At 33.7% G+C, this 104633-nt stretch overlaps 10 protein-coding genes and 1 pseudogene across 19 annotated transcripts; 4 read left to right on the top strand and 7 right to left on the bottom strand.

Moving 5' to 3' along the window:
• The first annotated feature begins 11120 nt into the window (after positions 1-11120).
• Positions 11121-13993, top strand: LOC109808329 (guanosine deaminase). 3 transcript variants are annotated; one of them, XM_020371281.3, is made up of 5 exons: positions 11121-11279; positions 11718-11777; positions 12166-12356; positions 13402-13506; positions 13604-13993. In XM_020371281.3, exons 1-5 carry the CDS (start codon positions 11264-11266, stop codon positions 13790-13792), a joined length of 561 nt encoding a protein of 186 aa, XP_020226870.1. In that variant the 5' UTR covers positions 11121-11263; the 3' UTR covers positions 13793-13993. The 3 variants fall into 3 exon arrangements, with proteins under 3 accessions (XP_020226870.1, XP_082931936.1, XP_082931935.1); XM_083075810.1 differs by lacking the exon at positions 11121-11279 and adding an exon at positions 11328-11406; XM_083075809.1 differs by lacking the exon at positions 11121-11279 and adding an exon at positions 11426-11646.
• Positions 13994-17073: 3080 nt separating this feature from the next.
• Positions 17074-29976, top strand: LOC109807063 (WRKY transcription factor 6). The gene is given in 7 exon segments (XM_083075812.1): positions 17074-17197; positions 17478-17555; positions 17666-17724; positions 22615-22720; positions 22987-23262; positions 25036-25149; positions 26196-29976. Coding segments are annotated over 7 exon segments (1230 nt in total). The 5' UTR covers positions 17074-17086; the 3' UTR covers positions 26682-29976.
• LOC109808249 (polyubiquitin-like) lies at positions 28973-38489 on the bottom strand (annotated as a pseudogene). Its single transcript, XR_014434233.1, has 3 exons — positions 38331-38489; positions 36736-37881; positions 28973-30320 (listed from the first exon to the last, which is right to left on the bottom strand). The product of XR_014434233.1 is annotated as a polyubiquitin-like (transcript).
• LOC109808248 (putative glutathione S-transferase) lies at positions 33596-34625 on the top strand. The gene is made up of 2 exons (XM_020371152.3): positions 33596-33944; positions 34062-34625. The coding sequence occupies exons 1-2, from the start codon at positions 33627-33629 to the stop codon at positions 34398-34400; spliced, it is 657 nt and encodes a 218-aa protein (XP_020226741.1). The 5' UTR covers positions 33596-33626; the 3' UTR covers positions 34401-34625.
• Positions 38490-49993: 11504 nt separating the features above from the next.
• Positions 49994-51035, bottom strand: LOC109807364 (uncharacterized). The gene has a single exon (XM_083075811.1). It carries the CDS (start codon positions 50901-50903, stop codon positions 50310-50312), a length of 594 nt encoding a protein of 197 aa, XP_082931937.1. The 5' UTR covers positions 50904-51035; the 3' UTR covers positions 49994-50309.
• Positions 51036-54720: 3685 nt separating this feature from the next.
• Positions 54721-64817, top strand: CHR18 (chromatin remodeling factor18). Of its 3 annotated transcripts, none has more exons than XM_020372502.3 (25): positions 54721-54942; positions 55184-55238; positions 55428-55531; positions 55679-55734; positions 55806-55881; positions 56665-56731; positions 56866-56932; positions 57080-57146; positions 58695-58778; positions 58873-58914; positions 59076-59231; positions 59988-60065; positions 60434-60502; positions 60664-60729; positions 60836-60964; positions 61114-61170; positions 61627-61716; positions 61893-61958; positions 62830-62898; positions 62972-63076; positions 63238-63363; positions 63591-63649; positions 63751-63787; positions 64021-64196; positions 64329-64817. In XM_020372502.3, exons 1-24 carry the CDS (start codon positions 54823-54825, stop codon positions 64183-64185), a joined length of 2010 nt encoding a protein of 669 aa, XP_020228091.1. In that variant the 5' UTR covers positions 54721-54822; the 3' UTR covers positions 64186-64196; positions 64329-64817. The 3 variants fall into 3 exon arrangements, with proteins under 3 accessions (XP_020228091.1, XP_020228092.1, XP_082931939.1); XM_020372503.3 differs by having other exon boundaries at positions 64332-64817; XM_083075813.1 differs by lacking the exons at positions 54721-54942; positions 55184-55238 and having other exon boundaries at positions 55844-55881.
• Positions 64818-65026: 209 nt separating this feature from the next.
• Positions 65027-66613, bottom strand: DGAT3 (diacylglycerol acyltransferase). Its single transcript, XM_020371147.3, has 2 exons — positions 66235-66613; positions 65027-65949 (listed from the first exon to the last, which is right to left on the bottom strand). Exons 1-2 carry the CDS (start codon positions 66511-66513, stop codon positions 65248-65250), a joined length of 981 nt encoding a protein of 326 aa, XP_020226736.1. The 5' UTR covers positions 66514-66613; the 3' UTR covers positions 65027-65247.
• A 1297-nt stretch (positions 66614-67910) lies between these two features.
• Positions 67911-75958, bottom strand: LOC109809336 (hydroxyproline-rich glycoprotein family protein). 3 transcript variants are annotated; one of them, XM_083075814.1, is made up of 8 exons: positions 75901-75958; positions 72104-72600; positions 71140-71640; positions 70927-71058; positions 69867-70048; positions 69506-69617; positions 68906-69049; positions 67911-68495 (listed from the first exon to the last, which is right to left on the bottom strand). In XM_083075814.1, exons 2-8 carry the CDS (start codon positions 72584-72586, stop codon positions 68388-68390), a joined length of 1662 nt encoding a protein of 553 aa, XP_082931940.1. In that variant the 5' UTR covers positions 72587-72600; positions 75901-75958; the 3' UTR covers positions 67911-68387. The 3 variants fall into 3 exon arrangements, with proteins under 3 accessions (XP_082931940.1, XP_020228197.1, XP_020228200.1); XM_020372608.3 differs by lacking the exon at positions 75901-75958 and adding an exon at positions 72715-72928; XM_020372611.3 differs by lacking the exon at positions 75901-75958 and having other exon boundaries at positions 71140-71637; positions 72104-72930.
• A 1858-nt stretch (positions 75959-77816) lies between these two features.
• LOC109809347 (ABC transporter B family member 4) lies at positions 77817-84561 on the bottom strand. Of its 2 annotated transcripts, XM_020372624.3 has the most exons (13): positions 84162-84501; positions 83528-84011; positions 83223-83277; positions 82942-83117; positions 82597-82818; positions 82142-82380; positions 81503-82028; positions 81094-81367; positions 80060-80940; positions 79388-79654; positions 78925-79188; positions 78506-78799; positions 77817-78354 (listed from the first exon to the last, which is right to left on the bottom strand). In XM_020372624.3, the coding sequence occupies exons 2-13, from the start codon at positions 83759-83761 to the stop codon at positions 78013-78015; spliced, it is 3774 nt and encodes a 1257-aa protein (XP_020228213.1). In that variant the 5' UTR covers positions 83762-84011; positions 84162-84501; the 3' UTR covers positions 77817-78012. The 2 variants fall into 2 exon arrangements, with proteins under 2 accessions (XP_020228213.1, XP_020228214.1); XM_020372625.3 differs by lacking the exon at positions 77817-78354 and having other exon boundaries at positions 78643-78849; positions 84162-84561.
• An 8935-nt stretch (positions 84562-93496) lies between these two features.
• LOC145958157 (uncharacterized) lies at positions 93497-96259 on the bottom strand. The gene is made up of 4 exons (XM_083074642.1): positions 95912-96259; positions 94510-95307; positions 93745-94452; positions 93497-93673 (listed from the first exon to the last, which is right to left on the bottom strand). Exons 1-4 carry the CDS (start codon positions 96257-96259, stop codon positions 93497-93499), a joined length of 2031 nt encoding a protein of 676 aa, XP_082930768.1.
• A 424-nt stretch (positions 96260-96683) lies between these two features.
• LOC109809415 (ABC transporter B family member 4) lies at positions 96684-103969 on the bottom strand. 2 transcript variants are annotated; one of them, XM_029273208.2, is made up of 12 exons: positions 102749-103956; positions 102147-102201; positions 101867-102042; positions 101534-101755; positions 101203-101441; positions 100558-101083; positions 100170-100443; positions 99146-100035; positions 98186-98452; positions 97742-98005; positions 97328-97621; positions 96684-97246 (listed from the first exon to the last, which is right to left on the bottom strand). In XM_029273208.2, exons 1-12 carry the CDS (start codon positions 103049-103051, stop codon positions 96893-96895), a joined length of 3864 nt encoding a protein of 1287 aa, XP_029129041.1. In that variant the 5' UTR covers positions 103052-103956; the 3' UTR covers positions 96684-96892. The 2 variants fall into 2 exon arrangements, with proteins under 2 accessions (XP_029129041.1, XP_029129042.1); XM_029273209.2 differs by lacking the exon at positions 96684-97246 and having other exon boundaries at positions 97476-97617; positions 102749-103969.
• Positions 103970-104633: the final 664 nt, after the last annotated feature.

A 104633-nucleotide genomic window follows, 5' to 3' on the forward strand; every position in this document is an offset into this window, starting at 1 on the left:
AATATTAATTAGTACTAAACTTCCATTAATATTGTTCACTTAGCCTTGTGTGCTGTGTGCTGTACAGTGTATATATATTGAAAGGCAAAAACAATTTAAGTACTGCAATCCGAGCTGATCAACATCAACTGCAGTAAGTTTGCGCTAATAATAGTAGTAAATAATATCCATGATCCATTGCTTAGAGAAATTTAAATCAAACATTTGGCTGTTTAATATTTATTTTTTAATGTTAATAAGGACCTTTTGTGATAATAGTTATATGCGTTTATTCATAAGATTTTTGTATTTTTGGCCCAATTTATCATTACAAATCAAACATCTTTGATTTTGTACCATTGTCTGAAGGCTTTTTGCCTTATATTAATTTTATTCAATTAAAAAATAAGTAAAATCTAATTAAAGATCAAATTTAGACATTGTCCAAATAATTCGATCTTAAATTTAATATATTAATTATATTTCTTGATTTATAAATTTTGAGTTTAATTCATCCTCATTTACAAGATCAACTAATAAACTAAGGATTATTTTTCATTTATATATTCTATTTTAGTTATATCTATAGTGATATCACCAACTGTTATCGATAGCCAAAACAGGAATGATGCAATGACAGAAGCCCTTGATGTATTTTCTCACTAGAGTAACATGCCAATCAGAATTAATCTTTGCTATCATGAGAAAGAAAGTTATATGAAGGGACATTAGTTTTTCATTATTTTTAATAACAACGAATTAAAAGAAGGCAAAAGAAATAATGAGTTTTTACATTATTAATGACCATGAGCACACACGTTATTAGCAGCTAGCTAGCAAGTTTGGATCCACTCCTCGAGTACTGTATATAAATCACTAGAAGCATGTAAAGGGAAGCATTACATTACATTTGGAGGAAGAGAGAGAGAGAGAAGAGGGGTAGGAACCAATTAAGTGTAACTGGTCTGAGTTATTAAAAAACTACTAGTTGCATGAATAAAGAAAGGATTTCATGTTTCAAGTGTAGAATCTCAAGATGCAATTTGGTGCTCAGAGTCAGTGACTCTGGAGGCATAGAATCTAGCAATGAAAGCAGATGCTTTCCTATCAATACCAGGCTCAGCAACCCAACGCCCTCTGTCCTCATCACTTGCAAAATGCCTTCTGCTGTTATCATCATAATTATAGTAGTAATCATCTCTGCTGCTTGTGAAACATGCCTTCAGCATACCACAAAAGGAGAAGGATTGTGACTTCTTAGTCCCCATTATGTCACTTTCTCTCTTCTGATGATGCTGATTTGTAACAAACAAGACTCGCTCTAATCTAACACACCTTAGTTCACAAGATATGTATACTTAAACTCACTATAAGCCAATAATAAGTGTCTCTTGAGAGCACTCTCTCTCTCTTTCTTTGTGTGAGATAGTTTGTGTTAGCATGGAATAGCAGTGGCTTTATTTATAGTGTACGAGAAAGTGGTGCTCGTACCAGTTTTACGGCAACAAAAGGGACGGTGAGGATTCCCTGAAATGACTAATAAGAATGGATATGATGGTTGTGAAAATTGAAAGAAAGCATAAGCGTTCTTGTCCTCTCCCTTGGCTGATATACACACTGACAACTTTGCTTTTCTAGCTATCTTATAACTTTGTTTCCCCACACAAAAGATGCCTTTCTTCTTCTTTTTTTCTTATATAAATATAAATAATGCCTACGGAATTTGATTAATAATATAACATATAATGCGTCTACTCCTAACTCAGTTGAATGCATAGGTGACTTTACCCCTCTCATTTTTTTTTTTTTGTTTACTGAACCCGGGAATAACGTACTTCGACTACAAGGTAGTAGAAGTTTCTTTGGTAGTAACAAGTTTCAACAATTGCATGGTATTTTCCACCAATTATATAACTTAACGTACTTTGAATTGAACATGCATTACTAATTTATTAATTAATACAATTATATATACTCCACTTGACTGTATGTAAGCTCATCTGATTCTTAATTTACTTTTTTTATTTTGTTGTGAAAAAGAACATTTCTAGAGAAACACCTTTTTCTTTCTATGTTCTTTTGTTTGCCTCGTACGAACTTATTTTATGCTAAAATCAAGGAAAATGATGGGTAGACAGACATATATTATTTAATTTAACATAATGAGAGATAAGGGAGAGAGTCCTGATTTTTAGACATACATATAAATACCCTATCAATCACACCAGTCATTTTTACCTTTCTTACATCTCTAATCATGTATTCTTGTATCAAGAAATAACGAGATATTACAAGAATGAGTAAGAGAAATAGAGATATAAGAGACAAAAAGAGGAGGGAGAGGGAGAGAGACAGAGACCAAGACCAAGAGAGAGGGGGAGGGAGAGAGAAGAAGAGGGAGTGAGAGAGAAAGAAAAGGAGAAGAGAAATAGGATGAAAAAGATATTTTAGAATGATGAAATTCAATTATATATTTTATATTTTAAAAAGAGATATTATAATCTTTTAAATAATTAAAAATAAAAATCTTTTAATCGAAAAAGTTAGATTTCTAATCCCATCATAAAATAAGTAAGATAAAAATATTTACAAAATATCTTCGGGAAACTTTTATTTAAAAATAAATATTAAACATGAAAAATTAATATTTCGTATGTTAGAGCACCTCCAGCGGAGGGTGCTTGTGCTGTTTCTTAAAATTAAGCAACAGAGCTTATAAGCATTTGCCATTGGAGTGATCCTACGTGGCAAGAAAAAGTTGAAAATTTTTAGAACCGTTCCTTCCTGAAGCTCCGGTGCTTAGGATTGTGAAATGCCAAATGGAGGGTTCTTATTGGTTCATCTGTCCAAGCTGGCCGCTTCAACATCTCCATGCCCAAAGCCACGAACCGTCGCACATAAGACCTCCCCGTGAGCTAGCAACACCGCCGGAGATTCACTCGCACCAGCACCAGCCACTGCGGAGCTCCTCTGGTCGTCGTCCCCGTGGCCACCGTCGCCGGACCAGCACCGTCACACTAGCACCTGGCCACTACAAAGTCGCACCAAAGTTGTCGTCCCCGCACCAGTTCCGTCGCACCAGCACCAGCCACTGCGGAGCTCCTCTGGTCGTCGTCCCCGTGGCCACCGTCGCCGGACCAGCACCGTCACACTAGCACCTGGCCACCGTCGTCGCACCAAAGTTGTCGTCCCCGCACCAGTTCTGTCGCACCAGCACCAGCCACTGCAGAGCTCCTCTGGTCGTCGTCCCCGTGGCCACCGTCGCCGGACCAGCACCGTCACACTAGCACCTGGCCACCGTCGTCGCACCAAAGTTGTCGTCTCCGCACCAGTTCCGTCGCACCAGGACCAGCCCTCCTCTCGCCGTTGTCCCCGCACCAGTGTCGTCGTCCCTGTGGCTTATAATAATTTCTCTTTATTATGTAATTTTTTTTATTATTGTAATTTTTTGTATTTCTTTTTATCAATAAATTTATTTTTATTATTATAATTTTTAATTTGTTAATTATTCATATTTATATATTATTCATAATAATTAATTTTATAAAAGTTTATCATAGTGTAGTGTGAAGTGTCAAAAAAGTGTAGTATGAGTTGTAAAAAGTAAGAGTGCTTATAAGCAATTCCCATTGGAGCAAAAATTGTAAAAATGTAGTATGAGTTGCTTATGAGTGACGTGGCACAATGGGACCCATTTAAAATGGTTGGGAGTTGCTTATAAGCAACTCCCATTGTAGATGCTCTTAGAAGCTCACCAAACTAAAAACTTGTCTTCTAACACGCTCCCTTTGTTAAAAAAATTAAGTCAATACAATTAATAGACCTTACTAGCATTTTCATGCATGTTACTTTCATTCGGTGGCAAAACAATCTTGGATTATTTTATTATAACAAAAATGTCTGGATAAAATTCATATTGTACGTTGATTAATGCATCTAATTACGGATCTCATATACTGAGATGATTGGTTGTGATTGCAGTCAAAGATAGGTGTGTATCAACTCTACGATTATTCTGTTCACATTGCAGATAATTAAACCTTGTTACATATATAATTTTATCCTAATGGTTAGCTAGGCATGCAACTATGGCAAAGAAGCATTAAAAAAATTGGTTATAAAGCAGTTGTTATGTATGGAAGCATGTAAAGTTGGAGCGCGTAGATATATGATATATGAAATATGATATATGAAATATGATATATGATATATGGTATCTGATATATGATATATGAGAAAGGAGAATGGAAAGCATGTTTGTGGGGTTCCTTTTCAGCCTTACGGCAGCTAGCCATAACCGTCAGTGCTTGTTCTCCCAAGAGAGTGCCATCAAGCTGTCTTAACTTTATCAGATCTTAATTCTTAAGGGATCCTCAAAGGAACCCATTGTTTCTTCCTACATTAATTCAACTTTATCAAATACAAGCCATGCTATCTTTTGTTGCAACTTCTTTCTTCAGTTATATTATCAAATTTTATAATGCTTTTTTATTACATTCATTCTTTTATATGTAAAGATCAAATTCCATAAGAAAGAATCATAATTGGTCCTAATATATATGAGTACTTATAAACACGTACTAATTCAATGTAACTCAAATACTTTGCTTCAATATTTTTTTTAAATTGTTGGAATAAAACTCAATTAAACTTGTTATTCGTGTTGAATATCGAGTTTTAGTTAAAATCCAATTAAATTCACCTCATTGACATGAGATACAATACAACACTATTCAAAAATATATCAAAATGGTAAGAAAAAAAACATAATTTTAAAATTTTAAGAAAGGGTATTTATAGACTTAACACAAACCAACTAATTATTGATTTCATGCATGAAAAAAATTGCACAATATAACTCAGCCAACCCAAATTATTTTGATCTATTTAATCTTAATGTGAATATACTTAAAAAAAATTGTTAAAATTAGTCTTAATGTCTATACATTAAAAATGATTTAGTCTTCATATTTTTTTTTATAATTTATAATTGATGTATTTTGTCTTTTCTTTTGTGAACTTAAGATAATAGGATGAAAGGTAAAATTCGCCGATAACAATCTAAAATAATGGACTAAAATCATTAATTGTTCTTTTTTAATAAAAATAGTGATAGGACAAAGAAACACCCTCAATATACTTGATGAAGCATCAATGACATAATTGAAATTGTCTATCGCAACTCACCTAACAATTAGGTGTATAGACTTAAATATTATACAAAATCATTGATTTTAAATTAAAGACATATTTTAACCAAGTGAAGTATCTTAAATACATTTTACCTAATTATAATTTCTTTGTTTTTTTTATATTTTTTTTAATCTCCGCGTGTGAAAAGGGAAAAAGTGGGATACTCTTAGCCGTACAACTATATAATATATAATCCTTGAAAAAAGCCACTTGCGATTTGGTAATCTTCCATTAATAATTTAACGAAGTCGATTATGATCTCTTTTCAAGATCCAGTGAACCACGCTTCTCATTAGCTACGAGATTAGCATATTTAAATTAGTTTATTTTTAAAAATTATTTATTCAAAAAATTATAATTATGTTTTTTCTTATTATTAACATGATTTACACTACACTTAAAACTGGTAATTAAAGATTAATAGTTAATTTGGATTATATTTAATCACTAATTGCAAACTTGCTGATTATAGCAAGAGTTGAAAAAGCTCTTTTCCAATTTTCGGATTTTTGTGGGCTATTTTATTTTTATAAGAAAAAAAAAACAATTAATTTATGAAAGCATAGAAAAACATAATAAATTCCCATGTCTACCATGCATAACGTGAATGTGACACGTAAGTGTACTCTCTTTTGTAGTTAACTTTTTTCATTTGTTCAAGAATACTTTATAATTAAGGAAAAATAAGCATGTTAGAGTGAATATTATTATTATTTTTATGAGTGGGGATACCTAGAAGCCTAGAAACCACGGGAAGCATGGCCCCAACAAATGAAAAGAAAGAAAATGAAGAGCAAAATTAAAAAGTGTGATGTCTATGAAGATGAAAAGTGAAGTTTGGTAATTAGTGAACAGCTTATGATATCCTTCTCTTGAACATGCTTGAATTTACTTTACTTGTATATATTAAATTTGTTTGGATACAAATTTATATATATATATTTTAAATTATTAAAATATTTTTATTAATAGAAAAATTCTTTAAGATACTTTTAACTTATATCTAAATAAATTCTTATCTACGGACGACTACAAAACAATCGGATTCAACAACCAAATTATTGAAGCAACTGCTAAGATTAAAAAATTGGGCTCATGATAAACACACCTCCACTCTCCTATAAGCACACCCCCTTTTAAAAAAAATATATATAAAATGTCTAAATTACCCTTAAAAAAAAAATTCCTAAATTTACACCCCTCCTTCCTCGCACCCCCTTCCCCGCAAGCAGAACGGGCCGTACTGCAAGCAGAACGGCCCGTACTGCTTGCAATACGGCCCGTTCTGTTTTTAGTGCTGGCCGTTCTGCAGCAAAACGGGACGTACTGTTTTCAGTACGCCCCGTTCTGCAAGCAGTACGTCACGTTCTTCAATCAGTACGGCCCGTTCTGCAAGCAGTACAGGCCGTTCTTCTTGCAGCAAGGGCCGTTCTGCTTGCAGCAAGGGCCGTTCTGGGGCCGTTCTGTTGCAGTACAGGCCACCGCGTCACTTTTAAAATGGCTACCTTATGACTGATTTTAAAACCCCGATTTTAAAAGTTATTTTTGTACTAATCTTTCTTTTCATAGAACAAGTAAGAGTCTTTCTCATACAAAATCACTTGCCGACATTGCGCACCCCTCTTCTTTCTCTTTCTGGCACTCCTCTTCTTCTTCTTCTTACTGTTACGAAAAGTTCTTTCCGGAATTATATAAAAATGTTCCGGAAAATACTTTCCATAATATTAAATTCTTATTCCGGAAAGTATTTTCCGGAAATATTTTGTTATATAATTCCGGAAAGTATTTTCCATAATATTAAAGTTACTATTACGGAAAGTTCTTTCCGGAATTATATGAACAATAATTTCTATTCCGAAAAGTACTTTCCGGAATGCTAATGACTGTAAAAGTACTTTTCGAAATGCTATGACTGTAAAAGAACCTTTCTTATGCTGATTATGGTGGGACTAGTCCTTTTTTTCTATTCAGAATGACTGTAAAAGTATATTGCTTAATAACATTGAGCGGAAAGAGGCTTTGGGAAGAAGAGGGGTGTGAAATGTGGGGTGCGGGGAAGGAGGGTGGGCGAAGGGAGGTGTAAATTTAAGAATTTCATTTTTTTTAAAGGGTAATTTAGACATTTTATATTTTTTTTTAAAAAGGGGGTGTGTTTATATGAGAGTGGAGGTGTGTTTATCACCAGCCAAAAAATTGCCCCTTGTGCACATTGCAACTCATAAGAAACCCATTAACAAGTTGGGCCTCCATCCATTTTTTTTTCTCTCATGATATACACGCTTCCTTCTTATAAGTATATCTCCTTTATTTAAAAAAAAAATTCTTAAAATATCTTTTGTTTTTTATTTTTATTTTTAATTTTTAATTTTTTATCTCTAATTTTTAATTTATTATTTTTTTCCATACATCTCTTTCCTTCTATTGTTCAGTTTTCACATGTATCATTTTATTTTATTTTTCTAATTTCTTACTTATTTCAATAAGTGGTTTTATTTCTCTTAATTTTTACATTACTTTCACTTTTTCACATGTCCCGGATCGTAGAACTGGTGCACAATAACATTGTAGGTACGTACAACTTTCTCGATAGTTTCTATGAGATAGATGCACATTTTTTCTTCTAACACTTCTTTCTTTTTATACCTCAAAAAACTTTTAACATTAAATTTAGTATTATATAAAAAGACATTTTTGGAACACTAATTTCACTATTTTGAAGTACTTTTCAGGATAGTGGAGTTAGTGCTCTATAATGTAGTTTTCAAAATTATGTTTTTAACATACTTCTGGAAAGTACTTTTCGAATCAATAAATTTAATGTTCTGGAAAATATTTTTTAAAAGTGTGTAAAATAACACATTCTAGAAGTTCTTTCCAAAATAGTAAACTAAGCATTTCGGAAAGTTTTTCTGAAATATATAAAATAACACTTTCAGAAAAGTACTTTTTGGAATAGTAAACTTAATGTTCTCGAAGTATGTTTAAAACACAATTCTGAAAAATATTTTCAGAAACACTAATTTTACTATTTCAAAAAGTATTTTCTAAAACATTAAAATTATTTGATGTTGGATTTTCTAGATATGTAAATGGGGGAAGTGCTCAAAGAAAAAACACACATTTTGTTCGATACTTTTGACATTGTTGAGAAAATCACATGCACCTATAATACTATGATCGAAAACAAGTTCTACATCCCAAGTACATGAGAAAACTAAAAGATAGAAGAAAGAAGATAATAGTGTAAAAACTTAAAGAGGAGGAGGAAGAAAGTAATATAAAATCAAAATAATTATATTAAACTACCTACTTAAATGGATGGGGAGTAGAAGAAAGATAAGAGAATGTATGTGAAAACTAAAAAAAAGAAGGAAAAGAGATATGTGGAAGAAAAAAAAGTGTTAAATTAAATATTGGAGATGTAATATTAAAAAGTAAAAATATTTTAATTTTTTTTAAAAAGAGATGTACTTATATATATATATATATATATATATATATATATATATATATATATATATAGAGAGAGAGAGAGAGAGAGAGAGAGAAGGGGGGTTATAATTACACCGGTGTAACTTTTACTAAGTATTACACCGCTCAATAACTTTATATTAAATGTGAATTTTGTAAATCCAACCGTTAGATTGAAAAATTTTTACTCTATACAAAATCTCATATTAATCCAATATGATTTGATACTTCATTCTTATAAAACAAAATTGACGTAATATATTCATTTAAAAATATACTACAATATGAATATTTTGATTATCTTTAAGTTGTTCAATTTTAACAAAATTTGATATACACATATAAAGTGATATAAAATTTCAATCTAACGGTTGAGTTTATTAAATTTATAATCAATATAAAGTTATTAAGCGGTGTAATACTTAGTAAAAGTTACAATTGTGTAATTATAACCCTCCTCATATATATATATATATATATATATATAGAGAGAGAGAGAGAGAGAGAGGAAGGATCATTTTACTCTAAGAGTAAGTTTACCTATACTTACTTCATTCAATAACTCATGTTTTACATCAAATTTTAATGATCCAACCGTTCAATTTAAAGTTTTTAATGCAAAAATCAAATATGCAAATATTTAGAAATTTTAAAAATCATTTTATACTTAATTTCATTAATTCGAATCAATATATAAAATGAAATGAAATTAAGGAGTGAAATGAAATTACCATTTTATTTGAATTTAAAAGACATGTTAGCATGACACATAGAAGTTACCATGATTACTTAACATACAAATAAACAAAAATGTTACCATTACTTATCATGGGTTAATTTATGAATTGAAAAATGATTAACCAGATACAATTTAAGGATAAGTATTATATGATTTAAAATCATGTGATTAGAGTTGTTCTAGTATGGAATACCTTCTTTAAAATAATTTAGTGATAATTCTCATTTAGAACATTCAAAGAATGTAACTTATAGTGTCTTAATCTTAAGGCTTGGTTATATATACATGTATTAGAATCTCAAGATTTTATAAAAATTTTCAAAAGTCTCAAAGTAAACTATTATGTATTTTAAAAGTCAATCTATACATTTTATGATTAATTGTAATTCATCTATCAGATGCTAGCATGTCCAAATCACTATGCACTAAACTTTCAACATGGGACACAATATCGATCTAAGCAATAAGAACCTTATTAGTCTGTGGGAGATTGAGTAGTTGGTTCAGAGAGATTAGCAATCAACTTATAAGAGAATAGTAATCTGCATAAAGGAGACTAAGTAGTTAACATGGAAGAGATTGGTTTCTGGTTGAAATTTTTTCAAAAGGGTACACATGCCCTCGAGCCTTAAGCACAAGGTATGAGAAGATTATTAAATTCACCACCTTAAATTGAAAAGTTTCTGAAAGGCATGTCCCCAACCATAAGCACAAGATGTAAGATGACCGTTAAGTTTATAATTTATAGTTGAATTTTTTTCAAGAGAGTATACAAATCTCCCAACCTTGAGCACAATTTTGAAATCTTTATCTTCACCTCCTTTGATCAAATATTTTCTAAAAAAGAATAATAATCAATCATTATGTCATGCATAACTATACTTTTTATTTACAAAAGATATTGTTTTTGAAAGTATTATATAATGATTGATTTGATTGTGCAATGTCTCCCAATTTCATCACATGTGCAAACTTTTTTTCTTATAAAAAGATATAACTCATTTTTATTAAATCAAGTTTTATAAAGATAAAGTGATATCTCTTAGTTACGACCTTATGTCAAAGGTGATGATTAAGTTTGATATATAGTAAACACAAGTGTGGAACCATTTTAAAAGGACTTGTAATAAGTTCTTTAAACTAATTTGTTGATAAAATATAATGATAATTTATCATAAGCCGAAAGTAAATGAAAAGCATCCCATGTGAGCATGTGATTGGTTAAAGTTGTTAGAAGCTTGAACAAAAAAAATAACAAAAGCATGGCGTACACGCGTAGGATTGGATCGTTGGGCAACAACGTGTGTGATAGGTAATTCATATTGACACCACTTTTTTTCTTATTTCGCTACCAACATGCACCTATTTCTTATGTTATGTCTACAAAATATATTTTAAAAATCGGAATACCCCATACTTTCGGAAGCTTCCTTTTTGTTTTCACATTCACGCATATCCCTTTTTCTTCGATATTTAAATTCACACATCTCACTTTTCTTTTCTTTTTATTTTTATAAATACTAGTAGTAAGTTAGTAAATTAATTCACGCGTCTCCTTTTTCTTTCATTTTTGTTAAATATTAAATTATTGCAAACATGATGATATCCTTTCCTTTCATATTTTAATAAGATTTGCATAGAAACTCACATGATCTTTAGTATTAGTATAGATTATCTCTTTCTCTAATTATAAGAAGTTATAAGTAAATTATAAAAAAAGAAAAAAGAAAAAGTGAAAAGATGGAGGGAAGGTATATTATTATATTTACGTAGCGAGCAACTATATTCCGTTTTTTCGTGGACCGCATTCTTCCTCTTCTTTCTAACCGAACCAGTTTCCCCACTCCGACAACTTCTTCCTTAATCACATCCAACCTTCTCATGGACCAAGTTAACGGTACATGTCTTCTTCCTCATATCATTGTCCTTTTTTTCCCTCTGATTTTGTTCCAACTACGTGATTCACTTTTTTCCCAGATTCCAAGTTTTTATTTTTTGTTGGGGTGGAATTTCAACGATTATGGGTTTTTCTCGGTTACCCTTTTCATTGTTTATTCTCTTTTTTTTTTCTTCTGATTTTTTGTGTAATACATTCTAGCTACATGTTAGGTTGTATATTGGTATTTGCAAACTGTAGAAATCTTCTGGGACTTGTATTGGAAGTAATGAAGTATATAAAGCCACCAGATGAATATGAATTTTAAAAGGGTTGATTATGTGCATCCTTCCAATTCCCTACCCAACTGAACGACAGAACAAGTGTGGTATATATATGTACAACATAATGTTTCATTTACTTCATTGTGTTTATTTTATGTTTTCCTGATTATTTCAGTTGTTGAAACCAAGGATGGAACTGTCTCAGTAGCTACCGCGTTTGCTGGTCACCAGGAAGGTAATGATTCTGCATAGTTCAGATTTCTTGTTGCAATGTTTTTTTATTAGTTATCCTATCATGTCTGGCTTTTATTGATAAATTTAGATTTGAGGCCATTATATTTCTTAATGTTACGTTTGGTCAGGTTTATTTTTACTTCGAATTTCAGAGTCTTATACATGTCTTATCCTTACATTTATTATAGAATTTAGGATTCATATAGGTAAGCATTAGGCTTGATAAGCAAAGGAAATAAGCATAAATCTAATCTTCCAAAGCCCGAGAATGTAAATTAGTGTATGATTTTTTCTTAAATGAGAACAACAATTTGGAGATTTTGTTTTGCCTGTTTGATATTGTTCTGGCCTCTTATTGCTTTCTTTTGGTGTGGTGTTTGCTTAATTAGCCGTGCAGGATAGAGACCACAAATTTTTGAGAAAAGCAGTTGAAGAAGCATATAAAGGGGTAGATTGTAAACATGGAGGCCCTTTTGGTGCTGTTATAGTTCACAATGATGAAGTAGTTGTTAGTTGTCACAACATGGTTCTGAGTAACACAGACCCAACTGCTCATGCTGAGGTGACAGCTATAAGAGAGGTTAGATTTTGAATAACCACATCATGTCTTCATACAGCATGAAAACATATTTTCTTTTGGCAAATAATGGTATTGCTGTGTTTTTCTGACTCAAAAAATTTCATTATTTTTGTACATGATGGATATGCCCTGCCCCATTGGATAGTTGATTCTAGAGCGATGTTTTCTTTTTGCTTTGGTATAGATTTTAAGCAATGTTACTCTTTTAGCGCACTCTATTATTGGTTTAGTTTCTAAAATGACAATTTCTGCCTCTCTTACTTAGGTCACTTTTTAAAACAAGTATTGAGTTTTTCTGTCCGGGTTTTCCAAAGAATTCTAAACAGAGAAATCCAGTTTGTTGGTGAATATTCAAGATTTTGACTAAAGGGATCTACTGATTAAGAAATTACAAGCTTTGATTGGAACATGTAAGGATAATCATCAAAGTAACAGACAACGTTTCTATAGATGCCACTCAAACTTTGGACACCTCTGTTAGTTTTAGCTCATTGGGGGTAAACTATTAAGCCACTCATCAAGATTATTTTTATGGGCAACATGTCTGTGTGTAAAACGATCAGATTGGATTTGATAGTGGTCAAATAAGGGTTTTGGCTTTATGTTCAGTTCCATCTATACAAGAAAAATTAAAAAAGGGGTTGAGATAATGAGCTCTGAACTGACAGTTTTGAGATCTGATACATGTAAAACATGATCATTGCTGTCACCATTTATCCTATGATGCTGCTGAAAGATTTTGAGGCTATGCATGCTTCAGGCTACTGTCGTCTGTTTAAAGTTTAATATGTAGATTATGTCTCAGGTGAAAATGCTGCAGCATTGTAAAGAATTTTAAAATGTAAATAGTTTGCAACCAGATTTGTTGCCTCACTTTTTGAACAACACGCTAATGATGAGACAATTTAATACCTAGTATGAGTAGTATCACTCTATCTGAATCTGATTGTATTTCTCTGTTTTTCCTATCTTTTATGCTTTAGCTGTAATGTTTATTATGCAATGTTAAACAAAAAATGACTAATGCAGTGTTTTGATTTCACAGGCTTGTAAGAAGCTTAAGAAGATAGAACTTTCAGATTGTGAAATATATACTTCTTGTGAACCTTGCCCCATGTGCTTTGGTGCAATCCACCTTTCTAGAATTAAGGTTAGCATGACCTGCTTAAATGCTTTTCCTATATGTCTCTTCTATACCATGTTTATCCTGTTTTGAGCTAACTTATTAAAATATTATTTTCTAACAGAGGCTGGTTTATGGAGCAAAGGCTGAGGCAGCAATTGCTATTGGGTTTGATGATTTCATTGCAGATGCATTGAGAGGTACTGGATTCTATCAGAAAGCAACGTTGGAAATCAAAAGAGCTGATGGTAACGAGGCCATCATTGCTGAAGAGGTTTTTGAGAAAACAAAGGAAAAATTCAAAATGTATTAATCTGTCATTCTTTTCACACCTGATAGCAGCTGGCTATTCAGGATTGCCTTCATTTAAATTATTGAAACTGTTGATAGTGAATTGAACTCATTTGAGTACATCAAGTCATATGCTACAATTTGGATATTGAATCAGATAATCACTATTTGATTGTCAAACGGTTCACACAGGAGGAAATACAATACTTTCCTTTACTTATTATTTATCATGTCATTGCTGCTGATGTTGACATCAAGCTTTTAGCTTTGCTGAAGCTACGTTTTCATGGTGATGTGCAAACATGCTTTAACACCATAGTTTAGGGGTTTCTAAATGCTAAGAAAAAGTGAAACAAGTGTTCTCTTTTGGGTAAGTTTTCTGTAGTAAAAGGGGGTGGTTTGTGTAGAGATTCTTACATTAAATCCAAAAGAATTTCTGTTATAAATGTCATTATGTGAAACACCTGAAGGTGGAAATTTTCTCTCTTAAAACAATTATTTCTTGCACCACCTTTTTTACTTATCCTATTTCCTAAAATGTGGTTGTTTATATTTTGGTTTAATTAATCATCTAGTTCTTATGTTCATGATAATTTTTTTATTTTATTCCAAATATCCAAACAAAAAAAAAACCTTTACTAAAAAGTATAATAAATTTTTTTGTGCATTTGTAAGAAGAAAATGATGAATTAAATCTTATATTTTTCATGAAAAGTTGTTCGTATAAATAGTAGTGTTGTTTGAATAAACAACTATTGAGACTTTGGATGAATTTTCAAGCGTAAGAAGAAAAATTACAAACACATTAATTGCATGGATCTAGACATATGAGGGCCTCTTGCGACTTTTTCTTTTTAATTGGTGAGCCCAGTTTTCAACTTGATTGTGTTACAAAGGCCACTCTCTTGCCATTCGCTTCACTATTTTTTTACTGTTCATCTTAAAGTGATGTTTAATTAAAAAGGAAAAAATTTAATTAAGAGAGCTAATAAATCAAATTAGTGTAAAATTAGAAACAAATTATTTGCATGATATGTCTGTCGCATAGGAGACAATCATTTGCCACAGAGGCACCATATTATAGCAGATACAAAATTAATACGACTATTTTACATTAATACCATATTTCGGTTTTTTGATTCTGTGCATTTTTCTTTAATTGTTCAGTTGATAAAATAAAACTATTATAAATTACAGCTTGAATTCTACATCTTATACTTTTATTATTTTCTAAACCTTTTCACATGTATTATTTAGAATTAGATCGTGATATTAGTTACTTACATAATTTAATTAAGCTCATAAGTAGAGTAGTATGCAAATAACGATAAGTCATGTTTGAGTTAACACTTTCACATTAGAGTAAACATTTAAATTAATTAATGGATGGCTAACGAAAACAAGATTAAAATGATGTAGTTTAGAGGTGATTATAGTAGTTAGTTAAACATAGGCTAAGGAAGTGGTTGGGAAGATATTTTGGGGGTGGCATTTGAATTGGTCTGCTGTGGCTGTGAAGGTGGCAACCGCAGCTTTCGTTTACCATCTTATGACTTTCAACCAACTCTCCTCTTTTCTCCTTTGAACTAGTCAACTGTCAACCAATTGCCCCACACTACTACTACTAAATTCAAACCCCTGTAACCAAATTATTTATTTATTGTTCATCGAAAAAGAAAACATAAAAAGTTTTATTTACCTCAAGTTAGCTAGAATTCATTTATGTGCGTACTTGACATTCCAGCAGTCGAGTTAATTTCACGATGACTATATGCTGCTGACACACCAATAATAATTAAGAAACAGTAGTTGGGGTCCATGTCTTTGGTTTAATATATAATCAAAATTCAAATATATATCACTTCTTTAGATTAGAGACACCATGCACATAGTAAGGTAAGTTATCAGTAAGAGGGTATGTATTATTGTTGAATGAATAGTAGTAATATTAGTAAAAGAGTGTTAGAAAAGTGAAGTGTTGAGTCTGAATTAGCACAGGATCACAATTCAGGCAGCATTTAGAATTGTCTTATACTCTTATATTTGTCCTTTGCCTTTCCCTTTCCCTTTGATTGTAGGTCACGCCATGATCCTATGCTTGACTTGCTTTATTAAACCATGCATTGATTTCTAGATATAAAGTAAAAGTGTTTTTGAGAATTTTTTTATTAAAAATAAAAAATATTTTTTAATACAAATTTTTTAAAAATATTTTAAAATTTGTATCCATATATATTCCTAATATTTCTAACATATATATAGTTCAACCGACTTCAAGTAAGTGATCTCATAATGAATGAAACGTGTTTCTATTAATCATGAACTTGAACAGTTTCAGCACTCCCTCTTTTTAATTAATAGTCTTGTAGTATATAGTAACAGCACTAATTTTAATTTCAGAAAACACCGTATTATTCTTTCTTAAGCCCATTTTGTACAGCCAAAACCAAATCTTGCTAAATTATTATAACATTTTGTTAGTTTTAAGCAAAAAAAAAAATATCATATAAGAAAATTTGGAGTTTATTTTTCACATATATACCCCGAGTGTTTAAGTTTTTCAAATTAAAATTATACATTGGATATAATTTTCAAAATAATTATTATCAAAATATTAACATTTACACTATCGGTTCATTTTAATTAAATTAAAAAAAATAATGTATTTCTTTGCTAATATTCCATCCCTAAAGTCTGTCTCTTCTCTCTTTATGCTGCTATTATATTTTAGATTTAAATATATTTTTAATATCTCAAATTTAAGATAAATTTATTTTTAATATCTTAAATTTTTTTTTAATTTTATAATTTCAAAAAATCTTGTTTTAGTACTCATATTTAAATTTTGTTAAAAAATTAGATAAATATTATAGTACAAAATTTATATATTAATATTCATGTTAGTGCATTATGTTAATCTTAATTAATATTGTATAACTGTCTTAATCTATCACTTTCATATATATTATAAGTGATTTTAAGAATTAGAACAATATTTTTAAAAATTACAATACTAAAAATAACAGTTTTAACTTTTAAAAAAATAAAAGTAAATTTATCTTAATTTAAATAACTAAAAATATATTTACTTGGAAAATTTCTCTTATAACAAAACTACTTTTGACACTTAACAAAGATTAGCAAGAGAAGGAGGCTTTATATATTTAGGCAGGTTGTCCACTATATATAATATATTTATGGTTTTGCTTCACAAGTTTGATTGCAAGTGATCTCAAGTCTAGCTGGAAGTGAAACCATAACAAACAGCATATCTGATATCACCATATCTCAGTAACTGTGATTGGCATATACATAAATGGAAGGCAAAGTTGCATTGAAAAAAATGCTGCAAGTTCAGAAAAGGGCATATGTTAATACCACAGATGCACTGAACCAAACCGAGGAACCGTCCATTAAAAATACTACTGTAAGTTAGTCTCCATCCATCTTTATATGTCTGCTTCCTATATAGCCATGCCTAACACTGCACCTTTTCGTCGATCTCTCCATATTTTCACTTCATTTTTTTTTTCTGTTTTGTTTATACACAAGATTTACAAAAACCTTTTGTTTCGAAAGCTTATCAGCACTTCTTGTCAGAGATCTCAAATCAATCACTGATATAACTAAAATAGTATATTTATAACAACTCTTTATAAATTGTTTTTATAGAGTTAAGTTAAGTCATTACAATTACGTTTGTGCAGCTAGGATCTACTCTTCTGAGTTTGAGTCTGAATAACTTGGAGCCTCCCCAAAATCATGAGCAGCAGCCATTGAATAAAGTGGGTAATATTTGACAATTTAAACTCAAACCTATTTTTAATCTTCATGAATTTTGATTGATGGCCCTTGTGTTGGTTTTTTTTTTTTTTTTTTTGTTATTGGATTTTAGTTGAGCTCGCTGCAAATCGAGATAGAGGAGGTGAAGAAGGAGAATCAGAATTTGAGGTCTATGCTGTTATGAAATGGATCAAGTCAAGATGGCCAACAACAACACAATAACGAATGTGAAAGCGATAAAAGACACGAATTTGTTAACCCAGTTCGGATAAAAATCCTATGTCTGGGGGCGATACCAAGCCAGGAGAAATCACTCAAAAGAGGAGGATAAACCGAGGAGTACAACTCACACACACTTGTATGAAACACTCACTCTCTCAACTCAACTCCTTTCTTATTTCTCACTTGGAATTTCTGCACACAAAATGAGGTTTGCCTACAATGGTATATATAGCCAAGCCAATGTCCCTAACTTGTTCAACCCCATTGGGATTGCTTTGAGTCTACACTAGGTTTTGGCATCTCCAAACTTGCAAGACTCCCTTGCATGGAGTACACTCCTCAATTTGTTATTGCTTTCTTCCTAAGTCTTCTATTATGCAATCTTCATACCTTAACAATCTCCCACTTGAAGATTGATCAGCTTTTCTCCTCTTCCTTCTTGGTACTACCGGGTCTGTCTGCTTAGTTGTCAAGGCCGGTCGAAGCTGCACACAGCTTCAACTTCTCCAAAGTCACCGCCTTGGTCAGCATGTCTGCAGGGTTCTTGTCCCCCTGGATCTTCTCGAGCTGCAGTGCCTTCTTCTCCAGAAGATGCCTGATGAAATGATACTTGACCTCGATGTGCTTCGTTCGTGAGTGAAACGCGGGGTTCTTTGCCAGATGGATCGCACTCTGGCTATCACTATATAGAGCCACATACTCCCGAGGTCTCCCAAGTTCATTCAGGAAATTCTGCAGCCAAACGAGCTCCTTGGCTGCCTCCGTCACTGCCACGTACTCAGCTTCCGTCGTTGACAGTGCAACAATCTTTTGCAACTTTGATATCCAGGATATGGCTGTTCCGCCGTAAGTAAACACGTACCCAGTAGTGCTCCTCCTCTTATCGAGGTCACTTCCTGCAAAATCAGCATCGACAAACCCAGACAGGGTAAGGTTACCCCTGCCAAACATCAATACCCGGTCCTTAGTACCCCTCAGGTACCTAAGGATCCACTTTACTGCCTCCCAGTGCATTACTCCGGGATTGCTCATGAATCGGCTGACAACTCCCACTGCATGTGCTATGTCTGGCCGGGTGCAGACCATAGCGTACATCAAGCTCCCAATGGCCGAAGCATACGGCGTACCCCTCATCCTTTCTCGTTCAGAGTCATCCTTGGGCGAATCTTTGTTGGACAATTTAAACTGGCTTCCCAGTGGCACTCCAACCGGCTTTGCAGCTTCCATCTTGAATCTGCACAACACCTTCTCAATATACTCAGATTGAGAAAGCCATAATTTACCAGTATTCCTGTCCCTCGTGATTTTCATGCCCAATATCTGCCTTGCTTCGCCTAGATCCTTCATGTCAAATCTCCTTGACAACTGATCCTTGAGCCTGTTGATCTCCATGACATTTGATCCTGCTATCAACATGTCATCCACATACAGGAGTAGAATAATGAAAGAGTCACCGAACCTCTTCACATAACAGCAATGATCAGCACTACACCTGGAGTACCCTATCTCCAGCATGAAGTTATCGAACTTCCGGTACCACTGTCGCGGAGCCTGTTTCAATCCATACAAGCTCTTCTTCAGGCGACAGACCTGCTGATCATCTCCCTTGTACCCCTCCGGCTGTACCATGTAGATTTCCTCTTCGAGATCCCCGTGCAGAAAGGCCGTCTTCACATCCATCTGCTGTAACTCCAAGTTCTCCGCCGCTACCATGCTTAACACTAGGCGAATAGTGGTTATCTTAACAACAGGTGTAAAAACATCGGTAAAATCAATACCGTATCTCTGCTGGAATCCCTTCACTACAAGTCTGGCCTTGTATCGCTTTTTTCCGTCTGATTCTTCTTTGACTCGATAGACCCATCTGTTCTGAAGAGCCTTCTTTCCTTGTGGGAGTTGACACAATTCCCATGTGTCATTCTTCTTCAACGAGCACATTTCGTCGTCCATCGCAAGCTCCCACTTGCTCTTGTGGTCATCATTGACCGCCTCTGCATAGCATTCGGGTTCCCCACAATCAGTCAAAAGCAAATAGTAGAGAGAGGGTGAATACCGCTCCGGGGCCCTTCTCTTCCTTGTAACTCGGCCCAGTGCCAGGGGTGTCCTGCTTTCTGTTTCCCTTGTCGCCCGGAATTCAAAGGGCGGCGGTGGTTCGGGCTCTGACTCCTCCTCTGTTTGGTCGGTTTCCTCCATCTGAACTCCCACTGAATCATTGTCTGCTGGTCTCGGGATCCTGGTGTTTGATATGTCGAGACCAACCACTTCCTTTTCCATCTTGCCATCGTTCAGGCTCTCCTTCTTGTCCTTGTACATCATGCCTTCATCGAACACCACATTACGACTACGAATTATCTTCCGGTTAAGATCATCCCAGAACTTATACCCAAATTCGTCAGTCCCATATCCAATGAATGTACACTTAATCGACTTAGCATCCAGCTTAGTCCGATCATCGTTCAAAACATAGGCTAAACAACCAAAGGTGCGTAAGAAAGAGAGATCAACTTCCTTACCACTCCAGACTTCCTCTGGAATCCTGTTGTTCAGCGGGACAGAAGGCCCACGATTGATCAAGAAAGCAGCCGTGCTGACTGCTTCTGCCCAGAACATCTTGGGCAGTCCGCTCTTCAATCGCATGCATCTCGCACGCTCGTTCAGTGTTCTGTTCATCCTCTCAGCAACGCCATTCTGCTGAGGTGTGCCCGGGATTGTCTTCTGCATCCGGATCCCACGGTCGGCACAATATTCCTTGATGGCTTCACTGTTGTACTCACCACCGTTGTCTGATCTCAGACACTTCACTTGTAGACCAGTTTCATTCTCCACAAGTGCTCTCCATCTCCTGAAGGTATCAAAGGCATCGGATTTTCTTTTCAGGAAGTACACCCATACCTTTCTTGTGCAGTCATCGACGAACGTCATGTAGTATGTCGATCCTCCAAGAGATATCACCGGTGCTGGCCCCCATAAGTCAGTGTGTACGAGCTCCAGTTTTTTCATCTTTGGAGTTCTCCCCGTGGTCATAAAGCTCACCCGCTTCTGCTTTCCAAGCACACAATGCTCACATAGACCTACGTCTACCGACTTTAATTCGGGCAACCGTCCGATTGACTTCAGCACGCTCATGCCTTTCTCGCTCATGTGGCCCAAGCGATTGTGCCACAAATCAGCCTGCGAGACTGCTCCTGCAAAGGGGATGTTTGGGTTGGATCCTCCTGCCATGTAGAGCGTTCCTGACTTCAGCCCTCGTGCCAATGTCATAGCTCCTTTGCTGACCTTCCACTTACCGTCTCCGAACATTATGTGGAAGCCGTCACTATCCAGTTGTCCGACTGAAATCAAATTCCTCTTCAGTCCTGGTATGTGCCTTACATCTCGTAAGGTCCAGCATGACCCATTTGCATACTTGATCCGTACATCACCCTTCCCTACAATCTTCAGGGGTTTGTTGTCTGCAAGATATACCATGCCAAAATCACCTGTAGTGTATGGCTCCATGATGTCTCTTCTACTGCATGAGTGGAATGAGGCCCCTGAGTCCATGACCCAGTCATCGGACGAGCTGCTCACACTCAACAAGAGTGCATCCACCGTTTCCTCTATTGCGGCATTTGCTGTCCGGCCCTCCTTCTCCTTCTTTGGCGCCCGGCATTCACTTTTCATGTGCCCGGGCTTCTCACAGTTCCAGCACACCATCTCCTTCTTGCCTTTGTTTCTCCCCTTGGATTTTGACCTTCCACGGAATTTACCCCGTGTGTCGGGTCTCCCTCTAGACTCTGTATGTAGTGCAGATCCAGAAGACCCTCCCGCCTGATTTCTGCGGGTCTCTTCGTTCAACATCATGTCCCTGATGTTGTCGAACTTCATCTTCTCCTTGCCAGACGAAGTGCTCACCGAAGTAACAACCACATCCCAGCTGTCGGGCAACGATGAGAGCAGGATTAAGGCCTTTACCTCATCATCAAACTCAATGTTCACAGACGCCAGCTGCGTCGTGAGTTGGTTGAAGTCGTTGAGATGATCGGCCACCGACTTCCTCTCCTCCATCTGCAACTTGAACAGCTTCTTCATCAGCATAACCTTGTTCATTGCTGAGGGTTTCTCGTACATATCGGCAAGTGTCTGCAGGACTTCCTTCGTGCTTTTCGCTCCCTTCACATGGTAGGCGACATTCCGAGAGAGCGATAGAATTATAGCGCTCATCGCCTTCCGATCGAGCACCTTCCATTCTTCATCACTCATCCTCTCGGGCTTCTCTGCAAGTGGTGCGTGCAGGTCCTTCCCATACAGGTAGGCCTCCATCTGCATGCGCCAGAATCCAAAGTCGGAACCATTGAATCGTTCGACTGGAATTTTGCCCTCCATCTTGATACTATAACCTGGCTCTGATACCAGTTGTTATGAAATGGATCAAGTCAAGATGGCCAACAACAACACAATAACGAATGTGAAAGCGATAAAAGACACGAATTTGTTAACCCAGTTCGGATAAAAATCCTATGTCTGGGGGCGATACCAAGCCAGGAGAAATCACTCAAAAGAGGAGGATAAACCGAGGAGTACAACTCACACACACTTGTATGAAACACTCACTCTCTCAACTCAACTCCTTTCTTATTTCTCACTTGGAATTTCTGCACACAAAATGAGGTTTGCCTACAATGGTATATATAGCCAAGCCAATGTCCCTAACTTGTTCAACCCCATTGGGATTGCTTTGAGTCTACACTAGGTTTTGGCATCTCCAAACTTGCAAGACTCCCTTGCATGGAGTACACTCCTCAATTTGTTATTGCTTTCTTCCTAAGTCTTCTATTATGCAATCTTCATACCTTAACATATGCTAAATGAGATCACTGAACACTACGCTGCTCTTCAGAATCAGTTTTTGTTGGTGATGCAGCAGAAGAAACTATCTTCACCAGGAAATAATGAGGACGCAAAGGCAAGCTTGACTTACAACTTTTTGTTTTTTTGTATGCTTATTAATTTGACTAATAGATAATTCATTTTTGTTCTATTGCACTTGCTATGAAAATTATAGCAGTATTTAATTGCTCAAAATTTTTAATACAACTAATGTTAACTTTTAGTGCAAACTCTTATTATACATATTTTTACCGAGATAAAAATAATAATTTATATGTTTTTCTTACGTTTTGTTAGAAAAAATCAAGTAAATGAATAAAAAATGTCTTCATGTGTGTCTAGAAGGAAAGCAGGCAAGATGACATGGAGAAACCAGTAGTGTTACCCTTCTTGCAGTTCTTAAATACTGGTAACAATAATTCAGAAGAATAAGTATATATTGAGAAGAACATAGCTAGGAAGAAACCTGACATATGTATATTTTCTTACTATGTTGAAGGTGAAATCAATAACCTGCAAGGAACATCACAAGAAGCAAAAATCATAGAAGATCAAGCATTTGAGGCTTCTTGCAGGAAAGCAAGAGTGTCCGTGAAGGCACGAGCAGAATCATCTTTGGTATGGATATTTAATTAATCTATCATTTTATGCATTTATTTACTTGGTTTGACTCTAAAGTGATTTGTTAGAAAGTAAGGGTGTATTCATTCATATTTTAATGAAACTATATATGGTAAATTTAATCCCCTTTGGTTTTTGGAAGAAGGGAGAGGGGAAGGGCAAATTGAATGGATCCATTTAAAAAAATAAATTAATTAATAAACTTCCCCACGAAAGGGGAGAAAGGACGTATTTTTTTTACTTTATATATTTTAAAATTTTATATAATATAAAAGTACAAAGCGTTAAAATCTATTTTATCAAACAAGTAATATTGTAAAAAATTGATTTTTTTTAATGTAATTTATTCTTTTACTTTTTCATTCATTTAAATAAGTAGAGCTAAAAAATTGCCTATAAGAATTGACATATAATTTTATCTATTAGAATTGACATTTTTTTTAACTCATGAGAATTATAATGACAAAACATGAATCGAATCAAGAATCATATATATATATATATACTATTTCAGTCCTCACCAATCCATTGATTTTAGTGGTTCAAATTAACTCTTTATTATTATTATTATTATTATTATGAAGTTCTTGCTATACCCCATCCAATGTGAACATCAAAGGTAGTTACACCCCTTTTTCCTCTAGAGAGCAAATAAAAATCGATAAATATAATTTAAAGAATTAATGAATAATAATAAGATATGACATATTTGATAGATAATTTTAATAAATAATTTTGATTCTTAAACATGTGATCAAAAGTTTGATCTTTAACCAATTTATACAAAAACATTTATTAAGAGAGGTTAATCCCTTAAATAAATTTTAATATTTCACGGTATGAAACTTTAACTCTAAGGGATACTTTAGTTTAATAATAATAATAATAGTAATTAAAAAAATTGATGTATGTAATGTTGACATTTTGTTGATCAATCAACATTACTCATTACTTATAACATGTAAGCATATTTTATCACTAGTTTCCAGTTTTGTTAATCCTTCATTTCCTCTTCAAGAGTCCAAATTAACATGTCTTACTTGGCTAATCATTCTTTTTCTTCTTAAACGTATTGTCCATTACTTTTTCTCTATTATAGTATTTAAGTTACTCAATTAACGAACGTTGGAAACTTAATTTTTCATTAGTGACTCAAATTGATGAGATCAAAAGCCCAACAATCATTTACAATTTTCCTTCTGCCGCATTTTTGGAAGTGAAAATCCAATGACATTAATTGCAAATATAAAGCTAAATACAACAGCATCGTTTTATCTATTACTTTAATATCATTTATTTTTAAAGGCATGGAAGTGTGTAATAATAAAATTAATATTTGAATTCTCACTATCCCAAATCCATATTACTTATTAATAGAACTAAAAATTATTTTTTACACAGGCGCTCTTGCAATGTACGAGTATATAAACATCTACTTCAGTTAAAAAAATAGTAGGTGAGAATTGAAATAAACAGTAGAAGTCTTAAGTTAATTAGCATATCTGATTAATCAAGCATCTTCACCTAATGGTTGTAAATTCTATCCTAGAATATTGAGATTGACATAATACTCTTAAGTTTGATTCTCATTTATATTAAAATAATATTTAATCAACAAAAATCATATTTTATAAATATAGATTTGTCTTTAATGTATATAAAATAAATAAATAAAACTTAAATTCAAACTATGTTATTATTATTATAATTCTTATAATAAAAAAGAAATATGACACTAAAGAAAACGATATGATTATGTATTATTCTCAGATGGGTGATGAGTGTCAATGGAGAAAATATGGACAAAAGATAGCAAAGGGCAATCCTTGTCCCAGGGCCTACTATCGTTGTAACATGGGAACAGCATGTCCAGTTCGCAAACAGGTCGGTGGAGATTTTTTTATTTCTTAGGTCAACATGTTTATATTTCTATTCATTTATTGGCATCATTTAACTGTACTCTCTATTAGATTTATGAATATCTAACTTGTGTTTGCCTCGAATCCCAAGTTTAATCAATTTCCTCATTCTTCATCTAAGATTTATTTTGCATAGTGGATTTGAAATATATTTAATAAAGAAGTTTCGTTTAACATATTTCCTTTAACCAGAAGGAACTAAGTTGATAGAAAGAAATTTAAATATATTTTAGGAAAAAAAATTCTAAAACGAAACTTTTAGAATAATCAATAATTTTTTATTTAATTTAGAAGAGATAGAACAGTTGAGATTTAGGTAACATGAAACAAAATTTAATGTAAAAAGAGAGATTTGATAGGCATTAATTTAAAATATTTTAAGAGAAAAAGAAAATTCAAACATAAAAATTTTAAAATAATCAATAATTTTATAATCATAAAAAAAAAAAACTTACAAAGCATACATCTTTATACGCTTTAGACACACGAATATTTCATGATATATCTTAAACATGGATTAAAAGAGTAAGATGACTCTTATATATTATGAGTCTCTTAGCATTTTCTTGTGAGGTACATTATCAAAATTTTAATAATTCATCTTCTTATTTTAAGAACTTGTTTTTTAAATGTTTTTATAAAGATCGTCTCTTAGCATTTTCTTGTGAGACACATTATCATAAAATTTTATTTGTTTTTCCAACTTTTAAAAGTTATAATTCATCTTATTTTAAGAATTTTTTTTTATAAAGGTTGTATCCTGAGATATCTCTCTGTAAGTTGGAAACCTAGTGTTAGAACATAACGAAAATTTAATAACAGATCACCATTCATCATACCCTTACGTTCTACTCTTCATGCATAGGGATCCATAAGTGGTCGTTGATCAATTTGACATTCGAACCTTCTTCCTATTTCATTGTATAGTAGATTCTTGATACATGGCTATTGGCTAGAAATTTGAAAGTGTGCTGAATTTAAGAGATATATATGTTATTTACTTTGTAACAGGTTCAAAGGTGTGCTGAGGATGAGAATATTATGATCACAACCTATGAGGGGAATCATAATCATTCACTCCCACCACCAGCCAGGTCCATGGCATGCACAACATCAGCAGCACTCAGCATGTTCCTTTCTGGCTCAACCACCACCACCTTTTCAAATTCATTATCTACTTCTACCTACTATCCATCTGCATCATCATGCCCCACTATAACACTGGACTTAACACACCCCTCAAGTGCTAGTGCTATTTCTTCAAATCATTTCCAACCTTTTCCTCTTTCTTTGCATGGCTATCCTCAACAATCTAAGGGACTACCCTCAAAGAAGAACCTTGACTTGGTGGATGTTGTTTGTGCTGCCATAACCACGGATCCTTCTCTGAAAGCAGTATTAGATTCAGCCATTTCCTCACTCATTCCAGACTCTCACAACATCCATAACCACTGCAGCCAACTTAGTAGCAGCAGGAGTTATTATGATCCTTCTTAGAGTAGATAATAATTGTCAAAAAAATTCTAAATTGAGCAAGGCACTAGCAGAGGACACAAATATGTTTTTATACGTAACAAGTTTAATGAGAAAATTAAGTTCATTTTTCATAATAATATATGAATTAATTGGTTCTTGAATTAATATTATGGAATACTCTCTTCGCTGTCTGGAAGAGGTGTGGTAATGTGGTAGGCTTACAGGTCATAATATGCATAATGCACATGACAGGAAGAGTATCTTAGGATAAGTTAGAAGTGCTTTTAAAAGTTTCTCTACAGGAAAAAGTTATCTATTTTCAATAGAAAGATTCTCAAAGTTCTTATAAACTTTTATTCATACCGACTCAATCTACAATCATTGAGAAGTATGCAGAAACTGTCTTCTTCGGAGAAACTGGTGACAAATGAAATAAATGAGCAGTAGAAACTTATGGGCAACACAGCCTAAAAATAGTGATTCAATCCATCATATGTAGTTCAACTTGTGGGCAAAACAGACATATGACTCTAAGAAATCAGAATTATGCAGAAAATAAATTGACTTTGAGAGGAAGATGGTATTAATCACAGTCACAGATAGCCTGATACTATCCAAACTAATATTCTTGAGTGCTAGATTTATGACAATTTGTTCAAAAACATACAAGCTTTGACGACCATGAATGCATACAAATTTGCATAAAATGACCCTAACTTTGCATGAAGAGCTAGTATTGAAATGAAAAAGAGAATTTTTATAAAATAAAAAAATAAAAAAAATACAGTTGAAAGCCCTGTGCTTTAGGGTTTTAATTGATTTCGATTTGTGAAACTCAAGTTATGGCAAAATAATAGGTTTTGCCATACAAACAAGCATTGCAGAATATTCAATTCAGTCAAGATGTGATCCTAATCCAAGTTAAGGATGATGCTAACATTCACTTCGAATAGAAACTCATGATCAAAGCCACCATTATTCACCAAAGGAGAAGCAATTTTGAGGGAAGTGCGAGACACACTTGGTAGGCTGAAAAACCTTGTATTTCCCTGAATTTGGTTGGGTAGTAGAAGTCTCATTTTAAAAAGAGCTTCGAGAACCAAGGGGAAGGTTTCTAAAGAATCAACTAAATAACAATTGGCACACTTCGAAATCTTAGCACACGAAAGAATAACAGTTCCTAAATGCACCAAGAATTAAACCCCCACTTAGAGACACTAGATTAAAACAAATACTTAATCTAGTAAAATCATTAACTAGTTCACAACAACCACCATAAAATTTTCACACTAGGAGCCATGATCGATGGCATGAATCATCACCAAAACTTTTCAATGATTTCATTTTCTAAATAAAAAACAAATAAAAAAATACTTTCAGCTTCTATGCAAAAATAAATAAATAAATAAAAAATAAAAATTTGAAGAGTGCATCGATAACTCTCGTCCCACTATTGTTTCATAACATGATGTTGAGATGCTTTGCTTATAATTTTTTTCTTTTTTTTCTGAAGATGATAATTGCTGCAGAATGTTAAAACTGAAAATATCTTGCCTCTGTTCCCGAATGATAACATTTCTCTGTGTCTACCATCTATTTAGGGGTTAATATCAATTCTTCATTAGAAGAAGCTTGTAACAGGTGACTATCCAACAGAACTGATTCAGAGAACAAAACCAACGTGAGTCATAGCTGCTAAATAATTAATTCTTTTAATCTGTATTGGTTGAAGTACGCAACGTCTTGTTTCGGTCAATTTATCAGTTGGACATGGTAGCCTAACCACATCATAGGTATGAATTGATTGACTGATTTGTGTTGATTTTCCAGGAAAAAATAAGCACCCAGGGTTGTTTGACGTTGTACCTGATTAAACAGGTAATCGGTGAATCTAAAAGACAAAATGAAAAAAGAAACTGTAGGCCATTGATCACGATGGATTTCCTGTTTTTCCAAGAGACTTTAGATTAAGTCTGAGTGAATACATAAATAGAAAACTGGGACACCTAATTATTATCAGTGAAACATCAAACTCATTTATTACAAAATCATATAGCATCATAATGTGTCTAGTAATTTTCAAGTACCAACTCGAGCTTAAAAAAATCATGCTGGCCAGACGTGTGTCCTGTTTTATTAGCTGATATCTGTCGAGATATTTTGTGTAGATTAACCATGATGAAAGTCGCATTAGTTATATAAATTTTACGAATAAAATCTGAAATAGTTCACAAAAGAAAATATAGACTAACCAAAACTAACAAATAAAAGATCGATGCATCAGTTAATATTCTCTACATGGAAATTTAAAATAGTAATTAAAAATTATATAGTTTCATTCTTTAGTTAAAGACAGTGCAATTGCATACCACGGGTTGTACGTACACTTACTTAAATACATTATCTTAGATTGTAATTAAAAGAGCAGCACTTAAACAAGAGCTGCAAACCACAAATACTTGTTCACGTACATTACACTTGACACAACAGACGAAAAACACTTAAAGGGGCAACTTAACATCCACCACGAAGGCGAAGCACAAGATGTAAAGTGGATTCCTTCTGAATATTATAGTCCGCCAAGGTACGACCATCTTCCAATTGCTTCCCAGCAAAAATAAGCCTCTGCTGATCTGGTGGAATGCCCTCCTTGTCCTGAATCTTTGCTTTAACATTGTCAATAGTATCAGAGCTTTCCACCTCCAAGGTAATGGTCTTCCCTGTCAGAGTTTTCACAAATATTTGCATACCACCACGAAGGCGCAACACCAAATGTAGAGTGGATTCCTTCTGGATATTGTAATCAGCAAGGGTACGCCCATCTTCCAGCTGCTTCCCAGCAAAGATAAGCCTCTGCTGGTCTGGTGGAATGCCCTCCTTATCCTGAATCTTAGCCTTCACATTGTCAATAGTATCAGAACTTTCAACCTCCAAAGTTATGGTCTTCCCTGTCAAAGTCTTCACAAAAATCTGCATGCCACCACGAAGTCGCAACACCAAATGCAGAGTGGACTCCTTCTGGATGTTGTAATCCGCAAGGGTACGCCCATCCTCAAGCTGTTTCCCGGCAAAGATAAGCCTCTGCTGGTCTGGCGGGATACCCTCCTTGTCTTGAATCTTGGTTTTCACATTATCAATAGTATCTGAACTTTCAACCTCCAAAGTTATGGTCTTTCCAGTCAAGGTCTTCACAAAAATCTGCATGCCACCACGAAGCCGCAACACCAAGTGCAGGGTGGACTCCTTCTGGATGTTATAATCCGCAAGGGTTCTTCCATCTTCAAGCTGTTTTCCAGCAAAGATAAGTCTCTGCTGGTCTGGTGGGATACCCTCCTTGTCCTGAATCTTGGCTTTTACATTATCAATGGTATCTGAACTCTCCACCTCCAAGGTGATAGTTTTTCCCGTCAAAGTTTTGACGAAAATTTGCATGCCACCTCTTAAACGTAGCACCAAATGGAGGGTGGACTCCTTCTGAATGTTGTAATCGGCGAGGGTTCTTCCGTCCTCGAGCTGCTTGCCAGCAAAAATCAGCCTCTGTTGATCCGGAGGGATACCCTCTTTGTCCTGGATCTTGGCTTTCACATTGTCGATGGTGTCTGAGCTTTCCACCTCAAGGGTGATGGTCTTACCGGTCAAAGTTTTCACAAAGATCTGCATCTGTTCAATCACAAACTAGTCCATCAGAACCAGAGACATATTCGGTACCAGAATCAAACAGCAAAACCCTAACCCTCATAAACGAAAATTCATAAACCCTAACCCTAAATAGAAATCGGAGGAGATTTCTAATATAATTATCAAATTACATAATCGCAAGAGATGACTGAATAACTTTGGATCCAACGACAATAAAATCAATCAACAACGTGTCAACGCAACTATCAGAAATGAAAAGATCGGAACGTTAAAATGACTCAAAAACACGAGAAATGAAAAGTTCGGGGCGTTCATATGATCACTATCAAAGACCTAAGCTAAATTAAGGTTTAGAAAGAGAGAGAAAAAGAAGAGAGACGTACCTTGACAAATTCGAAAATGAAGATTAGGGTTATGAGATTGGGATGAATGAAAGAAAGGGAAGAGGGGTGGTATTTATAGGTTGGTTGTGGTGACTGAATGACGAAAAGATTTGGCACGTGTGAGGTAGATGTCACTGACACGACAAGATAAGCATTTTGCATTTACGTTTCTAGAATGCTCTACCACATTCTATACCAATAATAAATAAGTGCTTGCCTTTCTTTTTTTCTTACCAATTGGAATTTTTTATTATTAGGCTCATGTTAATGATTTATAAATGTTTCTCTCTTAAAATAAAAAATAAAATTTATAAAATAAGTGAATTAAAGATTTTTTTCGGTGATATATTTTTTATTTCGTCAATTGTATAAATCTATGATAATTTATTTGTTATTTAAATAAAAAGCATTAATAATATATAGATTTATTATATTGTTATACAACCATAATATAATATGATAAATTTATCTATTTTTATAATAATACATGAAATTATATGTTTTAATATTTTGCTTATTTAAATTTACACATTACCAAAATAAAAGTTAATTACTAGAATATATTTCCAATATTACTTTTTTTTTATTTCTCATCTTCTCGTCTCTTTATTTTTTTCACTTCTTTATATTTTTCAAAAATTGCATGAAATAATAATATTAATAATAATTAATCAGGTAAAATTAGGTGTATACATATGTATTTTTTTAAAAATTACACTAATAATATAATTATTTAAAATTATACCAACTTCAACTTTTTTAGGAACACATCTTTTTTAATGGAAGCAAGAAAAGTTTTGACATTATCAAATTAGAGAATAACCTTTACCAATTGATCTCTTGATTTATAAAAAATTTGAAATTCAAGTATTTATAAAATTTCTTGAAATAGTAAAATTTTAAATTTTCTAAAAAGTAAGAATTCAAAATTTCTCTTTTTTTCCTTCTTATTTTACTTATATATTTTATCTTATCTCTTCATATTTTTAATTGTTAAATATTTAAAAATATTTTTAAAATTATTAAATATTATATAATATTAATTTTTAAAATTATTAAATATTTAAAAATTAGCTAATATTTTTTTTATAAAATTTAATTTAAAAATATTAACATATAAATATATTTTTAAAATAATATATATTAAAATCAAAATAATTCAAATACAAAAAAAATTTAAATTTCTTGAATTTATAGAACTCTTCGACATTATTAGGAATTTATCTTTTGAGCTTAACCCAATAATTAAATATACTTACATAATATTTCTCAAACCAAATAGATCACTTAATATAATAAATTTACAAGAAAAATATATGTCAAATAACATTTAACCTATTTTAATACCATAAAATTATGTCAATTAATAATAATTTAAATAATAAAAAAATTTACATTTCATTCTCAACCACTTTTTTTTCTCCTTTTTATTATATATACAAACACCTCTAATTATTGACCTATCATATTGTGACTCACTTTTCAGTTCTAAGTATGACACACAAAAAAAAGTATTACCTTAGGGTAATATAATATATATTTTTTCATAAAGTTATTACATTAAATACTATGAAAAAATAGTTTTCATTTGATAAAAATAATTTATTAAATAAACTAATGTAGTTGTAAATAAATTAAACGTTACCATGAAAATAAATAAATAATATTTTAAATTTATTTATTTAACTTTTAATTATTTTTTAATTTTATATAAAAAAATATTTGAAACAAATCTAAATTATTGAGGTTTCATTTAATTTTTATCAACGTTAAAGTAATGTATTGACTAATTAATTAAGATCAACATAAAATTTGCATTTAATCAAAAAATCTTGCCGGTTATTTTTAGTTTGATAAGTAAGAATTATAATAATAATAATAATAATAATAATATAATTTAGATTTAAAATTTTGTGTATTATTATCATTCTAACTTCAACATAAAATTAGCTTTTTATTGAAAAAAATAATTAGAGAACAAATAGCTAATATTTTAAATTCAAAATCGAATTATTTGGATAATAATCGAGTTTAATCTTTAGCAAAAATAATTTTAATCACATTTTACTTATAGATTAATTTATATGCGGTGAAGTCTTAGAACATTGGTGCAAGGAAAAAAAAGTTTTATTTTATTTTTTTCTACTAAAAAGTTAGTTGGTGGTATTATTTAGTATTTTATATTAAATATTTTTAATTTTAAAAGCATCGGAGTTATTTTTTTTTAATTTATAACATTAATGTTATGATCAGTCATGATTTCATTAAATTAATCATATTTAATGTAAATATTAGCATTTAATTAACAAATCTCACAAAATAGTTATTTGAAGGAATAATATAAATTTTAATATTAAATACTTATGAATGTTTCTTGTTTTTTGAAATACATTTGACTTTAAACTGATAAAATATGTTTTCCAATTATCGTAATTATTAAAAAGTTAAGTTTATTTTCCTATTTTTTATTATTTCATTTTCAAAGATTTTAAGTTTTTTTAAGTAGTCTCTATTTATTCTCATTCATTTAATGTGTTTAAATATATGTTTAAATTTAAACATATACTATTTTTCTCTCATAATTTATATTAGTCTCCTAACATATTTTTTAAAAAAGTTATGTATTCTAACAAATTAAGATAACATATTTTAATCGAGAATATTTTATCCTAAAAATAATTAATACATCAAATACCGTGAATTAAATTATATATAAAAAAATAAACAATTATTTTAAACTGAGTCTTATAAATAAAAATAATAGTATAAAATAATTTAATACATGTTATATAGCATTAAATGTTAATAAAGATTATATTTAAAAATTAAAATTTATGGAAAAGAAAATCAGACTGAATTGAATGTTATTGCCTATAAATTGAAAGAGATAAGTTATAAGTGAGATATATGAGATCGTGTAGAATAGAATTTTGAGTGTTTGAGAATGGGAGATGAGGTTGTGTTGTTGGATTTCGGTCTGAGCATGTTCTGCATAAGAGTTAAGATAGCACTTGCAGAGAAAGGGGTGAAGTATGAGATGAAGGAAGAGGATCTGGTGAACACCAAGAGTCCACTGCTTCTGCAATCCAACCCCGTTCACAAGAAAGTCCCTGTCCTTCTCCATAATGGCAAACCCATCTCTGAATCTCTCATTATTCTTGAATATATTGATGAGTTTTGGAAGGATAAGGCACCACTTTTGCCCATTGATCCTTACCACAGATCTCAAGCCAGGTTCTGGGCTGATTTTGTTGATAACAAGGTAATATGTTTAATTTTGAATGATGATACACTTTTTGACACTTCTTGTTTCTCTTTTTCTGTCATATAATGTCTCTTTTTCTATCATATTTATATTAATAGCAAGTAACACATGCAGGTTCATGAAGTGGCAAAGAAGATATGGACTGGGAAGGTGGATGAACATGAGGCAGAAAAGAAGGAATTAATAGAGAATTTGAAGCAATTGGAGGAGGCTCTTGGGGACAAGCCATATTTTGGAGGTGAAACATTTGGGTTTGTTGATATTGCTTTGATCCCTTTCTATAAATGGTTCTCTACTTATGAGAAAGTGGGCAAATTCAAGCTGGATTATCCAAAACTCGTTGTTTGGGCCAACAGATGTTTTGAGAGAGAAAGTGTGTCCCAATTCATTTCTGATGAAAAGGATGTCTATGACTTTGTTCTCAGTCACAGGAAAAGACTCGGAGTGGACTAAGATACAAAAGGCAACTAAAAATAATACAATTTTAAGGTTGAGAACTTTGTTTTAAGCCAAATAAATGATAAATGATCATACAATAATCTCAATTCAGTTCGTCAGCTTGGATTATAAGAAAAATGAATTTATGTTCAAGTTAATCATAACTTTTGTCTCCTTCTTATTTTTCTCTTTTAAAATGTTTCTCAAAAAACTTACTCAAATAAATATTATGATCATGTACTTCTTTAGTCTCTAAATAACTACAGTTTAAGATAATAATAAATATTTTTTATATAATTTTATTAAAATAATTTATCTCTTAATAAAATACATTTTTAATAATATTTGATCAATAAATTTGCAACTATAAATTAGTATTTAATTATCAAATTTGGAATACTTTGGAATACTGCGTATATCTTATCTATGAGAAAAAAATATTTCTTTTAATTGTAATGATTAAATAATTTATGGAAAGATAAAAATAAAAATTAATATAAATTAATAAGTGAAAACATAATTTATTTGAGATATTTTTCATATACTAAAGTTGCAGTTTTCGTAAGATGTAAGGAGTAATATTTAATAAAAATAAATAATATTTAGACAATAAATTGTATACTTTGTTGAATTACCCATCCCTTGACGGAAAGTTTAAATAAAATTGTTGAACTTCATGTACAAGTACATAATCATACATATAAGTGATAATTCAACATGATTTTCAAAGACATTGATAAATAATTTTAGTTAACAATCAATTACCACAAATTTCTTATCATATAAAAAGTAAGAATATAAAAAAATAGAAGAAATTAAAGACTAAAAAGTTAAATGTATATTATATTTGATTTCTTATATTCGTTACTTGATAATAACGTTATTAGTAAAAAATTTCAAAATCTCAAATTCAAATATTGAATTTGATAAAAAAAAATAATCATATGAGAAATAAGGTTTTGAGACAGGATTATTCCCAAAATAAGAGTATAATAAGGTTTTGAGACAGGATTATTACCAAAATAGGAGAATACTCCAACTAATAATATAGTAAGACAAATAAAAACTATTTTACTTGATATATAAAAAACACTCGTTACCAAAAAAATTTCTTCAATTAGTCATTTATTATTGTATAAATTAAGAGAGCAACTTAATGATGGTCAATGTTCTACTTGGACCTTAATGTCTTAGGTATTGTATTATAATTCATGAAACCTAGCAATGAAGACTGGGAGCCGATGTAAGAGAGGCTTTGGTTTGTCCCATTAAAATTTACCATACCACTGTATGCTCCTCGCAGCTTCATTTGGAACCCACACGCAGACTCAAGTACCAAATCTGATTCCCTGCCTCCTGATTTCTATATCGTATAAAATAGCATAAAAACTGCATTACTCCCGAAATTACTACCATGATATGGTCATTCACAACTCACCAATTACCATGAGAGCCATTTATCCAGCAAGACCAAGAAACAATACCTAGTTCCCAGAGAGACATTCTCAACTTCATACTCAAAATATCTTGACTCTTCCGAATTATAACATCTTTTCGAGTGGTTTCTATTGATTTGCCTGATAAAGTATAAGTAATGTAATCAATTACATTATTTACGGTGAATGAGGACCCCAAAAAAATTGTAGGCCATTTGATCCCGATGGATTTCCTATTTATCCAACAAGTCTTTGTCAAAACACGAATTGGAAACTTGACAACATATTAGTTGTTCCTTGCATTTCTATTATTGACGACGAAACATCAAGCTCCTATTGCAACAACCATATAGTATCATGTAATTGAAAACTTACACTACAAAATTATTGACGAGATAAAACAATGATTCTCTGTATTATGTTGAGAAATCCTTAAGTGTTTCGTAATTTCAAAACATAAAGCTAAAAATAATCATGCAAGTCGGACAAGTTAATGTTAGTTGATGTGTTACTGGCTTGTGTGTTTTATTAGCTGATGTGATGGTGTTGGGATATCAGTTTGTTGTTACTGGTATGTGTCGTGATATTTGTGTTTTAATAACCAATTATATAAGTTGCTTTTGTTTAATGGACAACAAAGAATGAGTTAAGCAAAAATTAACTGATGAAAGACTGATGTATTAATACTTCCAATAGAAACTAGTATTAGTAATTAAAAATACAAAGTGTATTGAAATTATAAAACTATTAGTAGTAATTTAAAATACAAAGGCTATTCAAAATATAATATTTTTTGATATCAGTAGAAACACAATTAAAACATAAGAGCAGCCCCAAAACTAGAGCTGCAAACTACAGTTGTTCAAGGGACATTACATAAGACACCACAGACAAACGGCGAAAAGGGGGCAAACTTAACAGCCACCACGAAGACGAAGAACAAGATGTAAGGTGGACTCTTTCTGAATATTGTAATCAGCCAAGGTACGACCATCTTCCAATTGCTTCCCAGCAAAAATAAGCCTCTGCTGGTCCGGGGGAATGCCTTCCTTGTCCTGAATCTTTGCCTTCACACTGTCAATAGTATCAGAGCTTTCCACCTCCAAGGTAATGGTCTTCCCTGTTAAAGTTTTCACAAATATTTGCATACCACCACGAAGCCGCAACACCAAATGTAGAGTGGATTCCTTCTGGATATTGTAGTCAGCAAGGGTACGCCCATCTTCCAGCTGCTTCCCAGCAAAGATAAGCCTCTGCTGATCCGGTGGAATACCTTCCTTATCCTGAATCTTAGCCTTCACATTATCTATAGTGTCAGAACTTTCAACCTCCAAAGTAATGGTCTTTCCCGTCAGAGTCTTCACAAATATTTGCATGCCACCACGAAGCCTCAAAACCAAATGCAGAGTGGACTCTTTCTGGATGTTGTAATCCGCAAGGGTTCTTCCATCTTCGAGTTGTTTACCAGCAAAGATAAGCCTCTGCTGGTCTGGTGGAATACCCTCCTTGTCCTGAATCTTGGCTTTCACGTTATCAATGGTATCTGAACTTTCAACCTCCAAAGTTATGGTCTTTCCCGTCAAAGTCTTCACAAAAATCTGCATGCCACCACGAAGCCGCAAAACCAAGTGGAGGGTGGACTCCTTCTGGATGTTGTAATCCGCAAGGGTTCTTCCATCTTCCAGCTGTTTCCCAGCAAAGATAAGCCTCTGCTGGTCTGGTGGGATACCCTCCTTGTCCTGAATCTTGGCTTTCACATTATCAATCGTATCTGAACTTTCAACCTCCAAGGTGATAGTCTTTCCCGTCAAAGTTTTGACGAAAATTTGCATGCCACCTCTTAAACGTAGCACCAAATGGAGGGTGGACTCCTTCTGAATGTTGTAATCGGCGAGGGTTCTCCCGTCCTCGAGCTGCTTGCCAGCAAAAATCAGCCTCTGTTGATCCGGAGGGATACCCTCCTTATCCTGGATCTTGGCTTTCACATTGTCTATGGTGTCTGAGCTTTCCACCTCGAGGGTGATGGTCTTACCGGTCAAAGTTTTCACAAAGATCTGCATCTGTTCAATCACAAACTAAAACATCAAAAACAGATATATACGTATGTAGGCACAACAATAAAGCCACAAACCCTAATCCCTCAGACTTGAGGAAAATATAAATAAAAGTAAATTATCCCAAACATCTGCATCTGTTCCATCACAAACTAAAGCATTAAAATCAGAGGCGTAGGCGCACACCCTAATTCGTCGGAAATGAAAAAATTAAACCACAAAGCCTAACCATAAATCGGGAAACACATCACATATAACAATCAAATCAGACCAGACGATATGAAAGAAAAGAAATCTCAACGAACTTGGATTCAACGAAGACAACACCGGTTAAAAGTCACAACATATTAACACAAGTAACAGAAATGGATAAGAACGGAACGCAAGTACGATCATAATCTGAATCAGGAAAGCGACAGAATCAAATGAAAGAGCGATAAAGACGAGAAACAGACCTTGAGAAACGGAGAATTAGTGATTTGGAATTGGGAATTGCGAGAATAGGGTTAGGAGATTGGAAGTGGGTAATGCGTGAAAGAAAGAGAGGGGAGAGGGGTTATATTTATAGGTGGGTTGTGGTGAGTGAATGACAAAAATATCGAAGGATTAGCGAATAAAGATTTAGCCACGTGTATGGTGGTTGTCATAAGTGACACGGCAAGATAAGCGTTACTTACGTAGGGGATTACGTTTCTACACCGTTCTACCAGATTCTATATTTTGCTTCTCTCTTAAATTAGTACCATCTTTCTTTTTATATTTTCGATTAGAGAAATGCGTCTCAAAATATATTTCCTATTTTTAATTTCTAAAAATACATAATTATAATAATTACAACATTAAATTAATAACAAGATATGTTTTCATTCAAATTAGTTGGTAATACAAATATTTAGCAATAATGGCATGACCAATTTAAAATATCTTGCATAATTTGAATTTACCAGTAAAAAAAACTATCTAATCAACTCCATCATAAATATTTGTGTATATAATATTTTTTCATTTTTCCATTTTTTAAAAAGAATTGATTACTGAGTACTAATATTTGTTTTACTTCTTTTATTCGGTTTTGACGAAGGGATAAATAAATAAATAATTACAAATTCATTACTCTTTTTTTCTTCTTTGAGGTAAAGTTGTATTTTTTTTTTTACAATACATTTTGAATACTTATGAATTTTTTTGTCTAATAGTTAATATTAAAAGTTTGTTTGCTCATATTACTTTAAAAAAAATTACCTATAACAATTGAAATAACATAAATTTTACAAAACAAAAGGCGATGAGTTTTATTATACATTATTGAAACAAGGTCGAGTGATTGAAAAATAATTTATTTAAGATCTTATATAATATATAATAAATTTTTATATAATAACTTATATTATAAATATTTAAAATTCAATAAATTATTATATTTGAATATATATATATTAACAATATTTATATAATTTTAAAGTATTTAGATGTATCATTATTTAAGTATTGATAAAATATTATCTTATTTTAAAAATTAAAAATTAAAGTTTGACTGAAAATAAAATAAAAATAATAATTAAATAATTAAATAATTTTTAAAAATAATATTATACATCACAATAATATTAAAAGTAATTAAAAAAGTTATTAGTTATCATTCACCTACTTTTAGTTTATAAAAATAAAATTAATAAAAGAATATGCGAGATCAAATAATTGTGATTAAAAATTAAGAGTTATAAATTTTAAAAATTAAAATTTAATTTCGTATATTTTATAAAACAATGATTCAAAAAAATTTATCGTGAAAACATCAATAAAAGAATTATTTTAAATGTGAAAAAAAAAATAAAGTTGCGAAGTTTTTTTTTATTAATATAATTGTTTTGTTTAAAATAAAAAATATAATTGTTTTGTTTAAAATATGGTATAATAGGATCGACAACTCACCAAAGCATACAAATATATTTGTGTTGGTTAAAATAAAAAATATATATCAATTAATATAAATTATGTAATTGAAATAACATCACATAAACACATAATATTAGGAATTTGTAAAAAGGAATAAAAGAAATAATACATGAGTAGAATGATTTATAATTTTAAAAGATAAGAAGAGCACCTGAAGCAGAGCTCGAAAGGAGGAGTGGAAGGGGAAGATGGTGTTGATCTGAAAACTGGAGGGATACCCTCTTTGTCCTGTTTGTTATCAATGGTGTCAGTCCAGGGAAATGCTCTTGTCGCTCAAAGTTTTCACAAAGTAAACAACTCCTATATATGAAAATTCACATATTAAACAAATTATTTTATTTGTATGCATTTATTCTATACTTTTTATCCACGATTCAAGGGAATTTGGATCCAGGAGAGGATCCAAATTCGATTCAAGGCTTGTGCTTATTGCAGGTAATTCTTATTAGTTATGTAAATTAACAAATCAATTTTGTAAATCTCTTTGGAAATGATGTTAAATTTTATCAATATTCTACTAGTACCTAACGTCTCGTATATTAGGTCTATTTGGAAATCGGGTTAAGATATGATCAAATAAAACCCACTATTTATTGCACCAACAAAATAAAATACTTTTATTATATTATGTTGTCTTAGTGTATTTTATTTTATCTTGTAGGAGTTTGGTTAAAAAACATCATAAGATAATTTTCCCTCTCTTCTCTTCATATACTTTATGTCATACATTATATCATATATAAAATAACAAACTTATATAAATTATATGACTATATATTATATTGATTTATATAATATATTATAAATTTATTTTTTGCATTTTATCTCATAAATAGTTATAATAGTTTTGACATGTAAATTTAAAATATATTATTAATTAAAATATTAAATTAAAAATAATTATTTAATATTTCTTAAAAAATATTTGAATAATGATTATAATTTTAAAAAAATATTATAAACAGTTTTGTATTATATAGTTAAATTGTATTTTTGAAAATAAATTTTTTTAAACAATTAAATTAAAACTTTTATTTAATAAAACAGAAAGTTTGCTTAAATATAACTTATATATATCTTATTGTTATATATTAAATACATAACATATATTATAATAATATTATTTTATTTTTTATATTATGATGTGTACAAAAAAATGTAATAAAATTAATGTTTATCCTTGTCTCATCATATCTTAGTGTTATCTTATTCCACTCTAATATTATATCTTATCCACCAAACAAGTTCTTGATCAATTAATTTAACAACAAAAACATTTTAAAGAACTCGAGTACTCTTCGAACATTATTAAATTCAATATCAAATTATTCAAACAGTATCCGAATACAATCTACTTACCTATCAGACAAGCCAAATCAGTTTATGTGATCATGTGTACTAAATCATTGTTGAGACAATAAATTCTTAGACAATTTAATTTGCACAGTACAGTTAAAAAAATTATAAATTATTTTTTCTTTCTAAATTTGCATATATTGAAGGAGACAAAAGAAGAAATGAGAGAGAGAGAGAGAGAGATTTTAACCTCCAAATTTTTAACTGAGTATGATAAAATTAAAAAAAAAAATCATGATTTCGTCAAACCAAACACCATCAAATTTTCAAATGGTATAATGGTTATTTTGCAATTCTCTTATAATCAAAGGGGTTGTTTAATTAAAAAAAAAAAATATTTTTATTTTCATTTTTTATTCCCCTTATGTCCTATTTTCAAAATTTTGTATAGAAAATGGTAAAAAAAAAGTTTTGATTCTCTATTTTCACTTTTCAGTGTAAATTTAAATATAAAAAAATAGAAAAAAACAATTGTCAATCCAATGGACTGATACCCTGCCAGTGCCCACCGTCTGTGTTAAGTTGGGTCTGGTGCATTTGCCTCAGTCACTGTTACTTTGGTCAATACTGGTATTTCCACCTGTATGCCTTGCTAGAAAATGACGCAAATCTTATTCATAAATAAGTGGCCCAATGGCATAGAATTCCTATGGCCTGCAATTATTAATTGCCATGAATAATGTAAACCTTTTTTTTTTTATTTTCTACACAAAATTTAGCATAGTAATTACGCCAAAATATGATTACGAATCTTCAGCAAATCCTCTAGGCAGATTACCATAGTCAAAACTCCTAGTCACGAACTCCCAAGAAAAAAATCTCCCAAGAACCCTGCAACCATACCACGACTGTCATACGTTCAAGTTATATAATAATAATAATAATAATAATAATAATAATAATAATAATAATAATAATATTGTGTAGCAGGCTCCATTCTGCAGCGATTAAGTGCATAGACATGAATGATAATTATCCAAGAACGATATTAATCATATAAATAATTATTCATTACCGAGAGGGGGACCTTGTAGCGGAGGCCCTTCCAGAGCTACAAAACCGCCTTAGCAGACAGTAGAGCAGCCTTCTTCAATTCTTAGGATATACTGAGAAGAAAAAAGAAATATTAAATGTTTGAAATGTTAAGTAATAGTAACCATACCAAAAATGGATTACAACAACCAACGGAAACTCTGCTATATTTAGTTATCACGTTTGTATGAAAAACAATAAATGAAACTTGGGAGGGAATATTGGACAAAGCCAGTACACTAACAAGATTGATGACAAGAGTTAAACAGAAGCAAATGAAGTTGAAAATATATCAGTCTTGCCAATAAACATTGTGAGAAAGTGAAACATAAGTGTGGTCAGTCAATGCCACCAAAGACAATCTCACCCACTATATTTGCAAAATGAAGAGCTGAAAATGGCAAAGATCCTTCCTTTGTAATCTCAGCAAATTCGCAGAGAATGAAAAGTAACTAGACATTACAGAGTGAAAACATATTTGAAACATATTTTGCATTCACGTTGTTCAAAAAAAAAAAAAGACGTGTCCCGCCCATAAGGGATATTGCAAGGTATTCCTGGACATTTTCTGAACAGCAATTTTGAGTGTTATATAACAAAAAAAAGTTTTCCGTCATGTTTAGTATGTACAGCTACAGCCTGATAGAAAAACTAGATAAAATACAACGCTAATCCAGGGCTATCTATTTTCATGTAGGTGTTAGATAACAAACAATCTTTCTATAGTCACCTATTCTAAAAATAAGCTCATTTGAAAGAAAATAAAATTGAAGGAGTAATCAATTGCATTAAATCATTGTGTAACTTACAGGAGTTTGGAAAAATGGATCCAAAGATTCGAGCTTCCAGTGTCAAACACGACTTTGAGGCTATTTAGAGATGACCTGATAGCAATCTTCCCCTCACGCATAAAGATAACTCCTTAGGTACTCTAGACCTGCTTAAAATGATTCTTATTAACACTCCATACTCAACTTGGCCAACTTAACATCTCATCTTCACTTGTATTCTACACTTTGAAGTAAGTTTAAGCTCGTATTCCATCCCACAGGTCTTCCCCATTGAAGACTCCAATTCTAGACTACCATTCAATACTCGTCCAAGTCATGTCGATTATTATCTGACACTATTCCTGCAGAGCTGCCCTCTCAGGGTTGAAACTCTAGTATTCTTCCTTTGTCCGTTTGCCCAATACCTTTTTCATTTTATATAGAAGCCTCTCTGTCATGTTGACCTCCAACCTTTCTATTTAGTCCTCCATGAGTCCCAATTTGTCATCCATGCTAGACAAAATTCTGCTTTCAATTCAGACAAAATTCAAGTTTTTTCTACAACAGATCATCCTCTTTGTCACCCAAATAATGGTTTATTCAGTAAATAGTGAGCCAAGGCTCATCCAGAGCATCAATCTCCCACAGAAACGTCTTACAAGAGATTTTCTGCCCTAAACTTAGTCACATAGCAAATCTGATTCCCCACTTTTTGATTTCTATATTGTATAATACAGCATAAAAACTTCCATACTGCTAACAATAACTACCTCATAGCAGCTATTGCACTCTACATTCTGAAAATTACTATCATGCTAATTGCCATACTCCTGACAATAACAACCTCATGGCAGTTATAGCCCCGATGCCCATGGCTGGAGTAAACTATCGGAATGGGTAGTTTGTTTGAGCTTGCGTTCTCCACTTGTCTTTCATTTTCAACCATGTCTGGGGCTTGGTATCCATCAGACACATCACAACCAGCAAACATGAAACCCATATTTACAAGTCATCTATTTCAAATTCAACATCTTGAAGACAATTTCAGCATAAGCAATATAGAGTATGGTGAATGGTTGATAAAGACAGTGTCAGTACTACAAATGAAGTCACTACTTTAATAAAGCATACAGCAGTTTTATTATTGAAAGCCTCGTTTTTATTTAAGTTCAAAATAAACAGTTCTATTTGCATTTTATCCATCATTTTATATATCTAAATAGAATTCGTAACAAAGGCAAAATAATAGCCTTGCACATATTGTTTCATTTAGTAACAAAAACAAAACATTAAAGGTTTCCAGGTCAGGCCTCAAGCAAACACTTTCCGCTTTGTTTAGATTCATTTTACCACCACTGTGCATTTTCTGAAAGGAAGAAAGTACTTCCATTCATAAAAATTGCCTCAGGAAGCCAAATTGGAGTGTGTAAAATCTTATAGAGACAGGCACTTAATCAAGGATGAATCTGATAACCAACATTAGAGATAAACATGAAAAATAACTTTAAATAAATGTGTCAAAAATTTAGCTTCTGTTTTTTATGGATTATTTGTTATGCTAAATGCAGGCCATATTGTGAAATCACACCCAATAACTAGTATATTATGGGAATGATAAGCAATCACAATATAATAATAACCACACCTTGTAGTTTAATCTATAATAAGAAAATTTCCCATTTCAATAGAAGAAAATTAAAAGAAATGAAATATAACTTTAAATGAATGATATGAAAAATTAGCTTCTGTTCTTTATTAGCTAGAAATAAAGAATCTAAGTATTCATGGCAATTTTTTGTTATTGCCTTTAGTTGTTTGAATGAAAGCAAAGAAGCTAATTCTATATGCAATTTGCAAAGAAGCCTTTGATGGGACTGTAACACTAATTTTCTAGGTTTCCTTGGGTAAGCATCTGATTTGGGATCATGAGGCACTTAATTTGATAGTGCAAGATTTCTTCTTAAAATCAATTGACTTTAAGTGAAGTTACCTGACAGGTATATAAATCACACCTCAGAAATGAGGGTTACCTGCCAGGTAATAAATCGCACCTCAGATATGAAAGTGGAAAGAACAAAAGCACCCTGATTAAGTGAGGTTATTTTCAAAATTTTAATGTCCAATAAAATAGTAGACGCAAAACCACCCCTAAACCCGTGATCACAGTCACTCCACACCGCCAATTAGCGTTTGTCACAGCTTGCAATGTTGAAACTGTATGCAACGGTGTCACTGTAGCGGCTCCACACCGCAATGGCAACTGCTCCAGCCACTATTGACAACCTGGAATACAAGCACTAACCACTTATATAGGCTAATGACAAAAGAAATAGAATCTCCTAGTAATTATAGACTCAATTTCAGATATACGCACAAGAAACAATCTGTCCAAAATCAACACTAATTACATAGGAAATGTCATGTCCTAAATTAATGCTATTTTAGAAAGAAGGGGAAACGAACCTGTGGCTAACTAGGCCCATTAAGGGTGGGTTTCGGTTACAAACTATACACTAGTAGTTTTCTATATAACATAGGAATAACTCTAAACAGTTTAAGGGAATTTTGGTGATTATGAAAGCTGCATGAGGAGTGGATCCACACCTCTTAAAATATCTGGAATTGTGTATAGCGCATAGCTTCCTTGGGGATTATCCCTAGTTTCATTAAAATAAATAAATAAATAAATAAAAGACTTTCTCACTGTTATGATACCAGTTCTAGTTCTACCAATTAGTATTAGAGCATTCCACCATGTCCCTCAACTGCAAATGAGCAACATCGGTAATGGTGTTGGCATTGCAAAGTTCGTCCAAGAAGACTAGTAAAACGGTTAGTACACAGCTAGCCTGTGTGGGCACTAGGACTCAAAGCGTAGTGGAATGTTAGGATCCAATTGCAATTCTAGTGTTGGGTTTATAAGGCCTTGGGCTCCTCAACCACAGTAGCTAGCTTTTGTGGTGTGGTTCTCTCAAGGTTATCATAATTTCTATTTAGCATAAAGCACATGACCTCTCAACTACAATGAGTAATGTTGGTGCCATTTTCATCCAAAACTAGTCAAATGGGTATGCGTACAACTAGCCCGTATGGGCGATTGAGGTGTAGAGCATGTTGGCAAATTAGGATCCAATTGCAATTATAATATGGGTTTCATTAGGCCTTGGGCTCTTCAAGTACAACAACTAACTTTTGTGATGTGGTTCTCTCGAGAAATATCATAACTTCCATTTAACGTAAAGAACATGGCCTCTATAAGGAGTTTCCCAAATAAATATGCAAAGGGATTGGAATATTTGCTCCATCAATGCTTTCTCTTTTTATTTGTTGTTTTGATTTTCCTTTTCCATTATGGAGGATCCATTATCCCTCGATTTCAATGTAAATTTACTCTCTTCATCTTACTAATTTCTTTTTTTGTCCACCAACCAATAACGTTTTTGAGAGACAAATAAAATATAAAAGTGTTAACGATTAACACCACCAATAGCTTTCACCTTCCTCACATTTCTATTTTGATTGAACAAGAAAAAATAAATGAAGGGAAAGAGAAGCAAAAAATCTAGCACAAGGAGCAAAAATCATGTATTTATGAAGGAGAAACTATGGATGGGTAGAAATACAATCCAATATTAGCCAAATCCAAATAACTCATCAAAATTTCCCCATGAAAGGTAAAGACTTTGTTCTTTCTTTGTCTTAGTGAACACCTATGGCCCCACAATTATTGAAATGAGTAAAAACAGAAGTCATTGTCAATTATAGAAAACACAAGTAATCAATTCAATAAATTAGCAAACTGTCCTTAAACATTTATGACTAGTTCTCTAACTTGCAAATCAACTTTGCTAAGGAAATTGAGACTCAAAAGAAACCATATGATGCACTGAAAGCAAACTTACACATCAGGGCATTAGTCAAAGGTAGCAGCACATCACAATTGTTTTAATGAACTAAAAATTATTGCCAACCTAAGTAGTCAATCCCAAATAGTGGTGCGTAGTAGCCTACCTCAAATCTCTTCTAAAGTGGTGTAGCGGAACGCAAGATGGTCACTATTAATAGATCATTATATCTTTGTCTCTATTATATAATAATATGTACTAATATCATTTTCTATATTATTATAATATTCTTAACTATTATAAAGTAATATGGGAGAGACAAGGTTAAAATTGAGAGGGAAGGAGGAACGCATAAAAGGGGGAACTTAAAATGGAAAGACAAAAGAATTAATAGGGGTAATTTGGTAAAAGGTTTAAAATGGGAATACGGATAAGACATAAGAATTAATAGGGGGCCAAAATGAAAAGGTTTAAAAATTAAAAACCCAAAAAACAAAAACAAAATAGTAAAAAAAAATGGTCTTCTTTGATTTTTCACCTCAAATGTGAAATCACGGCCGTACTTGTCGAGATAGCAAACCCACACTACACCAACAATTTATTTCAAGCCTATTCCAAATCCACACCTCACAAATTGCCACTAAAGTGATGTGATTAACTACGTAGTTGCCAACTAAAGGGTGGTTAAAAGTTTTCAATTTTTTTTATTTTCAAATGCAAACTTCAAAACAAAGTGTGTTTGGATAAAATGAAACTGAATTGTTTTCTAACACCATTTTCAAATACTTCTATCTCAAGAGACCAATAAAAGTAGTTTTGGTAGTAAAATTAAATCATTAAATTCTTCCCCTCTATCCTAAAAATCCACATACTACCATTGTCATGGCCACCACAAGTTAACTACCATCGCCGTTAACTACTACATCACTACTTCTGTTGCCACACCACAACCCGCCCCCTTCACCCATTGTTGTTGCCGTCGTCGTTACTGCCACCGTTACCACCTCCACTCCAATGTTGTCAAGGGCGGATGGCAGAAGGCCCAATTATCACCATATAAACACCATTATGTGCCTCCCTAAACAAATTGCCTATGGCAGTTGGCAAAAAATACCCTGTTTTCCCACCCAACTCCCTAACCACTTTAAATTTGGAGCAAGTCCTTCACTGCTGTCTTCATTTCTGATACATGAGATTCCAAAGATCAAAGTTGGACTCTATACACAGTGGTCAGGTCACCATTTCTAATGTTTCAATTTCCTGCTCCATCTTCTTTCTCCCTGAATATGGATCCGGTAGATCGTACCAATTGATAGAAACTAGGAGAAAAAATATGATGGAAACTAGACAGAAAGAATCAAAGGAACAGAACAGAGATGGAGAATAGAATTCTCCCCAAAGGTTTTTCTCTTCACAAAAGATCTATTCTTTCACTTGCACAAAGTATCAAATTCACAAAATGTCTTCCACAAAACTAATGTCCCTATTTATAATCAAACTAACTATCTAACTAGTCCAACACTCCAACTAACTAATGGAATAACCAACTAGCAGCCGTTTTTATTCAACTCTCTTTACACACCCTACAGGAGGTAGTACTGTCTAGTGTCTACCACAGCCACAAGAAAGCACGTGGATAAACAAGCACCCATATCAAAAGAGAAACTCGCTGAAATGCAACAATTTGAAGATAAAAAAAGATGAAATGAAAAGTTGAACCTGTCCTTTTAAAAATGATATCAACATTATGGCAGTAAACAATTCCAATTGGTGGGGAGTCCACATAGCCTTTCAACAGGCAAAATACCCAGCTCATCCACTCATGTTTTGAATGAAGCTAGGACATATATTAAGCATATATACCCTCACTCAACTCGACCACTCCACCGATTTGGGTTGATCTTATCATGTCAAAAACCCTGTTCTGTTTCTTTAAAGTGATTCTACATGGGACACTGGAAGTAGGAGGCAAAACATATATTGAACTTCATACAGAAAAGCTATTATCCATGGATACTCCTAAAAGTTTTTGTACACACACCAGTTACTTACATTGGGTACATAAACACTCACTTACACCTCTAGGCTCTAGTACAAGTTAGTCTATGAATAGCACCAAGTTTTGTTGCTTAGCCGCTTGGTTCATTACTAAATGAGACAAATTACCATTTCAATCCCTTCAAACTTTTATTTTCTTTAAATGTTGTTGCTATTTGAGTAACAACATTATGAAAAAAAATAGAATTTATATCATGACTTTAATACTTTATGTTTCCAAATTTCTTAATTCTTATGATAATATCCTCTTGTACCCATACCTTTAGAAAATTTGTTGCATACCTGCACTTGTACCACTACCCATATCCATGAAACACACTAGAAAAGTCATTGATTAATTTAAATACAAGTTTAGAAGTGTTTTCGAGAGCTTCTCTACTGAAAATAAAGAATTTTTATCTTGTAGAGAAGCTATCAAAAACACCTTTAACTTGTATTCAAACAAATTCCAAGGCTAAGAGTAGCTCCCAATTTAGATGCTATCCTGCCTTAAAGGTTAACTTTGCATACCGTAATAACCTTTCAGATTTCAGAATAAAAACCCAAAAGCTAAAAAAATATAATGAAAGCAATATAGTAGTACATATCCCAAAATAAAAGTTTAATAAACCTACAGCCTGTAGGTTCTGCAAGAACAATATATTTTTTTTATCAGCTGCCTTGATTCCCAAAGTAGAATCCCTAATATCTCGGGCATACTTGCGCTAAAACATTCATTAACTATCAATCTTATTAGTTTGTTGAGTATATCGTTACATAAGGTCATTGATCAATGATGCTATCATACATGAGACCAAAAGTAATTCTTTAACTCCTATATTATTTATGCACTAACACCAAAACCCCCAATGACCAAAAAATAAGAAAAGGAAAGAGCACAGAAACTCTGAAAGTACAGAAATGATGATATCCTCTCCAATACAATGAGAATTCACAGCAAAGAATAAGTGCTGAAAATTTTACCTGCAACTCCAAGAAGTCAATGGGTTGGAGGTATCCGGACACACAAATTATTGGTGAAGTAGGTTGGCAAACATATATAGATCAATCATGATACATACAAATCTAGACACGTCCATCCCGTACAACACAGAGCTCATATTCACGTTCACCGCATAATAATTCATTTTTTAAATGATAAATAAATAGGTGCATCATAACATGTCATGCATTTGAATGGGATAAAAACACAAGTACCAGTGCCCGACATTTCAACATTCCAACGATGCAACCAACCAACCCGACAAACTAGCCCTAACCCAAAACCTGCAGCAGTCAGTTCTCGGCCAGCCAACCACAAGCAGAACAGAAAATCCACAGCATCATCATAATAACAACATCATCATCATCAACAACAACAACAACAACCAAATCTTATTGCAAGGTTCAATGGCAATAGATAGGACGAAGTACACTATCACGCGGCGCGGCGGCGGCCGGCAGAGGCGACGCCGTTCTGCTCCTTCAGCTCGTCCCGCTCCGCCTGCTCGCAGGCGAGGACCTCCGCGAGGTGCTCCAGCGCCTCCTTGGCCCGCTTCCTGGCGACGGCGGCCTCCCTGGCGCGGCGCTCGGCGTCGAACCTTGCCGCGGCGGCCGCCTTGCTCATGGAGACGGCGGCAATGCGGGCAGCCGCAACGAGGACCTTGGCGGAGCGGACGTCGACGGCGCCGGTTTTGCGGTCGGGGAGGTTGAGGAAGGTGAAGTTGGCGTCGAGGCAGGTAGGGCAGAAGAACGGTGGCGGTGGCGCGGCGGAGGCGGTGGTGGAGGGGAAGGCGCAGGAGCGGTGGGCGACGGAGGGGCAGCGGACGCACATGAGGCGGTGGTGCGGCGGCGGGGGGAGGGCGGCGTCTTCGTGGAGTTCGAAGCAGAGAGGGCAGAAGAGGCCCGGGTGCTGCTTGAGGACGCAGTTGGTGCAGTAGCGGTGGTTGTGGGCGCGGTGGCGGATGTTGTGGATGGTGAGGGAGAGGGTTTGGGTGGCGCCGCAGATGTCGCAGGTCGACGGCGAGTTCATCGCGGAGGAGGGAGCCTCCGTGCGAACGCAGCGAGTCCCAACGGTAACCCTAGAAATTCAAGAGTGTGTGAGTGCGTCAAGTGACTGAGATTAGGAAAATGGTGGGAAGGGCTAAGTGCTGCTTTTACAAACGCTTTTCTTTTAATCACTTCTTATTAAATGTAAATTGCATTTTCTTAGGGTCTAAATTGTCAAATATTTAGACAATTAAGATAATGCTCGTCTATAAAAAAAAAAGTTAACATTTAATGTTCTTATTGTCTAAATTATGATATTCTCACATGTGAATTCGACTGCATTTAATCTTATCATTATTATTTAATTATATTATTATTTATGCCATTAAAGATGATATCTAATGTATTTATTATTCTTTTTTGTTTTTAATATTTCTTAAAGTTTTTTTTTTCTTCTTTTAACATGATGTTATTAATTAATTATATCTATACCTATAACTTTTTCTATTTTTTTCTTTCTCAAAATATATACATTTCAAAAATTATGAACAAAATAAAAAAATAAATTTAAACTTAAATATATTTTTAATTGATATAAAATGAACGATTTTTTATTTTGATTCTTGTGATTTTTTTATATTTAAAATTTTAAAATTACTGTTTTTAATCTTAAAAAATAAATTTAATTTTGATGATCGTAAAATATTTTTCTTTATGTTTAATCCTTCTAGAATTTAAAATTGTTTTTTTTCCCTTCAACTATTTTAAGATAGATTTGTTTTAATGATTTATAAAAAAATTTAGACCACTTCTAAAATAAATCACAAACAATTGTAAGTGTTGCACACAAAAATAGTTAATAAATATCATATAATCACATAGATCAAAAAGAGTAATTCCAAATTTTAGATGAATGAAAGACGAATAATTTTTTTTACAAGAACCAAAATAAAAAATTGTTCATATTTTACAAGTAAAAATATATATTTAAGTCTAGTTAAAAATATATTTAATAAATACTTATTTAATTTTATATTTTTTTTCGACTTTACCTTTCACTTTCTACACTTAAAAATCATTTGTCATACAAACACTCTTAATTTTTCTGGTCATTAAAAAAAATGTTAACCGTATATGACACTACTAATATGCATTGCACTTTACATTTTTACTAGTTTTATATTTTGGTTTCTCTAAACTAGTTTTATATTTTGGTTTCTATATTTATAAAATCTTTACATTTTAGTTTTTATATTTGAAAATTAATCATTTAGTTCTTATTAAAATAACTTTTTATTTATATAAATTTGTTTCATTCAAAACTTTCTCCCTTTTATTTTTGTCTTGTTTTATTTTGCAAATTTACATTACAAATTTTTTCTTTGATTTTATATTAGAAAGTTTTGATGTTGTATAGTTGAAACACGATTATAAGAAAAAAGGCAATATATCTTAAAATTAGTCATTTGTGTTGAAATTACTCATAATAGTACAAATATTTGAATTGTTTGAATCTTACAAAACGGTAATGATCGTGATAGAAACTTTTGTGTTGTTTTAATTTTGCAAAAGCAATATACACATATATAATAACGATGGTGATTACAATGTCAATGATGACGACAATGTCATCATCATTGTCATAATCATTATGGGGATGGTGGCAAAGACAATAATTGTCATAAATACAGTAATAATAATGATCATATCGTCTCTATTATCATTGTCACAACCATTATTGTTATTGTTATTGTCACTAGTAAAGAAATCATGAAATGATGATATTAAAAAATAAAGAAATTGATTTATAATTACGTTTTGTGCCACCACATTTTATTTTGTTTAAAAAGTAGTTTTTTTTTTTTTTTCAATTTTGGCCTTCATGTTGAGAATATTGTCCATAACTTTTTTTATGAAAACGTGGGAGAAACCCCAAACACATTAAAAGTCTCATGAGAATGCAATAAAGGTAACAATAGTCATTATGAAAGGAATTATAAAGACTATAATAACAGAATAAAAAAAAATTATCCACAATAGATTGGCCATAGGAATCTAAAGCATCAGTTACTTGATTTGCTTTCTTGTAAATATGAGACTTCCTTATAGACGTGGGACCATGTAAAGCAGCCAACAAAGGATAATCACTGTATATTTCAACACAATCTAAAATGAGAATGGGTTATCGAGCAACTAATTTGCAATAAAGTGTTTGTCACCTGAGAGTTAGACTCCACAACAAATTCATAGGCTAATTTATTTATTTGAAGAATTTTAAATTCTTTGAGGTGAAATATTTTGTTTGGATGAGGAATTTATAAAGAATTTGAAATCAAAGCATTTGTAAATTTCTTTAAAATAGTAGAATTTTAAATTCTCTCAAAAATGGGAGAATTTGAAATTTCTCATATTTATTTTTCTTATTTCACCTATATATTTTATCTTATCTCTTCATTCTTTTAATTATTGGATATTCAAAAATATTTTTAAAATTATTAAATATTATCTTATATTAAATTTTAAAATTATTAAATATTATCTAATATTAATTTTTAAAATTATTAAATATTTAAAAATGGATTAATATTTATTTTTATAAGATTTAATTTAAAAATCTCAACATATAAATATATTTTTAAAATCAATTTTACTATGATGGAATCAAATTATCATATTCAACCTAACAATTTAAAATTTAAGAAATTTGAATTGACTCATCCAAACAAAATATTTTAAGAATGATAGAAATTGAAATCAAAGTAATTCAAATACCAAGAATTTAAAATTCATTGAATTTGTAAAATTCTTCATCCAAACATACTATAAACTTCTTACTCCATGCAATTATAATCCCAAGCAAGATAGTCTATGATTTTGCTTGGGCTAGGGATGACAAAAAATATTCGTACATATGGGTATTTTTGAATAAAATTTACTATAAATAATAAATAGGTAGTCTAAATGGATACTCGCTAGTAACGAGTACGAGTGTTTTTTTACCTGTTTATAAATGGGGCGGGAGCGAATATGATAGTATCCATACTCGCGATACTCGTTTAATAAAATTTATTAAATTATGAGATTGATATATTTTAAGTTATTAATTATTTTTTTTATTATTATTTTTAATATCAACACAATTAATGTTAAATAAAAGTTTAAAAGTTAACATTAATTTTTTATTTTTAACATTTCAATGACATCAAATACAAACTTAAAATTATTTGTAATATAATTTTTTTTTTAAAAAAAATCATAATTATTCATGAGTACCCGTAAATATTTAAAAAAATGTATAAATATTTGCTTAATAGGTACCCACATAAATATGAGGCGGATTTTTATCTTATGAGGCAGAGATGGGTATATTACTACCCGCTTCCGCTTCTACAGGTCTCATTACCATCCCTAGCTTCGAGCACATAGTAGGAACCAATATTAACAACAAAGAAGAACAAAACCTTTCCTATGTAGTCTCTGTAACTCCTTCCCCATACTACAATATTTTTGATAATGATTTTGAACTATTCCACCACAATTCGATTTAAAATATTGAGGAGGTGGTTGAGCCCACGAAATCACAACTAGAGCTTGGTTTAAATCAATTGGAACCTCCATATTATCCCCACACCTAAGACTAATCTAGATAACATCAATTTATTTATTTTTAACACATGTATATTATATTTATTATTATAGCACAAATAGTTGGTTTGATTATTTTTTTCCCCATAAAAGATACATACACACCATACCACTATTTAAAACTAAAAAATTGTGTTAAAAAAAAACAAAAAAGTTAATTAATAATAATTATTATTTTTTAAAACGGGCATTAGATGGATTTGAAAACTGGTGGAGAAAAGTTTTGACGTTTGGAAAGAGAAAAGGGAAGAAAACACAGAGCGGCTTTTAAATTTTGATTTTTGTGTGTGTGAGAGAGAGAGGAAACATCCACGCCCATGGAAGTGGAGGACTGGGATTTGAGCGCAGAGGACCTCGATTCTCTCGAAAGAGACGCTTTCCAGAAAATTGCTCAGCTGCGCAACCCTTCTGCAACCCCCAAACCCCTTCACCAAACTGTTAAGTTATAATCTTTTCTCATTCCTCCTTCTTTCCCATTACTTAACCCTCTTCGCTATATAGCCTTCAATTCCTCCTTTTCATGTTAAGTTTCGTGCCTCTGTCCCATTTAAACTCAAACACCTTAGGAATTGAAGCACAAGCTGCTTATTCCGCTATGTTATGAATTATGAAGTTTCAGCATTTTAGGGTAGGAGCATTGCTTAATGTCATTGTTTTTTTTTTATTATTTCAATTCAGGTTGCTACTTCATCCCAAGGAGCAAGTACGTCATTGAAACCAGGGACAAGCAACGGTGTGGTTATCTTCTCCACCATTTACCCACTCACCCCTTTCTCTTTCTATCAACATATACTCTCTCTCTCTCTCTCTTTTAAATTTGTTTATTCACCATCGCTTATGTGGTTTTTATTTGCTTTCTGTAATTTGTTTTGGTTTTAAGGCGTCAAATGGTGATTTGTTGCTGTTTATGTTGTTTTCCTAGCTCCATCTGTTGCAGACAAAAACTCAAAAGAGCTGCCGAAGTTTTCGGTAAAATTTTTTCTTCATTCCAGTGGAAATGTTGCTGCGAAGTTTCAGTATGACCAGGTTTTGTTGGCTAACCTACTTGCGGAGTATTGAATTTTATTCAGTTTTGAATTTCGAATCTTTCACAAACAAGGTTTTGTCTTCGACCGTGTGCAAGGGTCAGCTTAGAGTTTCCTGGTTTATGCTATGGACTTTGTTTTGAAACAGGTAGTAGTTGCTGCTTTTCGTAGAATCCCCAAGTCTTCTTGGAATGCAAAAGAACGGTATGTTTCCCGCCCATCCTCCAATTTGTGTGTGTGCATGTTTTAGCCTTATGAAAATGTTGAGCCAGCAGGTTATGGATGTTCCCACTATCTTCCTTGTCCGAAGCAGAAAAGGTACTTGGAGAAATATCTGGTTATAATGTTCAGGTAACAGCTTCTTCCTACTTTCATTTTCTTTATAGTTAGGACATTGATGATCGTATGCTACTATTTTCCATTATAAGACTAAAACCTGGACATACACAAATTTCCTTTTCTTAGTAATTTTGTCACCACATAATAATTATATGTGGTTGTTCTGCATTATTTGGTTGGAGAGAAACTAGTGCTCATGACTCATGAGTTTCAAATCTTTACTATGGAGATAAAAGGAAATCCACAATGTATATGATTACTCTGAATTCTACTATAATTTTGGTTTGCCTCATTTTTTAGTTTTAATTTCATACTTGTTTTAAATATATATGTTTTTTTCCTTGGCTCTTTCCAATATCAATTTTCTTTTTCTAATGCAACCCGGTTTACACCCGTTATGCACCCTTGGATTTTCTGAACTTCTAATGGAAAGATATATTGTCTAAAGAAACAAAGCATCTTGTGTGGATAATAGGGTTAGTGGCATGTTTGAATCACTGTGCAATTCTGTTGAACGTAAAAGCTTTTGTGAGATATACGTTCAATGGAACATTGGAATTTGAGATTCAACTAAAACAAACACATACTAGGAGCTGCAAAGGTGGGATTTGGGGTCCCTAATTCAGTAAATGTTTTATTCATTTGAGTAATAAAAATGTCTTATCCTAGAGTAAGCATGTATGCCAGATTTTTATGTTTAAGTCTGTGTTTTATTTTTTCTTGATTACTTTGTTTCTTAATTTCTATTTCTATACGTTTTAGCTTCTTCCTTCAATTATTTAAATAACTTTGCAGGTGGAAAACTTAGATTCGTTAGTGCAACGTGCCATTGCAGCAGCATCTGCAGTTCCAGATCTCCAAGGTATATGCTGAATACTTTTATTTTCAAGCCTTTTGTGCTCTCCTTTATAGGTTTGCAAAGACTATAGTTATATATCTGTGTTTTCTTTTTCTGAAAAGTTCTGAAGTTGTTATTTTTGGTTGCTTTACTAAAAGATCGGTACCACAAGATCCCTAGTTATATTGAAACAAAGCTATTACCATTTCAGCGAGAAGGTGTTAGGTATGAAGTGACCTGCTCACTTTTCTATATCATTATTATCATAATTATGGATTAGTTATTGTCTTTATCTTTCCATGTCATTTTTTTTCTTCTCTTTTTTATTATTCTACCATGCATTGATTTTCGTTATTATTTATTTGATTTCAGGTTTATATTGCAGCATGGAGGACGTGTTCTCTTAGCAGATGAAATGGGGCTTGGGAAAACTTTGCAGGCAATTCACTGTCTAAAATTAAATCATTTCCTTACGTTCAATGTGCAACATGATGCATAGCAGTGTTTTACACCTTTACAAACAAACATACAATCGTTTGTGGTAGAAGTAAAGTTTTATCAGAATTTCTGCTTTTCTTTCTAACATCTATTGTTATGTTGCAAATTCTTTTTCTTCTGCAATCTGCAAATAAAAAAGAGCATCTTAGTATCCTAGATCTTAAGTGATTCCTGGTAGAAATCATCCTTAATGCTACTGTAGTATGTATAACTTAATTAACAATAGTACACATAAATAACATCAGTCACAGTAGTATTGATGTAGTGGGTAGAAATCATTTATCGTAACTTGGGTTTTTGTAATATCTAATATGTCCGAGTTATGATCTTCTTCTCTTTGGCTGTTAACATTTTATGGCTGCAACTACCTTTTAGCTAGGATGAATGTAAATTTTTATCAGTATAAAAAAGTTTTTATACAATTTTTTTTCCACTCTCTTCTCCAGTTATCCAAGAAATTTCTCCACTTCTTTTCTTCTTATTTCTATCCATCCAAACAACACATCTTTCTTGCTCCATTTCTTTCTTATTTCTATTTTTTTTTTTTTTGTCTTACCTCCTTATTTCACTTCTCATATAGGTAAAGTGTTACGGATGAAAAATGAGAAATATTTATTTAATTGGAGTATCATATTGCATAAGTGTTCACCAGACAGGGGATGCCTGTCAAAAGAAGTAACATTACTAGAATGATTTCAAGCTTTTAGCAGCTTACTACTGAGTTGCATGGAAATCTGAATGGAAAAATAATAATAGAGGGGGCAGATTCAGTGAGGGCATAACAATCACCATGAACTTGATAGAAAAATACAGCAATGCCACTGTTTTTTTTTTTTTTCACAGTTAATGCCAAACAAACTAGATGACTAAATACAAATTATTCAAATTGTCTCAGTAAAATATGTGCATAGAAAGCAATAAATTTTCAAATTACCATATTGAAAGAAGTAACATTCACTTTACAATTTAAAAAGTAAATGTAGGAATAAAATATGTTAAATGGCAGATTCACAAATCTCCAATCTACAAATTAAATACAATAAGGATTGTTGATATCTCACATTGACTATAGATATGGATAAATTAGAGCTTATAAAGGCTCGAGCAATCCTCAACTCATGAGATGATTGTTAGGCCAAACCCAAATTGACTATGGAGTGGGTAGCAGTTAGCACTCCTTTCTTCTTAGAGTACCATCCCTATCTTCAGAAAATTGACCAAGAGCTGCTTAGGTTTGTGGGAGAAAATAAATGGGACTTGAAAGTTTCTTTGGAATTTCTAAAGGACGACTTGAAATAGGGAAAATGGAGCACAAACGAAAAAAGAAAGATGCAAAACAGCACGTATGAAAGGGGGAAGGGAGCAGGCAGAGGAGATGTAGGTGGAAGTGAGGGTCTTAGATTTTATTAGGTTTCATCTTGTAAAATTACTAAAATGACTTTCCTTTTTTTCTTTTTAATAAAGTTGAGCAGTGCGTTTCATTTTGCAGGCCATTGCTGTAGCTTCATGTGTTCAGGACTCATGGCCTGTTCTCATACTTGCACCGTCTTCGTTACGCTTGCAATGGGCTACTGTAAGGGCTGCATTTCTACATTTTTTGTCATTTGATAGAAGTATAGAACACATTTGGTTAGTTAATGTGTGCTCCTTGTTTTGCTTTAATTCAGATGATTCAACAATGGCTGAATATTCCTTCATCAGATATTGTTGTATGTTATTCAGGATCCCTTTATCAAATTTTCTGTATTGTTTGTTATTTTCTGGTTTGTAAAGAAAACACTACAAGATCGTTTTTTTTTTGTTACTTGAGGTTTCTCTTCTGCTAAAGTAAAATTTATTTTTCATTGTGAATTCTATTCGGATAAAGTAGATTGTCTTACCTCAAACTGGTGGATCAAATAGAGGAGGTTTCAATGTAGTATCTTCAAGTGCCAAAAGCAGCATTCGTCTGGATGGACTATTCAACATTATTTCATATGATTTGGTGCCAAAGCTACAGAATATGCTTATAACATGTGACTTTAAGGTTAGCACTATACTGTTATCTAATTTTTCTGACTTTCATTGTGGTTCCTAAGTCCTCATCTTAATCACATGTCTATTTTCTGTTAATCATTTCTTGAAGGCAGAGTGAGTACAATGAATGGTGGTGGAACTCATCTATATATCATGTTGTGATCAAAGGTTGAAAATATGAAATACATTAAATTTGATTAAGTACTTCACGTTTGCAAATTGAGGCACATTATGATCAACTTGAATTATGCTTGGCTGTTAAACAGTGTTTATTTGAAAATGGATTGTAAAATGCTATATAGTTTGGTGAAAGCTATGGAGGAGATACTATATGTTATTATTTCCCCGTTGTTTGGGTCTTTTGGCTGTGAGTTCCATTAGTCATTGATTATTAAATGAAAATGACTTATATTATCCACTCAAACCAAAATTATCTGATAATAATTTCATTTTTTTTGTTTTAGATAACGTCATTAGTTTGAGGTTGCATGTGAATTTCAGAGTATCTAGCAGCTATTATGATCTAAAAATAACCAAGATACAAATTAATTTTTTCTTTTGTTTCAATTATGGTCTTTTGCCCTTTTAGTATACTTTTTAAAAAATTAAAATAATTTGAGCAAGTCAAGTAGTATTTATTTTTGGCATTTCAGCTATTTTTTATTTATTACTGTGTTTGTACAATCAAAGCTTTTCCTGTATGCATGGTAAAAGTTCCAATGTTGATGATAAATAACACACTTAGCTGTGAACTGTTTTTATTCAGGTTGTGATTGCTGATGAATCACATTATCTGAAAAATGCTCAGGCAAAGAGGACAACTGCTTCTCTACCCGTCATAAAGGTATTCACTCTTGAAAGCCATAATCACATGTATACCTATTTCTAGAATTCATGTTTAACAGACAGAAAGCATATAAGGAATTGGAAACGATAAAAGATGAAGGGGGAGAACTGAAAAGATAATTAACCAAAAGAGAAGAGGGTTAAGACTCCAGTATGTACAGAAGCATTTGTGAAGGGTCTAGTATTCTAAACCTTTCTTCCCCTCCTCCCTAAAATGAAGTTGGATTTCATAACTGAAACATTTAAGTAAATTCCGAATTAGCTTCAATATTAATTTAGTTGCAGTATAGACTGCCTGTGGCAGAGTATTGTGTGTCAATTTCTCTCATGCTTTCTTTGACAAGCTAAAAATGCATACATTGTCAGAAAGCTCAATATGCATTATTGCTTAGTGGAACACCTGCTTTATCCCGACCAATTGAACTATTCAAACAGGTAAATTTTAATGATTTTTTAAAGTTTTTTTTATATACATTATTTATTTATTTATTATTATTATTATTATTATTATTTTTTTTTTTAATGTTTAATACCTTATTAATGTTGGGCATTATTGGAACATACATTTTAATAATCTGTTTGAAATTGTGTTATAGCTGGAAGCTTTGTATCCTGATGTATATAGGAACGTTCATGAATATGGTAACCGGTACTGCAAGGGTGTAAGTCATCTCTTCATTATTGATAAGATTCTTTTGATTAGCCAGTTTTTCTTTTGCTGTTAATGGATGAGTATTCCAGCTTGACATTGTCACATGAATCTTCCAGGGATTTTTTGGAGTTTATCAAGGTGCAAGTAACCATGAAGAGCTGCACAACTTAATGAAGGGAACAGTGATGATTCGCAGGCTTAAAAAGGATGTTCTTTCTCAACTTCCCGTAAAACGCAGGCAACAGGTGTGTATATTTATCACCATTTGTTCTCTACAACATTTTATGTTATGCACACTTTTGAGTCTTGACAGTGTTTATTTCAATCTTTGTACATAGATTGTTAATGGAACTTTAGAACTGATTGTTGTATTTGTTTGGTAATTGATTCTCAGGTCTTCCTAGACTTGGCTGACAAGGACATGAAGCAAATTAATTCTTTATTTCGAGAGGTAATTCAACATATCTGCCGTACATCTTGAGACAAATATAGCATCATTCAGTTTTGTTAGTTATTGCTCCAGCTAGTTAATAGTTATGGGATGCAATTGCTACATATTTTGGCAATATGCTTTTAGTTTATTTTATGGAATATAGCATTATTTTGAGTAAATTATATAAAATTGTTGAATTTGAATTCAAACAAGTAATTTGACTTCCTTTGGCTCACTGTTTGTTGGTTGCTCAATGCTCATATTATTTTATTTTATGAATTTGCTTCTGCTAATAAATGATTTGTAGTCTGGGGTTCAAGGAAGACAGAGAAAACTGATTTCATTTTTTATATATAACTTGGTTAGAAATTTGCTCTTAAAATACGTTACTTTACTTTAAAATGGAAATATTTTTGTCTTGCATACATTGTTGGAGGTGGTAAAAGGTGTCCGATATTGATTTTTCTTCTGCAGTTGGAGATGGTAAAAGCCAAAATTAAGGCATCCAAATCACAAGACGAGGCTGAAACACTCAAGTTTACTCAAAAAAATCTTATTAACAAGGTATCGATGGGAGGAGCACTCTACAGAATTTTGGGTTGCACTATTTGTTTGAAATTGTTGCTATTTCCTAGAACTAGAAAAGTTATATTTACATACTTCAATTCAACCCATGCTCACACTCCCTCTGTTTATGGGCAATTTAAATTACTTTGACTATTTGATTCATTCAATTCCAGATATATACTGATTCTGCAGAAGCCAAGATTCCATCTGTTCTTGATTATCTTGGAACAGTCATTGAGGTACTCCTCTCAACCTCTTTGCAGCAATTGAGGATTAATACTTTCAACTGCTGCAGGTGTATTCACTAGGATCCCGAAGATCTGTTCTCTGCTTTCTCTGTTGTCTCTTTCTTGTGGGTGTGCTTATGTGCTTGCATGTTTATGTCAATGCCATTTATTATAATACTATTCAATATGTTTTATGTTGGTTAAATATGCCTGTTGTATTGCTTTTGTTGTAATGATGCTCTTTATGCTTTGATGCCAACTGTAAGATGATTAGTTGAATGACTTCAGTGAATATTGTAGTAATTTTTTTAAAAGTAATAATGAAGTTATATTATAATGCTTTTTTTGTAAGATGATTATTACTGTTGCTTCCATATCCTTTCAGCTCGTAGTTATATTTTAATTGCCTTGTTTCTCCTTAATATTGATACTTTCAAGCTCCAAAATGAAGCATGTGTTCAATGTTAGAAATTTTGTGGTGATAAAGCTTCTGAGATTAAAATAGAGAACTTTTATGCTGGTTAATTAAAGTCCAGACAGTACTTAAGATTTCTTCCCTGTAAGTTATATTTTCGCACCATTGATTTTGGGTCTCAAGAATGCTGTGGAAAATGGCAATTCATGACACCTACTTGTGCCTGCCACTAAGCTATTGGTGTCACAGTTAACTGTGTACCAGATTAAATGTGAACAGATGGTCGTTGAGTTGATTGGTTTATCTCATGCTTCACACTGAATCCAATGTGTATAGTAAATCATTTCGTTTTATTAATTAAAATAGATGACATCTTCATTTTTTTGCCATCTTCATCTTTCTTGTGATATAATTTGGGCTGTTGACCATCATTGGATGTGGTAATGCTATGCGTCATAATTGTTGCAGGCAGGTTGCAAGTTTCTTATATTTGCACACCATCAGCCAATGATCGATTCAATACACGAATTTCTTCTTGTAAGGCCACTTAAATTTTATGATTGTTATCATGAAATGATAAACTCTTATGAAAACTGTTCAAAATTTCCAGAAGAAAAAAGTGGGTTGCATCCGAATTGATGGACGTACGCCTGCTGCATCCAGGCAACAATTGGTTACCGAGTTTCAGGAAAAAGATGCTATCAAGGCAGCAGTGGTACGGTAGTTTCATTCACATATATCCTTGTAACTATTTTTGTTATCCTTGTAACTATTTTTGTTTTTTCTATTGAGCCCTTTGCTAGGTTGAACTATAATTCCGCTGTAAAATATGGTTCAATTGAGTTAATGATTTTCTGTTCACATCATGTCCTGCAGCTATCTATTAAAGCTGGAGGTGTTGGGTTAACTTTAACTGCCGCCAGCACAGTAATCTTTGCAGAATTGTCTTGGACTCCTGGTGACATAATTCAGGCCGAAGACCGTGCTCATAGAATTGGCCAGGTATTCTCAAAATCTTGGTGTTGTTAAGTAGTAACTAGAAAGATAAAAGAAATCTTAAATCCCCTTGTAGTTCAGACAACAGTACAAGAGTACCAGCATGGCGACAAACATTAACAAATCATTGCAGTCTCCGGAAAAGAATTGATAGATTATCCCGAAGAAAAGATCTTCCATTATTTTGATTTTCTATGCTCTAATGATTCTGACTTGCTACTTCTTGTTTTTAGGTGTCTTCTGTAAATATATACTACTTGCTAGCAAATGACACAGTTGATGACATCATATGGTACGTTATGTGCTTTTCTGCAGTTATCTTAGGCTTGGTAGTTGGTATTGGCTTGATTTCTTAGAAGTTTAGATAATCTTATAATGTTTTTCACTTCTTAGGGACGTAGTGCAAAACAAACTGGACAATTTGGGGCAGGTACATCTCTCTCTCTCTCTCTCTTTTTTCTTTTTTCTTTTTTTTCTTTCTAGAAATTCTCTTGTATGTGATGCATAATGAGACTATTATATATTCAGTTTCTATATAGTAAAGTGACATGGAGGTCCAATTCTGATTTTATATTTCTACCATTTAGAGAACTTTATACGTTTGCTTCAATAGTTTGGATTGATTCTTTTAAGAAGCATTCTGAACTGAAGTTGTTGAAACAGATGTTAGATGGCCATGAGAATGCCTTACAGGTCTCCGCCAAGGCCTCAGCTAGTCTGCCAGCAAATAGTCCTTCAAAGCAGAAAACTCTAGATCAATTTGTGAGAAGATGTGATAACATGGATATGTTGGAACACGAGCCCAATCCCAAACGCCCCAGAAACTAACCATTGAAGCGGTAAGTAAATATATTCCTGCACATCATGCATGCATGATTGCTAACTGTAATTTGGATTGGTCTTAAAATGCATTTTGCAGCTATATCATTGTCCCAAAGTTCCCCTATAATATTTCTTTGAATTGATAACAGCAGGTGCTCAAAGTGGAGAATAATCGCATGTTGGCACTCTTGCTCGTTCCATGAGAAGGAAGGGCTTGTATAGCTTGTTAGCACAATTTGAAGCCTTAACTATCAGCTGATGCCGAAGGAACTTAACGGTTTTTTTATTTTTGGAATATATGGGATGAGAAATTGGAAAAGGTGATCAGGTTTCCCAACAGAATTTAGGCTTCAGATTTTCTTTTAACGTCTTGTCCCTTTCAATTGTTATTGGGACTTGTAGATAGTACATTATCATATGAATGTAACATGTAAATTGCTTCACGCGATACAGATTTTAATATTGTTGCCATGTCATGTACGGTATTTAATTTTCTACTTATATAGGAACTTGAGTTTTGTAAAAGCTCTTTATGAGTCTAGTCCTCCGAACGTGATATTGTTCACGTCAATTGACCAAGGTTGGTTGTATAAACCACACTGGAAAAATTACATCTCTTCCTTTTCATTTTCTCCTTATATCTTCTTCCTTTTTTTTTTTTTTTTTAATATTTCTTTTATCATATCATCATCTATATGCTAACTTTTTTCCTCTACTTTTGTTATCTTCCTATGTATCTTCTATCCATCCCAAAATGGGATGGACGTTAATCAGTGTCCACCACTGATATCGATCATTTTGTGATATGATTTTAAATCAACTATCTGTTTACGCGTCACTTGAAAAGTTAATGGCAAAGTGGCAACGGCTAATTGCCGCAGAAGTATTTTATAAAAGTGAAACAATCGAATGACATTCCTTATAAACAAGGAAATGAGATTACATAATGGCTAATTTATACACAACAAGAGCAATTCAGAAAAGCCACTGACAATACGGTTTGCTCCATGCTACTGGCTATGTATATACAATTACAAATAGCACACTAGCCATCTCCATAGCATCTGTTCAAGTAGCTGCTGCACCTGCCCAACCTACATCTGTGTGTTCCTCCCCCAAAAATCTAGCCACAATAGCATCCACATCCTCCAAGCCAACCCCTATGCAGAGAGGGTTAGCAGGAATCTTAACAGAATCATCGAGTCCCTGAGCAAGCCTATGATCAACAGAACTCTGAACTCTCACATTAGGAGCAGTTTTGCACTTTCCCATGCACTTGCATGCAACAACAGCACCACCTTCAACACCCACCACCCTCTCAAACTCTTGTAACAATGCAGCAGCCCCTGATCTTTTGCACTTGCCGCCCATGCAGACCTCAATCCTCTTCTGAGGAGCAGTGGCAACAACAGCACTCTCGTTCTTAATACCATCTTTAAAGCTGCTAACAGAGACATCATTCTTAGAACACAATTCCAAGGCACCACGATTCACACTCGCATCCTCAACAATGGAGCTCTCAGGCAATGGGGATTCATCCACAGGTGCAGGGGCAACAACACCAACACCAGCTCTAATGCTGTTCATGTCAACCACTTGATTACAATCACAATCACTGTCACTTGATTCCGACGATGAAGATGAAGAAGATTCACAATTCATCTTGGAGGCTCTGAGTTTGGCTTTTTTCTCTTGTTTCCTTTTTTTCTTCATCTCCTTCTCCTTTGCTCTTGCTTCTTCCAACTCTCTTAGTAATACCTCGCCAACATCCTGCAAGCAAAAAAAAACATAACTTCAATCTCTTTTTGCCGCGAAAAAACTTCAACCATTGTTGTTATTAATTGTTGCTAAAGATCAAGACTTTTTTTGAACAATAAATATCCATAAGAGTACAACCTTTCAATTATTTATGCTAAAAAAAATGAAATAAAAAAACAAATTCAGCTTATCCCATTAAAATAAAGTTTTGAACTTTAATAGAATTCTCTATTCTAATTTCAACATAAAATCATCAAATAGAGAATAACTCATGATTCTGAACAGCAAGCAAGATACCTCGGTGAGGTTTCGTTGAAGATCATAGAACATGGCAAGTTTTTCAGGATCGGAGGAAAGACCCAATTTTGAGAAACCCTTGAGTAATTTGATCTTCTTCTTTGGGGTGAGAACCTTGTTGTTGGTGTCCTGGTAATACTTCAAATGCCCCTCGTCGCAGAAGCCAGAACCCGTTCCCATTCTCACCCGGAATCGAGGAGCACCGCCACGTGAGCGCGTGTGGCTCCCAGCGCCGGACACGTAGGTGACCTGACGGAGAACGGTGCCGGAGACCTCCATTTGCGACGGCGAAGGCGACGGCGGCAATGCAAACTACTCTGTTTTCCTTCTTTTGCTTTCTTTTGGTGCCTTCTTATCCAAACGACTATTGCTCTTTGCCTCTCTAATCAATAGCGTTTTTTTTATTTATTTAATTTTTCAAAGTTGGCTTGCGTGGCGCTTTCTTATTGGACTTTGGTGACGTGGCACGCATTTTCATTTTGCATGTGGCGCGCGTATGACCGTTATGGTTTTCCACGCTTTGTCTTGTGTCTCACATACGAATTGGTTTGATATTGGCCCTTTGATCAACCCTCCTGCATCCTGCGGTGGAGACGCAACCACAGTGGCCACACGTCTCACCTTCGAAAAGACACGTGTCAACAGAAAAGTGCGTCAGAAGCTGGACTTGGATAACGTTCGTTATTGTTATTATTTTTTTTAACAAAGTACTAATTTTAAGATTTGTTTTAAATATTAATCTTTTACACTTATGGACAACGTAAGCCTTGAATTTATATTACTGGTAAAGTTGAAATAATTATATCAATGGATTCATCGATTAAGTTAAAATATTGCTTACAAGCAAGACCATTTAACATTTATAAATGTTATTATTAGAGATGTCAAAAAAAAAATTATACTATATAATTATCAATAACAAAAATTTTACTAATTAATAATATCTCAATTTATAATGATCAATATCTTCATACAATTGTCAAAATAAATTTTCAAGATTTCATACAATATATCACCTATTATTTTTATTTAATCTCATTCTTAATAACATATTTATATTTTTCAAAAATAATATCATTATACAATCATCAAAATATATCACCAAAATATTATACATCATTATTCTAAATTTATAAATATGTATAGACAAATATATATATAGGCATCCTCTTTGCCATTAATCACTAGAGTACGGAGGACATCAACCCTCATTAGAGCACATGCAAAATTTAGTCTTTAATTAATGATAATTTAAGTAAAAGAGCACATGCAAAATTTAGTAACAACAGTTTGTATCCTTAATTAATAGTAATTTAAGCAAAAAGATATGTATAGACAATCATAGATAATGATAATTTCACACTTTCACATGAAATTTTCTCATGAGTCAATTATCATTTTTTCTTCGCAATCATTTATTATTTAAAGAAGTGAGCGAGTCTTATTTTTTTTCTTTCGTCCAAAAGTAGTGACAACGCTACAAGGCATACGTGTGTATTTTCACTATTTTGTATCATAAATTTAAATTTGTCAAAATTTTGAATAAAGTCTTTCAATTACGATATGCTTTGTTTAGTGTTAAAAAATGAAGGTAAATATTCATGGATAGAATTTATTTGTAATTGTACAGAAAAATAATCCATTATCCATTTTTAATCCATATCAGAATCAGAGTGTTACAAAACAAGAATAACTTTTGCAATTAACTTTTCCTTCTTGAATAAAGAACCGAATTCCCTAAAGAACACGGTAGGAATCGATTCAAAATGTTTTCCCAAGCTCTACACATTGAACATGATTGTTAAATTTTTAAAGTAACCGGGTAATCATTAATCACATGCACTACCTACAAACGCCAAAGTTCTCTCTTCATCATGTTCTTTGTTACAGCACTACAGTAGAGGGAACCACCTAACTAAATTCACTGTTGAAATTACATTAAACCGAACTGAAGATTCTATTCCTAGGTTATGATATATTACTATCAAGTGTTTTTTCTTCAGAATCTCTTCATGTTCTTCCAAATTTCTTCAGAGGGGTTCACAGTGGCTAGCATGCATTGACATTGGAGATAAGAGAAAGAATAATGAATGTTTAATAGCCAGCTTTTGTAACCATTAGTAGTAGCATAAAAAATCAGTGGCTTCTCATGATTATGGTATGCCAGCCAAAAGTTCTCGAGACCCTGCTAGGTGTCCTGGTACACGTTGCCTTATCTCTTCAAAAGCACACATTGTTTCTGAGTCCAATCCTCCAACAAACTACAAAAACACGCCAAAATAAGTGTCCCCTTAATGAATGATAATATGATGAGATTAGTGCATATAGTTTATCTACCAAGAAAACGAAGTATCTTGCTTCTTCATGCAAAAAATTCACTGTAGTAAGCTATTTGAATGTAAATAATATTTCAAGTAATGAGAATGGTTTTTTGATAACATGCAAATAAACTTCACAATCATTGTAGTAAGTTGGAAATCTGGTTGTAGTAACAAGATTAGTTCTTTTGATGGTAGTTATTGGGAGGGTTTAGGGCCTCACTTTATGATCTGTTCAAGTGGCAGATTTCTGAACATTCGCAAATTACAGATTATAGATTCACAGCCCTCAAAAGTTGGAGGAAATCAAAACCGGTGACAAAATAATCTGAGGAAAGTTGCTAATAAATTACCTGATGAGCCCTATATGCAAAACGCACGCCCTGAAGCAGAAGAGAATCTTGAATTGATTCTCTGTCTGAATTCTGAATGGATTCAAGCTCCATTGTCACTCTTTTCATGTACATGTTGACCAGAGTCATGGAAGCCTGTTTTATCTGCATAGATGGTATATTACTTATCAACAGGAGTTTTTCAAAGTAAATTTAGCATGTGCACTCTTTCCTGTTAATTCACAAAAGACAACAGAAGAAAAAATGCATCCGAAACCCAATAATGTGGGTTTGAGAGTTTTGTAGGATTTAATTAGACTCAAACCTAGATTTAAGAAAACACTCTATAGAGTAACACATCTAGACAAAATGCTTCCTTCATGTAGCTTAGTGTGTCATTTACACCCAGTAGAATCTAGATTAAATGCAAAACATTATATGGTGGAGGGATGGGATTAAATGCTGAAAGATTGATGCCCAACTATACATTATACAAAGCAGTTGACATCAAGAGCTATATATGTTCACATAAAATAGCTTAAACAATCACTATATCATTCAAATAAAATTTGAACGTTGATCATTGTTCTCATTTCAGAGTTAAAGCCTAAAAAATGATACCTTGCTCGTTATTCCAGAATCAAGCATCCATGCAGTTGGAATGTTGTACACTTGATATGAATGTATGACCAAATTTCTTAGCTTGATTAGCCTCTGTATGCTCCTCTCAGACCTATCACAATGAGATGAAATGAGGAACAGAGTTAGTATTGCTGACATGTAAATATGCCTCATAAGTAATTAATAAGGTTAAATATATTTGTAGTCTTCAAATTTTTGTCAATTTTCACTTTTAGCCTTTAAACAAACTAGTAAAAAAAGTTTGTTCAGTAACTAAGTGAAAATTGATAAAAGTTTGGTCACTAAAAACATATTTAATCCTAATTAGTAAACAAGAACATTTTCTAGAGATATATCTAACTTGTCCAATAGGCTGGCCATCTTTTTTAAGGCAGCTCCACATGGAATGTCAGGGTCATCCTTGTAGGAAGAAATCTCCTGTTCTAGGATTTTAAGCTCATGATACTCGACTGCTGCCTCTCGCATTGCATCAGCTTTCTTCTCAGGCCACTTAAAATGCTTTAAGACAGCGCGTTCATCAGCCTGCAGAATACAAGATACAAAGCTACTAAGAAACCAAGTGTTATTTAACACTTGCATACTTTTACGAATCTTGTACTCATGCATTCACTGATGAAACTTCATTACATGTATACTGTTAAAATAAACATTTATACTTAATATCTTAACTTCTGCACAACCCCCTTTCCTTGTAGGGTTTTAGATCATTTATGAAGATAAACTAAATGTACCAGTAAAACTCAATGAACAAGAAAATATTGATAGATAATAGTAGAACCATTTTTTGTCTTGGTAACTTGAAGGGGGGATGACATTAAATGCTAAATCAATGAGCCTATCTTTCAGTGTACAGATAAAAAAAAAGTATTCCCTCAATTTCTTGTATGCCACTTTTGAAGGGAAAAAAAAACAACTTGTCTGTCATTTTGGCATTAATTATTATTTCCCCATCATACCCCAATCCAAAAGAAAGAGAAACAATAGTATATAAAATATCAAAGTAACAAATAATTAATTTTCTTAACCTGCGTGTTATAGTAACTTATAAGTGGAGTAGAATTTGGTAGGCTTGATTAATTACCCTTTTGGTCCCCCACAGTTTTATAAACTTTATCTTTTAGTTTTTATAGTTAAAAAGTTCAATTTTAGTCCCTATATATACTGTCGTTTATTGCTATAGGAACTAAAAGGAAGAGTTTATGAAACAAAAAGTGTATGGTATAGGGACTAAAATTAAATGTTTTTAATTATAGGGGCTAAAATGTAAGGTTTAAGGGATCAAAATGATAATCAAACCAATTTGATATTTTGAATAATAAGTTAATAACAAATTAATACATATTGACAGCCCAAATGGTAGTCATTGGCCTTCTAAATTTATAATTTTGTTAGAAACTTACCAGTGATGATAGTTTGCCATCAAGCCAATTCACAAACTTTAGGACCTCTTCAATATCCTGGAATGCTGCATCTACTACTTTCTTTATGAGCTCATTAATGAACTCTCCTTTTGTTTCAATGTCTGTCCTTATCTGGAAAGAATGGTCGCTGTTACTCTCATTAATTAGTAGTACACATCTCGAAGTTAAAAACACATTGAATGCTAAGCTTACTGCTAAAAGATGAGCTGAACGGTTTTGAATTTCTCCCACAATGCTACTGTGTGCACTAATAGCTACTGGTCTCTGATGATTCACCGATCCTTTTGAGTCCATCTTCCCATCTCTACTCTTTAAGGATTGAAATACTTCAACAATGGCAGGGGCCTTTTGGGTGTTAGCTAATTTTGCCAAAGGCCGGGACGGAATTGGTGGTGGTGGCGGGGGTGGTGGAGGTGGCTGAAGGCATGTGTTGGGTGGAGATTTTCTTCCTACACTTGTTATTGGTGGTGACAGCGGTGGTGGTTGCAAGCATGTATTGTGTGGAGATTTTATTCCTATGCTTGTGGTTTCAGGAATGGCATGATAACTTGGTGTTGGAGCTGGGGTTGATGCTTTAGAAAAAATTACTTCAGGAGTACCTTCCTTTTTCACCATAGACTGTTCCAATTTGTGAGCAATGAGTTTCTGTATGTCTTTAAATTTGGGACTCTGGTGTCCTCCAATTGGCTCCTTCTTCACCCAAGAAATAAAAAAAACAGATTCATTTCCAAGCACTTTTATGTATAAAACAGATATTTGATCTCAGTTTTGTACCATAGTACAGATTTATAGCAACAACCAACAACATAGAAAATCCAATCAAACAGTGATTGATATTCCTAACAAATGAATTAACCAACCACACTTGAAATTACAAACAGAATAAAAAAAACAACAATTAATTGAAACTTTTGAAGGGCATTCAAAGTTCGAGAAATTATTATATGACTATATGGCTAGTCAATCTCCACTTGACAAATGGTCAAAATTCAAGAAAGTTTTTCAGTTTACTAGAAAGAGTTAATAAATATTGATTTTATACATGATTAGAATACCATGTCTAAATACGTAGTCTTTTCCAATCGGTAAGCTTTACGAAACAATTCTAGTTTGTATCCAAACAGACTTAATGTTTGTTACCCATTAAAATTCTCACCTTTCCATTGTTGCCGGTGCCAACAGTTGGAATCTTAGCTTGAGCAGCAGCAAGATCCCGAGTGAGTTTTGTGTTGTGAGACTCAAGCTCCACATTCAATCTCTTAACTCTATCCAATTCCTCCCTCAATTCCGCAACCTCAGACCGCAAACTCTTGATGAAATTCTCACTCACCTCAAGCTTCTCCTCCAACTCCTTCTTCTGCTTATCATCTTCTTCACTCTTCCTCAAACCGCAATCCCCAACCCTTCGCCGAGGCCTAGCAACAACAACCACCTTAGCCTCTTCAACCTTCTGAGACCCAACATTCACAACACCCCTTTTGGCCCTTGACACGCTCTTCAACTCTGGGGGCACTGGCGGTGACTTTGGAGCCTTGGAAGAAGCCCTGAGGCGTGGTGGCGGCGGTGGTGGACTCTGCAGGGACTTGTCACTTTGCTTCTTCAACGCAGTGGTTGGTGAAGATGGCGGTTTTTGCTTCATGGCTCAGAAGGGGTCTGAGATATGTGAGAAAAGAGAAGAAAAGTGGTTAGTGAAAGGTGAAAGGTGAAACGGTGTTGTAGCAGGAAGCTGCGACTCAGAAGAAAGAAAGTAAAAGGTCATAACCAGACCCGTGTGTGTTTGTGTGAGAGTGCCACCAGAGGGCTTCTGCCAACATCATGAATTAACCTCTTTCTCATGCACCAAACACCCTAGCTTCTTTTCTTTATTATTATACTGCATGCAATAACTGTTAAAGTCAGTACTTATGTTTTATTCGGTGTCTTGTGTTGTATGCAAGACAACAGCTAGCAGCTGTAACTAAGCTCCAACGCTAATGCCTCTTGAACCATCAATTTGGAACTTATTATGTTACTGAGTATAGATAAAATAGTCCTATCACACAATATTTTTTTTTATATATCAAATTAAGACTTATCATAATTGATATTGGCCCCACCCTATGATAATCCTATGTGAAATTTTACATTATTAAATCTAAATCTATCACACGCATATATATATATATATATCATTTAAAAAATAATGATGTTCACATTCTATATTTTTCTTATGAAGTTTATACGAATCATATCGCTACTATTCACTTTCACTCATGTTTTTCTGTAGCCCGTGTTTATGTGAAAGAATTGGGTTGGTGAAATTTTGATGATTGTGGCTTTTGTCTTGCATTGTAGCTTAAAAAACAAGTATAAACAGCCTCATTGATTGTTATCTCTGTTTAAATAAAAAAAAAAATGAATTCTTTCTTTTCAAAATCTCATTCTTAAAAGTAGTGATATGTTTCAAACGCCTTATTAGCATCCACCATTTCATTTTATCTTATCATGTGTGAACTGAAGTTTGGTGTTCTCTCATGATTTCCCTATTCTTAAACCGTTAAACATACGTACGTATTCTTGAGCCAAAAAGCAAATTCGTTTGATATGGAAAAATAAAAGTGAAAAGAAGGGATTCAGAAGGTGACGGAATGTCTCTTATAAAAGCTGTTTTGTGATATGGATTCCCATGTCTTAAAGTGTCAAAATCAAATTTATAGAGGTCGGCTTGTGTCGTATTCTTTTCCTTATCTTCAAGGGGTAATGGACCACGGATTCAAGAGAAGAAACCGGGGAAATTAATATAAGAAGAAAAAAAAGAGAAAATAAGATATTTGTTGGTGCAATTAAAGCAGAAATTGACACATGTTTTGGTATGCATGTAGGTTAAAATATAAGAGAGAAACTAATTCATAGAAGACAAAAATTAATAACAATTGGAAAATTATAGACAGTGAATTCAAATTATAAATTTAGAGGGGACAAAAAAACTCATAACTCAAGACATTATATGCAAGTTCCCCTAATTTTTTTAGAAAGTTATACATGTGCAGAATTTATTTTTTTAACTTTAAAAATAAATCAATTTTTATATATTAAACATAAATGCCTTTTCTGTCTAAGGATATTTTTTATGATTTTTTTTCAATGAAAATTTTAAAAAAATATTTTAACTTCTTATCTAATTATGTTTTTATTTATCATAATTATTTGTGAATTTAATTTTAATATTTTAAAATAATTTAATAATAATAAAAATAATTTTACACTACAATATAAATTATTTATCATAAATTTAAAATATAACTTATATATTTAAAAATATCTATTTATATAAATTTTAAATATAATTAATATATTTAAATATAACATTTTTTTATATAATTTATTATAAATTTTAGTTATATATAATAAATATTTAATTCATATATTGTATAAACTAAAATATGAATCTTAAACCTTAAACCCTATATATGAAGTACAAACTTTTATCTTGTATAAAAGTATTTTAGAGACTTTTCTTCAACGAGAGAGTTTGCAAATTTTTTTTAACTTCTTATCTATTTTTTTTTATTGATAATAGTTATTTATTAATTAAATATTAACATTATAAATAAATTATCAATAAATAAAAAATATTTTTTTATAATAAAATTTATTTATCATAAATCTAAAATATAATTTATATGTTAAAAATATTTATGTATATTTATTTGAAATATAATTTATATATTCTAAAATAATATTTTTATATATAATTTATTATAAATTTTAATTATATTATACATAATAAACATGTAGGTGTATTGTATAGACTTAAATACTAGTTATATTATTTTGCGTGAAAAGACACAAGACAAAGTGGGTATCATGAGCGATAGTCTTCAATTGCTTACTTAATATGTTTCTTTATTGGTTTTCAAAAATGGATCATTAGCTGGAAATATTAATTCTGGGATAATCATAAAAGTTGGAGAATAGATCAATATCTATCTTATATTGGTTTTAGACTTCGGTCAAAAAGTTTCATTCAGTAAAAAGGTTGGACTTAGGTGTGTGCTTTATATGCATACAAATTAACATGAGATGGTTTAGTATCGTTCCAATGGATTATCATGTTGGTGTGCAGGTGTGAACGTGAGTCCTCCATTAAATAGAATTCAATAACTTGAATAATATATAAATGTGAAAGGTTTATAAACATGATATTTTAAGGTTTAGAATTTCCTTATGTGACAAATGGGCACATTAATTTATGCACCAAGTTTATCTAACTTGTAGCAGAGTGGGATCCCTTAAATGGATTGAAGTGGAATATTTGTGAAGCTTAATGTATATGCCAAAGAGGGTGTTATAAAATATTTTTCTCATAAGACAAAAAGCTTAGTTAGTGAAAAGAGGAACCCGTGAAATGTGAAGGAACTATTTCTACAGCGCCACATACATCCACATGTGACAGTTCATGAAAGTGAGAGAACTGAGACTGCAACAGCTAGATTTTAGAGCCACCACATACTACTCAGAGTTCAACGTAGTGTCACATATTGCATTAACATCTTCATTACTGAATCACATGTACGTTTGTCTTGCTTTGAGACATGAACACGGACCATCTTGAATGTTAAAGTCTATAGTATATATACTAGTATGTGTTTATGTGTAATTTATGTCCTCACAGGATCCAATTTAAGGATAGGTTACCTATTTCTTAGGGAATTTTATAGCTTTTCACAATGCTTCGTTCTAATGTTTGCTTTGGAATCTTTTTAAGGGTCAGACACAAACAGTTAGGATCAAGGGCATTCAAGCCTGCAGCTTTCACTGTTTAAGAAGGATCAACATAAACTAGTTAACTAACCAAATCAAATGCATATATCACAAACATCTAAATCATAAAGATGCTTAAACTTGGGTGAAAGGTGATTTTTTAATTAATTTAAATTAGTTCTTGCAAAAGCTAAAAAATTAACCAAATACCTGCCAAAAAACTTCACTGTAATATTGCAGTCTTCCAACCTGTCAAGTAAATCTCCTTCATGTCATCATCTAGAAAAAAACGTGAAGACAAATGAGATGAATGTAGGAACTGATAGTCATATATATGCATGGATTATTATGCCTAAAGTACTAAACTGTGTCTAATGGAATGACTCAACACATACACAGTATGAGGAATGCACCTTGGTTCCACCATAGTGGAGGAGGGTGCTTGTCTTATATGTACGTTTCTTTGTGGTAGTTGATATTGATTATGTGAAAGAGTTGGAAGTGTAAAAAGCAGAGAAAGGCTATGGGGGTGGCAGAGGGGGGTTGAGTATATAAGTAATGGGTGATTCCTTTTGAAGGAATACTTAAAATATATAAGAAAAATTTGCAAGTTTTCACTAGTTTGTTGGGACTTCACGTCAGATGAGATGTCACTTGTTAATGCTGTTGTGATTTAACTAATACAAATGTCATTTTTTAATCTTTGAAACCCCTTGTCTTTTGTAATTTGGATCTTAAATACACGTGCTCAAATCTTATCACCTTTTGCAATTGAGGTTTAAACTCAAAACTAATCCTTTTCTGGTTGGTACATCAGCCTAATTAAAAGTATCTTCAGATGGGAGACATCGCTGAGGCCTTTATCATTTCTTAACAAACATTTGAGTGCATTCTTTTTTTACAAATTTTCTTTGTCTCTTTCCAACAGCTATTTGGCTGAATAATATAATTACACTTCCATGTTTCAACTCACTAATTCATCTTTAGTGGCTGTTGTGAATATAATAATAATGAAAATTACTTATGCATCATTACTATGATGTTTGTATTAACAAATCGTTGATTTAGTGACCAATCAAGTTTTTCAATGAAAAATAACCATCAGCAAAATCAATGAATATTTCTTACCAATAATGTGTTTATGTTAAGTATAATGTTTGTACATGTAGGGTTGTGTATGTCTTGTTGGAAGCTTGCAATGTTGATGCAGCAGGAATCTCAATCATTTGGCTACGATCCCGGTGATTAATTAGGTACAAGTGTATAGCTAAACATGGGTATCAAATTTTTGTACTCATGTTAGGAACTTACATGATTCCTCACTCGGAAAGTTATCCACTTTTATGGTATTTTTGATTCTACACTCTTCATGTTACATTACTATTTCTTCCTTAAGGAATACAGTTGCCATTTTGTTAGGAACCTATCTTCTACAATGTTGGCATATCATGTAAAAGATTTGGCCCTTCAACGTTTGATATAACTTTTGCTCACTTTAAGATGACGTACAACGGCGTTCAACTCCTTTTTTATGTCAGGAAAAAATTACGCTGATCTTTCCCATATCTTCAAATTTGAGAATGGAGCAAAAATAATTGTGGACTAATAGCACACACAATATTGATAACGGAGTTCGGCCAATACTGCCTACGTCTCCGGGCTGCTGCAGATATTTTACTGAAAAGGGAAATATAAACAGTGTTTACAAAACACTCACAATCTCTCAAAATACTCACAACCACTCACAACCCACGACCCAACTACACCCAGAAAAATTAAGAGCTTCTCTCTCTCTCAATTTTCTTATGTGTTTATGCTTTCGTTGGATGCATAAAATGAACGGAGTGGCTTGCTATTTATAAGCACGGATTGTAGTGTGAACGCTCAAATCTCCAATTGAAGTAGTTTTTTCTTCTATAATTGTAATTTCAATGGAAAAATCGAAACGTACACCGGTACACCTCAATATTTGGTGTATGCATGGAAACAAGAGGGACAGATAGAGGAATTTTTTTTTTTTTTTAAAAAAAAGAAACTGATAAATCATAAATGTGACAAATGACATGATAGGAAATAAATCGATAGATAGAAAAATATGGTGAAAGTGATATAGAAGAGAAGACAGGTATATGAATATAATACCTCAATTTCAATGTGGCTTAAGATGTTTGTTGGTTTTAATGTGTAACCCTTAGACCCATTAAAAGAGTGTTAATCAATTCTTTAGAAAATTACATTACTCAGAAAATAGAAAGGATGCCATAAGTAGAGAATGAGAAAGCAGTAGTTAATAGGAGCAAGTGTGGAACTAGCTAAAAGGGTCTAAGATGTGTGTAAGCCTACTAAGGAAGCATAGGTACCACCCATGTTAAGCAGAGTATGATGCTTTCCTTGCTCTGAAATGACTCCATTTTCAACCACTGCAATTGAATCTGCATCCTTTATGGTGGATAACCTGTGGGCCACCACAATTGTGGTTCTGTCCACCGCCACTTGGTCAAGTGCATCCTGAACCACTCTTTCAGACTCAGCATCAAGTGCACTCGTGGCTTCATCCAGCAGTAATATTTTTGGACTCTTCACTATGGCTCTTGCAATTGCCACTCGCTGCTTCTGCCCACCAGATAGTTGAATCCCTCTCTCCCCTACTACTGTATCATAACCCTGCGTGTGATGTTTTTTCTAGAATTCAGAACCTTATATGGTGCTTAGATAGCTATTAGCTAGTTACTCAAAATTTTGGAACATAAAATTTTGTTGCACAAGTTTTAGGAATAGATTATGTTCCTTAAATACTGAATAATGTGTAGTTTACCTGTTGCAAACTGCTAATGAAATTGTGGGCATTTGCCAGTTCTGCTGCGGCTATAATTTCAGCTTCTGTTGCATTGCCACCTTTTCCATATGCAATATTGGCTCTGATGGTATCATTGAACAACACAGGCTCCTGGCTTACCAGACCCATCTGCTGCCTAAACCATTTAAGTTGTAGATTTTGGATTTCTGTTCCATCCAGTGTAATCTGACCTGAATCTGGGTCGTAAAATCTTTGCAACAATGAGATTATTGTTGACTTTCCACTTCCACTTTCGCCTGCTAGAGCAACTGTCTGATTTTCATCAGGATAATCAAACTCTTAGATTTTCCCTTAAGAAAGACCTAGATGGTTGTTTGAAAAAATCATTATTCCTATGAGAATTATGCATCAAACTTATGTATCAGTTGGTAAGTTACCTCTCCTGCATGAATGGTCAAGGAAAAATCTCTGAATACAAGAACATTAGGCCTGGTTGGATACTTGAAAGTAACATGGTGGAACCCAATCTCTCCCTTCACCTCTTGCAGCGTCATTCCGGACTCATTACTGGGGTCTATTTTTGATTTCTGGTCAAGAATAGCAAATATAGAAGCAACTGAACTTTTTGCTTTTGTCGCACCTGGGGCCATGAAGCCAGATTGTGACATTGCTACAGCTGCCATCGTGAGAGTGAAAAATACCTGAAAAATTAGAAAATGAATTGTTCAATGCTAGTAGAATGTGACGCTTAGCTCTTAAGTTATCTATTTGGTTTTATTAAAAAAACACTTTTAATTTGAGAATTGAGATATTATTCGCTTATGCTTTATCAGCAACAGTTGAGATAAGTAGAAACTAGAAAAGCTGTATGACATGGTGACAAGAATATGACTAACTTACACGGAAAACATCTGAGATTGATGTTTTGCCATTCTCAACAAGTTGAGCTCCAGCATAGAAACTGCATGCATTAACAGAGAACACAAAGAAGAGTGATAACCCGAAACTTGCTCCACCGACTAAACCTTGCCTTATACCTGCCTGGATGGGTCCTAAACATTTCTTCTGGTATAACTCCATCACCTTCCCTTCAGCACAGAAAGCTGCAACCGTTCTGATATTCCCTACAGCGTCATTCGCTACTTGACTTGCTTCCTCATATTGTTTCTGTTCAACATATAGAGCACAGTAAACATTGGCCAAATGGACTAATAGTACTAATCAAACATAGGAACAAAATTCTTTCCCTACTGCATCATTCCCATCACTTCCATTGGATTTACCTTTGGATCTAAGCATGGTGAAACTAAAACATTTCCGCAAAATCCACATGCAATCAAGTGGCTTTGCTGAATGGTTGCCTTTTCTTGTCTCCACAGGTTATTCATGTACCATTTTCCATACAGATTAGGTGTTAGAAATTCATCTGATTAGTGATTAGTTTCCGTTTGGGTTATATTTAGATCCAAAGTTTCTTGTCACCCTTTTCCCACTGTCTTAAAATTAGATATTTTCACATGTTTTCGTTATAGTAGTTTGTACTTGGTAGTTTGATATGAGTTACATACAAACCTTAGCATCAGTGATGAATCCCTGCATGGACCCCATTTGCACTTGTCCATTTACTAACAATAGAGGTAGCAAAACAACAATGATGAGAGAAAGCTGCCAGTTTGCCTCAAAGGAAATTACCAAGGCTGTAATTACTGTAGCAATATCTTGAACCAGCAAACCAAGTGCATCCCCAACAAAAGTTCGAATAGAAGCCACATCATTTGAGAGCCTTGCTCCAAGTAATCCACTTGAATGCTCAATTTTGTCAAACCAGCCTACTTCCATGTGAATAATTTTCTCAAAACACATTAGCCGGACCCTTTTTATCAACTTGGAACCAGCTACAGCAAAAAAATAGGACCTTATTGGATGAAATATGGACCCAACCACACCAAGGGCAAGGAATATTAATGCACAAAACTTTGAGTCTTTACGGAGTTGATCTGCAGGCTCAAAGAAAGTATTTATCATGTTGGAGATAAGAAGCCCCATAATGGGTAGTATTGCCCCAGTTACTGTGGCTGCTAGAGTCCCTAGGACTAACACTGGGATTTCAGGCTTGTTAAGATAAGCAAGGTGAAGAAATGAGACTTCTCGAGGTGAATGTGATACTGCTGGAGGAAGAGCTTCAGGCCCTCCTGATGTTTTCAAGAGATCAAGTGTATTTGGCATAGCATTTGATATTATGAGTGAGTGATTACTGCTTTTTCCTATTCCGGATGATTCCTGACTTAAAGATTGAGGGAAAGAAAACCGTTGGCTTGATTGTCGTTCAGAATCTACAAAGTTTTCTATTCTGCCTGAATCATTTTTACCATCTGTCTGCCTGTTAATTTCTTGCAATCTAATGAGCTGGCTATAAGTTCCATCAGGATCTTTTATGAGCTCAGCATGTATACCTAATCAGTTGAAAGATATAAGAATGCAATAATCAAAGATGCATATGTGAAGGAAAAATGATAGCATTTGTGTTAGTGCGCAAGAGAGAGAGAGAGACTTGAAAGAAAATTGCCATAATGAGTTTCATTTGTGTGGCAACATAGTATATCTACCATTTTCTACTACTCTTCCTTGATGAATAACAGCAATGCTATCAGCATTCCTTATTGTGTTAAGGCGGTGTGCTACAATGACAGTTGTTCGGTTTATCATGATTTTGTCTAGTGTTTCTTGCACCACTCTCTCAGACTCCGCATCAAGGGCACTTGTAGCTTCATCCAGGAGTAAAATTCTTGGATCTTTCAGAATTGCTCTTGCTATGGCGATTCTTTGCTTTTGACCCCCAGAGAGCTGTGTACCATGCTCGCCGACAATCGTGTCAAGTCCCTAAAATCATTATTTTACAAAATTCATGAGGTAATAAATATATAAATTATATAAGTCTTTATGATGTGAAATTTGAATTTATATTGTTGGAAAAGAAGAATATTGCAAATTTAAAAATTGAAATTGCGAGCTCACTTGTGGAAATCTATCTATGAATTTAGCCGCATTAGCAAGTTCAGTTGCTTCTCTGATTTCTTCATCTGTTGCCCCATCCTTACCATAGGCAATATTTTCTTTTATACTACAAGTAAAGAGAACTGGTTCTTGGTTAACAAGGCCAATTTTTTGTCTTATCCATTTCAACTGAAATTCTCTGAGGTTGATACCGTCAATGAGAACATCACCAGCTTGTGGATCATAAAATCTTTCAATCAAACTAATAACTGTTGATTTACCACTCCCACTTTTCCCTACCAAAGCCGCCGAAGTACCACTTGATATTGAAATTGAAAATCCATTGAATATCAATTCATCTGGTCTTGAAGGATAACTAAAGCAAACCTCCCTAAATTCTATATCTCCAGAAATATCATCTACCTGTCGACCAGCAGTGTCGTAAGCATCAATATCAGGCTCCCTGTTTATTGTTTCAAACATTTTTAAGGCAGCAGCCTGTCCTGCAGCAAATGCAGTTAAACTTGTAGAAACCTGCCCCAAAGACCTGGAAAATAAAATTAACATGGAAATGTGTATCAAATTTTCCTGCCAAGCAAAAGGTTGTAAGATATGATTGATGCATCACCAATATAGATAATAAAGCAGAAACTAACTTACATGGAAGCAAAAAATAGGGCCAAAAATATACTCATGACTTCACCTCCTGTATAGCCTTTCTCTAGTACCATCTTCCCTCCATACCATACAGCCAATGCATAACTGCTGTTGATAGATAAACGAATTGCACTAAGGCCTAATCCAGCAGCCACTCCGTCTTGTACTGCAGTCCTGTAAGCTTTGGCTAGGGATTGATTGTATTGAGCTATAGCTTGATTTTCGCCAGTAAATGATGCAATCTGAATCGAAGGGAAGAGTATCCATTATTTTATATACTACTTTTTTTTTTTTTTTTAATTCATGAGAATCAAATACAGTACTAATGAGGTTTAAAACATTCACACACCTTATTCAACTAATTGAGCTAGACCCCCTATTCAACTAATTGAGCTAGACCCTGTTAGTAACATGAAAAATAGCAACAATGAAAAGTTTCATTCTGAAGATTGACGTACAATTCGAATTGAACCAATTATCCGCTCTACTACAGTTGCTGCTTCAGAATAAGCTGCTTGTCCACGGGATGCCAACTTTGCAAAAGCAAAGCTCATTATGGAACCAGAGAGGGCAAGAGGTGGAATAGAAGATAGAAGGACCACGGTTAGAAGCCAACCCTTGATGAAGGCTATGACTATACCTCCTAAAAAACACGCCACACACTGTATGAATTTTCCTACCTGGTATACAGCACAAAGAAGAAAGAATAAGTTATTATTATTATTATTATTATTTATTATTTATTTATTTTTATCATAGATGAAGTAGTGATGATTTGGTACTTGTAGAATGTCCATTAATACCTTCTCTCCCATGGCTTCTTGAATAAGAACTGTGTCACCTGACATCCTTCCAACAACCTCACCAGTATTGGTTTCCTTATCAAAGAAGCTGATATCTTGCCTCAAAATTGCTTTGAGGTATAAACCTCTTATTCTCGCTGCTTGTCTCTCCCCGGTGGACACCCAACAAGCCACCTCTGAAATGGAGATGTGTGAATAACTATATTTTATTGTTATGCAAGGCTAAATTTTATTTGGAGTTATACAGTATGCATAATGAGCAGAAAATTTGGCATGCTTACGTAGAAATGCTGCCAGAAAGGCACCTGCACCCATTAGTGCAAACTTCAGAGACACCTGATCATGAAACAAAACATGATGGGTTATGACATAGAAATGAGAGGAATTTGAAATCCAAACTGTTCCTCTCTAACTTTGAATTAATTCTTATGAAATTAAGCTACTTTCATAAGATTGTTGAACATAAAATAAGCAGTTGGAAAAATGATAATACAGAAAAATATAGAATAAAAATTACTTTAACATTTGTTTGGTTCAACAATGAGACAGTAGATTGATTCATAATAAAGGGGTGCTAGATCGCTACCTTGGAAACTTCATGAACTACATCCGTGTTACCGTTTCCTCTAAAAGCATCAACTGCTTCTCCCATAACTATATTCGTTAAAGCCTTAGTCACTCCATTGGCAGCAGCACTTATTGTCCCAACAAACATCAGTAGATAATCCCAAGAGTCTGCAAATGAAAACAGTTTGTAAAAGGGTACTGTTTTGTTGCTTTTGTCCTTCAGCATGTTCTTGGAATCTTGCTGCTTCGCCATTTCTTGGGTACTTTCAGGACCTACAACTGGTGGATGACTGGTTGATTCTTATCCTGTTATCTCAGTTGAATTAGTATATCCAAAGCTGATTTTGACCACTATGTTACCCGAGGAAAACCTCTGTTGTTTACAACTTACAAACACCACTAGAAAGCAGCTGTTGAAGAGGATCACTGGTTTGAGTTAGCAACTTCCATTTAGTTTTTCCATCAAAATTCACAGCTGAAGTTATGATTCTTAGGCATCAAAACTGCAAATAAAAAAGCCACGTAAATTTGTAATTGGCTGACTTAACGAAATGCAACAATAGAGAGGATTGAAGATTGAAGAGTGAAAGAGAACAATAAAAATTAGCACGGATTAGAATAGTAGAGTGAGGAAGCTAAGATGCATGGCACACCTGCGAAAAACACCATGAGTGATCAAAGCACATTCAGAACCAAAAGATATGTTAATATTAATGAGAAGCAAAGGTCTTGAAGTAGAAGTGTTCTCAGAATAATGTTTAACTAGTGGTTAAGCAAAAGAACAAAATAGTATTAGATGCCCATTACTGTAATAGTATCTATTATATTTACTCAAATCATTTTCTTGTATTGTATAAATATTGGGTATATACCGGTGTGAAAGACATTTAATTTGTAACTAATTAATGCAGAAAAATTAGTTATTTAGGTGGTACAATATAAATAATTGTGAGCACTTTGTATTATAGGTGGTAAAAAAATAATAAAATTTGTGATATGGTTTCTCTTTTAAGAGAGACAGTTATCAGGATTCCGTATTTTGATATTCTGAGAGAAATTTCTACATTTTCTTTTCATATATTATAATTACCATATAGCCACGATTTATGTACGGTTTAGACTTTGAATGCACCATGGAACAAGAACTGTTTGAACAATTAAAATTGTGTTAAAATACATGCACATGCATTAATCTCTTATGGTACTTTCCCCCATAAATGTTCCACTAACTTAAACAGATGAGTTATATTCAAGAATTTTTCATCTGATATTTGCCACTTTTTATTGTTGGTCTCGTGGGTTCAGGACCTTAATTATTTGTTTTAAGGGTGCGGGGTAAAACGATATATAAAGATGATTTATATATTCTATAATTTGAGCATACATTACAAAATAAAAAATATGGTCACCTAATTTCATTAAAATTTGGTACGTTTTATTACATTAAGTAAATAGTGCAGTATTAACAAATCTCAAAAAGAATTCTAATGACCGACATTAATTCAATCATTTCCTACACTTTCAATTTAAAGGAAAGATCATTTGAGTCAATATCTTAAAAATCACCACACAAAAGGGTATAATGAAAATTAGGACAACGTTCTCTCTGTTTATTATTATTTAATAACCTTAACTTCTTTAAATAAAATAAAAATCAAATGTCTTTATAATCACTCTCAATTCATGAATGTAAAAGACTCATATAGTCAACTTAGTAGTATCTAATTAAAATAATATAAAGTTTTAAGTTTAAATTTTTTTGCGATCACTATACAATTATAAGTATAAAAGGAGAGAAAATGATAGAGGTTGATTGTTAATAAGTATTTAACTTTTGAGGGGATATTGAGCCTTTTTTATTAGACTTAATAATACTTAGATGAGTTACAATTTAAGAATGGAAGAGGTTTTGCGAAACCAAGAAAACAAAGTTTTTTTTTTTTTTTTTTTTTTTTGTAAAAATGATATTAATAGTGTATTGAAATTAAACTCTTAAAGTAATTATTATAAAATAGGTATGAATGTAGCTTCTTATATTTTTTATTTTCAATTTTCTTATGTATAAAAAATATAAAATATTTGTGTATTTAATTAGAATGAATTGATTGTGTAGTTTTTCTTTTTTAATATTGACATACAATTATAGATTGTCTTAAATGATAATATTGTTGGGTTGTATCATAATTATTTTGAAAATTATATATAAAATAAATTTTAATTGGTCGATAATGAAAAAATCTTTACATCGAGATTGCTTAAATACTAATCTAATTCTTTATACTAATCCTCTTAATCTTTTGTTTTTAAAGAAGGAATTGAATGAAAAGCATATAATGCTTTATTCATTTAGTAAGGGGAAATATTTGAAAGAGACTATAAAATTATTCATACAAATTAATTTTAATTTGGAAACTATTCATAAAGTTATTTGAAAGAGACTACAATTACTTTTAACTATTTATTTGGAAAAAAGGTCCACTAATAAATATTTATTTAATTTTACACTCTTTGGTTTAAATAATATTGACAAGGAAGTTTGAAGTGCGAATCATGTACATTTCTTAGATCACTAACCGTAATGACTTAAAAAGTAAAATACACTTGTTTTTGTAATATTTTATTTATTTATATTTTTTCATTTTAGAAGTTAAGACACATATTAAAACTGTAAGTATATTTTGTTTTACTTTTTAAAATTATTTTTGACTTGCTAACATGACTTCGATTGTTATTTTTCTTTTATTTATGATAAATGTGTACAATATTTAAGAATTAAGTAGAAGACAGAACATAACTAAAAAGATAGTTCTTATTTGTCATTGACTTATAAAAGGGTAAACAAGGAGTAATTTGTTTTCTTCGAAAGTGATCAAATGAAAAAATATAATGAGTAATAACAAATGGTAGATTCTTATAGTGGAATTTTTAACATAATTCCAATAAAACGTGATTGTGAAATTTGAGAGAAGTTCGTGGTGGTGGGGTGGGGATGTGATTAAGCAGTGAAAAAGCATACCCATACACATTATTCATTATGGACATTTGGATATTTTCTATCTAATTAGTGATTAAATAGTGAAAAGGCATATAAACAAAATAATTTTGGTTATTTATATATATATATATATATATATATATATATATATATATTTTTTTTTTCTCTTTGCACCTCTTTTTTTTTTTTTTTTTTTGCATTTTCTCTTTAAAAATGCTTTTCTTGAAAGTTACATTTCAGAATGTATTTTTAAGATATTTATAAATATTCTGGATATTATTTTATATAAATATACAATAAATTATTAAAATTAGCTTATAAAATGTAAATATTAATATATTTCAAAAATAATTTCTAAAATAAAAGAGTAAAGTAATGGGCACAAATCATAAAGAGTTGAAAAGAGAAAGACGTAAAGAATTGGAAAAATGTTTTTGCATTGCAACTTCAATTTGATTGATCGATGGCATTACGTAATGACTTTTTTTTTTGGGACAAGTGATTTGGCACTCATTATCTAAACTCACACCATGATATGGCTTTGAACAATGATGTGAGTGCACGTCTTCAATGTTTGTGGATTTATCAAGTCAATTCATGGCATTAAACTTTTGACAAAAAAGAGAAGGCACTAAATCTTTTTCTTTTGAGTAAACCTAGAAGATAGAGAATTGGATATAAGCACTCGCGATGTATGTATGAATTACTCCCTCTTATCTTTTTGAATTGTTGCTTATTATTTATTTATTTATTTTTTGATTTACTTATATCTTTACTCTTTACTTAACTTTTAATCTATACTTTTTTCATGAAAGTAATTGTATGTATTCATGTTGAGATACAAACAATTCTTACATCAATAAAATAAGAGAAAAAAATAACAACTTATAATTTCAATTTTAGAGAGGTCTTTTGATAATGATTAAAAACAAAACTGTGATAACTAAGTTTCAAAATAGATAATATTTCATCATTATAAAATATGCATGTATAATAAGTTTATAAAAATAAGCTTATAGAACAAATATCATACAATAACCCAATCAATTCATTCCGAAATTGAAATAAAGTAAAATTTATGAGAGGAACCATCCGACAACTTTCCACCGTGTTCCTGCCACGCACTCAGACAATTTTCTCTGGTCTCAAAGTCATCATACTCATTTCGACACAAAAAGACCGCATGTATTAAACACGCCACAAATGTTTCTAAAGGAGTTCTGGTATAGCCATATATACAACATAGGTTCAAAGGCTTATTGGGAAGATTCTGGGTTCTTGTGCAGAAGAGGTTTTGTTTTAACATGTTATAGATTCGTACATTAGCTTTGCTTTTGTTTTAAGTTTTAACATTTATGGATTTATGGGTTTGCACATATCTAAGAAAGATCTGTGTAAAAGTAAAACCAGAATGAGTAGCAAGCATTATTGGCAAAGTGGCCTTGCTAAGTTGCTATCTCAGAAATATCCTAGTCAGGAAAAATTTGGCAAGAGATTCTAAGTAAATATCAACACAAACTCAACTGGCAAATTGAACAGTTTTTCGACAGAAGAAAATAGAATAGTTGATTGATGCATGATATTTGTGACATTGGATTTGTTTTATTAGTGGAATATCAGCTCTTCAATAATGGTTGAGCCGATCAGCAGAAGTGCATTTTAAACATGGTTACTTACCTGCCTCCATAGTCAATATTACTCTCAAAATCTGTGGTTATAATGCATCTCAATGCATGAATAAGAATGTCACTAAAAATATCCAACAATTGATTGCATGCTCACAACTCACAAGACTGAATTCAACAAAGTTATGTTCACTGATCTTAATTCAAGTGGCCAACAAATTGATTCAAGACCAAAAGAATCTGTAAAATTTCTTTATGCTGTCTCTTTCCTAGAATAACAACAAATTTGCTCATTAAAATTTACATTCCAAGAGAGGACTCTAGACAATGGGTATTAAAAAAAAATTAAAACAATTTTGTTTCTTAGGTTAACTGTGGAAGGTATCAAGATAGAAGAAGTTTGCATCTTGTTCTGTTTTGCTCTAACAATTACAACTGGTTATTGTGCTACAAACACGAATGATCTTAAAGTTTTGAATGATCTCAGACAAGGGTTGGGAACCCTAAGCTTTTGAAATGGCTAGACAAGGGTGATGATCCTTGTGATCCTCCTTCATGGCCTTAGTAGAGAGTCTGACCCAGAGTCTCCCTCTAAAAAGCCATGCATGTGAACAGCCCACAAACACCGACCATTTCATGTGCAAAGCCAACCACCACCTACCATTCCAGCCTGTTCCCATTATCATTCCAGCCTGTTCCCATTACCGTCCAGCCTGTATTCCCATTCTTTTACAGCTTGTATTCATTTCTGAAGGATGTATGATGGCTATAAATAGCCTTGCTTGTAACCATTTATGCATCTTGAAGTTATAAGAAATTGAGTGTTTTGAGTTAGAGAGTCCCTCTCTTTTGTTCCTGAGCCAGTTTGGCATCAGAGCAAGGTTCCTAGATCTCGGAGTTGAGTTTGAGTGAGAAAATCAACGAAAAGTTGAGTGTTTTTGGTAAGCAAGAGAGTTGTTCTTCTAGAAACTCCACTTTGCGGTCATTTTTTCGCAAAACTGACACCGCCATCACGTCCGCAAGGTACGAAAACCTTGGAAATCGAAGTTTCGCGGTCACCGGAGCCACCACGGGTGTCGCCGGAAAATTCGCCGCCACTGCCGGAGTTGTAGAACCACCGTGCCGGAGTTGCAGAACCACCGTGCCGGAGTTGTAGGCAGTTGCCGGAAAATCAGAGGTTGAAGACGACCACGTCAGCGTGCCACGTCACGGACACCTGTCACCTTCAGCCACTCTCTTCACGCCACGTGTCAAGGGAGCCACGTCATTGGTCAAAGTCTATCTTTGACTCCACAGCCACCTCACCAAGCCACGTCATTCCGCCAGCTAACCAGAAATCGCCACGCGTTACGTTGACCAGTCAACTGCCACGCTGTCCAAAGTTTCAGAAATTTCATAAATACCCCTACACTATTGGTAAATTTCATTTTCAACCCTTAAACTTTTCAACTATTCGAATTTGACCCCTGAAGGTTTCAAAATTGCAAATTAGCCCCTAATCTCTCCAAATTTCACTTGTGTCCCTAATCTCTTGTATAATTACCATTTTTTCCTATCTATCAAATTACTATTTTACCCTTATCCTCTCAAATTTCCCAAATTCCAAATTTCTTAAACACCTTTACCATGCCTCCACGAAGACAAAATGAACCAACTCTACGTGACATTCAAATGGAAGAAATGAGGAGACAAATCCAACAATTACAAGAAACTGTGAATGCACAACAAGTCTTGTTGGAAGCACGACACCTACAGTCAGATGCTGACGACTCTAGTAGTGATTCATCATCATTTAAAATTCGTCATCCACAAAGACGGTCATTCAGAAATGACGACATCAGAGTAGATATTCCAGATTTTGAAGGAAATCTTCACCCAGATGAGTTCGTTGATTGGCTTCAAACTGTAGAGCGAATCTTTGAATATAAGGAGGTTCGAGAAGAAAAGAAGGTTAAGATTATTGCTGTGAAACTAAAGAAGCATGCTTCCATATGGTGGGAAAATCATAAGAAGAAGTGTGAACGTGAAGGAAAAAGCAAGATCAAGACATGGGAAAAAATGAAACGAGAACTAACTCGAAAGTTCTTGCCTTCTCAGTATTATCAAGATAATTTTATTCAGCTACAGAATCTTCGTCAAAAGAATTTATCTGTAGAAGAATATACTAGAGAATTTGAGAAGTTGATGATGAAATGTGATATTCATGAAAAGGAGGAACAAACAATAGCTCGTTACCTTGGTGGATTAAATAGTGAAATTGCTCATCCAGTCCAGCTCCAACAATATTGGTCATTGGACGATGTTATCCGTCTAGCCATGCGAGTAGAGAAACAGTTACCCCAGAAGTCTTCTTATAAAGGCTTTTCTTCCACTGAAAATTCTCCTTATCCTCACGAGACATCCACAGATCAACCCAGCTCATCAAGTAAGCCTCCATCCAAACCCATCACCATCGAAAACAAAACCAAGGCCAGCAAATGTTTCAAGTGCCAAGGTTTTGGTCATATAGCCTCCAATTGCCCAAACAGGAGAACCATTACCATTATCAAAGGAGAAGCTTATGAATTATCAGAACAAGAAGAGGGTCCAGAACAAACGGCAGAAGAATGCGAGCCAATGTATGATGAAGAACTCACTGTTCCTGACCATGGTGAATCTTTGGTAATTAGGCGAAGCTTGCATACAACATCAGTAAAAGAAGAACCTTGGTTAAGACACAACATTTTTTACACTCGTTGCACTTCTGCAGGAAAAGTTTGTAATGTTATTATAGACAATGGAAGTTGTGGAAATGTAGTTTCTAACTACATGGTGGAGAAATTGGAACTTCCTACCCAGGCACATCCACATCCTTACAAGTTGCATTGGTTCAGTAAAGGTAGTGAAGTAAAGGTTGACAAACGTTGCCTTGTGACCTTTTCCATTGGCCAAAAATACAAGGACCAGATATGGTGTGATGTTGTACCTATGGATGCTTGTCACCTTCTCCTTGGAAGACCCTGGCAATATGATCGTCATGCATTATATGATGGTTATTCCAACACCTACTCCTTCGTCAAAGATAGAGTAACGGTCAAGCTAACTCCCTTACCACCAAGTGAGCTTGATAGCAACACAAAAGAAGCCAAACCACCGGATCTAAACTCGAGGACGAGTTCTTTCCAACCCGGGGAGTATGACCCAGAGTCTCCCTCTAAAAAGCCATGCATGTGAACAGCCCACAAACACCGACCATTTCATGTGCAAAGCCAACCACCACCTACCATTCCAGCCTGTTCCCATTACCATTCCAGCCTGTTCCCATTACCGTCCAGCCTGTATTCCCATTCTTTTACAGCTTGTATTCATTTCTGAAGGATGTATGATGGCTATAAATAGCCTTGCTTGTAACCATTTATGCATCTTGAAGTTATAAGAAATTGAGTGTTTTGAGTTAGAGAGTCCCTCTCTTTTGTTCCTGAGCCAGAGTCAATCCGATTCAGGCCAAGAATCTGAATCTTAGAGGATCATTGCATCAAAACTTTAGCCAACTCTCAGAACTCTACAATTTGGGTCTTCAACTCAACAACCTTAGTTGGATGTTGCCTAATTTTAATGGATTATCCAAATTGGAGTTTGCTTTCTTGGATTACAATGCATTTGATGGTATCCCATCTGATTTCTTCAATTGACTTAGCAACATCCGAGTCTTGTCCTCTGAAAAAACTCCACTAAATGCAAGCAGTGGGTGGTTGTTACTTTTTAGCAATTGAATTTTCAGATACCCTTTTCTCTAAACTAAAAAATTATGTTAGCAAATTTAATTTTTGAGGTAACATGATACTACCTCCCATTGCAGGTAATAAGCGTGCACTACCGGTGTGCCATAGTATTTGAGCTTCACCTCAGGTTCCCCCCTTTATCGTCAACTTGAAGCAAAATTAATATACTTTTATTTGCACACTATATGCACTCACTGTAGTCTGTGGACGAACTTTTTTCCAAACTGATGTACGATCTGTTTCTTTTTAATATCATTACCATTTCCAAAATGATGTTAGATTTGTTTCACTTTAATATCATGCCAAATGGCTAACTGGAATGCGACATGCCATTGGATGTGTACGGTGCAATTGGAAGCTACTATGAGATTTCAGAGACACTTAAAGCTAAGCTCCCAATCTTCAAGAATTAGTATTTTTTTTTTGGCATTGTTATGTAATTTGTAATTTCATTTCAGCATACTGCTCACCATGTCATTGGTTTAAATATATGTGGGTGTTATCTGCATTCTGCATCATTGGAATTGGTAGATCTCATCTTCAAACCAATTGGTATTAAATGAGACTGTCCAACAGATATACAAGTTGCACCTCAATAATTGAGGCAAGTAACATGGGACTCTCCAACAGCCCTTTTCCACAGATGTCTACTAGAATACATGATGCCTACCAGAATAGGCAATCCATGAAGATAGGCTACAAGTTCTGATATTATGAGAGATTTCATCTTAAAATCAATTGGCTTTAAGTGAAGTTGCCTAACAAATATTCAAGTTACGCCCCGAGAACTGAGGTTGGTGACATGGGACTATCCTGTAGAAAAAATAAGAGAGACGAGGTAATACTAAATGTTGTGGGTGAACGTAGCAACTCACTGTGTTTTTTATTGAATGAGAGATGGCCTTTAAATAGCCATTTTACAACGTACTGAACTAACAAGAAGATAATAAAATATCTTATCAAATCAAAACTTATCAAGAAACTATCTTATCTAATCTGAAACAAAATAACTCAAAAGATAAATCAAATAATTTCAGATAACTTAAATCGGATATCTCGGATATCTCGGAATCTCTAGAAATTTAAGATTTTCCAACAAAACTCCCCCATAATCTTAAATTTCTCCTTCTTCTTTCATTCCGAGTAACTTTCTTAACTTCTGAAATGTTGTTGTCGGCAATGGTTTTGTAAAGATATCGGCTACCTGCTCTTTACTTCCTACGTGTTCGAGCTCCACGCTTCCTTCTTTCACCTTTTCCCTGATGAAATGAAATCGGACGTCGATGTGCTTGCTTCTTTCGTGATTGATTGGATTCTTGGCTAACTCGATTGCCGACCTGTTGTCTACTCGGATCAACACTTTCTCAGCTTTCATAATTTCCAGTTTGCTTAGCAAGTTTCTAAGCCAAACTGCATGTTGGACACTCCAAGATGCTGCTACATACTCGGCTTCACACGTTGATAGAGCTACGATTGGTTGTTTCTTTGATAGCCAAGTGAAAGCCGAGTTTCCCATGAAGAATACGTACCCAACTGTGCTTTTCCGATCATCCACATCTCCACACCAATCACTGTCCGAGTACCCAATAAGTCGGTAGTTGTCCGACTTAGTGAAACACAGTCCAAGTGACATCGTCCCCTTCACATACCTTAGTATCCTCTTTAATGCTTTCCAATGAGAATACCTCGGATCCTCCATAAAGCGGCTTGCAATTCCCACACTTAGCATCAGATCGGGTCTTGTACTTGTCAGATACCTTAGACTTCCGATTAGGCTTCGGTACCTGCTTGCATCAACTCTTTCAGCCTCTCCATTTTTAGATAACTTCGTTCCAGGTTCCATGGGAGTAGAAACTGGATTGCAATTCAGCATCTTTGCCTTGCTCAAAATCTCCTCGGCATACCTCTTTTGGGACACAAAAATACCTGTTGCTCTTTGGTCCACCTCTAAACCCAGAAAGTACTTCATGATGCCCAAATCGGTCATCTCAAACTCCCTCTTCATCACTTCTTTAAACTCCTCAACTAGCTCAGCTTTGCTTCCCATGAATATCAAGTCATCCACGTATAGAGCAACGAACAATATATCTCCTTTGCACTTCTTTAAATAGAGAGCATGTTCATACGGACATTGTTCATAACCATTTCTCTTGAAGTAGGTGTCTATTCTCTCATTCCATGCTCGAGGAGCTTGCTTCAAACCGTACAAAGCCTTTTTCAGCACTTTCTTCTCTTCACCTCTCCTCATGTACCCTAGAGGTTGCTCCACGTAGACTTCTTCCTCCAACACCCCATTCAAGAATTCTGACTTCACGTCCATTTGTTGTATCTTCCATCCATGCTGAGCTGCTAAGGACAGTAGTAATCGATTCGTTTCCATCCTTGTCACGGGTGCAAAAACTTCATCATAATCAATGCCTTTCTGCTGTTTATAACCCCTCGCCACAAGACGAGCTTTGTAGCGCTCCACTTCGCCATTTGCATTTGTCTTCCTTTTGTATACCCACTTCAAACTAATTGGCCGAGCTCCTGTGGGTAAATCTGTCAGCTTCCACGTCTCACTCTTCTCAATTGATCAGATCTCCTCATCCATTGCTTTCTTCCACCTCTCATCAAGTACCGCCTCTTCAAACTTTATATCTTCTGTTCCTGTCAATAGACACACTACATGTAACTCGTTAGTGGAGTTGTAGATGTCTTGCTCCTTTGCTTTGTACTCGGACGAGCTCGGAAAACTTGTTCTTGAATGCTTTCTGAGTACACACGCTTCACAAAACTTCTTGTCAAACTCATCACCACACAGTCCGTGCACCAACTCCTTCCTTGATAGCTCGACCAAACCTCCAAAGTTTAAATGCCCAAGACGAGAATGCCTCATTATTACTTCATCCTTCACGTCCAGCTTTAAACACTTATTTTGAATGATGTTCAGCTTCAGTTTATACATCCGATTCTTTTTCATCTCCACTCGGGCTATTAAACGATCATGCTTGTCCTTCAAATAAAGCACTCGATCCTTCATCAGAACCGAGTTGCCTTTCTCCATCATCTGCCCCATGTTTAAGATGTTGCTCTTAAGTTCGGGAACGTAGTAGACATTTCTTATTTCTCCAACTCGTCCATCCTTCTGCATAAACTTGATGGTTCCATGCCCTTTTACTGCAACCTTGGAATCATCTCCAAATGACACGAATCCAGCCTTCACCTTGATGAGTTCGTTGAAGAAACTCTCTTCTCCACACATATGATTGCTCGCCCCAGTGTCCAAATACCAGACCGAGTTGTTTAAGCAACTCGAATCAAGCTCGGCTTCTGACATCTCATCTGAGCTTGGAAGCTCAACTACTGATCTCTCCACGCAACACAAGTTTAGCTCATCCTCGGAGGCACAACTCGGACGTAGCTTGGTCTCCGAGCTCTGCGTCATCATCAAAATTCCTGCTTCCTCGTCCTCTTCTTCTGTGAGAAGATTCTTCTCTTTCTCTTCACTTCGGCTTTTAGCTCGGCAATACTTTGCTATGTGACCGTATTTGCCACAGTTGTAGCAATTTGCCGATCTGCATTCTTTTGCGTAGTGGCCGAGTTTGCCACACTTATAACATTCCACCTCGGACCTCGGCTGACTTCCTTGGCTACGATCACCTCGTCCTTGTCCACCTCCATGATCACCTCGTCCTCTACCTCGTCCTTGATCACCTCCATGATCACCTCGTCCTTTGCCTCGTCCTCCATGATCACCTCGTCCTTTGCCTCCTAATGTTCGGCCCTGGGTGTTCCGAGTTTCATTCAAATTAAGTTGCGCCTGTAATGCTTGATCAAGTGTATTCTTCATCTTCCTCCTCCTTTGTTCGTGGGCTTCGAGTGACCCAGCGAGCTCTTCCACTGAGAGGACTGACAAGTCCTTTGACTCCTCAATTACGCATGCGATACTCTCGAAATCATCTGTTTAATGATCTCAAGATTTTCTCCACAATTCTACTTGCTGGCATTGACTCCCCATTCCTTCCGAGTTGGTTAGCCACCTTCTCCACCCGAGTTATGTACTCGGATACTTGTTCCTTATCCTCCATCTTCAAACACTCAAACTCTCCTCGGAGAGTTTGAAGTCGGATCTGTCTGACACGGTGATTACCTCTGTGCGCAACCTCCAAGATCTTCCATGCTTCCTTTGAAGATGCAGTGTTTGCAATCTTCTCGAAGCCTGACTCATCCACGGCATTGTACAAAAAATACAAAGCCGATTTGTCCTTCACTCGTGTCTTTTCCAATGTGGCAATTTGAGCCACAGATTGGTCTTCGTCCTCCTCGGGTTCTTGAAACCCCTTCTCCACTATATCCCATAGACTTTGGGAACCCAACAGGGTCTTCATCTGTAAACACCAATTATCATAATTGGTTTTCTTTGACAGTTGTGGTACGGTCATTCCATTAACAACCTTCGCCATTACTCTCTCTTTCTTCTTTCCTCCCCTTCACAGGCGCACACTATTTTCCTCTCACACTCGGCACTCAGAGCATAAAGCTCTGATACCAATTTGTAGAAAAAATAAGAGAGACGAGGTAATACTAAATGTTGTGGGTGAACGTAGCAACTCACTGTGTTTTTTATTGAATGAGAGATGACCTTTAAATAGTCATTTTACAACGTACTGAACTAACAAGAAGATAATAAAATATCTTATCAAATCAAAACTTATCAAGAAACTATCTTATCTAATCTGAAACAAAATAACTCAAAAGATAAATCAAATAATTCCAGATAACTTAAATCGGATATCTCGGATATCTCGGATATCTCGGAATCTCTAGAAATTTAAGATTTTCCAACATATCCAACAAGAACTACACCTATGATGACAGGACGTTTAGCCATGAAATCCACTAAAAATGGGTAATCAAGTTGTTTAGACTCTTTAGCATGTTTCATTACACATTGACAGGTATAATGCTTAAGAAAAAAATTAAGAAACCATCAGATAATTGGTGCAACGAACGAAAAGGGTCTATGATGAAGAAGCACCAATGTGCAGTGCTACTAAGGAAGCATATGTACCCCCTTTGTTAAGCAAAGCGTCATGCTTTCCTTTCTCTGCAATAACTCCATTTTTAACCACTACAATTGAATCTGCATCCTTTATGGTGGATAACCTGTGAGCCACCACAATAGTGGTTCTATCCACCCTCACTCGATCAAGTGCATCTTGAACCACTCTTTCAGACTCGGCATCAAGTGCACTTGTGGCTTCATCTAGTAGTAATATTTTTGGACTCTTAACTATGGCTCTTGCAATTGCCACCCGCTGCTTCTGCCCTCCAGATAATTGAATCCCTCTCTCCCCTACTAATGTATCATAACCCTGTATACATGTGGTGCTTAGGTAGCTAGTTATTAAAAAAATTTGCAATATAATTTTTTTGTTGAAAAGTTTGTAGGTTACCTGCTGCAAACTGCTGACAAACTTGTGGGCATTTGCCAGTACTGCTGCAGCTATAATTTCGGCTTCTGTTGCATCACCACCTTTTCCATATGCAATATTGGCTCGGATGGTGTCATTAAACAACACAGGCTCCTGACTTACCAGGCCCATCTGCTGCCTAAACCATTTAAGTTTTAGCTTTTGGATTTCTGTTCCATCCAGTGTAATCTGACCTGAATCTGGCTCATAAAATCTTTGTAACAATGAGATCACTGTAGACTTTCCACTTCCACTTTCACCTACTAGAGCAACTGTCTGATTTCCATCAGTATAATCAAACTCTTAGGTTCTTACTTAAGAAAGGTTGTCTGAAAGAATCACATGTTCCTATGATGAGATTTATGCATCAAACCAATAGATTATTTCATTAGTTACCTCTCCTGCATGAATGGTCAAGGAAAGAGCTTGGAATACAAGAACATTAGGCCTGGTTGGATACTTGAAAATGACATGGTGGAACTCAATCTCTCCCTTCACTTCTTGCAATGTCATTCCTGACTCGTCACTGGGGTCTGTCCTTGATTTCTGGTCAAGAATAGCAAATACAGAAGCAACAGAACTTTTTGCTTTACTTGCTGCTGGGGTCATGAGGCCAGATTGTGACATTGCAACAGCTGCCATTGTGAGAGCAAAAAATACCTGAAAAATGAATTGTTCAATGATAGCAGCTCTCAAATTATCTACGTTGTTTTATTTTAAAGAAAAAGAAAACACTTTCTTAATTTATCTTAGAATTTAGCTTATGCTTTGTCAGAAATAATTAAGATAAGTAAAAAGCTCCATATGTGGGATGGTGACAAAGATAGGACAATAACTTACACGGAAAACATCTGAGATTGATGTTTTGTCATGCTCAACAAGTCTGGCCCCAGCATAAAAACTGCATGCATAAACAGAGAATAGAAAGAAAAGTGATAACCCAAAACCTGTTCCGCTGACTAAACCTTGCCTTATACTTGTCTGGATTGGTCCTAAACATTTCTTCTGATACAACTCCATCACCTTCTCTTCTGCACAGAAAGCGGCAACTGTTCTGATATTCCTTACTGCATCATTCGCTACTTGACTTGCTTCCTCATAAAGTTTCTATGGATCACATAGAGCACAATAACATTAGTCGAATGGATACCTGTATTAATTAAATATGGAAACAGATGTATGGAGAGTTGAGGTTGCAGATGAAACACAATTGACTCGTCCCTGTGAAGTAGTTTATATTTGAGTGCATGCAGAAAGCCAAAAAGAGTAATGCAACATACACAAGCATCGAAACATAATATATACTCCTTCTGTTCTCATATATAAGCAAAAAACAAAACTAATTTATGCTAATTAAGAAAAGTTAATATCATTTAATTGAATAACGAGAGAACTATTTTCCTGAATTCCCCTTTATTGGAATTTGATATCAATAAGAAAAAAGAGTACTTGGAAATAAAACCTCAATTAAATGAACCATATTTTGGAGATAGTAGTATTAAATAAGGTCAAATAATTTGAAAATTGCTTATAATTGAGACTAACATTCACGTGATTTTTTTTAGCTTATATTTGAGACAGGAGAGAGTAACATAAAAAAAAAACTTATCCATTCCATTGGATTTGGATCTAGCCCCAACACAAAATACACATGCAATCAAGTTATCTCCCTTCAGGCAATATTTAATCCAAGGTTTCCGGTCACCCTTTCCCCACTATGGCACTAGGTCCGAAATTTAGTAATTTTCACATGGTTTCAAGCTAAGTAGTTCGATAGTTTAATATCAGTAAGGCACAAACCTTTGCATTTGTGCTGAATCCTTTCATGGACTTCATTTGTACCTGTCCACTTAGTAATACTAGAGGTACCAAAACAAGAACGATGAGAGAAAGCTGCCAATTTGCCTCAAAGGCAATTACCAAGGCTGTAATTGCTGTAGAAATATCTTGAACCAGCAATCCAAGAGCATCCCCAACCAAAGTTCGAATAGAGGCTGCATCAGTTGACAGCCTTGCTCCAAGTGCTCCACTTGAATTCTCAGTTATATCAAACCATCCTATTTCCATGTGAATTATTTTCTCAAAACACATTAGCCGGATCCTTTTGATCAACTTAGAACCAGCTACAGCAAAAAGGTAGGACCTTAATGGAAAAAATATGAATGCAACCACACTAAGCGCAACAAATATTAATGACCAAAACCTTGAGTCTTTGCGGAGTTCATCAGCAGGCTCATAGAAAGTATTTATCATGTGGGACAGAAGAAGCCCCATGGTGGGTAATATTGCCCCAGTTGCTGCTGCTGCTAGAGTGCCCATTAGCAACACTGGGATTTCAGGCTTGTTAAGATAAGCAATGCGGAGAAGTGAAACTTCTTGAGGTTTATGTGAGGCTGCTGAAGGAAGAACTTCAGGCCCTCTTTCTGATGTTTCAGCGAGATCTAGTGTGGTAGGAGTGGCATTTGATGTTCTGAAAGAGTTCTGACTACTGTTTCCTCTTCCAGAAGACTCCTTACTTAATGATTGAGGGAGAGAAAACTGTTGGCTTGATTTTCGTTCTGAATCTTCAAACTTTTCTGGCCTGTTTGAGTCATATGCATCATGCTCTTCTGACTCCCTTTTGATTTCTTGTAATCTGATGAGCTGGCTAAAAGCTCCATAAGGATCTTTAATGAGCTCAGCATGTGTGCCTAATCGGTTGAAAGAAATAAGAATGCAGCAATGTACATGTCAAGAAAAAAATGAAGAATTGTGTGGGGGGAGAGAGACTTGGAAGCAGATTTTTAAACCGAGTTTCATTTCTGTGGCAACATAGAATGTTTACCTTCTTCTATTACTTTTCCTTGATGAATAACAGCAATGATATCAGCGCTCCTTATAGTGCTTAGGCGATGAGCTACAATGACAGTTGTTCTGTTTATCATAATTTTGTCTAGTGTCTCTTGCACCACTCTCTCTGATTCTGCATCAAGAGCACTTGTAGCTTCGTCAAGGAGCAGAATTCTCGGGTCCTTTAGAATTGCTCTTGCTATACATATTCTTTGTTTTTGACCTCCAGAGAGCTGAGTTCCATGCTCTCCAACCATTGTGTCAAGTCCCTAAACACATAATTTAACAAAACTAATGAGATAAAAAGACCTCTTACTGAGTACAATCACACGACACACAGACACCACAAATTTCAAAAGATGAAAGATGAATCGTGAGCTCACATGGGGAAATTTATCTATGAATTTAGCGGCATTAGCGAGTTCAGCAGCAGCTCTGATTTCTTCATCTGTTGCCCCGTCCTTACCATAGGCAATATTCTCTTGAATGCTACAATTAAAGAGAATTGGTTCCTGGCTGACAAGGCCTATTTTCTGTCTGATCCATTTCAATTGAAATTCTTTGAGGTTGATACCGTCAATGAGAACTTCACCAGCTTGTGGATCATAAAATCTCTCAATTAAACTGATAACTGTTGATTTTCCACTCCCACTTTGCCCCACCAAAGCTGCAGTAGTGCCCCTTGATATTGAAATTGAAAATCCATTGAATATCAGTTCATCAGGTCTTGAAGGATAACTAAAGCAAACATTCCTAAGTTCTATATCTCCGGATATATCATCTACTTGTCGACCAGCAGTGTCATAAGAATCAATGTCTGGCTGCCTTGTTATTGTTTCAAACATTTTAAAGGCAGCAGCTTGTCCTGCAGCAAATGCTGTTAAGCTTGGAGTTGCCAGCCCCAGACGCCTGCAAAATAAAATTAGCCAGAAAAGTATATCAATTTTGCTTGCCAAGCTTGAAAGAGAGGTTGATAGATTTGTATCGATGCATCCACAATATAGATGGTAAAGAATAAGTTAACTTACGTGGAACTAGTCAATACTGCAAATAATACACTAATGACTTGTCCTCCTGTATAACCTTTATCTAATACCATCTTCCCTCCAAACCATATTGTCAAACCATAAGTGCAGTATGTAAAAAATCTAACTGAACCGAAGCCAAGACCACTAACCACTCCCTCCTTCACTCCAATTCTGTAAGCTTTGGTTAAGTATTGATTGTATTGAGCGATAGCTTGCTTCTCACCTGTAAATGATGCAACCTGCATTGGAGGAATGCATCTCTTTTATATACTGCTCTCTTGCAACATGGAAAAGAAAAACAATGGAAAGTACATTCAGAAGGTTGGTATACAGTTCGTATTGAACCAATTGTCTGCTCCACTACAGTTGCTGCTTCAGAATAAGCTGCTTGTCCTTGGGATGCCATCTTTGCAAAAGAAAAGCTCATTATGGAGCCAGAGAGGACAAGAAGCGGAAGAGAAGATAGAAGGACAAGGGTTAGAAGCCAGCCCTTGATGAATGCTATGACTATACCTCCCAAAAAACATGCCACAAGCTGTATGAATTTTCCTACCTGAGATGTACGCAGAATGTGAAAAGAAAAAGTTAACTCTAAAGTTTGTTTCATCATAGTGTTGGATAAAATGGTAATGATTTGGGACTTGGAAGAGTGGTACACTTATACCTTCTCTCCCATGGCTTCTTGAATAAGAACTGTGTCACCTGACATCCTTCCAACAACCTCTCCACTGTTTGTTTCATTGTCAAAGAAGCTGATATCTTGCCTCAGAATTGCTTTGAGGTATAAGCCTCTTATTCTTGCAGCTTGTCTCTCCCCAGTGATCACCCAGCAAGACACCTCTGGAAGATTGCAAATATGTGTAACTCTTGTTATGTTATATTAAGCGAAATTATATTTCTAGTTATACAGTAAGCATAATCAGAAGAGAATTTGAAATGCTTACGCAAGAATGCTGCAAGAAAGGCACCTGCACCAATGGACGCAAACTTCAGAGACGCCTGAGCATGAAACGAGGTTTTAAGTGTTATGACATGGAAATAAGGAGAACTTCAAATCTAAATTGTTCCTCTCAAACTTAGTTTTTTCCAGAATCAGAACCCCCCAGTCTTTGCACTTAGTTGGTTGGAACAGAAATGCGAGACAATTTAAAGTGGAGCATTGTACATCTCATTTTCATGAGAAATTTTTGTAAGGTTCTGTTGAGATACAAATAAGTCCCACATCAATAAAATAAGATAAGAAATAACAACTTATATAGCACAAAAATATTTTAATGATAGAGAGACCTTTTGGGTGATAACCATATAATCAAGTGTTTTACTTTATGATAACGAGTTTATAAAATTTGGCTACGTCACACACCAAGATTAGCCTAGGCCATGAACATGCAGTTCCGGATCATACAATAATTTGTACATTTTCACTTAACAATTGAAGTTTTTATGTTTCCAAATCATTCCACTTCCCACTATTTTCATACTTTTTATCCTATAGATATTTCACAACATTGATTAATGATTATTAATGAGGGGAGCTAGGCATTACCTTGGAAACTTCATGAACTACTACTTGTTTGTTATCAACATTTCCTCCAAAGGCATCCACCGCATCTCCAATAAGTATAGTCATTAAAGGCATAGAGATTCCATTACCAACAGCACTTATTGTCCCAACAAGCATCAGAAGATAATCCCAAGAGTCTGCAAAAGAGAAAAGTTTGTAAAAGGGTACTGTTCTATTGCTTTCATCCTTCACCTTGTTCTTCTTGGAATCCTGCTGCCTGCCAACCATTTCTTGGGTACTTTCAGGACCTTGAACTGGTGGATGATCACTCGTTGATCCTGTCATCTCAGTTGAAGTCAGCAACTCCCTTTTAGTTTTTCCATCAAAAGTCACCACTTAAATGAGTTATAATTTTTCAGATGTCAAAATAGTTTACTTAACCAAACTCAACAATAGAGAGGAATGACCATTGAAGAGTGACAAAAAAAAAAAAAAATCGCAGGGAAACCAGAGTAGTCCAGAAAAAATTAAAGTGCAAGGTATACTTTCAATAATATTACAAAGCACATTCAATATCAAAGTAAAGCAAAGTCTTCCTTATTCATTTGTTCTTGTCATTGTTATTTTCTTATAAAAGTAAATGACAATAGCAAACCTTTGGTAGAAGTGCTTCCCGTTTTCAGAATGATGGCAAACTAGCACTATATATCAAGGAAGAACTATTAAGACTGATGAAAGTCAGTAGCACAACTGTTGCAAGTTAACTAGGCTCATATGTAAATCACTTGATAAAGCAAAATTACCAAAGATAATACTTTATGTACATTTTAAATGCATCATGGAACAGCAAAAGTTCTTTGATATGAACATCACGTGGAAATTATATTAATATTTCTAAAAGGGATTAAGTTCCTTCAAGAGTAACTCTATTCATCCCCACTTTTTTTTTTTTTTTTATTTTTTTTTTTTTATTTTCTTTCAATCTAACAAGAATTGTCGCATTTTAGAATTGGCGAGAAGCAGTCAAACTAGTCTAGACAACCAATCTGAACCGATACTTTTCATTTTTTAAAAAAATTTTAAATCTCATTTTTGATAATTTTAAGATAAATGAAAAACATTTTATAAGGATTACAGTTAGGAATAAGTTCTTTATCAATTATTATAATTTTTCTTATGAAACATTTAATTTTTTTTAGAAGTATAGAACATTTAATTTAGTCATTTATATTAATTTTTAATTTTTTTTATCTTGATTATTATAATTTTATATTATATTACTTTATAATTTAACTTATTAGTCTTATAATTTTTTGAGATGTTTGTTTTATTTTTCGTTTTTTTTTTTCTTCAAGTGTTTTTAGAGAAATTTATTTGAACAAAATATTACTATAATTTATACTATTTTATACTTTTATATAAAAGAGATACTGATTTTTGGAACTTCTTTTTGATCATGACTTTTTTTTTTTGGCATAATTTTACCCCTATAATTATCCCCAGATTATTCACTTTCCAGTTTAAAATTACCTACTATTACTAGCTAGTGATGAGAAATTGAAGTAATATATACAAAAAATTACTAGTGATTAGAAATTGAAGTAATATATACAAAATCTGAAGTTCAAATTATTCGTCCAGATTTGTTGTTCAAATTACCTAATATTTTATTTTTGACAAGAATGGAAGCAGGTTGGGTCTTGTGATCAGTGTACCAGAGGATGCAATCGCGTTAGGACTAATTAACTTCACCAAACAGATTATCAATCCGTTTCATTCATGCATTAAACAAAAAGCTAGCACCAGAAGCTGCCAATGAGTTGCAATCGCTTACGATTAGGCCAAATTAACCTGTGAATACAAATCAAGGATCTCAGCATCTATTTGCAATAAGATATTGTATATGAATACCTAAGCAGCATCTCTA

The sequence above is a fragment of the Cajanus cajan genome, chromosome 5 (assembly GCF_000230855.2).
Source record: "Cajanus cajan strain Asha chromosome 5, NIPB_CcT2T_4, whole genome shotgun sequence".
Lineage (NCBI taxonomy): Eukaryota > Viridiplantae > Streptophyta > Magnoliopsida > Fabales > Fabaceae > Cajanus > Cajanus cajan.

Excerpts from the sequence above, each read along its gene's own strand:
- LOC109809336 (XM_083075814.1), bottom strand. The coding sequence starts at position 72,586 with ATGAAGCAAAAACCGCCATCTTCACCAACCACTGCGTTGAAGAAGCAA. Across the intron at positions 71,059-71,139 it reads GTTCAGCTCATCTTTTAGCA|ATAAGGACAGACATTGAAAC; the intron begins GTAAGCTTAGCA and ends CATTCTTTCCAG. Across the intron at positions 68,496-68,905 it reads TTGCATATAGGGCTCATCAG|TTTGTTGGAGGATTGGACTC; the intron begins GTAATTTATTAG and ends GTGTTTTTGTAG.
- LOC109807364 (XM_083075811.1), bottom strand. The coding sequence starts at position 50,903 with ATGAACTCGCCGTCGACCTGCGACATCTGCGGCGCCACCCAAACCCTC.
- LOC109808329 (XM_083075809.1), top strand. The coding sequence starts at position 11,598 with ATGTGCATCCTTCCAATTCCCTACCCAACTGAACGACAGAACAAGTGT. Across the intron at positions 12,357-13,401 it reads AGGTGACAGCTATAAGAGAG|GCTTGTAAGAAGCTTAAGAA; the intron begins GTTAGATTTTGA and ends TTGATTTCACAG. Across the intron at positions 13,507-13,603 it reads TCCACCTTTCTAGAATTAAG|AGGCTGGTTTATGGAGCAAA; the intron begins GTTAGCATGACC and ends ATTTTCTAACAG.
- CHR18 (XM_020372502.3), top strand. The coding sequence starts at position 54,823 with ATGGAAGTGGAGGACTGGGATTTGAGCGCAGAGGACCTCGATTCTCTC. Across the intron at positions 62,899-62,971 it reads CAATACACGAATTTCTTCTT|AAGAAAAAAGTGGGTTGCAT; the intron begins GTAAGGCCACTT and ends CAAAATTTCCAG. Across the intron at positions 63,364-63,590 it reads GTGCTCATAGAATTGGCCAG|GTGTCTTCTGTAAATATATA; the intron begins GTATTCTCAAAA and ends TCTTGTTTTTAG.
- LOC109808248 (XM_020371152.3), top strand. The coding sequence starts at position 33,627 with ATGGGAGATGAGGTTGTGTTGTTGGATTTCGGTCTGAGCATGTTCTGC. Across the intron at positions 33,945-34,061 it reads CTGATTTTGTTGATAACAAG|GTTCATGAAGTGGCAAAGAA; the intron begins GTAATATGTTTA and ends TAACACATGCAG.
- DGAT3 (XM_020371147.3), bottom strand. The coding sequence starts at position 66,513 with ATGGAGGTCTCCGGCACCGTTCTCCGTCAGGTCACCTACGTGTCCGGC. Across the intron at positions 65,950-66,234 it reads TTCAACGAAACCTCACCGAG|GATGTTGGCGAGGTATTACT; the intron begins GTATCTTGCTTG and ends TTTTGCTTGCAG.
- LOC109809347 (XM_020372624.3), bottom strand. The coding sequence starts at position 83,761 with ATGGCGAAGCAGCAAGATTCCAAGAACATGCTGAAGGACAAAAGCAAC. Across the intron at positions 79,189-79,387 it reads CAATCTCAGATGTTTTCCGT|GTATTTTTCACTCTCACGAT; the intron begins GTAAGTTAGTCA and ends CTAATTTTTCAG. Across the intron at positions 78,800-78,924 it reads TGACCATTCATGCAGGAGAG|ACAGTTGCTCTAGCAGGCGA; the intron begins GTAACTTACCAA and ends GATGAAAATCAG.
- LOC109809415 (XM_029273208.2), bottom strand. The coding sequence starts at position 103,051 with ATGACAGGATCAACGAGTGATCATCCACCAGTTCAAGGTCCTGAAAGT. Across the intron at positions 101,442-101,533 it reads CAATTGGTTCAATACGAACT|GTTGCATCATTTACAGGTGA; the intron begins GTATACCAACCT and ends CCTCCAATGCAG. Across the intron at positions 98,006-98,185 it reads CAATCTCAGATGTTTTCCGT|GTATTTTTTGCTCTCACAAT; the intron begins GTAAGTTATTGT and ends TTCATTTTTCAG.
- LOC145958157 (XM_083074642.1), bottom strand. The coding sequence starts at position 96,259 with ATGAAGACCCTGTTGGGTTCCCAAAGTCTATGGGATATAGTGGAGAAG. Across the intron at positions 95,308-95,911 it reads ACATAACTCGGGTGGAGAAG|AGCTCGGAGACCAAGCTACG; the intron begins GTGGCTAACCAA and ends ATGATGACGCAG. Across the intron at positions 93,674-93,744 it reads AGATGCTGAATTGCAATCCA|GTACCGAAGCCTAATCGGAA; the intron begins GTTTCTACTCCC and ends TGATGCAAGCAG.